This window comes from Anabrus simplex, chromosome 10 (assembly GCF_040414725.1).
Source record: "Anabrus simplex isolate iqAnaSimp1 chromosome 10, ASM4041472v1, whole genome shotgun sequence".
Lineage (NCBI taxonomy): Eukaryota > Metazoa > Arthropoda > Insecta > Orthoptera > Tettigoniidae > Anabrus > Anabrus simplex.
This window is the reverse complement of record NC_090274.1, coordinates 95,950,884-96,095,062: the sequence shown is the minus strand read 5'-3', so window position 1 is coordinate 96,095,062 and position 144,179 is coordinate 95,950,884. Positions and strand designations below refer to the sequence as shown.

The following is a 144,179-nucleotide window of genomic DNA, read 5'->3' as shown; positions in this document are numbered from 1 at the left end:
GTTCCATGTTACACCTGTTACATGCACAGCCACCGTTCACAAGGTCTCCTATACAACTGCCGCTGGCACAGGGGGCGTGTGGTGCTCAGACAACACACCTGCGCATCAGTGCTCCGCTATCCCATGACATTTGCTCAGTCAGTGTAGTTTTATTGCACGCTCGAGAAAATTTACCATCACAGAGACATCAACCGAGTGACCGTAGCTTGGGATGACTCACCAGATTTTTCCAACTTGCCTCTGTTTACCTCATTCGTTACATCAGTGTGAACGTTTTCCGTTATGTGACCTTGTGCATTCGAAAAATAGATTTCTTGAATTACTTACTGCCACATTCTTTACACATTTGTAGGCGCCCAGCAATTTGCGTGGGCAGGTGTGTTTGAAGGCGAGATATTAAGGGAAACTCACCACAAGCGTGCGGAAGCTCTATAATGTCTTTGAGCAGTTGCTCATTATGCGTGCACTTTTCACGAGAACTTTTACCACATTAGTTACGACAGTTTGGACGACAGATGTTTCCGAAAAATACATTGGCGGAAAACGCACTAAAACATTTAAGATAACAGTGGCACCAGTATCCATCCGGTGAGTGTATGTGTTGTGAAAATACATACATCAAACACTCGCACTATATTCAAAACCAGGAGATATTGTTGTCAGTATTTGATTTATCATTATTATCACTATCATTATTTCATTTGTATATTTATTCCTAATGTTTTAATCTGGAAGGTATCCATATGTGATATGAGTATTTTGTTTTGTACAAACGGATGTGGAACAGTGCTAATTAAAACTTGGAAATTTGTATGAGTCATGCGGACATCCCAGAGTCCGATAAGGTGACCTTGTTGATGTTGTAGTCGGAAAGTTCTTATGAGTCACATGAATAGCCCAGAGTCTGATGAGGTGGCCTTGTTGATGTCATGAGATCCGGAAGAGGTTCGGGGCGTGGTCTTGACAAGAACTTCTACACGTGATTGGATGGCGAGGATCATCTAGACGTATCATGTAAGAGGTCTATATAGGCGTGTGATCAAACGGCGAGAAGCATACTTGACTTGGCTTCATACTGGAGAGGACTTCAAACTTTGGTGCAGAAAACTTGACTTCAATCAGCGGAGGAGAGGAGATGTAACTTGTAGGTACCTGGCTTTATTGTGTTTGTGAAGTGTGGTAATAACCTATAACTTGGTATTGCACCTCTTAAGGCAGCTTTGTGTTATATGTTGGTGCGAGCTATGGGGTGCTGTATTTCAGACTTTGCACAATTTATGTTCCGGAACAACAAAGTTGTGTTGCTCGAGTGATGTATTATTAAACCAAGTGTTAAAGAGACAGTGAACACAATATTATAAAGGTACAGTATCTATCTGTGTGATATAACAAGTACCAATAGTGAGAATATGCAATTTGTGTTGATATACAGAGAAAGTTAAGGGTACTTATGGCACCCTTTAGCTGATAGAGCTGCGGTAACTTATCCTGGTTCTTGGCTCGACTGCTGTAAAGAAAATATACTTACCGCTACAGGAGATCCTATCTCATTGGTGATCACTTCTTCGTCGCCTTCAGGGTGCTAATAAGGATTGTCTAACTACGGGCTATCTATACTAACGAATAAAAGAAATCTCATTTGACTCAGACTGATTTTTAAATATAATAAATCTTTATTAACCCAAAAGGAAACAGAATTACCACATTCTATTGACTGATAAAATAAAATATAAACATGTTGAAACGTGTTGAAAACTTGTCTAAATGCGAGCTTGCAAGCTTTACAGAAATTTTAAGAAATTCTAAAGTTTGTTTTTATAAAATGAATGAATTAATTATCACATTACTAATTCATCATACATTTGACAACGCTTTGATTATTATTTTGATCATCATTAATCTAAATTGCATTACAATAGCTTAAATATCACCAGTTAAATGTTATGACTAGCACATAATGTCACCAATTATTGCATTATAATAAATTATAAATTTACATCATGGGTTATTAACTTTTCATTTGCTTAGAACATTCCAATATGAGTTGCTGGAGTCATTTCTCCCGTTTTCACCATTCTCTATTATTTAAATACGGCAAATTTTGCTTGCAAGTAATAAATATAAAAATTTTTTTAAAGAAAAATCACTGTGTAACTTTCCATCATTTTACATCGGATTATCGAAAGTGTTATTACTTAAAATCGGAAATTGCTGAACTTTGTTGTTAACATAAATTTTACTGTTATCACAACTATGTGAGATATATAAAATTCTATTTGAGTATCCCAAATGTTTACAAATTTTAATGTATTCATTATTAATGCGTAACACATATAATTAGTAACAAAAATATTATTTATTCTCAAAGTTTTTAGTTCAGTAACTTATATAATCTGTTGTGAATTGTTGTGTGAGATGCAATATTAGATCTATTTCGTTGTTTACTTAATTATTACGCAAGCCGTCCTTCCCTATCTAAACATAAACGTGTATGGTTACTACCTCTCTCAAATGAACGAACAAATAAAGAAATTAACTATGTTACATTAAAGATACAGAGGAATATCACCTAGTTTTGCTCGTAAACACCAACAAATACCCATCATGCCTGAAAATAAATGACATCATTAATCCTACATATGTCCACATATTTACATGATGCTTATTCACAAACACTATCAATCGTATAAATAAAAGTATATATAATTTGGCCTCAGATTGCACCATTTCGTATTTAAACTAAGGCTATTCAGATCAGTGCCGTTTCATTAAAAATCACTGAGTACAGCTGTTTTCCATGACCACAGGATTCTTTTATAGCTTCATTGAGACTATGCAGTGAAAAATAAAATATACAATAATCAGAAATAAAGCAATCAATAATCCACTCTCGTGATATAACGAAATTCTGGGAACATGTGGTAACACTGGCTTACTTGGTATATAATTTACATATAAAATCGTACTTAAAATTACTGCAATACGATCTTCGCAAGTCAATTGGGTGTTTAAGACTGCTTCAATAAATATTCGTCATGATAAATTGTTATGGCTTACGTATAATTACGTTACCCAGCGATGGTGTGTCATGTTGGTTCATATTCTTCTATCGTGCTATTCACGTACTATGTTATGCATAACAACTTATAATGCCTATTAAGGCGCTTGTCCTTACCCTCGATTGCACTACTTAGTCGGCTCACAACGCCGGCATTTGTTTTCCCAGCCCTATGGCTAGAATATTTATTAAATTACATCAGCTATATGGCTGGATTACTATCTCTCCAGCTCTACGCCTGGGATATATTATTTTCATCTCATTATCGTTGAGAATTTTATCCATAGTGCATAGCGACTTACCACTAATACCTCTCTTTCAATACATCATAAACCTTGTCACACAACATCGCTTTCCTCTACAAAATTTCCACATTCCTTCAATACATCATTTTACACTCCCCAATTGGCTGCTTCAAATGGTTACCTTGCAATAGCATTATAACACCACTGATCTACTCATTATAAATTACCTGACAATGTTCATTTATCAAATATCTCCTGGTGAAATTGAAATTACCTTCACCTGTCCATGTTTCTAGTACTCAGGTGAAGCATTCTCTGATTTACGAAACTCATCCAAAATTAAACATAATAATTACTTCGTGGCAAAGTTTAACACTAATTAAAATTTCATTAATACCAAAACAACTGAAAATGTAAGTATTATAATGCGCAATCTCATCAAAACTCATCTTAACGGCCTCTGATTTAGGTTCAACGCAGGTCTCAACAACAATCCAAATTACTAAAACTGATGATAATATTAATAATAATAAATATATAGTAATAATACAGTTGTGCGTGAATAAAGCATCTGCGCTTTACATTAGACTAAACTACATTAACTAAGCATTAAAAAGGCAACTCGCGTAACTAGACTGTACAAACAGCAAACCACGTCTTAGATCTACAATAATAATTAATGTACTCACATTGTTGCAATCAGGTTCCGCCCGTCGCCGTTGAATTAGAACATTATGGCGGTGATTTCAGTCATTAACACAATATTGCCGTATCCACACGTCTACAACATCCTAACACACTTTAACACATATATACACATCTTCCTCCCAACGGTTCCACACGTATGAAATTTACTGCGTGAAGAGTTTGTGTCAGCTGGAATACTGTCTGTCTGGCGACTGTTTTCCCTGTCTACCTGCTCCTCGGCAAAGTCGTCCCGTTAATCCTATTATGAAATGTTATTCACCCCTCTTGTACCCGCATTCTTCTACACTTGACTTGTAGTACAATTGTTCGTTTACCGTTCCTCAACCAATTATGTATTTCCTTTCTAACTTGTTGGCTGATCGCTATTGAAATAAAGGTACCATCTTCTATGAAGTGCCACCCACTGTTAAATACATCGATGTGTTGCAACAGGAAAAATAAAACTAATGACAACTCTAATTATTTAAAGTTAAAAACTTCATGATTTTTCCGTATTGAATAGAAAATAAGAAGATGTACAATATTATAGGGAAGGATCCACCTTTCAATACTCCGTAGTAATTTGAACTAAAAAGTATTTACAACCTGTTTATTGGGACCGGTTTCAACACATTTCAAGTGTCATCATCAGCCAATTACCGAAGATCTTAAAACAACTAATATATTGAACACAGGCAAAAAATTAACATTGTATCATATCGTAGCAATTCAGTTAATATTCAAAACACAATAATCACAGTCAAGAAAGTAAACAGAACATCACTATCTTGCGCCGAAAACAAATATAGTTGAAGTTCATAAGCAGATCAAGTATGCACTTATGTAAAGTCGTTGCTAGGCAGGTCTTGTAGGCATTTGTTTCTCCGGCCGAAGAGTAAAAGGTGACGTGAATGAAGTCTTAGGAAAACAGTGTAGGATTTCATTTCGTCAAATTCAAAGTGGATATATAGGTTTTAAAATAATTTAAAACGTTAAAAAAGAATAAAGCCAAATAAAAATATATTAAAAAATAGGAAGAAATAATGAAAGAAATACGAGGTTTAAGTCGAAACAACTTGCCGTAGTAATTGATGAAGAAATGATAAATAGAGAAAGGGGGTGGGGAACCTTTATTAGAGGGTGGTGATGGTGGTGGTGGTTATTGTTATTAGAAGAAATACAATTGGGCAACAATCCTTTATATAACACTAATTCGAGGAAAAAAGAGGAAGAGAACCGACACTTCGAAAAATGAAGATATCGGTTAAAGGAAGACAAGGGTCACGAAGGGCGTGAAAATGAAGGACTCCCTAGCCCTCGCAAACCTAATAGCATCGCGGTCGGAAAAGAACAAGAGTTGACCAAGGGAGGTCGGACAGGATAGATGAAAGTGAGGAGCCTGGCACAAGTAAGTGGAAGCAATGCCAGGACTCAGCTAAGGGCCCCGTGGTCGCCAACCCACGCTCCGAAGTTCAGAGCCCCTGGGGGATGGAGGGTGGGAAGGAAAGAAAAATGGAAGGGATCCGATACTTCGAAAAATGAAGTTATCAGCCAAAGGAAGACAAGGGCCACGAAGGGCGTGAAAATGAAAGACTCCCTAGCCCTCGGAAACCTAATAGCGTCGGGGTCGGAAAGGAACAAGAGTTGACCAAGGGAGGTCGGACAGGATAGATGAAAGTGAGGAGCCTGGCACAAGTAAGTGGAAGCAATGCCAGGACTCAGCTAACGGTCCCGTGGTCGCCAACCCACGCTCCGAAGTTCAGAGCCCCTGGGGGATGGAGGGTGGGAAGGAAAGAAAAATGGAAGGGATCCGATACTGCGAAAAATGAAGATATCAGCCAAAGGAAGACAAGGGCAACGAAGGGCGTGAAAATGAAAGACTCCCTAGCCTTCGGAAACCTAAAAGCGTCGGGGTCGGAAAGGAACAAGGGTTGACCAAGGGAGGTCGGACAGGATAGATGAAAGTGAGGTGCCTGGCACAAGTAAGTGGAAGCTATGCCAGGACTCAGCTAAGGGCCCCGTGGTCGCCAACCCACGCTCCGAAGTTCAGAGCCCCTTGGGTGGGGAGGGGGGTAACTAAGGAGGATCAAGGGGGGTGTTGCGGAAGGGGGAAGTGGCATGAGAGGGTATTGTGTAAATTGTGAAAGATTGATTCCTTATTTGTTGACTTCAGGTTATTTAAAAAGGAGATGAGAAAATCGAAAAGGGCATTGGGTTTCTCAGAAATATCATTCAGATTAAGATTTGGATTGAAAAACTGGTCAAGGTGTATAAAACAGTTTTCGGTGATGTCTAGGAGAGGGCCTTTATTTAGAGTGCTGAGAATTTCAATATCCTGGTTTATTGTAGTGAAAGCATGTTTTGTGTCATGTATGTGTTGTCCCACTGCCGAAAATCTGTTGTGCTTTATTGCATTAACGTGTTCAAAGTATCTAATTTTGAAGTTGCGACCAGTTTGACCTATGTAAGAAGAATTACAGTTGTGGCACTTAAAACGGTATACGCCTGATTTAGAAAAGACACTTGTTCTATTTAAGGAGTGGGAGTTATGTAATAATTCAAGGTTTCTATTATTAGTTCGAAAAGAAATATTGGTATTGTGTTCTTTGAAGACATTAGCTATACTACAGGTATTTGTATAGAATGTGAATGTGGTGTAAGCAGCTGGTTTGGGAATATCTTTTAAGAGTGTTGTGTTAGGGCGGTGTCTAAATTTGTTAATGATTTGTTCAATAAAATAAGAATTATAACCGTAAAATTTGGCAATAGAGCGGATGATGTTTAGTTCTTTATTTAAGTTATCCTTTGATAGCGGAATTTTGAAGGCGCGATTAACCACACTGTTGTATGAAGCACGTTTATGTGACTGTGGGTGAAAAGAGTATTGTTTTATGGTATTAGCTGTATGTGTGGGTTTTCTATGAATCATATATGATAATGAGGAAGGTAATCTGTTTATTGTTATGTCTAGAAAATTAATTGATTTGTTTGATTCTGTTTCAAGAGTGAATTTAATATGTGGATCAATTTTATTGAGGCTATTAAGAGTAGAAGCTGCATTGAAAACTCTATCATCCAGTATAACAAATGTGTCATCCACATATCTAGCCCAAAATAATACATGTTTAAAGTCGTCATTATTATCAATGAAATTGTGTTCTAAAAAGTCTAGGTATATTTCTGCAAGGATCCCCGAGGCTGCAGAACCCATAGCCAAACCATCTTGTTGATAAATTATATTGTCGAAGATGAAGAAATTGTTAGTAACTACTAATTTTAAGAGGGTCATAAAATCATTAATTTCAAGTTTGCTTAAGCAACTATATGTATTTAAGTTATTTTCAATAATAGGAAATAATTTTTTTATATTAATGCTGGGATACATATTGACAATATCGAAAGAGTGTAGAGAATGGTGTGGTTGGATTTTAAAGTTATTTAATTTCTCAACTAGTTCTATGGTGTTTTTTACAGACTTATTCGATAAAAATTTGTAATTACTGTTAAGAACTTTATGAATCAATTGTGCTAATTTGTAAAGTGGGCTGGGTCTGTAATTAATAATTGGTCAAATAGGGACGTCAGTCTTATGAATTTTAGGGAGAGATTTAGCGGTTGGTAGGCCTGGATTCATGCTTTACAAATTAGCACAATTCATTCATAAATTTCTTAAGAATAATTACAAATTTTTATCGAATAAGTCTGTAAAAACACCATAGAACTAGTTGAGAAATTAAATAATTTTAAAATCCAACCACACCATTCTCTACACTCTTTCGATATTGTCAATATGTATCCCAGTATTAATATCAAAAAATTATTTCCTACTATTGAAAATAACATAAATACATATAGTTGCTTAAGCAAACTTGAAATTAATGATTTTATGACCCTCTTAAAATTAGTAGTTACTAACAACTTCTTCATCTTCGACAATATAATTTATCAACAAGATGGTTTGGCTATGGGTTCTCCAGCCTCGGGGATCCTTGCAGAAATATACCTAGACTTTTTAGAACACAATTTCATTGATAACAATGACGACTTTAAACATGTATTATTTTGGGCTAGATATGTGGATGACACATTTGTTATACTAGATGATAGAGTTTTCAATGCAGCTTCTACTCTTAATAGCCTCAATAAAATTGATCCACATATTAAATTCACTCTTGAAACATTATCAAACAAATCAATTAATTTTCTAGACATAACAATAAACAGATTACCTTCCTCATTATCATATATGATTTATAGAAAACCCACACATACAGCTAATACCATAAAACAAGACTCTTTTCACCCACAGTCACATAAACGTGCTTCATACAACAGTATGGTGAATCGCGCCTTCAAAATTCCGCTATCAAAGGATAACTTAAATAAAGAACTAAACATCATCCGCTCTATTGCCAAATTTTACGGTTATAATTCTTATTTTATTGAACAAATCATTAACAAATTTAGACACCGCCCTAACACAACACTCTTAAAAGATATTCCCAAACCAGCTGCTTACACCACATTCACATTCAATACAAATACCTATAGTATAGCTAATGTCTTCAAAAACACAATACCATGATTTCTTTACGAACTAATAATAGAAACCTTGAATTATTACATAACTCCCACTCCTTAAATAGAACAAGTATCTTTTCTAAATCAGGCGTAAACCGTTTTAAGTGCCACAACTGTAATTCTTCTTACATAGGTCAAACTGGTCATGCCGAGCTCAGCTCGGCCGGTGAGCGAGGATCTCCAGGGGGTAGATCGTTCGCTTATCGGCTGTGCGAAATTTTAAAGTGCAGGGATAGATGATGGACTAGTGGCAAATAAGAGAAAGCTAAATAGGTTTCACACATTTATTACAACTACTGCTCTTCTCAAACTCTACAATAGTTTACAAAATCTAGGGATTTTTATATAACTCATCTTCTTTTATGTCGTTATCAACATGGACACTCCATCGATAAACGAAACAGCAAATGCCTGAATCTGTAAATATAATATTTATATTTTTAGTTGAAAAGTAATTAAGTGATTAATAATAATTAATTTGAGGTTATCTCTCCCATTAATAAATAAATAATCTGAAAATAAACTTCCTTCCTCAATGAATCTAACTGAAATCGAGTTTGAAAATGATCATTTTCACTCCTCTCTGAAAATTAAAAAAAAATTCTCCCATGAAATTATGGTTAAATCGTCTTCCATGACCTTCAAATTAATTAATAAATTCTCTTTCATAATTATTTAGTAATTGATTTTCACATAATAACTTGGAATTTGACATCATGTCAACCCACATTTATCCATTGATTGAAAATAATTAGTGACATTACTCTTACAATTTTGATTTTGTGAGTTCAATCCACTGACATGGCCTATACTTATTTATAAGCATTCGTTAGTTAAGACCCTATTCTTCCTTAAAAACGAATAAAATTCACTAAAGGTTTAAATTCTATCAAATAATGAATCACTAAAGTTGGCATAAAATCTGGCCAAAAATCCACGAAACATCGAAGAGCATCATCACAAATATGGATAGGAAAATTACAATAAGCAAAATACAGTCAAATCACACACACTACACTCACACAAAGATACACGGAAACATTATATACATATTTACACGAATGCTAGCCCTTGGTTATTATTTTCATGTTTAGTCAGTCAGGAAAAATATTCTCATGATGACACTATCGTGGGGACATCCTCTCATCCACTTGAGATGTGATAGAGCAATGATTATCACTTTATTAAAGAACTCAGTTATACGACGATGTTCAAGGAAAATTTACGAACAAAAATCATCCAAAAATCATCGACAAAATTGCCTAAACACAGGTCAAAATTAACACTCCGCGCACGCGGTTCATGAGCTGCGGTATTTATTTTACTTCTCCACCATAAATGTGGCTCTCAATTAATCTGCGCTCACAACGAAGAAATTACGTCAGGTAACATATTTTCTTCTTAAATTGACTCAATAATGGATACACAACTTATCTATTAAATTCAATAATATCCATCTACCAGCCAAATAATTATCACAGCACAGCAAAAATATATAAAAATGTATCGGTCAGATACTGCCATTTCCCAGGCCTAAATTAACATAAATGAGCGCACATCAACCTTATTCAATAATAACTAATATTATGCTCATGACCTTAGGTGTTCTTTTACGCGATAATTAGGTTAATTTATTTTTAATCTTATTATTATTATCATCCCTGGCCGCGCAAGATCACACATGCGGAAGCTACTGCACAACAATATCTCAGATGACTCTATCGCACTCGAAATCCAACCATACGTCGTATAATTGAGGAATGAACTCTGATATAATGGAATCCACGAAATTACTGTCCCATCTGATCTTAATTCAAGTATAAAAATTATTCAAACAGTCCTAGTTTAACGTTGAGGTCGTATTACCTTATCTCTCCTGCCACAATGAATTCGGGACAGTTGAAACACTTCTCGATGACATTCACTCAAACAAACTAATAGGTTCAAAATACTCACACATTCCCAAACTACCTTCACCAAGAAAGAAGAGGTGGAAAAATTCTAACTAATAGAAAATTTTCTAAGCAAATAAGTAGAGGCTATATCATTACAATTACATTTACAAATAGGAAGAAAGAATAACAATGTTTAAATATTACTTGGTGGTGACTGTCGGTCGTAGAACTCGGGCTGATGACCTAGTGCATTACCACGTTACCCACCATCGATCCTGGTCACGCCCGTCCGAGCTGCTTTTACATTTTACTCGCTCATTGAGGACATGCTGGCGCGCTGGAAATCATACCATTCATCTCGTAGGAAGACAGGCATCCTGACTTGCACTCGAACCAATGATCTCTTCTGTGGAATTTCTTGTGAAAGCTGAAACTAAATTAAGTCTGAGACAAGGCCAAAACACACACCGCTGTTTGATGAGATGGAAAAGTAACTTATCTTTTAATATCTGGTGAATTGTAGGTAGAATCCGTAAATATCTGAACTGCTGTCGCAACAAGTTGTAGGCTCTGAATAAGACGAAGCTCCCCAGTAAGCAAAGTGCGTCTTCTCACGTCCGTAGCTGAAGTCAGAGTAATTCTCCACACGTCGCGTTCAGAGGTTGGAATTTTCAGAGTAAAGTTTCCCTAGGAAAATCCATAATTCACCGTCTTAAGACAGGGGTGCGTCTTTTCATTATACATGATTGGTTAATTCATTAATATCACGCCAAATTAATCACTTGATTGGCTGCCATAGTCAGACGTCATATGCCTTCACTAATATCGATCGAGCACTTGACACACATTTAGCCTGGTCACGTGGTATTCACGGCTGATTTGAAGGTTATTTGGCTAGCTGTATCTGTTCTCTCCCCTTGCTCGCCCTTGGCTGGGATTTCCGTACACCTGGTGTCTGGCTCAGCCGACTCGACGTGCTAAAACTCCCTTCCTGGTTCACAAAATAATGTTCCAATTTACAGTAGAAATAAAATATTCTCCAGTAAATGATTTTTACCACTTTTGAAGGGGACAATAGCTAATGTCTTCAAAAAACACAATACCATGATTTCTTTACGAACTAATAATAGAAACCTTGAATTATTACATAACTCCCACTCCTTAAATAGAACAAGTGTCTTTTCTAAAGCAGGCGTATACCGTTTTAAGTGCCACAACTGTAATTCTTCTTACATAGGTCAAACTGGTCGCAACTTCAAAATTAGGTACTTTGAACACGTTAATGCAATAAAGCACAACAGATTTTCGGCAGTGGGACAACACATACATGACACAAAACATGCTTTCACTACAATAAACCAGGATATTGAAATTCTCAGCACTCTAAATAAAGGCCCTCTCCTAGACATCACCGAAAACTGTTTTATACACCTTGACCAGTTTTTCAATCCAAATCTTAATCTGAATGATATTTCTGAGAAACCCAATGCCCTTTTCGATTTTCTCATCTCCTTTTTAAATAACCTGAAGTCAACAAATAAGGAATCATTCTTTCACAATTTACACAATACCCTCTCATGCCACTTCCCCCTTCCGCAACACCCCCCTTGATCCTCCTTAGTTACCCCCCTCCCCACCCAAGGGGCTCTGAACTTCGGAGCGTGGGTTGGCGACCACGGGGCCCTTAGCTGAGTCCTGGCATAGCTTCCACTTACTTGTGCCAGGCACCTCACTTTCATCTATCCTGTCCGACCTCCCTTGGTCAACTCTTGTTCCTTTCCGACCCCGACGCTTTTAGGTTTCCGAGGGCTAGGGAGTCTTTCATTTTCACGCCCTTCGCGGCCCTTGTCTTCCTTTGGCTGATATCTTCATTTTTCGAAGTATCGGATCCCTTCCATTTTTCTTTCCTTCCCACCCTCCATCCCCCAGGGGCTCTGAACTTCGGAGCGTGGGTTGGCGACCACGGGGCCCTTAGCTGAGTCCTGGCATTGCTTCCACTTACTTGTGCCAGGCTCCTCACTTTCATCTATCCTGTCCGACCTCCCTTGGTCAACTCTTGTTCTTTTCCGACTCCGATGCTATTAGGTTTGCGAGGGCTAGGGAGTCTTTCATTTTCACGCCCTTCGTGGCCCTTGTCTTCCTTTAACCGATATCTTCATTTTTCGAAGTGTCGGTTCTCTTCCTCTTTTTTCCTCGAATTAGAGTTATATAAAGGATTGTTGCCCAATTGTATTTCTTCTAATAACAATAACCACCACCACCACCATCACCACCCTCTAATAAACGTTCCCCACCCCCTTTCTCTCTTTATCATTTCTTTATCAATTACTACGGCAAGTTGTTTCGAGTTGAACCTCGTATTTCTTTCATTATTTCTTCCTATTTTTTAATATATTTTTATTTGGCTTTATTCTTTTTGAACGTTTTAAATTATTTTAAAACCTATATATCCACTTTGAATTTGACGAAATTAAATCCTACACTGTTTTCCTAAGACTTCATTCACGTCACCTTTTACTCTTCGGCCGGAGAAACAAATGCCTACAAGACCTGCCTAGCAACGACTTTACATAAGTGCATACTTGATCTGCTTATGAACTTCAAATATATTTGTTTTCGGCGCAAGATAGTGATGTTCTGTTTACTCTGTTGACTGTGATTATTGTGTTTTGAACATTAACTGAATTGCTACGATATGATACAATGTTAATTTTTTGCCTGTGTTCAATATATTAGTTGTTTTAAGATCTTCGCTAATTGGCTGATGATGACACTTGAAATGTGTTGAAACCGGTCCCAATAAACAGGTTGTAACTACTTTTTAGTTCAACTTACTACGGAGTATTGAAATGTGGGTCCTTCCCTATAATATTGTACATCTTCTTTTTTAACTGTTATTATTTTAACATGAATAATTGTTCCTCGACGTGTGCTTAGTATTTGCTCATATCTGTTATAATGCTGCAATCTCATTATAAAAGCACAATCCATAACCTTATTCAATGCTTATATACTGCACATAAATCTTCAAGTGTCCCATTAGTACAATACAATACATGAGCGTTCTCAGTTGATGTCTTCATTTAACGACTACCCAAGTAAGAGTGTTCTCACTGGCGTGGCGTCAGTTCGCAGGGCCTGACACAGGTGCAGAGTGATATCCCTTGACTTACTGTGGGATTTTATGGTTGTCAGAGCGTCTTTAAACTTACAGCGGTTCCAGTGTTATGTCGTGATTGCAAAGTTGATCACTGACTTTTAAATAATTCTGACGGCTTGGGTTGAAATACTGAGTCTAGCGGACTGTGTGGTGTGCTTAAGAAATGGCGCAATACTCATTCTCCCTTGTAGTATGAGGCATTTTCACTTTATCAATTATCGGCCACAAATCTAATAAATTTCCTTTCTCTATCATTTACGCTATATAAATCGGAGTATAATTTCAACAAAATCATATGTAACTACTGTTGGATATTCTAAAATGAGTAAGTAAAACAGAGCACTAACGAGGGAAGTACCCCGGCTCGAACGGCTAAAACCGACAGAAAGTGGGCTTAAAGTATACAGTTGTACCTATGTCAATAGCTATCAAGTCCATTTATCTGCAAAAGTACGTGTTCGGTCGCCAGCGCCATCTGACAGTCAGCGCACAGGCCACGCTGCATTGGAGGTGTACCGTGACCACCGATAGAGAGGGCCTCCGCATACGAGCGTGACGTCATCAAAGGTGGTGACACGAACACCATCCTCTCGCAAGCCAACACGAAGTTGCTTTATAGCTATTACTAAAAAGTGTAGCACTTAATTATGCTATGTTTTCATTTAAAATTCAGCAGCTCAATAAACCTAACCAAATATTTTCGAAATATCGTATGCAGAGAACATAAATAAAACATGATTTCCAGTAGGTATATATTTAAATCAAGATTTCTTACGCAAAATAATGTGGGGTAAACTTAAGCAGTATCTCACAGCAAATAAAGTAAAACATGTTCTCCTGATTCTCTAAAACATTCATAATAGTTGTTAGACACAGTCAAGAAAGTACTGCATATGAGACTGTTTATTGATGAATCACTTCACATACTAGCAATTTAGGGTTTACTTACCATTGTTAGAAGGTCCATCGTACGTTCAAAATTCTGAATACATAGGTACAGTATTGCATGGAAATATTCAACCTCTAAGGAACTTACATAATGTATATAGTTTTCTTTCAGAAAAAAATCATCAAAAGAGAGATTCTGTATCGTTATGACAGCTGTAAAATACATTGTGTACTTGTATAAACCAAATATCCGAGAGTACAGCTTTGTAAGCTTGGTATTTCTACAAATTCCTGCAATCTCGCTTCTTCACGATTACCAGTACTGAATTTGGGGAGAAGAATCTTGGAGATGGCCATAGGTATAGTGAATAACAATTATGGTTTGCAATAAATACTGTCACTTTATTACAGGATAATTCTATAATTATACCAACAAAATTGTTACTTCCTCAAAATATTTTTTACAAAATGTGCACAAACAACTCAAATTTAGACCTTCAAGTGCATCACAACTACCTGAACTATCTGAAATGACCATACCATAAGCAAACTAAATATTGGTGTTAGATTATCCACTCAATAATAATACATTCACATATATTCATTATAAACTCTTAGGCTTCCAGTGTTCAATCTGCAAGCCTCTGTGAAATTCCTAAACTTTCTCTAATCCTCTATTTGTAACAAGCCTTGTGACCTCGTTTAGTTCCATACCTCTGATCTTTAAATAACTAGAAACTGAGACTAACCATCGTCGTCAAGGTCTCCCTCTACTTCTCTTACCATCTATGGCCAGGTCCATTATTCTCCTAGGTAACGTATACTCCTCCATTCACTTCACATGACCCCAACACCGAAACCAGTTTATGCGTACCACTTCATCAATAGAGTTCGTCTCCTCATTCAGAGTACCTTCCTGCCATTGTTTCCACCCGTTTGTAGCCGTGATCATTCCCGCTACTTTCATGCCTGTTACTTCTAAGTTACGAATAAGATATCCGGAGCCCATCCAGTTTTCACACCGTAAAGCAAAGTTAGCCCGAAACATACCAGTGTAAAGATAGTTTTGTTCATCGCAGCAGCAAGTTCACTGAATTAGCTTTGCTGCACCTTGATTCAATCAATCACTAGTGATATGCATTTAAGGCAGTCGCCCAGGTGGCAGTTTCCCTATCTGTTGTTTTCCTGGCCTTTTCTTAAATGATTGCAAAGAAATTGGAAATTTATTGAACATCTCCCTTGGTAAGTTATTTCAATCCCCAACTCCCCTTCCTATAAATGAATATTTGCCCCAATTTGTGCTCTTGTACTCCAACTTTATCTTCATATTGTGATCTTTCCTACGTTTAAAGACACAACTCCAACTTATTCGTCTACTGATGTCCTCCCACCCCATCTCTCCACTGACATCTCGGAACATACCACTTATATTACATAACACTTGTATGTTTTAATATTCATCCACCAATACAATACATTGTATACAAATATTTTCAATACGGACCTAAAAATGAATTTTATCACATGTAACATACCACTTAGTCGGGCAGCTCGTCTCCTTTCTCTCAAGTCTTCTCAGCCCAAATTTTGCAACATTTTTATAGCGCTACTCTTTTGTCGGAAATCGCCCACAACAAATCCAGCTGCTTTTCTTAGGATTTTTTCCAATTCTTGAATCAAGTAATCTTGGTGAGGGTCCCACACTGGAACCATACTCTAGTTGGAGTCTGAGACTTATATGCCCTCTCCTTTACATCCTTACTACAACCCCTAAATACCCTTATAACCATGTGCCAGATATCTGTACCCTTCATTTACAATCATATTTATGTGATTACCCCAATGAAGATCTTTCCTTATATTAATAACTAGGTATTTACAATGATCCCCAATGGGAACATTCACCCCATCAACACAGGAATTAAAACTGAGAGGACTTTTCCTATTTGTGAAACTCACAACCTGACTTTTAACCCCGTTTATCATCATACCATTGCCTACTGTCCACCTCAAACATTATTGAGGTCATTTTGTCTTATCTCTCATTCCACTTCTTTACAAATATCATTGACATATATAAGAAAACATAAAGGTATAATAATACTGCCTTGAGGAATTATTACAGGGGCAGATAAAGCTTCACCTACTCTAATTCTCTGAGTTATATTTTCTAGAAACAGAGCCACCCATTCAGTCACTGTTTTGTCAAGTCCAATTGCATTCATTTTTTCAGTAGTCTCCCATGATCTACCCTATCAAATGCCTTAGACAGGTCAATCGCGATACAGTCCAATTGACCTCCTGAATCCATGATACCTGCTATTCTTGATGGAATCCTACCAGTGGAACTTCAGTGGAATAACCTTTCCTAAACCCAAACTGCCTTCTATCAAACCAGTTATTAATTTTGCATACATGTCTTATATAATCAGAAAGAATGCTTTCCCAAACTTACATTCAGTGCATGTCAAACTGACTGGCCTGTAATTTTCAGCTTTATGTTTATCACCCTTTCCTTTATACACAGGGGATACTATAGCAACTCTCCATTCATTTGATATAGTTCCTTCACGCAAACAATAATCAAATAAGTACTTCAGATATGCTACTATATCCCATCCCAATGCCTTTAGTATATCCCAAAACCTTACAAATTCCAGCTGCTTTTCTAGTTTTCAACTTTTGTATCTTACTGTAAATGTCATTGCTGTCATAGGTTATTACTCCTTTATCCTCTATATGGACATTATCCTTGTAACCAACAATATTTACATACTGCTGACTGAAAACTTCTGTCTTTTGAAGATCCTTGCATACACACTCCCCTTGTTCATTTGATTCCTGGAATGTCCTTCTTGGAACATGTTTCTGCCTTAAAGTACCTATACATACTCTTCCATTTTTCACTAAAATTTGTATGGCCGCCAATTATGCTTGCCCTTATATTATCCTTAGCTGACTTCTTTGGTAGATTCAATTTCCTAGTAAATTCCTTCAATTTCTCCTTACTTCCACAGCCATTTCTAACTCTAATTCATTCCAACCTGCACCTCCTTCTTAGTCTCTTTACTTCTCTACTATAATATTGTGGATCTTTACCATTCCTTACCACCTTTGAAGGTACAAATCTATATTCACATTCCTCAACAAACTAGCCCAAATTCAAAGAGGTTTTGTACTCAGAATTATTCATGCGTACCGCACAATATCCACGGAAGCAGCCCTTGTTGTGGCAGGAATCCCACCTCTGTATTTAACAGCCATTGCCAAAGCTGAGCTCACATTAACAAAAAAGAGGTGTTTTCTATCCTGTTAGGATATTAATGGTCACTCCTGAACTGCTAGCTAATGCATTGACAGCAGGTCACCCAAGTAAATTTGCCAATAATCTCGAGCAAGAGGTGTGCAACACACTACATCATTACAATATTTATACGGATGGATCCCGGATTAGCAAAGAAAAAGATGGCTGGCTTGTAGGATGTGCTTTTGTTGTGCTACAGAATAACAGTGAGGTGCATGCTGAAAAATTTAGACTATCTCCCTCATGTTCAGTCTTTCAAGCTGAATTTTGCGCTATACAACAGGCAGTTATGTGGATTAAAAAACACAGTTGTGCTGCGCAAATACTGAGTGACTCTCAGGCAGCTTTGAGAGCAATCCAAGAAAAATATAACTTTCATCCGCTAGCTGTTAATATAAGATCACACATATTAGGCTACAGTAACCATACCTGCATGAAATGGGTCCGAGGTCATGACGGACTAGAAGGAAATGAGAGAGCTGATGAACTTGCCAAAGCAGCTACTACTTCTTATGACGCCTTGTTGATATATGAAAAGTCCCCTAAGTCTCATGTACAAGAGGAACTGAGGGAGTATACACAAGATATGTGGAACAACCAATGGATCACCAGCACTAATGGCCGGCTAACAAGGGAGTTGTTCTTTCCAAATATTCAAGACAGACTACAAAGTAGTTTTTGCAACATGAACATATTATAACTCAGTTTTTGACAGCAAATGGAAAGTTTGGATCATACTTCGAGAGGTTTGGAATCAGTATTCAGAAGCCCTACAGCTGTACCTGTGAAATGCAACAAACTGTTCATCTTTTATTTGAGTGTCCGATTTTTAACAGGAGTAGATATGAATTATTAATGCATTTAAACATGTGTAATATAGAATACCAAGCACCTCTGACTATGGTATTTCAGAGAAGATGCTGTTATAAAGTGTTTGTTAAATTTCTCCATCTCATTTATAAGTCATCTCTATTTTAATTCAATTGTCATGTATTAACTTAGTCTCACTATCTATAGCCCTAATATGCTACTTGTAAAATAGGGTTTGTAATGGGAAATTCAATAATAATAATAATAATAATAATAATAATAATAATAATAATAATAATAATAATAATAACAATTGCTTTAAACCCATCCCAGAGTCTGTTTACATTTATATTTATCATTTTTCACTGATCATAGTTACTTATTAAAAACTCTCTCATGCCTGTTTTATCAGCCATATGGTACTGTACACTGGGAGAACACACATCCTAAATACTTGAAATGATATACTTGTTCCACTTTTGTATTCCCAACCATAAATTCAGTTCTCTTAGGCTTCTTACCTACTAACATCAAATTAGTCTTGGAAGGGCTAATTTTCATATCACACTCATTGCACCTATTTTCAGTTCCAAGAGGCTGCAAACTTTCAGCACAATCTATCAACAAGACCAAGTCATTGGCATAGTCTGACTTGCTTACCACATTTCCTCCTAACCGAATCCCTCCCTGCCATTTTATACCTTTCAACAGATGAAAGTTTTTTTTTCCTAGGGGCTTGACATCGCACCGACACAGATAGGTCTTATGGCGACGATGGGATAGGCAAGGCCTAGGAGTTGGAAGGAAGCGGCCGTGGCCTTAATTAAGGTACAGCCCCTGCATTTGCCTGGTGTGAAAATGGGAAACCACGGAAAACCATCTTCAGGGCTGCCGATAGTGGGATTCGAACCTACTATCTCCCGGATGCAAGCTCACAGCCGCGCGCCTCTACGCGCACGGCCAACTCGCCCGGTAGATGAAAGTTTACAGCCTTGTCTAACCCCTGTAAGTACCTTGAACCAAGGACTCATTCTAACATCAACTGCAGCCCTATTCTCAAAATAACTACTTTTGATTGCTTTTAATAATCTAGCCTTAGTCACATATGCCCCAGTATGCATAACATTGTTTCCCCTCGGTGCTCTGTTATACGCCTTCTCCAGGTCTACGAAACGAACATAACTGTATACTCTTTCGTAGCATTCTTCAATTACCTGGCACTTACTGAAATTCTAATCCTGACAGCCCCTCTGTGGTCTGAAACCACACTAGTTTTCATACAACTTACTTTCAACCACCGATCGCACCCTCTATTCCAAAATGCTAGTGAACAACTTCTCTGTTATACTCATCAGTGAAATAATTCGCTTTCATCCAATATTCCATGTTAATATTACTCTACGAAGCCATTTCATCCCTACCTTCCTACTATATTTCAAAATTTCAGGTCTAATTTCACATATTTCTCCCGTTTTATGACAACGGAGATCATTTACCATCCTCTCCACTTCCTCAAGTGTGATTTCACCTACAGCATTGTTCGCCTCCACATGAGCCTGGTTGGTTGTGATGTTACCAGAAAGATTTCCTTTTATGATGAGAAGATTATCAAAATATTCCTTCCACCTGACCAGTGATTTCCTTTGATCTTTTATGAGTTACCTGATTTACACAAAACACAATTCATTTCCTTCTTCCCTCCCTTTCTAAGATTCTTCATACCTGTCCAGAAAGGTTCCCTGCAACTTAACTGAGCCTTTCCAGGTTATTACTGAAATCTCCCCAAGACTTCTTGGATTTAACAATAAATTTGATTGCCTAGAAATATGTCAACTAAATTAATTTATTTAAACATCATTTGAAAACATCTCATTGAGACTTAGCAGTGCTAACTTATGATGCTGGTTACCATAGTTATTCTGTTTTAAGGATGCTAAAGAGTCAAAACTGTTCTGGAAACTTAGTAGTGGATAAGAAATGGGTGTGTGGTAAAGAGCATGAATTAATCATAGATTGGGCAGGATAAGAATATCCTCAGGAATTGGCAGTAATGATTCTTGTATAGAGGCTACATGTGTGTTCATGCAAAAGCTGTTCAGAGAATGTTGGACACTTTCCAAAACTAAAAATTCTATAGCCATCAGCCTTCAGCTAAAAGTCTGTAACTTGCGTTTCTTTTCTGAAGCAACACTTTCAGAACTGACCCTCTCTTTGCAGTAATTATTTAACAAAATATTTACAGCCAAACACACAATCATTTTCAGAATTGTTTCAGATTATGACCATTTGGGCAACAGACATCTAAACCTATCTCTTCACTTTCTAATAAATTCATAATTACAGAAGCTGCTATATATTTGTGATCTTTATCATTCCAAAACCTGATGTCAGAATCTAAACACAACTTAGAAACAGCAATGAAAGCATACATAACAATATGTACTACCACAGGGGAAGGAATCAAAAGCTGACCTCTATCAAGGTTCATTGTAAATTGTATGGCATCATCATCTGCTTCATTGCAATCTTTGTCAATTTGCAATACAGATCTACAATCATCACAATTTAGTTTTTTCAAAACAGAATAAACTGTATAACCTCCAACATACATAATTACAGGTATCTTCTCTTTGGCTTGCTGAACATCAGCATCATCAATGATGATTGGGAAATCATTACAGGATTCTAAATTTTCTTTCATTAAAGTGAAATCAGTGTCAGTGGACATTACCGTGATGTTTAAAGGTCCAGTCTTTGTTTGCAAGAAGAAACTGACAGTTGACAGGATTCTCAATGTTTTTTCAGTCTCATAGATTTGTCGAAGTGAAACATGATACTGGACACCTGATAACTGTCTGTATAAGCTAAATCTACTTTCCAATTGATCTGTCTGAAATTTTCCTGGTAGAATATAACTGAGGCCAAGTTCATTTTGACAGTAGGATACAATTGTTTGCTTCAAAGCAGTGTGTGTTTCTCTTGAAAACCTACCAGTCTCACAGTTCATTTTCTCCCATGTATCCAGCCAGTCAAGAAACTTGACATCATCTTCAGAATTAGTGAGAGGATATTTGTAAACATCATTCAAACAAGCACCCTTGAACTTCGACTTAACATTCATAATACTCCACCATGTATAAATGATCTTGATGAAGGCAGCAGTTCCTGTGAAGTTTGCTATGTTATATTTAGGACCAAGTTCCAAAAGAGCTTCAATAACAAAATTATTAAATACTTTTAAAACATGATTAACATTCTGTCTTTCTAAATTTGAGGGGGAAAGAGATTTCAGTGTTAATGAATAACTAAACTTCAGAAGACTACTGCCTTCGCAATGAGCAAGTTTCCTCAATGCTGACAGAGAAGCTATTTGATATGTATTTGCAATTCTCTCACATTTATTGGGAAAGTCAGGAAAATACACTGACTGACAGAGCAAATGCAACACCAAGAAGGAGTGGTCAGAACTTTATGCCAATCGCAGGGTAGACTGACGTCACTGAGGTATGCTCATGATGTGAAATACGCCGCTGTGCTGCGCACGTAGCGAACGATAAATGGGACACGGCGTTGGCGAATGGCCCACTTCGTACCGTGATTTCTCAGCCGACAGTCATTGTAGAACGTGTTGTCGTGTGCCACAGGACACGTGTATAGCTAAGAATGCCAGGCCGCCGTCAACGGAGGCATTTCCAGCAGACAGACGACTTTACGAGGGGTATGGTAATCGGGCTGAGAAGGGCAGGTTGGTCGCTTCGTCAAATCGCAGCCGATACCCATAGGGATGTGTCCACGGTGCAGCGCCTGTGGCGAAGATGGTTGGCGCAGGGACATGTGGCACGTGCGAGGGGTCCAGGCGCAGCCCGAGTGACGTCAGCACGCGAGGATCGGCGCATCCGCCGCCAAGCGGTGGCAGCCCCGCACGCCACGTCAACCGCCATTCTTCAGCATGTGCAAGACACCCTGGCTGTTCCAATATCGACCAGAACAATTTCCCGTCGATTGGTTGAAGGAGGCTTGCACTCCCGGCGTCCGCTCAGAAGACTACCATTGACTCCACAGCATAGACGTGCACGCCTGGCATGGTGCCGGGCTAGAGTGACTTGGATGAGGGAATGGCGGAACGTCGTGTTCTCCGATGAGTCACGCTTCTGTTCTGTCAGTGATAGTCACCGCAGACGAGTGTGGCGTCGGCGTGGAGAAAGGTCAAATCCGGCAGTAACTGTGGAGCGCCCTACCGCTAGACAACGCGGCATCATGGTTTGGGGCGCTATTGCGTATGATTCCACGTCACCTCTAGTGCTTATTCAAGGCACGTTAAATGCCCACCGCTACGTGCAGCATGTGCTGCGGCCGGTGGCACTCCCGTACCTTCAGGGGCTGCCCAATGCTCTGTTTCAGCAGGATAATGCCCGCCCACACACTGCTCGCATCTCCCGACAAGCTCTACGAGGTCTACACATGCTTCCGTGGCCAGCGTACTCTCCGGATCTCTCACCAATCGAACACGTGTGGGATCTCATTGGACGCCGTTTGCAAACTCTGCCCCAGCCTCGTACGGACGACCAACTGTGGCAAATGGTTGACAGAGAATGGAGAACCATCCCTCAGGACACCATCCGCACTCTTATTGACTCTGTACCTCGACGTGTTTCTGCGTGCATCGCCGCTCGCGGTGGTCCTACATCCTACTGAGTCGATGCCGTGCGCATTGTGTAACCTGCATATCGGTTTGAAATAAACATCAATTATTCGTCCGTGCCGTCTCTGTTTTTTCCCCAACTTTCATCCCTTTCGAACCACTCCTCCTTGGTGTTGCATTGTCACTGTCAGTCAGTGTAAATGGATTTTGCATCATTCTTCTGGTTTAGCCAGTTATTTCTTATACTTTTCAGCAAGTGCACAGGGTCTATTATATAAAATAAAGGTCTAGTACTGTCAGCAGGATGTGGATACAATATCTGGCATGATGGTGGTGATGAAAATTGAGACATTGCTTTCCTATTAATGGCTTTGTTATCAGTAATAACGCTGATAACTTTGAAATCCAGACCTTCAAGCCTTAAAATTACCTTTTGGATTAAGCAATGTAACTGAACATATGATATACATTTCACTGGTAATATGTGAACAACAACTTTGTATACTGATGTTACACTACTTATCATAAATACATGAGCACTCGAAGCCATTTTTGAACTATCAAATGCCATTCCAACTATGTCTTCACCTTTATAGTCACAAAATGGTTTGATATGTATTTCATCTAACATCAAGTTTACTATTTTGTCCTGGTCTTTTAGGAATTTTGATTTATACTTAACATACTTAAAATTTGTTTCACTCTGCTCTTCCCCTGGACTGAAATTGTAAGACAAACAGAGCCGCTGGATAGTCACTGGATGAGGTAACCTGATATTGCCACTTGACCTGATAAACCTATATGCATGTGGAGATAAAGTGTAAAATAATGTTGAAAACACAAGCATATCACATGAATAACTGGGCTTTTTACATCCCAGCAGAGCTATCTGTTCCTCCAGAAAATTAACCTTCATATTATTATCCTTGTTAAATAATGGGGAGGATTTCAGTGCACTCAGAACATCTGTGATAAAATCATTGATATTTTCACTTTGGCTATGATTACAGACCTGAAACTTATCGAGATATTCTATAATATTATCAATAGTAATCGTATCTGCTACAGCCAGGGTAATCGTGTACTTCTTTCCAAGACGTGACAAGGCAATATTCTTCGCATACGCTGTAACGATCATTTCCTTACTTACAACTATTGAGAAGTCTATGACTGGAGCAGGATCAGCAGATAATTTCAAAAACAAGAAACAATTATTATTAGAAACAGTGACCCAATGTTCTGGGAGAGTGGTAAATGAAACTTTAGCCTGCAATTCTTCCAAACTAGAAAATGTCCGCTGTTTATCGTACTCTAACTTTTGTTTGAGACTCTCCTGCAAAACCCTTCTCATTTGATTCTGTTCTTTCCTTTCCATTCTGTCTTCAGGGGACTCCCTGTGCGTCACCTCCTTAGACAAGTAATGTGGACTGTTTGGCATCACTGAAGGAATAGCACCTTCTCTCAACTGAGGAAATTTCAACGGTGCTGCGAGTGTCTGACCTGTTCATTCATCGTACACATTTGTTTCTCTGACAATGTAATGGCATGTGAAGTGAAGCTCACAGACCTGAAATGGTAAAATATGGAGATAATGTACTTTCTACTTTTCCAAAAGGAACAGATACAAATATGACCTATATGTAACCCTTTCTTAACCACTGGGACTTGCTAGTCCCAATTCTGAGCAGCAAGTTTTATATTTGTAGTGTGGTTACTAGTCAATAGATGGCAGTTAAAAGGTTATATCAAAGATGTGGTACATAGGTGACCATGGATAACAGGGTACTATAACCGATTGTGATTTTTTATTACTGTACCTTCCATGACAGTATAAAAAATCGTAGGAAAATATATTTAGGAAACATGCATATTTAGGAATATGTTTATATTACAGGACAGACCTTATAATCCATAATATCAAATATTCACATATTTCTAAGTGGGACTTACAAGTCTCAGTGGGCAGCTAGTGACCCTGAAGTTACAAGCATTAGTGTTACTGAAGGGCGTTAATAATTATGAATGATGTGTTAGTTGCAATTCATGTGCAATAATGAAAATGTTCAAGCCTAAGACATGAGGATTAACTGGGAAAATGCATATTTAGGAATATGTTTATATTACAGGACAGAGCTTATAATATCAATTAAAATTTATATGAAGATATCACAGTAGGTGAAGGAAATGTAACCAATTTAAAAGAAACACCTGACGCAGAATTGGAAGCTGCTGACTAAGTATTTATATCCCTATCAATAGCCTAATATTTTAGTTGTAATACAAATATACGATAATATTGGAACAGTCATCGAGTATAGTTTTAATTAATTTTGTGGTGTTATGTTAGTCACATACTACATTAAAGAACAGATACTGGTATTTGTTTGTTAATTTATTTTCTCTGTTATATAGGTTAATAGACAAATACACAGTGATGAATGTATAGCCCTATTCCAGATTAGGCCTACTCTTCATTTTTGGTGTTAGGCCTAATCATTATAAAATATTACAGCTAGCCTACCAGAATGGTTTGAAGCTATTATACCAGCATATTTGTTTCATTTTTAGGTGTTAATTCTGAAAATGGTGATAATGATGGCCATGATGATGAACTGTGCAAGAATTTGAAACAAATGCTCTAATGACAAGAAAAACTGCTTTGCTCTGTACCATGAAACAGACTTAAGTTAGGGTGACAGGGCAGACATTTGGACAGTTTTTCAACTTTTTATATTTTTCAGCTGTATGTAACGACAGTCGTTACGCGTGAGTGCCTCCCGGGCTGGACTAATGATATTTGTTTATTGTTGGTTTATAATTACCACATATATTTTCATTATTTGAATATTAATTGTAAATAATTCATGTAAATCTTGTCTCAACACAACACATGTTTGTGGTCAATAATGGGTTATGAAGATCATTTACTGCCCAATGAGAGTCATGAGTCCCATGCTGTTTTCGTTATATATTTATATTTTTTTGTAAAATACTTACAGTGTATTAGTATTAAATTTAACAGTATTGGACATAAAACATTTTTTCAAGAATGGTCAAGAAAGGCTTAGTTAAGTTTCCAATATGCATAAAATCACACTTGAAGGTCTAGTTTTACTGTCTTTATTTTAAAGATGCTGAAGTATCAAAATTGTTCTAAATCTTGGTCCTGGATAAGAAACTGGTATGTGAAAGAACATGAATTGATCACAGATAGGGGAGGATTAAAATATCCTCAGGAATTGGCAGTAATGATCCTTGTATATGCTATAGTGATCCATTGATGAGTTTGTTTTGTACACAGCATACATGTAAAGAAGTAGCCCTAAGAGAAAAGTTATATAGATTTGTATTAGGCCTGAATTAATAATCCTGATGAACAATTACTACAAAATAGTGAACTGTGAAAGATCTTTCAAACCAAGAAAAGAGGAAATTGAGTACTGGTACTCTTACAACAAAATAAGCTCATATATCATCTGATTTTTTTTTTTCAAATTGTCACTTGAGAAGCACTGTAAATAAAATGTTAGCAGTGATAGACATCATTTTGTTATGAAATCACCAAATTTTGTACATCCTATACTGGTCTAATTAACTACAAGAATTATTACATCTATCGAAGTGTCACTCAAATAAGTCATAATGTTATATACACTACCATACCTAACCTATCAGAATCTAACTTGGCTTTAAATTTGTTTCATAATGGTACATTCACTGATAGCCATGCTTAACTTATGTAACCAGAAACAAGATTAACAGATTCGGGTATGATAAATTTATATTGTAATAACTTTTCTAACTATAAAAGTGCCAAATTAATAAACGGCCAGGTTATAAATCTACCCATATAAGGAATAGGCAAACAAGATAGTGATTTTACTATATAAGTTTTAAAAGTACTGGTACTGTACCTGAACATGTTTTTCAGTTATATGTAGAAAGAGTATTTGGGTGGGAACTCAGAGTTTTAAAATACGACGTTCTCGGCCTATACTGCAGTTCTTTTAAGGTTAGTGGGTAGATAAAGTGATTATTTTCATCGTACATTTCTAAAGCATAGGAATGTTCCTCAACAAGTTCGTACACTTTATGAAACGTTTCTTTACACTTACCTTGCTGTATGGAGTTGGCTGAAAATCTCGTTTAATTGCACGTATCCAATTCTGTAGTAAGTCCGGATCCTTTCGGAAGCTGAAGACTGTTACTTTCTGCCCATTCCTGTAATTTCCATTACATCTGGGCACCGAGCAGCAGTGCGGCATGTTGGAGTTGATTTAAATTAAGGGAACTCGTTTACAAAATTCACAAAAACACAAATATCACCCATGTAAATGCAACGTTAATTAAGCAGAACTTCTTCACCACCATTATATTCCGTACACACAGAATACCCAAGAATCCTAGCGCATAGCGATAGTGGCAATGCGGAGGCCTTCTCTATCGGTGGTCACGGCTGTACACGCAATGCCTGTTAGTTGCACTGTGTCGTCGTCCGACATAAGTAGGTGGAAGCCAATCAACCCTGTGAATGTTGTGAATTTGCTGCGCGAGAAGGTGTGCCGACGCTACACACTGGATAGTGAAGGTGTAAGTGGAGTGGAGGATGTTCCATTTGCATGCATGTTATATGATATTATAATACAATGCATCTGTAACAGAACTGCATACCGACACATTGAAGAGTAATGGTGACTGAGGCGGACGGCGTAGAACAAACAGCACATGACTATGAGGGTTCCAACCGTACTGACAATCCAGCAACGGAAGGAACTACACGTGACAGTGATTTCGCTCCTTTACCCCCAAAACGTGTACGAACAAGTGTGATACGGAGTATTGATGACCGAACATTGGATAACATTTACGAGGATTATTATAATTGCGGTTACAATTATCAGAAACTAATGAAGCGTTATAGATGCATTAGGTCGAAATCAAACTGCAAGGGAAACAAAACATTAAAATTGAAGGCTTTAAAAAGAGTCTGTAAAAGCACGATTTGACAGAGCCAGAGATAATGGATCAGTGGTGCCCTACTGGCATATTCAAGCGTGGGCTCTGGCGGCCGCTAGAGCAGTTTCTATGGAGAATTTTAAAGCTTCGTTGCAATTTGTCAGGGCCTTCAAGGACGAGTATAATATTTCGTCCAGACATATCACGATGTTCATGGCTCGCAAAGAGATTGAAGAAGAGCATGTTAATATACAAACAGCAGAAACGGATGTGGCAGACGTCAACATGTTTATTCAAGACGGGAATATAATAAAGGCATGTGTGTGGAATAGTGATCAGCCAATATTGTATGAATTAACGTCTTCTGCAACACTTTCAAACATACAGCAAAAATCAACAATCTGTGCGTAGTTCTACGCATAGTTACACAATTGATGTGGCTGTGTCCATGAATGGCAAATTAGCGAACAAGCTTTAAATTTGTCTGCAGGGAAAGGATGGAACGTTTGGTCCACAGGTTGCAAAGAATCTGACAGCCTTTGTCCACGGAACATCCATGTTAAAGCGAGTAAAAGTGGAAAAATGACTAAGGCACATATTATGAGCTTCTTTAATTCGGTCCTCGCGGAACATGTTGGTGAGAGAGGTCTATTACTTTGCGATCCCTGGTCACGACACAAAGACTACAGCTTCATTGAAGAATGTTTTCCAAATAAAGATATTACATTAAAGATCTTGCCACCAAAGACAACCAAATACTGTCAACCTCTTGATGTATATATGTTTAGGCAATACAAGCTCTATGTCAGACGTCCTGTTGATTTTGTACGTTTGCAAATAGATACCGCGCAGGTCACGTTATATGATCGATACTTCATCATCAGTTTACACCCCATCATCTACAACCAACTATCTGCACCGAGCAGGATATGCTGTTGATGTTCCTGTTGCTTCGTTTGATAATGTGTTCACCGTGGCATTTGAGTTTGGACTATTGCAATGCGGGAACATTGTCAAAAGTGGGAAAGATTACTATGTCAACACGGTACTGCATGTGTTAAGAGTTCTTGTTGCAAGCACGTGTTCAACCTTTTGCCATATTATTCTGCACCACATCTGTTTCTTGTTACTATAATGGTCCGAAGTGCCTGTTTCGCGGTAGTTTCTGCTGCAAATTGTGTTTCTGCAATCTTTGTACGCTGTAACTTCCAAACATTGATTGTACACTAATGCGGGGTTTTACAGATAAATGCCCTTGATGGGTAGTAGAACAGACATATCTTCGTATGTTAAGCGCACTTCCAATCGAATTTAGCCGTTCGAGCTAGGGTACTTCCCTCGTAAGTCCGAAATACTCAGAATGGCGAATTTTCATTGGCTGAGGTATTTTGATGCTTGTCTGCCTGAACGATTCCACTTCATTTTGTAGGGTTTCAGGAAGGTTTTTCTACCTTCTGTCTGCGTTGCTCCGTGGATTCCTTGTCTTGCCAACAGCGGAAAATTCCCACACTTGATGTACTTTCTCTGCTATCTGTTGCGTACTGGCGAGCTATTTTTCGCAGAGATAATTGCTTTATAGCCCCCAACGGAACGTGATTTTAAGAAACGTGAGTGGCTTATGGATTCTCTTTGTCAAAAAACGGCTGTAAGAGCACAGAATTTCGCTGTATAGTCTATTCACATTTGATATACACTAAAGATATATAGTATACAAATGAGGCTCAATTCGATGGGTGCATTACCTACATATGAGCTTTGTTCAATGGGTTGACTGCAAGTGGCGGCTTGGTCCTCACTTTTTGTTTCCACCTGTCCTTGTCGATTATTGTGTAAACATTGAGTCTTCCAGCGATATATTTTGAGTGTATTTCATGTATATATTGGTGTGTTGATGAGGTGTCCATCACGGATATTTTTCAGAATATAGCTAATTATTTTAGAATCAGTGGAGTTACTGATGAAGCTACCTGTAGTCTCTACCTATTAAGTCATTCTTTGAAGGCTAAGTAAGGCCTGAAGAGAAGTTGTGCCCGTACACAGCCTTATGCACACGCCCTGGCAGAGAAAGAATTACCATGCTCTGTTAAAATTTGATGGATTCATTCTGGTGAACTCTGGTGCCTATAATACGGACATTTCGAGATAATGTTTTTGTAATTTATTTTATTTTAATTATATTAGTAATTTTTTCAGGTAGATTTCATTTGACGCCCATGCGTGAGGCGATTAAGTATATTCGTATTTTATTTTGTCATCATACTGCAATTATTTACATTATATTACAAAAGGCGCCCAACGTGAGGCCATTATGTATTTAAACTGATAATTTTATTCATCTGGCAATGGTTATTAATGATTTCAATTGTTATTCACATATATAACAGTGTGTGTGTAAGATATTTTATATTCACTTTGCACTCTTAAAGAAACTCCTTACCTCACCAATTACGACAATGTGGGCGCTATCCATTAATCGCAAAAATGCGTTGTCGAATAATAGATTAGGTTGAAATATTAGCACATTAAACACAATGATGTGGACATGTCTAAAAACCGCTCTCTTTTTTCACACAAATATATATAAGCAAGTGCATATTCAACTCAGACATTTCACCAAAACTGTTACACACATCATTCTCAACCAAGTGGGAGAACTGCAATATATCTTGTGATTTCGAAGACTAGACTCGGTAATGTAACCAATTTTCGCACTGATTCCAGGAATGTACACGCTCCACAGTATGCGGACGAAACACTTCCTTTGCAGAAAACTTCAACGCAGAGTCAATACAAGAAAATGGACTCTCACTAGAAGGCATAAACAGGTGTTTCTGAACAGCCGTCTTGACCTGACGCTGAGCAGCACGCGCACGTAGGTGTCCCCGAAAATGCGACATCTTAGAAAGCGTATTACAAAAAGAGGGAAACTCTTACCACGTTTTTTACATTAATGTAGGCACTCTCCTGTATGTGCAAGCAGATGAGGCTGAAGAGTTTAACTTTTCTGATGTCTTACCACATTGTTCAAAAAATTTAGAGTCTATAGGATGTGTGACTACACACAAAACTCTATAAAAATAAATATTCTTACCAATTGTTCACACTAATGCGAACACTGAAGAGTGTGTATAAGCAGGTGTTTCCGGAGATTAGACTTTTGCAAAAACTTCTTACCACATTGATCACAGGAAAGAGGACGCTCACCAGTATGTGTAAGAAGGTGTTGCCGAAGGCTTGACTTTTGAGTAAACTTAGAACCACATTCATCACATTATATGTGGACGCTCACCACTATGTGTTAGCAAGTGACGCCGAAGATACGACTTTCGGGAAAACTTGTTACCACATTGATCACAAGAATGTGGACGCTCACCAGTGTGCGTACGAAGATGTTGCCGGAGACTTGACTTTTCAGTAAATTTAGAAGCACACTCACTGCAGTTATGTGGACGCTCACCAGTGTGTGTAAGAAGGTGATTCCGAAGACTTGACTTATGAGTAAACTTAGAACCACACTCACTACAATTATGTGGACGCTCACCAGTATGTGTAAGAAGGTGTTGCCGAAGACTTGACTTTTGAGTAAATTTAGAACCACACTCACTACAGTTATGTGGACGCTCACCAGTATGGGTGGCAAGGTGTTTGCGAAGACCTGACCTTTGAGTAAACTTAGAACCACATTCATCACATATATGTGGACGCTCACCAGTATGTGTAAGAAGGTGTTGCCGAAGAATTGACTTTTGAGTAAATTTAGAACCACACTCACTACACTTATGTGGACGCTCACCAGTATGTGTAATCATGTGACGCTGAAGATGCCACTTTCGGGAAAAATTGTTACCACATTGATTACAAACATGACACCGCACTTTAGAATGGGCATCCAGGTGTTCTCGAAGACCCGACCTCTGAGAAAACCTTTTACCACATTGCTTACAGGCGTGTGTACGCTCGTCAGTATGTCTAAGAATATGTTCCGCAAGATTTGACTTTAGAGCAAATTTAGAACCGCACTCATCACAGGAATGCGGACGCACACCAGTATGTGTAATCAGGTTGCATTCATTACGAATGGACAAACTGCACATTACTCCACTTCCTTCTTTCAATATCTTGCACCTACTGTTACATGTACACACTTCACCTCTGGTCAAAAATGCAACGTTCTCAAATCTGGAAAACAGAAAACTAAGATTTATTAGATTTTATGATTGAATTGAAAATGAAAATCAAATACAATATCCAGAAGTAAACGCAATATATGTAACAAGATTGCTTCTTATCACATTACATAGCACTCCAAATCTCAATGATTTCAGATCAAGCCTCTAAAACACAAGCCCATATAATTTCCAATTGCCAAAAGGAATATATGATAAGTTTGCAATTAACCACAGCATATCAAAAGAATTCAAGAGGATCCAATATTGTAGAAATTATTGTGAGAATGCATCCGTTAGAGATTGTTTTACGTGCATTTTTCAACTTTATTTTAACTGAGACTCATCCCATTTAGGATGCCAAATAACACCTAATGATTTTATAGCTTCATCTTTAGTGAGGTTACATGTTGACAAGATTTACCTATCAAATACAGGGACATCAGCCAGGGCTTCTGGACAATTTTATGTCCAACTTCTGAGATACACATGTGTACTATAAAGCCGGAAAGAAATTTCGACTGATGCTCCTCACCTGCTTCAATTGGGCTAGAACCTGTCAACACATCAACGTAAAAACAAGAATATGCAGTAGGGTGCGATTCTGTGTGTCCGTCAGCAAGTTGAACTAGAAATCTCGGATCAAGAAATGGGGCAGAACTTTTAACAGTAGTAAGGTTGTAGTCCCTGATCTCTTCATCAGAGGATTCATGCCACGCAATATTCTGAAGACTCTTGTGGTCGGGATGTATTAACACAAATTTGTTTATCTTAGGAATTTCAGCTGAATGAGTAACAAGATAAGTTATGAACCTTAAAACAATAGACAGGAAATCAGCGTAAATTTCAGGGTCAACCATTTACAAAGAGTTCAAAGCTATCCAATTTCAAGATTGACAACATCTGTCAAACTCAATTCTTAGGCTGGTTGTCATGCTAGAATCTTTGAGCACACAGTGATGGGGCATATGATAGCTTGATGAGTTAGAAGTCAGAAGGGGTACAGATTACATGTGCCTCGTTTCACTATATTAACACATCAAAATTACATACTGCTTTTTCAAACCTGGAAATCAACACTCATACTTTCAATGTGTTCAAGCATTTTAACAGAATTTTGCTTAGACTGAGCTACAGGTGACACTTCAGGACGATTAGAGAATTTGCCATTAAATCTACCTTGGTTTTATTCCTAACACAAAAGTCAGGGATGGGGCCTGACAATCCCCAACCAAATTTGGTCATGTAACAAGGTGAGATAACCTTTCTTATGCAATGTATTACAAGACAAGACATCGTAGTAGACTTCAGCACTGAGCAACATATAAATAGCAGAACACTTAAAATGACATCACGAGCAATATACCAACTTGAACAATTCAATTTGTTGTGCATGAACTTCTAACATTCATATCATTATCGGGAGTTGTTTGTTCTTTACAAACCCATAAGGTGTGGGGTCCATTGTACGGGGGCACTTGTGTCGCATACACAGTTTAGATAAATGAAAAGCAAAGACATAGATACCAAAGGTTATTCTCTCTCATAAACTTGCAGCGATAATCATTGTTTGTTTGAACATGCTAAACTCAGAATTGCTATGATTATTAAGTTTTCAACACTTACAATGAAAGGAAATGCTCCTGTTGGTATTTTGAAATAAAATCTAAAACGAATGACAAAATGGCCATGGATCAAAAAAATCTGTGGATCCAATTCACAATGCCTTATTTTTAGGGATAATGCTTGTTTTCCAAAAGGGTCCAAAATCCATGTCACTGAACCTTGCAATAGTATTATTTACTGGTAAAGAAGAACCATGGCCTTCCACCTATAGTGATAATAATCACAAGTATCATACTCACGGCGTTCCTCTCATGGTGGTACTAATCCCAGGTAATGTCATACATAATGGCACCACTCACAGGTAACACAGACCAATGGTGTTCCGCACATTAGGGTAATACTCACAAGCAATGCAGACCGATGGTGTTCCTCACATAGTGAGACTAAACATGGTCACCGACTAGATCAATGATGATGATCATAATTCTGGTTTAAAAGGGCCTACCCGCTAGGTAACCAGACCCTATTTGTACGAGGTGCAACAAAATGAATCAATAATTAAAACTTCATCATGTATTCATTTAAAAGAATCTAAAGTAAATTATGTTTGAAATTAGCATCAATTCAAAACAATCAGTGGATCCGATTGACAATATTTTAATAACTTCACTATGCAGAATAGGTATGAAAGAACTTTACGATGAACCATACAACTTAGCTTGGAGTCTCAACGCTCAATGCTGCATCACCTGTTTGCATCCCAGAGTCGGCGTGCTTTCCTCCCGCACAGAGCGAATTTGCTACGTGTTTTAGGTCCTATAGTCAAGAACATCCACTCGAGGGATGGTTAGTTAGAATCCACAGTTAAGAAGATAGATTTAAAATGGTTTCATGTTTTCATACCAAACTGGTTAACATAACGTCGCTATAGTGTGAAACTCTTTCTCCACAAAGTCGTAGTATCTCTTGACCTCCTCCGTATGGAGAGAGTAGTATATGACCTCTACCTACTCAGTACTCACTTCTGTTACAAAATTGAGTAAACCTCAGATTTATCTCTCGGACCTCTTAACAGAAAATCAAACTGAGTAGTACGGCAAAGCAACTATGAGCTGCGACATAACAACTTCAACAGGAAACAACAGAGAGCATCATCAATAAGAAATATACTGCCTGCAGGAAAAGCTTCTTCCACAGTGTCTGGAAATTCTACACCATCACCACCACCATGAGAACAACAAATCGCAGAGGAAGAGAATGCAGGGAAGCAGGCTAGGAGCCTTGAAGACAGTGATTCTCCAAGCCCAAATCATTGTATGTAGCTTGCTATTGCTCCTGAGGAATAAATCCCACTTGCATTGACTGGCAGAGCACACACACCACTCTCAATCAGGCGGCACATCACATCTCAATATCAGTGATATTCAAGCACAGTTCCATTTACCAGCTGTGAACTGCTCATTGGTATTTATGCCACTAAATATCAGGAGCTAGGTATAGGTAGCAAGAAACCCGCACTGCTCACACAAAGTATAACGCAGAGGCACAACAACGAACACTGGTCTTCCTGCCCCATTCTTTATAGTGACGAAGAGAAATCTGAACCCGGATATCAACCACTTGTTCCAAATCTACAATATAATCACCAAGCTTCTGCCCAATGCCATACGAGATTATCTCCTAGAAATTCAGTACAGCAAAGATGGCCACTCTATCAAAACTTCAAGAAATTTTTACACAGTCCTAGTCAACAAAACAAGACTGACACAATATGCACACATGCTGCAGCACAGAACCTGGATCAACAATGCGCCACTACTAACCGCCTTTGCGTCCAGCCTCTACCTGCTCAGCGGTGGCACATGGGGTTGATAGCAGCTACACGGAGGACGTTATCACTGGCCATATTCACAAACAGGGACATCAAGCATTCCAGGCCATTCGGATGCGGAATTCAAACGGACGCAACTCGCTGATGCGTATCCTGACCCGGATTATGGCAACAATGAAACAGCTTCTTCGGGAAGGTTTGCTGATCTGCGTGAAGCGACATCATGTGGAAGCATCTTGGTCATCTTGACCACAGCACAGACACTGTGATCGCTGCCAATTCTATGATCATCCTACTATTGCTTTCTTCAAAATGTATGTGCGATTTGTAGTGGTCAACACACCTCAAGTGCTTGCACGAGAAAGGGATCACTAAAATGCAACACTTCCAGTGAAGATCATCCAACCTTCTCAGTTAAATGTAAGGGTAAAGATCAACCTTCTCCCACTCAGCCAGAAAAATTGTTACCTATTACACCAATCGACAAACCCTGCCCCACACTTCCCTTCCACTCTTCCCCTCCTTCCGATGAGACCATTCTGAAAATCATCACTATGGAGCTCCAGACTATTGTCCCATTCCAACGTCCTGACGTTCTGCATCGGATCCAGCTAGCGGCGCGATTTTTCTTCCAGACTCACTTTGACAGAACTTTCTCTGAGTCGTGAATGCACTGTGCATTATTTCTCCTTGATCCTAGTCCTCTGTTGTAGTAAATAAATGTTTATTACATTAATGTGTGTTTTTTAAGGGTCAAGTGAATGGTGCCCGGATAGATATCATGGAGGGGTAGCAAATAGTATTCATAAATCCATCCCTTCAGAAAACATTATCATTCTTTAAATGAATATCAATCTGAAAACATAAAAATAGAAATCACTATTGGAAATCAAATAATAGGTTTAGCAACAATTTATATACCTCTTGGGTATTCCCCACATCAGAAATTTGAATATACTGATTGTAAATACAGTACTTATATCACGATCCCAGATTTTAAAGTTACTTCATATACACAACAACACAAGCTATTTACGATCAACTATTGCATGATATAGTTACCTTTCCCTTCCCCCAAACCGCCCTACATATATACGAGCCCAGAATTTCTCATGCTCAGCTCTAACCAAGCAATGAACCGTGACATCACCATGCTACATACATGACCATGTTCCTGCACTCCTAACCATAAAAAATGTACGAACAATCCCATAGCAACATAACCAACGTCCCCAAACACTCATACGGTATACACGAAACTATTGGGTAGCATACAAACAATACCAGACATAATATGCTTTACTGAACCGCCTACTTCACAACATGAATTACAAGAAAAAGTTAAGAAGTTAGAATCCCCACTAGCTACTGTCAATCGACTCCACATTCCTCACCACACCTCCCATCTATGAAAACCTCCCCTGCCTCCCTATGAACTCCAAATATTAAAATATTCCCATGAACATTACAAGGCATACCATCGAACTGTGACCCAAATATTCACGAAGAGAAGAGTTCAAAACCTTTTCTGCTCTTCCTTCCGCGTTTGTAATTCCAACATGACTAATTTGGCTTTCATCATTTTTTCATCGGGTTTCCATGGTCCCATATCGAACTGGGAATCAAGCATGGTTTCAAAATAAGATCTTCATATTACCCTAATATTTTCTCTGGAACCACCTGAATTAAGACCGTCGAATGCCACACCTTATACAAACAAGAGTTATTCTTCATGTGAGGCTTTGCAATTTTTATTTAACTTGAAGATATAAACATTTTATGACATATGCTTCAAGCTGGATCATCTTTTATGTGTGTACGGACTTAACAACTGAGTTTCTCATCTTAGATATTAAAGAAATTTACTTTCTGGTCTGACGCGCCATAACCTCATTCCATATTTTTGTACTGTAATTTTAACTTATTTTAATCACTATTATATGTGTGCCATGTGTTTCATACTGTTTTTTGGATGTTTGTGTTTTGTTTAATTGTATCACTGGCTGATGATGACACGTAATTAGTGGCAAAACTAGTACCACTATTTTATGAACCGCATGTGATATAATTCACATCAATAAATTAGTGCTCAGAAGGTGAACCCAAAATACCTTTAATTCACTGACAAACATAAAGCAATCCTACCCCTAGTAACTAATAATGCATAACAAATCTGCACTCAGTGATAATATAACAATGGCCGAATTTTTGCAGATCATTATAAAGTAACTTTCTCAGCACCTTCCGATCCCATTATCTACCATCCTGACCAAGATGCAAATCGGAATATTCAGGTATCACACAAAATCCTCTTCACCTTACCTATGAAACCGCTCCAGCTCATGACTCCCAACATCCCCTAAATACTCTTATTACAGTCTAAGATATAAAAGATGCACTCAGGACTAAAAAGAACACTGCCCCGGACTAGATCAAATTACTTACCGACACATAAAAGAAGCTCCACATCTCTTCCTACAACTCCAAAATAAAGTGAACAACATAATTCTGCATACTGGATTCTTCCCCAGCCCTTCCCCAAAATTGGGTACATGCCAAAATTGTGTCATTTTGTAAACCCCAAAAACTACCATCCTACTTAACTTCATATTGTCCCATTAATCTCCTAACAGAGTGTTCCAAAATCTTAGAGATCACATTAGCTCGCTGTATATACACCTATCTTGGCTCCCTCCATCTCATACCTCAGTAACACACCACTTTCTGTCCTCAGCACTCCATACATGACCATGTCTTTCATATCTCTGTATCCGTCACAAAATATTGACCTACAAAAATAAGCGCAGCCCTTACCAGTCTTGATGTTGAGAATGCCTTTCAATGGACTGATATATGAATTCCATCATCTTCCAGTTCCAATGACAATCACCAATTTCCTGGCCAAAATTAGTATCCGAAACACACTTACCTACACCTCTCCAATTAAAGCAGGAGTACCACAAGGTATCCCGCTGTCACCAATTTTGTATATCCTGTTTTGTTTCAATATTACCCAACCTATACCCCCATTTGACTTGTGTCAGTTTGTGAACAAACAGCAAAACTGACTGTGGAATCCAATAACTGAACCTTGCAATCCCATCACCAAACCAATTTAAATGAAATTGAACAATGGTTCAATCTAGTTGCAAGTCGAGGATTGTGGTGACGTTTAGTAAATTCTCAGAGGCTTGCAGACTGAACGCTGAAAGGCATAACAGTCTATAATGATAATGTATGTATGTAATGTATGTAAAATTAATGTCAGCAAAAAATATATAATTATTTTCCTAATCGTAAATGTAGATGCCGTCCTCTAACAAACCCTTTCTAACCTTAAATAATCAACTCCTTGCTGTAGAGACCACAGTTACCCACCCAGGAAAAAAGTTTAAAAATAATTTTCAATGGAATGTACACATGGACCCAATTTATAAAAAGGCATCCCACAGGATTCACCACTTCTACTGGCTGTTAGGTCAAACCTGGGAATTAAAAGCCGTACCAATCACACCTCCTACCAAGCATGACTTTCCGCTTCTGAGTCAGACCATAGATAAATTTAAATCAAAATGGAATTATGGTCAAATACAGATTGCACATGTCTGGGTGAGGTTCTCCTTGTAATTTTTTTCCTTAGAAATTGTTACCGTGTTTTCTGTGGTAGTTATAGGTGAAAGAAGGTGCGGGCATAAACGGGTCTCAAACTACGAAATTAAGGTTAATGTAAAATTTTAACAAGGTTATATTTTCTTTTCAAAATCCAGAAAAGAAAAAAAAACAAGCACGGCAGGTACAGAGTAGCAATGTAACAACAGTACAATCACACAGTTACACGATTCGTGGCTCCGAGAGTCAGATACATAATTCTTGAGCAATGAGCCCAACTTTACAATGTACACCATTCAACAAAGGGGGAAAAGACCCCAATCATGCCAGAAGCACTTGCTTCCAATTACACCGAAAAGCCTCCTTGAGGCGCGCAGACAGCACGATTTTCAAGAAAGGGTTACTTGCCCTTAAAATCCAAGCCTACCATAGGCCACTCCTAATTCTACCTTCAAACTGTCCTCCAAAGACATATACACAGGGGTAGGATACCCAACCTACTGAGGCCTATTAAGTGAAAAAAGGTTAATTACATGGCCTCTAAAATACAAATTTGAGAGGAGGCGATCTTGCGCTCCTAATACACTTGTTTAAAAACCTACTTGGCACTAGGCCGCTAATGCAAGGGCTAATCCCATACTAAAGAGGTGACTTTAGAAAGAAACAATTTACATTACGTTAAAGAAGAATTGGCTGAGAAAAGTAAGTTCACCTCAAAACAATATGAGTGGGAGTTCGAGAGGGTTAGGCACTCTCTATCCCAATATATAGCTTAAAAGAGAATAGATACAAGGAGTCTTTACATATTAGGGAAAGTTACATGGTGGAAAAGCTTCGGACCCGCCCCGAGAGTTAAACTGGTGAGCTAACAAGAAAAGAAGTTATTATACGGCCATTACCTTGTTGTTGAAGTGCTGCCCGAAGAAAGAGGCGCTTCCCACCCCCTGCTATGTACTTTACACACCGAAAGATGGTACAGAAGTGGCGCCGAGACCCTAAAATCAGCAGTTTATATACTCTCGCGGAAAGTTCGAGGCGTTTCAGGAAAGAAAGCACCCGCCCACAATCACTTTATTGGCTAGGGCACAGCAACATATCCCCTTTGGAGAAGATACACCTGATCGGTTAGAAATTAATTTTAAAAATTCGGGATTGGCTAAATACAAAACAAGGGGAAAGAAAGGGGTATACAGCCAACTTAAACAATAACAGAAAGAAATTTAACAAGAAACAAACTTTTGAAGTAAAAATTTCTCCAAAAAACTGTTCTTTCACTTCGCACTAGGGTGCACTATTGTAGTTTTTCAGTAGTGTCCTCTAGAAGAGAAAGTCACACTTCTCACTACAGGTAAAACAAAAATACATAAAAAATGACACAGTTCAAAAACTCCAAAATTTCCAAGTAGTGACATCTTCTGAGAAACATGAAAATCAATACTGTAGATAAAGTTCAGACTTCCTCCAGCAGAGGAGTTTCAACTGGCGCAAATTTTAAATAAGCGGCGTGGAGGTGTACCGCCCGGTACAGACCTCCCCCCCCCCCAAAAGTTCCTCCAAGGGGTGACACAGAAATTTGTTTGAAAAACAAGGTCCAAGTTATGATGTTGATATGAAGATTAATTGCAGGAGCATTTATCGGAATTGTTGAAATTTGGTTTGATTCAGTTTCAAAAATTCTTGTAGTAACAGCAGAAGTAATGTCTTTATGTTTGTAGAAGGTTGAATTCAGAAGGAAAACTTTAGTTTTTATTTTTGAGGCAAAATTTTCTAAGTCCACCAGTTATTGCAGTAAAATCCAAGAAAATGTAGTAATGTTGAACAGGTATGTCCATATAGCTGATATGTACTTTTAACGATGATGATTTTGGCGGCCAGACCAGCCACCGCCGCTTGAGTTCAGAGGAGGCCGCTCGGACCCCTCAAGTACCCTGAGATACCGCTCGCCCGCACTATGAGAGAAGCAGTGGTGTTGAAGCACGCCGCGCACGCGGTGAACATATACAGGCCGCGGGCCTGTTACAGGTTGTGCGCCGCACATCAGCCTTGGCCGGGAGGAGGGCTCCGGCTCGCCGTACACAGGTTGGCCTCACTGGGGAAGGGCGGGCCCGTACCCTGCCTCAGGAACGGTACGGCGCCGCACTGCTGCGGGGGCACTGAAACATTAAAGCTCGGCGGCAGAATTTTGTTTGACCAGAATAATTTTTAGGGTACAGTCTCAGTGGAGGAGATGAGTGGCCAGCGGCGTGGAGATATTTATGGCATTTTATAAGCCACTGTGTGTGTGGAGAGCAGGAGACGGGAGCGTGGTAATGGCCGTGGCAAGGACAGGATGGCAGTTTAACTGTGCGAGGAAGGTTTACAAAAATACTTACACATAAAAGAAACAGATTCCACGGGCAGAAGGCCTTAAAAATGAAACCCCTCAGGAAAATAAAAATATAACCTCCTATTTCTTTCAAAATAATATGAAGCAAGTTAACACAGAAATTACACCGGTTTCACCTGTGACAGGTGAACTCTAAATATCCTCTCGGTGGCTGGATTACTTAACAATAAGGTAACCGGCGTAAGGAAGTCTAGAATGATACACGGCCCATGGAATCTGGGGGCAAGCTTGCCCGCGGGAACAAAATTCTTGACCATCACCTGGTCACCTACCTTCAAATGGGTGGGTCTCCGTCCACGATCATACCTTTCCCTAACCTTTTCATCAGACACTTTAAGATTGGCTTTAGCCTTCTTCCAAAGATCTTTAATGTTGTCCGGATCTATTGTCTCAGGTAGAATGTCACTCAGAGACCAGAGGTTAGAGAGCGGCGTGTTGGGAACGAACTTGAACATCAACGAAGCTGGAGTAAACTTATGAGATTCATGAACCGCCGAATTCAAAGCAAAAGCTAACCAATGCAGGGACGTGTCCCACCTAGAATGATCTTCATGATGATAGGCAATAAGCGCGGACCTGAGATTACGATTAACCCGTTCAGCCAGAGATGGTTGAGGGTAATAAGCCGAAGTCGTCACATGAGAGATGGACAAGTCAAAACAGAATTTACGAAAAAGATTTGATGTAAACGCCTTAGCATTATCAGACACAATATATTGGCACGGACCAAAAGAAGCAAAAATAGAATTTAGGCAAGTAATGGTGGACTGAGCGGTAGCCAGCTTAGTCGGAAATAACCAGGAAAATCTTGTAAAACCATCTACGCATACAAAGATGAACTTGTTGGCATTTCCCTTTGACTGGGGGAAGGGTCCTACATAATCAATATACAGGCGTTCCATGGGGCGCGACGCTTGATGCGAAGACAAAAGGCCTACCTTGGTGGACATGGTGGGTTTACGGAGCAAACAAGATTTACAAGCTTTTACTAGTTCACGGATTTCACCGTCCATACCCTTCCAGATGAACCTTTCACGAATCTTTTCACGAGTTTTAAAGATTCCAAGATGCCCCCCTAATGGGGTCTCATGATAGTACTTGAAGATCATAGGCACAAGAACAGTTGGAACGACAACCTTCATCATCTTATCATGCCTCGAAGGGCAACATAGAACACCATTCCTCAGTACATAAGGGACAACGTGTTCCCCAGAAGAAAGGGTTTCCATTATCGGAGCCAGCGTCGGATCTTCATGTTGGTATTTCTCGATATCCCTAAAGAGCATGGGAGCATCTGTTAAGATGGCATTAATATCAGATAGTATGGACTCGGGAGCTGATGGACTGACGACCGGTTCATGGTACTCGACATCGTTGGAAAACATACGGCTGAGTCCGTCTGCAACGACATTTTCAGTACCTCTAATATGCCTAACATCAAATTGGAAGGCAGAAATTCGGATGGCCCAACGGGCTATTCGACCAATACGACGCGGCCTACCTAAGACCCAGCTTAAGGCTTGATTATCTGTCTCCAGGTCGAATTTGACATGTTCCAGATAGAGACGGAACTTTTCTAAGGCAAATAAGACTGCCAAACCTTCGAGCTCATAGATGGAATACTTGGCTTCTTGAGCCGATAGAGTCCTAGATGCATAGGCGATGGGTCGCCTCCCTAGTTCAGTCTCTTGAAGAAGGACTGCAGCTACTGCTGACGACGACGCGTCGGTTTGGACGATGAATTTCTGCGAGAAATCAGGCATAGCAAGTACAGGGGCATTACAGAGAGCTAATTTAAGATCTTCAAAAGCGGCTTGTTGAGAAGGTCCCCACTCAAATTTGATGCCTTTCCTACGAAGAAGGTTTAAGGGCGCCGCTCTATTAGCGAAGTTAGGATTAAACTTCCTGAAGAAATTCACCATACCAATGAACCTGGCAATACCTTTGATGTCCTTGGGAGGTTTAAAGTCACAGATGGCCTGTGTTCTGGAATGATCGACTGCCACACCATCAGGTGACACAATATGCCCTAGGAATGACATGGAGGGCTTAGCGAAGGCAACCTTGGACAACTTAACAGTTAACCCAGCCTTACGAAGGCGATTAAGAACTTCTCGCAGATGATCTAGATGTTCTTCAAAGGTCTCCGAAAATACGACATCATCCAAGTAGTGATACAAGTACTCAAATTTGATGTCAGAGAAAACCCTATCTAGCAGCCTAGTGAGTACAGCTGCTCCCGTGGGGAGCCCGAAAGGCACGCGGTTGTATTCGTATAAATTCCAGTCCGTGGCAAACGCTGTAAGATGTTTAGACTCTTCGGCTAGAGGAATTTGATTGTAGGCCTGATTCAAGTCCAAGATAGTAAAGAACTTGGCCTTACGAAACCATGAAAAACACGAATGAAGGTCAGGAAGGGGCACAGATTGTAACACCACCTTCCGATTGAGAGCCCTATAATCAATGACAGGCCTGAAGCCCCCTTAGGGTTTCGGGACTAGAAAAATAGGTGACGAATACGCCGACTTAGAGGGCCTAATAATACCATCCTTCAACATCTGATCGATGATTTCTTTCAGAGCCTTCATTTTAAGTGGAGATAGCCTATAAGGTGGAAAACGGACAGGAATTGAATCCGTGACCTCAATTTTGTATTCAATAAGGTCAGTAACACCAAGAGTATCAGAGAACACCTCTGGAAATGACTGACATAATTTACGAATACTATCAGCCTGCTTCTCAGGTAGATGTCTAAGGTCTAACAACATCTCATCCTGGGTAGGCGAAATAGATGAACATGATACAGAATTACACTTTAACAAGGGGATTTTACAATTGGACGCAAATTTGAATGTGCACGACTTACTCTGAAGATCGAGCACAAGACCAGTGTGAGAAATGAAGTCAGCTCCCAATATGATGGGGCACGACAAGTGCTTAGCCACAAACAATTTGATTTTCCATGTAAATTTAAAAATACGAATTTTACCTGTAAGGAACCTAGAAATTCTAATGGAGATGAATTAGCCGAAACATATTGAACAGGAGATGAGTCATAGTCCGGTAGTTTACAAACAGATTTCAATTTTGAATACCATTCGGCCGAAATAATAGAACAAACACTGCCTGAATCTAATAGAGCAGTTATAGGCTCATTATTTAACTCAATTTTAAGAAAAGGAATAGGTGCGGGGGTATCCGCCGCAATCCTAAGACACTCTTTGGGGCATTCAAAAAATAACTCTGAAGATTGAGTTGTCCCTGAATTTTCGACCTGTTTACCAGGGGCTGAGTCTCGGGAAGATGGATTAGTCGACTCAGCCGAAGCCACTAGTCACTTTTGATTGTTGTTGGAAGTTGCACCAGAAGTTGAGCAGGAGGGGGTGCTATTCGAATTGGGACAATTCTTGGGGATATGTGAGAAAGCCCCACATTTAAAACAGCCTTGTGATGAACCAGCTCCATTCCTTGTCCCACTAGACTTGAGCAATGGGCACTTGTTTCGAAGATGGTCGGGCGACCCGCAAGCATAGCATTTACGAGGTGTGACTGGTCGGCGAGGTGGAGGCCGAGGATTAACAAAATAAGGAGGGGGTTCTTTCGCGACACGCAAAGAATCGGCGTATCTAACTCCTTCAGCTGAGACGGCCAATGCTTCAAGTTCAGAGAAGGTTTTCGGGCACGCCGCGAAACACAAATATGACCTATAGGATGGTGAAATTCCTTCTACAATAGCCTGTACAATCTGATCTTCAGGAAATTGAAGAGCAAACACCCTAGTATAGAATTTAATATCTTGGATGAAGTCTGCCAAGTTTTCATCCAAACGCTGTACACGATAATAGTACTTCTGAATAAGGGAGGACCTGGCCCTAGCCGGGATGAAGTTAGCTAGCAAGTGGGCGTGGAAATCCTCAATAGATGATTGCTCGGCAATGGCTCTTACTATTTTGTCTGAGAGAATACCAATTGCATAGGGATAGATGATTTGCAAAATCTGACATGGGGAAAGAGAAAACACAAGGGCATGATCCTGAAATTCAACTAAAAATCTTAAAAATGAAATTACTTCACTGGTGGTATTAACGGAAAACTTAGAGATACCTCTGAGCAACATTGCCAATGGATGAGGCAAGCTGCTAAACGCGGGTGACAGGTTTCAGTGGCAATGAAGTTAATTCAGAACGTATATTATTCAACGATGCACGGCGTTCAGACTCGTTGTCCAATGGGGCAGAGATAGTTTGAGCAGCAACGGTTATCCTATTGACTTCTCCCTTAGGAGGCTCTTCCTCGTTACCTACATTCATCGTGGCGGGTTGATCAATTTTGGGAGGAACTTCCCCAGTTAACAATTGAGTGACCTTACTAGATAATTCAGAAATACTTTCAAGCAACGTACTAGCTTCCTTCCTCTGAACGTCATTCAACTTCAGAGACAACAGATCGTTAACTCTATTTGAAAAATGAAATAGCCTGGCTTGCACACGCTTAATTTGATTAGGAGAAGGATCATTTTCGTCAAAAAACTAACTACCGATGCTAGCCCAGTAGTATTCTCGGTGATCGTGGAAAGAGAGTCGTCAATTTCTTTCTCTCCCAAATTGGGGATGGAAATGGGCAAATCAAGGGACTCTCTAAGCTTGTTTGTGTCTACTGCAACCGTGCCTCCAGATTGCAAGTTTCTGATAGTTAACTCATAGATCAACTCCTCCTTGCGCAAATAGTTAAGATGGAGACCATCGCGAGGGCCGGGCATGATGACAGAACAATTTTGAAACAGGAAAGATTAAAAAGTCCAGCAACTGAGAAAATTGTTAGAGTTCGGATCAAAGCAATGTTTAGCCGTCAAAAGGGGCTAAATTGAGACCCATTCAACCACGCTCTGCTACCACTTGTTACCGTGTTTTCTGTCGTAGTTATAGGTGAAAGAAGGTGCGGGCATGAACGGGTCTCAAACTACGAAATTAAGGTTAATGTAAAATTTTAACAAGGTTATATTTTCTTTTCAAAATCCAGAAAAGAAAAAAAAACAAGCACGGCAGGTACAGAGTAGCAATGTAACAACAGTACAATCACACAGTTACACGATTCGTGGCTCCGAGAGTCAGATACATAATTCTTGAGCAATGAGCCCAACTTTACAATGTACACCATTCAACAAAGGGGGAAAAGACCCCAATCATGCCAGAAGCACTTGCTTCCAATTACACCGAAAAGCCTCCTTGAGGCGCGCAGACAGCACAATTTTCAAGAAAGGGTTACTTGCCCTTAAAATCCAAGCCTACCATAGGCCACTCCTAATTCTACCTTCAAACTGTCCTCCAAAGACATATACACAGGGGTAAGATACCCAACCTACTGAGGCCTATTAAGTGAAAAAAGGTTAATTACATGGCCTCTAAAATACAAATTTGAGAGGAGGCGATCTTGCGCTCCTAATACACTTGTTTAAAAACCTACTTGGCACTAGGCCGCTAATGCAAGGGCTAATCCCATACTAAAGAGGTGACTTTAGAAAGAAACAATTTACATTACGTTAAAGAAGAATTGGTTGAGAAAAGTAAGTTCACCTCAAAACAATATGAGTGGGAGTTCGAGAGGGTTAGGCACTCTCTATCCCAATATATAGCTTAAAAGAGAATAGATACAAGGAGTCTTTACATATTAGGGAAAGTTACATGGTGGAAAAGCTTCGGACCCGCCCCGAGAGTTAAACTGCTGAGCTAGCAAGAAAAGAAGTTATTATACGGCCATTACCTTGTTGTTGAAGTGCTGCCCGAAGAAAGAGGCGCATCCCGCCCCCTGCTATGTACCTTACACACTGAAAGATGGTACAGAAGTGGCGCCGAGACCCTAAAATCAGCAGTTTATATACTCTCGCGGAAAGTTCGAGGCGTTTCAGGAAAGAAAGCACCCGCCCACAATCACTTTATTGGCTAGGGCACAGCAACATATCCCCTTTGGAGAAGATACACCTGATTGGTTAGAAATTAATTTTAAAAATTTGGGATTGGCTAAATACAAAACAAGGGGAAAGAAAGGGGTATACAGCCAACTTAAACAATAACAGAAAGAAATTTAAAAAGAAACAAACTTTTGAAATAAAAATTTCTCCAATAAACAGTTCTTTCACTTCGCACTAGGGTGCACTATTATAGTTTTTCAGTAGTGTCCTCTAGAAGAGAAAGTTCACACTTCTCACTACAGGTAAAACAAAAATACATAAAAAATGACAGTTCAAAAACTCCAAAATTTCCAAGTAGTGACATCTTCTGAGAAACTTGAAAATCAATACTGTAGATAAAGTTCAGACTTCCTCCAGCAGAGGAGTTTCAACTGGCGCAAATTTTAAATAAGCGGCGTGGAGGTGTACCGCCCGGTACAGACCTCCCCCCCCCCAAAAGTTCCTCCAAGGGGTGACACAGAAATTTGTTTGAAAAACAAGGTCCAAGTTATGATGTTGATATGAAGATTAATTGCAGGAGCATTTATCGGAATTGTTGAAATTTGGTTTGATTCAGTTTCAAAAATTCTTGTAGTAACAGCAGAAGTAATGTCTTTATGTTTGTAGAAGGTTGAATTCAGAAGGAAAACTTTAGTTTTTATTTTTGAGGCAAAATTTTCTAAGTCCACCAGTTATTGCAGTAAAATCCAAGAAAATGTAGTAATGTTGAACAGGTATGTCCATATAGCTGATATGTACTTTAAACGATGATGATTTTGGCGGCCAGACCAGCCACCGCCGCTTGAGTTCAGAGGAGGCCGCTCGGACCCCTCAAGTACCCTGAGATACCGCTCGCCCGCACTATGAGAGAAGCAGTGGTGTTGAAGCACGCCGCGCCCACGGTGAACATATACAGGCCGCGGGCCTGTTACAGGTTGTGCGCCGCACATCAGCCTTGGCCGGGAGGAGGGCTCCGGCTCGCCGTAAACAGGTTGGCCTCACTGGGGAAGGGCGGGCCCGTACCCTGCCTCAGGAACGGTACGGCGCCGCACTGCTGCGGGGGCACTGAAACATTAAAGCTCGGCGGCAGAATTTTGTTTGACCAGAATAATTTTTAGGGTACAGTCTCAGTGGAGGAGATGAGTGGCCAGCGGCGTGGAGATATTTATGGCATTTTATAAGCCACTGTGTGTGTGGGGAGCAGGAGACGGGAGCGTGGTAATGGCCGTGGCAAGGACAGGATGGCAGTTTAACTGTGCGGGGAAGGTTTACAAAAATACTTACACATAAAAGAAACAGATTCCACGGGCAGAAGGCCTTAAAAATGAAACCCCTCAGGAAAATAAAAATATAACCTTCTATTTCTTTCAAAATAATATGAAGCAAGTTAACACAGAAATTACACCGGTTTCACCTGTGACAGGTGAACTCTAAATATCCTCTCGGTGGCTGGATTACTTAACAATAAGGTAACCGGCGTAAGGAAATCTAGAATGATACACAGCCCATGGAATCTGGGGGCAAGCTTGCCCGCGGGAACAAAATTCTTGACCATCACCTGGTCACCTACCTTCAAATGGGTGGGTCTCCGTCCACGATCATACCTTTCCCTAACCTTTTCATCAGACACTTTAAGATTGGCTTTAGCCTTCTTCCAAAGATCTTTAATGTTGTCCGGATCTATTGTCTCAGGTAGAATGTCACTCCGAGACCAGAGGTTAGAGAGAGGCGTGTTGGGAACGAACTTGAACATCAACGAAGCTGGAGTAAACTTGTGAGATTCATGAACCGCCGAATTCAAAGCAAAATATCTGTAAATGTAATTGGCAAAACGGTCCATTTGTTAGATTGATGGCTCGCTCCCGTAGTGAGGAGAATGAAATAACTATTAAACTGAAATGACTGGTTCATCTCTCTTTGCCTCTCTCTGTCTTTACGAAAATATCTACCATGAAACAATCTACCCCGGGTTATATTTGCAAAGATTGTGAAAGAACCTTTCTCTGAGGATATAACAAGAGTGCTATAAGAAGTCGTGTAGTGCAATTTTTTGGTGCAAACACTGTAAAAGTCTGTTCTACAACCCTTCCAACGGCAAACATCATGAAGAAGCTGGTAGTGTAGCTTCATCGAGAAAGAAATTTAAAGAACTCAAACGTATTCTACCAGATAATTATTTATTTATGAATAGTAAAACTTTACAAATTATTTCAAACTCTACTACATTGTCTAGATTTACAATAAGTTCTGTTCCTATGCTCACACCACAAGTGGAAGAGAAGCAAGATAAAGAAGAGGAAGAAAAGATGATCTCAATGCTATTTACCATTAGTGTTTTTAATTTTATTTCATTGCGTAAGCCTACTACATGTTCTACCACAGTGCAAACATCTAAAGAATGAGAGCAGCAGGATGAGGTACAAAATGAAGAAGGCTATGAAAAAGAAGATGACCGAGAAAGTCTCGACGCCTTTTTAAAAACAAAGCAAGTTAAATACAGTTTTCTACATATCAACTGTCTGCACGTAGTCCGAAATGTTAACAACAAGCCTCTGTTACCGTATGTGGATGTAAGATCCCAACCTACTCGTAGAAAGCTTGTAACTGATAAGAGCCGATCTAGATTGCTATTACACAAAGCACGAAGCAGAGATTTTAGGAATAGGGCAAGAATTACATTGTGTGGGTATTACTGAGTAATAGGTTTTACAGTACAGTCAGAACAGTACCTTTCTTTTTTTCTGTTGCATACACTACACTAAATGTTTCAGACTCTTCAATAAGCTACATCTCTTAGGGTGTTATCTCCAACTCTATCTGTAGAGCAGGTCTCAAGCCTGGAAAAAGGAGAGAGACACCCGAAATAGTAAGCGAGTTAAAATTGTAGTTATAAAATATAATTCTTGTATAGCAGCGTTAGTAGTCGTTCTACCACAAATGCTACATAACATAACATTTCTATGAATATTGAATTTTCACGACCGCATTGTAATCGAAACAGACTTTCAACTTTTTAGGTCGTGTTACGTACATGTAGTACGTGTTGAAGAGATGTTAAGTACAGAACAAAAATGGCCAGCCGGACACCAGTGGGATCCGAACCCACAACCTCCATAGCTCAATCGGTAGAGCAACCGACGCGAAATCGGGAGGTTGTGGGTTCGGATCCCACTGGTGTCCGGCTGGCCATTTTTGTTCTGTACTTAACATCTCTTCAACACGTACTACATGTACGTAACACGACCTAAAAAGTTGAAAGTCTGTTTCGATAACATTTCTATTCATTTCTGGCCGAACATGAGTTTCCAAGTCTTTGTACAGGCTATATTAACACAAATATTCATGAATATAAACTTAACTGAGTTGTAAGGAGATAGTTGCATAAAATGTAAAAAACTTGTAATGCACACTTCATTTATCCACACTTATTAGTCAATGCTCATTAGACCGCACTCATTATTAAATGCTATTATGTCCTTGCTCAATCGCCCCTTATCATTTGCAATTGCTCATTAGACCCTGCTCATTAAGTCATGCTTAACTGATCCTTGCTCATTAGCGACTACTTATTTACCAAACTTGGAAGATGGATGGGTGTTTGTACCATATTCAGAATTAGATGATATTTTCTCAGCCTAAGTTATTCTACACAAACTAGATATGGCAACATGGCAATGGCTGAGTAGTGGGTGTGTGACGGTAGTGCTCCTCAATATATTGTATTGTAATTGTATTATTGAATAACGAAATGAACCTGTGTGCCACTGGATTACTAAGGTCTGAAGAACTGATGTACGTATTGGATTATTAGATATTAATTAGTCATGTATTACCAGTCACGTTGAAGTCATGTGAGTAAGAATCATTGTATATAAACATTGAGGTTGTGTGCTACCAACTTGAACATATTTCCAAAGTGTAGTGAAGTGCAATTACCGTGAGCATACAACATCGATTTCTATATCGATCGTTCTACCATTCTTCACCACCATGAGCACTTGTGTAGCATGTCAGAAGGCTGTTCCTAGACAAGATATAAATTCCAAGATTCAGGGTAGTAACTGTCAAGGTTGGTTCCATTGCAAATGTGTTAATATAGGAGACGTTGAATTAAATTTCTTAAAATCTGAAAATCAAGTTTGGAGGTGTGCTCGTTGTGAAAAGGAAAGTCAAAATAGTGTACATGGCCTGGAACTAGCAACAAAAAGCATATATTGGGGACACCTATCAGCTCTTACTTGAGGTGAAGAAAGAAACTGCAGAGGTTTAGAAATCAAGTGTAGAGGTTGAGCGAGATTTACGAAAAACTGTTAATAAACTTAACCATGATAGGTTAATATTGTGTTTGGTCCATATTGACTAGTCTGAATGTATAATGTAACTATTTAAAATAGTTTATTTGAATCCACCTTGATCAATACACTCATTAAATGAAAGAAAAACTATTTATTAAACCAAACATATTTCGGGAAATCTCAACCATTCCCTTCCTCAGTGGTCAGATCAAAGAACAAAACATTATCACACAATCTTTTGTTTTACAATTTAAAGAAGTATTGTCCTAATACATCATATCAAAGAGTAAAAAGAAATATTATAAAAATGATCAATACATAAAATTTTGGTTGAACTGAATGAGAATATTATATAAATTTAGGATCTTCAAGTTTTTCTTCTTTTCTTCTTTTTGCTCCTTAAATGATCATATGTTAGTCTGTACAGTGGGTTCACTTCTGCACTTCTCTCATTTAAATTATATTCAAAATTATTTTTTTGTGTAAGGTAAATTTCTAAATTTTCTAAAACATTCAGTAATTTTCCCTTTTTGGCCGAATGTAATAATTTCATGTCATTGGAAATGTCTGTAAATTTATGATTCATTTCAATTATATTTTCTCCCATTGCCAAATATCTTTTATGTTTAACCGCATTAACATGTTCTTTGTACCTTATAGCTAAACTTCTACCTGACTGTCCTATGTATCCTTGTTTACATGTTTGGCATGTTAATGTGTAAATTCCTGATTTATTAAATATATATTTATTCTCTATCTCTTCTGAATTGAAAATTATCTTATTAGTATTATTATTTGTTTTATATGTGACATTGATGTTCTTTTTCCAGAAAATTTTAGCCAGTTGATAAGAATGCATATTTCGAAAAGTTAGAACTGCAAATTTCTTTTTCTCTTTTCGCTCTTTAATTAAAGTTGTTTTGGGTTCATTTTTCATTTTATTTATAATTCTATTAATAAATCTTTTGGAATATCCGTTGCTATGGGCGATTTGATGGATCATATTTATCTCTCTATTATAATTCTTCTAAGACATAGGTATGTTCATAGCTCTATTAATTAAACTGTAAAATGATGCCTTTTTATGTTGACCTGGATGATTGGAGTCATTTCTTATAATAGTATCTGTTTGAGTAGCTTTTCTGAAAATTTGAAGATCAAAATGACCAGAATTTCTAATAACTGTTAAATCTAAATAATTTAAAACCTATCATTTTCAGATTCCATCGTAAAATGCAATTGTTTATCCAAAGTATTTAAATACTCTAATATACCATCAGGTTTAATCTTTTGTTCATGATATATTTGTTATTAGGATGCAAGATACATAGTAGGCTCGGAGGGCGTGGATATCGGTGATGTCAGAAAATTTATACAACAAACCGAGAAGTGACATTGCTCGTGCGATTATCTTTTGTGTATGGGGGACAAATAACAATTTACTGTCAAACATCACTCCTAAGTCATTTTGCTCTCTTAGAGTTGGGAACGGGTTACCGACGAGGGAGTATTTACTGAGAATAGGGGATTTACGAAGCGTGATCGAAATAGAGGAACACTTGGCAGGATTAGGCTTAAGACGCCATGTGGAGCACCATTCAGAGAGTGAATTAAGCCCACTCTGTAAGGAGTTTACGTCTGATAAAGAATCGATTTGTTTGAATATTTTACAGTCATCTGCAAATAATAGAATTTCACAAGAAACGGAGGATATAGAATTAATGAGATCGTCAATAAATAAGACAAAAAGAAGCGGACCTAGGACACTGCCCTGTGGGACGTGAAGTTTGTACACCGTAGTGTCAAGAATGAACTCATTCAAAGACGCAAGGTTAAAAAGGATTTAAATGCGTCCCATCTCGGATTCTCCAAGTATGAGATGGTGTATATAAACCATAGTTTGAAGTCCCTATGAAGAAAGGTCCTTGGCCAAGCTCGAAAAAATTCGGAAGGAGAGAAATTATGCTTCTCTATGGCTAGGCCATGGAGATAACATTAAACTTAAAAAAAACAGAGGGGGATCGGCAGTTGTTTAATCTAAAAACCCTTGACGATGTGAATGGATTAAATGTTGTATTTTCAGAAAAATGATTTTTAATGTAACTAATATTTACTACCGGAATGCAAGAGGGTTAAACACCAAAATTTTGGAGTTTTATGTTAACAATAGTGAATCAGAGTACGATACTCTGTTAATTACGGAAACATGGTTACAATCTCATGTTGTTAACAGAGAATTGTTTAGTAGGCATTTTAATGTTGTACCGTTACTAGTTAAACACCAAAACTACTACCGTAACGGCCAGCCCAAAATACGAACTAGCAGTTACACTACTGCCCCCAGTTCGTAAATAACAAGTGGAAGCACAATCTGACACTATACACTCCACACAAACAACAACAAAACAAGAAGGACTTACCTTGGCCAGTGGAGTAGTGTCACCACAAACCGTGGATAATGAACAAACCACTGTACTGGACATCAGAAATACATTAAGAGAGTGAAAGAAAGAACACTTTCACTTTAAAAAAAATAAGAATATTTTAATTCATGAAATTAAATGGTGAATTAATAACATCGTCCATAAAGAAAAAAAATAAGCTACAAGGAAATAAAGGATTAAAGCTACCAGAATAACTGGGTTAAGGCTTAATTGCGGATCCGCTTTGTAAATTAATTAAAAAAACAAAGACCCAAAGATTTAAATAGAGTAGAAACTAGAGATAACACCTATAAAGCTTGTGTCTTGTCCCAGCAGGATCGCACATCAGCATGAAAATCCAATTGAATAAAATTTAATTTAAGAAAGAAAGAAAGATACTTTCCTCAGATCAGGAAACCCAAAGTTAGCAGAAAGCAAAGGATCAAAAATTCATGACACAGCAAACATTACATCAACAGAGCCACGCCACCCAAGAAGTTGGTATCATTGAAATAATAATAATAATAATAATAATAATAATAATAATAATAATAATAATAATAATAATAATAATCTCTTTTCACATAACCATGGCAACAACAACACAAGTAAACAGTAAACGCCCAATGGCGGCATAAGGCAGCAACAAAGAATTAGGCGAAAATGAAACAAAAGAAAATCAACCCACCCAAACAGAGAAGTAATACCAAGAAAAATAAAAATGAGGGCAAAGTTATCGAGCAACAAATTTAAAGTGAATTAGGATTTCATGCTCATGTTCCTCCCATGTAGATTAAACCTCGGCCTAGCCTGATTAGTAATATTCCAGATACACAGGTTAATCCCATTAACAGGCGAAAAACAATTTCACAAATTTACACACTGTTTTTACAAACACTAAGCTTCAATTTTTTTGAATTTCCCAGAGATACATTTCGTCCACATTATAGGCTCTTTAAAATGGATTAAACATACAGTAGGCGCCATAAGAAAGTTACAGTTGCACGAAGAACATGAGAAACGCACAACATTTCCAATATCACAGGAGATGAAGTTTACGGTACTTGTAGTACTTACATGTGTACATCCAAAGGTTAACCAGTAATAATTCAGTTCATGGATTCATCATAGTACTTACAGAAGTTATCTCACAGCTCACATAAGTAAACAAACTAAGAATATTATGAGGACAATGTCACCAAATTAGAAGATAAAGGTAGAAGGGCGTAAAACCCACTACAGTAGACTTTAGCCTGAGTCAAATTTCCTCCCAAGCACAAACATTTTGGTAGGTTTCCAAGCACGTCCTCTCGCCATTAGCTCCAGCAACGATCTCATCTCATCATGGCTTCTCGCTTTGTCGTCACCAACTAGCCGTACCTGATTGGCTGAGACAACAGTGGGAGGAGCGTGTAACTTAGCACGTTACCACAAGAGTGCAGTACACATCAGGAATCGTAGAAATAAATTCACTTTCGATAGCGAATAAATGCATGGAGTTTTAAACTAGTTTTTTCCTGTCCACAGGCCGGAAGAATACATAATGAGGAACGAGTAATTCCACAATTACAGACAGTACGTCAGAAAACACTTCAGTTACTGAATAAAAGATACCAATTTTCCAGAGCTGAATAGCTAGTTCAAAACCGTTCATTGGGGAGAGGGATATTAAATCCGCAATACTGTCTCAATGTGTATAGAAAGGATCGCAGAGGTATAAGGAAAGGAGGAGGGGCATTAATAGCTGTTAAAGGTTCTATAGTATCAAGGCAAAAACAGCTAGATTTTGGTGATAATGAAGCAGTTTGTGCAAAAATTCTATTTAATAGTCACAGTTATGTAATAATGTCAGTGCATTTTCCATCAGCAACCAAATTGGAAACATATTTGGACTTCTATAGATTGTTTGAAGTTAATAAGGACCTTTTAAATTTAGATCTTATTATAGCTGGTGACTTAAATTTGACATTAATTACTCGGGAGCAAATTAATCTAGTAAATATTGGACCTGCACATAGATACTTAGCTGTGTTTGTCATTCTATCAGTTGCACTTGGTCAATTATATTCTTAATGCAAATGGAAATACACTTGATCTTATTATTACGAATGTTAACACATTAACAGTATATAGAGATGAGTGCCCCTTAGTTAAGGAGGATAGTTATCATCCTGAACTTATATACTCACACTACTATTAAACAGAGAGCGTAGCCATCTTTCACAACAACCTAAACAATCTAAGCATTTATTTGACTTTAAAGGGGCTAATTTCTTTCAAATTTATAAAATGTTTGAGCAAATGGATTGGTCTAAGATTGTAGAATTTACAAACGCTGACCAGGTTGTTGAGTATTTCTGTGCTCAGGTACACTTAGTATTTTGTGAAACTGTACAAATGAAGAATTTTCACACAAAGAAAAAATATCCTCCATGGTTTACTAATGACAATAAATAACCTGAAACTGAAGGAAATCCATAGAAAGTGAGCGAAATAGGTTATAGTAGGGTAATATTTAGCCAGTTAAGGAGAGTAACGAAATATATGATCAACAAAGCATGTAAGAATTGTATTTCTAGACTTGAAGAGAATATCAAAAGTTATGTCAATCAGTTCTGAAGCTATATGAAATGCCAAGGAAATACCAAGAAAAGTTTGCAACAGGGCATGAAATTTAACATTGTGGTAAGAATGCAAACCTTTTGAAAAGTCTGGATAATAGCGAAAGTGTGTCCAGTTTTTAAATGTAGGGACAGTAAAAATATTGAAAACTATTGCCCTGTTTGTATTTTATGTGCACTGGCGAAAGTATTTGAGCAAACAATGTACACATGTATATTTAATAATGTGAGGGTCAGTATACATATTAATCGACTTGGTTGATTGCCAGGTAGATCAATTATGACCAATCTATTACAATTTATACAATATGTGTATGCCGTTTCAAATAATCAAGGACAGGTCGACATAATATACACAGATTTTTCTAAGGCCTTCGACAAATTAGATCATTACATTACCTAGCAAACATTGGAAACAATCTTCGAGAATGGGATGCTAAACTGAGATGAAATTGAGAATGCTGCTATTCTAAAACTCCTAAATTCAACGGCGTTTTTCAATCAATTATCACATGCATTTCATCTGGCACATTGCCTCCTCTCAAAGTTGGTTTCTCAAGTTTTCTTGCTCCCTTCCTAGCCATTCTTGCTGTTAGCATTTCTACCAAAAACACACTGTCAGCCTGGATTTTTAACACAGTGTTTTCATCCTATGTTTTGGATTGTTATCAAACCAGAAGTTTTAGATTAAGAGGTCCGCAACCTCACCACAAGCACTTATTGTTCGTTTCTGTCTGTCTCATTTCTTTTCTTCTTAGGCTAGCACACTTTCTGGACTCAATTATGTTTTATATTAACCTTTTTTTCACTGAATTTTTCCTCAGCAAGTTAATTATTGCTCCTTCTAAATGAAAATATTGTACGGTTTATTGTTATTGTTTTTATTTCCGTCATGTCTCATTTGCCTTTCATTTATTCCTTCATTATGCATTTTAGCACATTTTTAGCTCTATTATGTAGATTACATTATCGCCCCCGCGCTTATCTCACTGAAGGTGGCTTAAATGAGCGGAAACATGTTTTAATTTTATTGCTCCATCTAATGATGGAATTAAGTTCTGTATTGAATTAGGAGGATGCATAAATATTTTTCCTTTGTAAATTAGATTATGGCATTTTAATGAGAAAATTCTTGTGTTTTGGTCTGACCCACACTTGGTTAAAACTGCTTGCATCTTATCTTAGTGCACGGCAACAATATGTTTGCTATCATCAACATGGGTCTTATGCATACAATACTACTTCTGGTGTACCACAAGGGTCTAACCTTGGCCATTTATACTTTATTTTATATATTAACGATTTGCCCACTAGAATTAGATCTTCTCAATGTTTATTATATGCTGATGACGTCAAACTTTATAAAGAATTTTAAAATGTTTATGATATTTTGAAATTACAATATAATTTGGATTACTTATTCGCATAGAGTACTGAAAACTGTTTGCAACTTAATATAAATAAATGCTGTTTCCTTCATATTTCAAGTAAGAAAAATACATTGAATTATAGATATAAAATTAATATTGAAGAATTCAAAGTTGCTCACCCAGTCAATAACTTAGGGGTAATTGTTACAAGAAATTTATCTTTCAAGGAGCATATTAATAACATGGTTAAAGAGTCCTATAAAAAATTGGGTTTTTTAATTAGAAATTCAATAGATTTCACTAACATGTATGCACTCACCTTATTGCTCAATAGTATTGTCCGAGCAAAACTTTAGTATTCATGTATAATTTGGTCTGCATGTTAAAAATATTATTGGAATAAAGTTGAAAGAGTGCAGAAACACTTTTTAATATATATTTGTTATAAAAATATATGATATTCCCTTTTAGAAATTATGTTTCATATGAATTTTTGTTGAATGAATTTAAATACACATCGCTAGCCAGTAGGCATGTAATAGCTCAACAAATTTATCTCTATAAGGTTGTTAATGCATTAATTGATGATAATAGTTTGCTTCATCAGTTATGCTTTAATGCTAGAAAAGGAAATTTACGAATTTGGCAATTGTTCATAACTCCAGTCTCCGAAACTGTATTTTTAAGAACTCTCCTTTTATCAATATGTGTTAAACATTCGATAACCTAATTAATATCATACAGAGCTTAACCTTGTGTATAAATATGACGCATATGTAAATATATTTAAAAATTTTACTGGTCAAAGTGATTTGTTTATATGTATAATATTTACATGATTTGGTTACAATTTATTTTTTAAATGTAGTAACAGACTTCTGTATATGAGATACTGTTTCATCCATTTCATCATCTCAATTACATAGCATTTTCTTATTTTCTTCTCTTTGGTATTTCTGTGTGATTTGTGTCAAATAATTTGTAAAAGCCACCTATAATTTGAGTGTGTCTCTGTTGGTGCCACATTTAATAAATAAACAAATAAATAAAATGATACTATGTTTTAAAGTTCACTTCTGACTATCATTCTTAGATCAGCACCATGCAGTATTTCAAGACTCGTAACTTAGTGCTCTGCCACCTGAGCTAATCAGCCTAAGTTTGTCTACAATGTTTCAACATCACCTCTGTCCAGTGATCCTTAGATCAGCCTTTTAGGCTGATGACAGTGGAGCGCTCACCTCCTAAGTTAGTCTACACAGACTTGATAGCTACCTTTCAACGCATTTTTTAAAATTCTGAAGCCAAAGCTTTAATCTCTAAGTGATGTAAACTTTATGGTATGCAATTAGAAGTCTCAAAAGTTCAAATCTTAAGCTCAACTAGTTAAAATCAACAAGTGAGTGACTCCGTGGCCGCTCAGCTCTGAGATCGAGCTACATTACATCCATATAAGGAATTTAAATGTGTTATGCCTTACATCACATCTCTAGTCCCATATAAAATATGTATACACACTATCATGTATGGAACTACAAGTTCAACTCCGATTACCACAGGTTGCCTTTGATTATGTCCCTATCAGTATTAAATGTTACACAATCTCTCCAGTCCCATTAGCAAAATGTGTCGCCACCATCTTATTCCAAGTCCAGCACCGAGTCCCAAAGGTCACGGTCCAATCTTTCCCCTCTATGAGTAAAGCACACGTATTAAGCCGAAACTTTGCTCTAAGTCTGCTCCGATTGAGCGAATGCTTCTACACACCGCACAAAAGATAATTGGAGGTATGTTGTCAAGGTCAGACACAGCATTTTGAAGGCTGTTAATTACCTTGATCTCTGTGAAGTAAAGAATGGAGAGGCTTAGCTGTGTTTGGGTACATATTCGTACTTTTACCTGGCTCATTATTGCCCCCTTTTAATTTCTCACTGAACGTTGAGGCAATGGCCTCGGGGGAGGCAACTATTGTCATTAATGTAGAATGCAGTTTGTGCTGATTTGCTGTATTAACCACCTGCGTGCCACGCGCCGATCAGATCGGCTTTCGCTCCTCGCGCGAAAAGTGCCAGAGCCGACTGGATCGGCGCGATGATTTCCTAGTGTTTAACGGCTTCTGCTAACAGATGCCTCTGGGTGTTTTATTCCGTTAGAAAGCTGAGGTTTCAAGCTTTCACGAGAGTGGCATAGTTTCGGCCTTGGAGATCTTTGACACGAACGGAGGGAGTTAATAATCTGTGATGTTCACAAGCTCTGAGTTGTTGACAACATGGTGAGCTGTAGTAGAGATAGTTTGGTTGCCGGCTTGGATGACGATAAGCTAATAGCATATTTAAAGGGAAATGATATAATAGCAGATGAATTAGAATCGGAAAGAGATTTTGATAGTGACGTGATACCAGGAACATCGCCATTATCACCAGTACCGAAAAGGAAGTGCTATTCTGGCCCCAGTACATCGGGTGTTCAGGTTAGTAGGTACTCGAATGCAGTCTGTGGAACCAATTAATAATTCACTGCCAGTTCTGAGTGATTCAGAAAGTGACAATAATGATGGAGCTATGGATGATGCGAGTGATAATGACAATAATAATGAAAGCAATGTGAATGCTAATGTTTGTTTCCGAGAAATTTTTCCGAACCAGTTCGATAGGCCTACCACTCCCGTCATATACATGGAACTCGCTGGGCCTAAATATGCGCCTCCACATAATGCCCCTGTAATAGATTATTTTCAGTTCTTCACTAATTCATTGATAAATTTGATGGTAAATGAAACAAATACGTATGCCCAACAATTCGTCTCAATATATGCGTTTTCACCACAATCAAGGGTTAAAGTTTGGCGGGCTACTTCTCTATTGGAAAGGAAAGCATTTGTGATTGTAATTTTTGAGGGTGTATATTGTTGGAATATGATCATTGTTAAGTTTTCACTAATAATTATTGTGTACTCCAAAAGGGTTATGCATTAAATTATTGTTCAATGCCAGGTACGATTGACAGTGGAACAACAATTTCAGTGAGGAAAATGACGAGAGCAGATTTTTAAAAAATACGTTTTGGGGTGGTTGTAGGTAAATTAATTACATTTTTAATTACGCTGTTTTGTTTAGAATTGTATGTGTATTTTACCTATGTTCTTGGATTTAGGCAATGTTACAAACTTTTTTTCCAAAATTAGACTAAATCTTAAAAATAAAAATGAAAATTAACAATTGTTAAATTGTTGCCAATTTAAAAATACATTGGAGATGGTTTTCACATTTATAAGCATTTCTTGGTAAAGTAAGAAGTATATTTTATATAATACTGCAAGAATAATGCATATATTTAACAAAATATATTTTTAATTAATATTTCTCTGAAAGTCTGCAGAACCACTAAAAATAGCTTGGCATTCTTAGCCAGAATTTCAGAAAATGGCTTGGCACTAAGAGGGTTAAGGTATTAACAAATGTCTTTGCTGTTGTTACTTATCTTGTTTATGTAGTTTTTGTATGCTTCATGGATGAGTCCCTTGGTGGTATTCCACACACATTTATATTTGTCCCACATAAGATTGCTTGTATCATGCTTCCATTTCCTGTAAAGCATTTTCCTTTTGAATATCATTTTGACTATTTCTTTGTGATCTATGAAGTGTTTTTCTTGGTAATGATGGGTATATGGCTTCTTACAAGTTATGATAGCAGTTCCCAGCCAGCTCTTCTTTAGTAATAGACTACTCTATTACATTTTCTTACTGGTGGCTTCTTGTATTTTGTGGTAGGTGTAACTGTTCGGTGTTCGGAAGAACAGTGGATTACTGCTGTTTCCAGTACTGAGGATGGGGGGTTAGTAAGGGCTAAGGTTTTCATTACACAGGTTGGTTGAGTATTAATTATTCAAGCAACACAATATAGAATACTAGCGCTTTTCCCGCGGCTTCGCTCGCGTCATAGTTGAGTTATGTCCCATTATATTATTTTATTTCCCATTTTCTTTTGAAATCCACCGAACTAACCATATGCGTTCATCGACTTTCGTAAGAAATGTAAGACATGGACGTAAATGATGTGTTTTCCTGTCCCGGTTTCGGCCGAAATTATAAAGTTTCACGTGTATTCCGAGTTCGCTGTTAAATGAAATTCTCCAGTAATAATAGTAGCTTCTATTATTTTTTTAACCCCGTCACACATTATCTAGTGCCATTGCACAAATTAGGAGTTTGAGAATACGTAATAGCATTACAGGTGCTCTACTTTCAAACGAAGTTTGTGAGATGGGAATCCTGCAGGATTAAGAGTATTTAGGAATTCTACTGGATAAGTGACAGCATCGTCCGTTTGTAATACCGTGTCGACCGATTTATACTCTATTTCTTCTGCATCAAAATATGTCAGCAATGCAACATTTAATTCATTAGCCGTCTCATTAAATAAATCTATAAAAATCCAGGATCTTGATGAGCATTTGGCATCAGACTGCCTATGGAATGATAAATTTGACCTTGTACCATGAAAGTTGGCATAAAGCCGGGTTGGATGACTTGCTTAGCACCAAAAGATGTCATTTGAAAACAGCTGCTATGTTTTGTAATTCAATCAAAAACTGACCATGATCTGGATGGGCACCCATTAGTAATTGTACAATGGTCCAGGTGGGGATTAGAGTGGTTGCAGCTGAACTTTGCCAGAATGGCAACACATGCCTGGTGTTTCATCTTTTCACTTGAGAGCATTGCAGAATTGGCATGTATGGTTCATTGTGCCAGTGGTTAGCAAGCTGTTATCTTCCTAATTAATTTCAGGATCGTAAGACATCCCGGAACGAAACTTAATTTTACATGGATGCAATCGTCTTTCTTTTCGGACCCCAGGGTGATTTTGCTCATATTGCATTTGAATTGTCCTGTGATATTCGCGATTATTTTGCTGGTGTGTAGCTGCCACTGCTCAATGAAACTCAGGATTATTTTTCTGGTATGTTGGTGCCGCTGCTCTATGAACCTTGGGGTTATTCTTCTGGTAAGTGTCCGCTGCTGCTCTATGGACTTCGGGATTCTTCTTTTGGTATTTACTTCCAGCGATTGAACGTGCAGAAGGATTATTCTGTAAAAATGTAGCTGCTGCTTTTTTAAATTGTATTTTTCTCATAGCATTTGAGTATTGAGTACGACGTTTTTCAGAAAAGTTTGTAACAACGAATGAAGCACTTGTTTCTTCGCACAGACATTCATATACAGTACTTCGAAATGTCTGTTAGAGAGATTACCAGTAAATCGCGATCTTTTTACGGGATTACCTTCATCACTAAATGTCCAGTATAACTTTTGATCATGATAAACTTCAAAGCGGAATTGAAATATTTTGACTGCTGCCGTCAACTCACATGTTCCACCATAAGTTGAATATTCTGACTCGAAAAGTCGGCACAATTTGAAGAGGATTAGTTATTACCAAAATGATTTTTGGATAAAATGGAGACAACTTACGAAACTATAGCTTTATGAACAGCATTATGCCGTAACTGAGTAGAATATAAAATGTAAGAAAGAGATCTAAATAGACACGCACCGTCACCTACAATGGAAACAATGTTATGTGGCAAAACTTCACCATTAATGTTTAGACTGTCTCCTTGAAATATCACACACCAGTACATTGAATCTTCTGATATGAAATGTTGGTACTCTTCTGAGGAGGAATAGTTATTAGCCAGGATTGCCAAGGTTCAAACGCTTATTGCTCAAGAGTTCTATCACACTCACTTCATTACTGGTCGACAATATTATGCAAGTTGCCTCCAGTCTCTCCTTCGTCAATATGAGTGACATATCTTAGAACCATAGACAGCTTTGCTAATGACGCATGCACGCTCCGAACTGGTACTTCTTTCGCCTAGCCTGTTTTACCAGTTGTATGGATGAAATAATTCACTTAAACTGTAAGCGGCTGCATAACTCACTAACAAAATATAAAACTGTAATAAATCTCATTGATAAAACAATATTCCTGTGTTAAAAGAAGGCCGCCAATAGGTAGATTCGAACCTGCATTCTTGCAGTCTGTAGTCTGTTGACTTAACCGTTGCGCTATCTGCGCAGCGTTAGATAGCTTCTCATGAATTCACTCACAAACATTCGTATATTATGTAGGCCTACATACAGTTAATTGTATTTTATTTTCTTTAAGGATTTGGTTTATTACTGTCTTAAAATACACAGAAGCGGAGTGAATTGGCGCGCACACTTATATGTTGGAAAGTGCCGCGGCCATTTTTAATTAGCAAAAGCCAAAAATTCATGCGCGCAAGGGAAATATTTCATCTGGAAAATCTTGAAAATAAATATATTTCCGTTGACTTTTCAAGAAATGCAAGATTTTTGCTGTACTATTGAGACGATTTGAAATACTGAATGAATATATATGAATAATAGTGTTCAAAGAATGGAGATATTGAACACAAAGGTAAAATCACATATCAACCCTTTTCACACCTTTAAAATCTGAATTTTTAAAATTTCTTTAAAACTATTATTTATGATATGTGAAAATAAATATCTCAATGAATATAAGTACAATATTTTTCACAGAAATGGAGAAATTCACCAAAAAGTAAAATCACATACCACCTCTTTTCACCCCTTTAAAATAGGAATTTTTAAAAATCATTTCTTAGTGCGTGTCTAAGCTACGATAGGAATATGTCCTCAAATTTTCATGCAATTATCACCAGTAGGTTTTGCTGTGTGTTGATTATCAGTCAGTCAGGACATCTTACTTTATATATATAGAATACAACAAAAGTTGCTGCTAATGAATTGATAGGAAAAGGCAGGAGGTGAAGTCGATCATTCTGCCAGAACATTTCCAAGATAAAATCACCAGGCTTCTAGATACTTTTAAATCAATGTTGTGTATTTTGTACATGGCTTAGAAACAGTAGTAATTCCTCATTCATGTCACCAGTGGAGTTCGGAGCTTGGTACATGGAACTCAGAAGGAACTTGCTTCCAGAGAACATGAATTACACCAAAACAAATTCTGCCTTGGTTTCCAACAGCTCAAAATGCACTTGTTTGAATTCAGGTTTCGTGGCAATAAGTCATCCTCCCCCTGAGGTTTCCTAAATACTGTGTATGACTGAGGTACAACTTCTATGTTATAGACTGACAAATTCAGCCTGGACTCACTAATGCACACAATTGGTGGGTCTAAAGTAGCAAGAGTGGCCAGAACGGCCTGTTTACACTTCACATACTTTAGGCTGTAAAACACAGTAACTGTCCTGTTATGTGCAGTCCAATATTCTGAGTTGCTAACATCATCATTTACACTGTTTGATGTCCAGTTAAAAATGATTCTGAGATTGAGGAGAACTACATTTCCAACATAACCATGTCTGCACCCCTGAGTTAATCTTCTACAGTAGAGATGTATTAATCATTGCACATGTTCTCTCGACTGATGAGTAAAATAATGTACATGTTACAAACACCTGATTCACATGATGTTTAGAATTACACACACTACACAGGCATTTGATGAGACTTCTGAGTTTGGTCCTAGGTTCAATTCTACATCTACACAAAGAGCAACTGAACACATCACAAGGTGGTGAAATGATACGGGTGGTTTGGCAACTTTGCTCCCTCCGGCAACCCTCCAACCCCAAAGAAATCTGATACCCATTACTGATGTGGACTGCAGACCTTCACATCTACTCCATGCCCAAGAATTAATCTCACATTTAGATAATAATAACTGCTCTTAAAATTCCAAATCTGTATGCCATTCTCTGTTTGTTAAGGAGTACCTTGATACTACTTTTGCAGATGTTATTACACTTTATACCATTGAAAACACGTCACAAACATGGAGAACTCATATCACTATGGAGCTGCTTGCCACCATCTTGAACTACTTTCTGGTTATTTTGTTGTGATGAGCTGCAGATTTAAATATTCAGGAATAGCATTCCTGTAAAACTAAACATTTAAATCCTTCACTTTCATCCAACACAGCCAGACAAGAGGCAGGGTTGCCAACATTCCTATCCCAAAATATACTTTCCACCTGCCTGAACACTGAGGATGCTAAGACCAACCTCTCGCTCTGAATCAACCCCACTTTTGCTTCTGTTTACTCACTTAATTTAACCGTACCAGGATGCATTTCTCAAATAGGTTGCTTACCGGTTACTAATGACCATATTTCACTTTTATTGATTTGATAGTTCCTGGAATATTGTGATGAGTGGGTGAGTGGTGTTTCACATTTCTACCATACATTGCCTGTGATTGTGCAGAAATCAGCTACTACTTGCACTGTCAGATGTAAGAACAAAGATTGTGAAAGAGCAACCGGAGGCCAAGCTAAATGTTGTAGAGCAATAAAGACTTGACATTTAGACACTTAAATATCCCCAAACTGCATGGAGCAGTGTTTATAATGAGGTGATAGAGGTGAAGAAGAGTAAACAAAATACAGACAATGGAATATAACATACCAGCCATTGTGGATCATTGCTGGATTTTTAACCATTGGATCCCAAGATCAAATTATCAAAGGTGAGAATAAATTCTGAGTATGGAAAACAAATTGAGTACATCAGAACATGTTCATCCAACTGCAAATAATCAGGCCTTGAAATATAAGGAAGATTCCAGGCAGGTTTCTGATGTTATTCTTCCACCTGAAACAACATTTAAAAATATGTACCTAGCAACACCAAGATAAAAATCTACTGTGCCATCATACGAGCCATTATATTTAATGGCTTTGAAACTTAACAAGCCACTGTAAATATTTCGATATCACAAAAAGAAGGTATTTGCAAAGTGTCACTAATGAAGGTAATGGGGATTTCAAAAGAAGAATCATAAAGATGTACAGAGGTATGAAAGGAGACACAATCAAGTGCCTAATTTACAGCAGGTTAATTCTCTGCACAGGTCATGTTGCAAGAATGGATAACTGCAAAGCCACTGTCAACCAGACACACCAAGAACACCTATTACAATATGGAGAAAAGAACTGTGATGGTAATATTAATAATCATTGTACTGGCTCAGATACCGAGTGATGCCAAGTAGGTGGCCTGCTGATCACTAGATACTACAGGCTGACTTATTTTAACTTTGTGGAATTTTTTCATGAGCTATGATCAAACCAACAAGTTCGAACCATGAGTGAAGTACAGGAGACAGAACTTGAGAATGACCTGGATGAAACTGTGCTCGCCTTGAACACAAGATATTGGGATATCGAAGATTTCACTCCACATCGTGTCTGCAGAAGGAGCTACTCAACGCATAATTAGCATTCACACCGGTGCCGAATGGACAGTTGTAGATTTTTAATGAACATATTTCAATATGTATCTGCTATAGTTTTAACTATTATGTCTTTGCTTATATATTTGTGATTCATTTAATGGCTGATGATCGCATTATATATGTCGAAACTGTCCCCAAGTTGAATAAAAGGTATTTGTAACATAAACACATACCTAATTAGTATTGAAAAGGTTGAACCTAATAGACACCTTATTGTTGAGGGTTAGGGGTGTAAAATCTAATTAAGCTAAGCAGTACTTACTTGTCTTCTTCTTTGACACAAGGGACCAACTGACCTACTGTGTGTTCATCTACAGTTATTTCATTCTTAACATTGCTGGAAGGCTGTAAGGAACAAATATGCAAAACAAAATAAGAAATGTAGAATAAACAGATAACTAGAGTAAAAGTTTATAAACAGACATGACATAGCTGACAAAATAAACGGTATAGTTGCACAATAAAAACATCAATTTATTCTCCCAATGTAAAAAAGGAACAAGCAAACAAGTGTCAAGTTAAAATTATATAATGAATAGGAACAAGAAAAGGAAACTCATAATAAGAATAGGAGGACAGCACTGGAAGAGGGAGCAAAAGAAGAAGAAAAATTGAAAGAAAACAATCTGTGTAATTTTTTTCTTCTCTTCCCACAACTTCCTGTCATCGCGTTCATCCTATTATATGTTCTTGAATGACTGGGCAGTTGTTTGAATCTTGTGTTCCCACAGATGACTCCGATTGTCAGATAGACATACATTGGATTTTAACTTGAGAAAGGTCAGTCCCTTGCCTTCCATGTTCAAGTTCGTACAACAAATAGTCAGTTGTTGGACTTTTCATGGACTCGAGACAATCTGAAGGCTTTATTAATATAGATTTACTACATTTACGTTCAGATTTTAAAGGACAATACTGGCCATGTTTTCCACAGATAGCAAGAACACCATATTCCCGGAAGCCCCAGAATTGATTCTCGGACAAGTCAGAGATTATTATCAGAATCTGACAGCTAGTTGCTGGTCCAGTCAGGCTGTACGAGAACAAAGAAGTTGTTAATTGACAGAGAGGTAGAGTCCTTAATCCAAAAAGCCAAGTATAATGGCGAAGAAAAATTGTTTTGCTCACCACACACTGACTTACAAACTGCAGGCCATCAGGCTTAGCTGAGGTTGCTTGACAGGGTAATGCACATCAGAGCTGTAGAGCCACAGGTTTTGCTTTGGTCTTAAAAGGACTCTGTTCAAAGAGTTTAAAATTACCTAGTATGTTTTCCAGATATGAACAGAACAGCTTAACATTTTTTTTTTTAATTGCCATTCAACTGAAGTAGTCTACACTTGACTTTGTATGCAATGTTAGTTTAATGTTACTCATATCTCCCAAGTTTTTTGAATGAGAGAAACCTTACACTTTACTTCCTCACTAGTGAATCTTCCACTGTTCTAACAGAGGTGAAAGATTCAATTTAGTTAAAGGTCATTGATTATTTCATCAACAGAGCAATATTCAATTGAATTCATCAATCTAAACCTTAGTAATGTCAGTTGAAGGATCAAAACTAATATCAAATATTTTGAAACTAACAACCAGAAAAAGAGAAGAACCTCCCATTCGCTGTGTAGCAAATACTCAAATAAACAAAAAATCAAGGATCCAAAGCTCATGGGTACCACTTCCATGGAAAATCTCAGGGCTCAATTCCTCCGGATCAGCTGCATCTATGGATATGACACGAAGCACATGTAAAATTATATTAACTTTAATGTAAAATTTTATACCGGAAAAGCAACCCCATTTGTTCAAAACAACAAAGCTTTAAACAACAATCTATATTAACTTCATGAGAAGAAACATGCTGGAAACAGGCGATTCTCCAGATATATCGATAAAATATTTTCTATGGACTGGTCATATGAAGATTAAGAACACCGCAGGTGGATGAAAACAAAAATAATGTTTACTTAGCTCTATAAAATGAAGGCAATCTGAGGTATGGAAGATAAGATGGTTGGAACCTTAAGAGTGACAACACTGCTGATGAGACGCCATGCAATGGAATCTAACAATGTCACTGACAGCACACGTTAGTTGTATACCAACCTTACCTCAGATCACACGAATGCAAACTGGCATAATGAATACAGCTTCGCGTTAGATGGCAATCTATGTCAGTGTTGCCACAATGTTCTTGAAACAGGAACAATGGAATTGTATGATGATTTTATGTGCAAGAGGTCGTACAAGAGAATGTCCTCAAAGTGTTCAAGAAGCATGCAGCGAAACTGCATAGCCTTACAGGACAGTGGCAAAGTGGGTAAAAGCCTTTAACGAAGGACACCAATAAGTGGCAGACGTGTGTCAGCCAGGTCATCCTACTGTCAGTGAAGGAGAAGTGTTAATGGACACTTGTCGATGTCATATGAAATGTGACCTGGCCCAAGACATCGGGTTAGCGAATATGACTGTGCTTCATATTAGAAGGAACACGTGGGTATGATAAAAATTTCATCTAAATGGGTTCAGCGTGATTCAATGGAAATGCAGAAATGATTATAATATGATGCTGCTCGTAACCATTTGAAGTACTGTAAGTACGAAGAAGACGCTTTCTTATGCAATATCGTTACGCTGGATGAGACACGGTCTACATTGTATGAGTCACAGCTGAAACGCTGATCGAAATAATGTCATCATTACTGGAAACCACAAAGATTGAGAGTACATGAAAACCCCAGCCATGTGAAAGTTATTGTTTTACTCATGTATGATTGTGATCGTTTTATCCTAATGTACTATGTTCCTCCACAGCATACCGTCAATGCGTATTACCCATCATTTCCCACAACAATGCACGGCCGCATACAGTGCAAATGTGGCTGATGTTTTCGGTTGCACCATATACTATAAACCACAGATTTACGCCATTGTGACTTCAATTTGATTCACAAGATTAAAGAACCACGTCGGGGCCTTTGCTAGAGAACTGTTTCAGACATTGGTCAGGCAGTAAACCGCTCCATTTGAACTATCAAAATAGCAGGTGGTGCAATAATTATCCTATGATGTGCATATCATTGGTAACAAGACATACACAATGGTGGTACATTCATATCTTTTGTATGAGTTGTAATTGAATATTTGCTACTATTAAAGTTCCAAGTTTCTATTTACAACTTGCTTCATGGTGCTCGGAACTGTTCTGTACCAACCTACATACGTTTGTAGTTTTAGTTACTAGCAGGTGATAAGTCTTGTGCCGCATGTAGATTACTCCTTGAAGTTCAGTGAAACTTCTACACTAGTGTCCAAAGTTAAGCATAATGACTAAACAAGGCCATACCACCTGATAGGAATGTCAGATGGACTGCTGAACAAACGGAAGCTGAATCACACACGATATGTCACACAACGCGTCCAAAAGATGTTTCAGAAAGGTTCTGATAGCTAAGGTACAACACTGCCAACAACTAACAAAATTTGGCAATGTCTTCTACAACAAAATAAGCTGTTAATAGGATGTATGGTTACCCCTAACGGCCACAGATGCTTTGCAGCGACGTGGCATGCTCTCTATCAGATGGTCAAAGAGCTCTTGTGGAAGTCGATACCATTCCTCCTAAAGGGCAATGCGAAGGTCCTGGAGGGTCCTAGGTGGAAGCTGACGGGATGCAAATCGCCTCCTAATGGAACCCAGGCATGTCTATAGGATTCAGATCCTCAGACCTCACTGGCCAGTCCATGCGATGAATGACTTCTCCAGCCAGAAATCCATCCACCAGAGCAACATGGTGCAGTCATAAATTATCGTCCATTAAGAAAACATCTGGAGCAATTGCACCTCTGAAGAGTCAAACATGTGGTCTCGGTACCTCATCCCTGTCTCTTCGAGCATAAACAGTGTTTCTCCGACCAACCAGAAAGATGTGCTTGTCCGTATGGCCATCAACCTGATGCCGCCTCATACCATGACACCACCACCATCATACATGTCCTGTTCCACGATGTTCTTGCAGTTGTATCGCCTACCCGGTTCTCTCCAGATTAATGGGCGATGGGAATCATTCTGCGAACTGAAGTGGGATTCATCTGTGCAGAGCACATGCCTCCATTCATTCGTGGTCCAGTCTCGATATTGATGGATCCACAGTAAACTCTGTGCCAGAGTGAGCGGGACGTACACCACTGGACACTGGTCAAACAACCCTGCTGTTCAGAGCATCCGGTACACAGTTTGCTGGGAAACGGCAACCCCTGAGACAGCTGAAAGCTCCACCGACAATTGTCTTGCTGATTCATTCCGATTTCCTCGGGCGGTCAAGGCCAGATTTCGGTCCTGCTGTGGGGTGATAACACTTGGTCGACCTGGTACTGGCCTCCACTAACATCTCCTGTGTCTCGAAATCATCTCCAAAGACTGGAAATGATACTCTGTGGCACATTCAAGGATATGGTGACTTCGGTCTGTGTCTGGCCTGCTTCCAGGTGACCAAGAAATCTACCCTGCAAAACGGTGTACAAATGGCATCGTTGTGCCATTATGCTGGCATGTTCACCACGAGATTACACTCTGCATACTATAACAGGGCAAACACGACTGAGTGAGTATTGGATGCAGGCACTGGCTGTGTGCGGTTACGCCACTAGTCAAAGCTGGGAACAATCCTTTCCTAAACAGAGTGAACGAGTAAGGTTGCCATCTGCATATCACAATGATAAATTTTTGAAGCTTCAACCTCTTCAATACAAATTACTAGTTGTACAAGATATTATTTACAACATTTATTCAATAACGGTACCGGTTCTGACATTTAAAGGTCATCATCAGCCAAAAAATTTAATAATCACACAATTGGGAAAGGACATGATAATTAAAATTGATGATATGATACATAAATACATACATAGCTTCTTAACAATAAAAGTTTAAAAAGCTTTGGCAAGTTATTGATGTATATAAATCTCTTGAAATGTTTATTCACACTGTGTACTGAATAAAATAGCAAAAAACTTATAGCAATCACTTGATACACTCTTTCTGTTGATCTGTTTATGTGCTAAAACTCAGATCCTTACAGGTCATACTTACGGTTGCATTTGAATCTTTGGCGATAATTTGTCCATCCTTTAATGCACTTGTTATTCAAATGTTACCAAAGTGAAAATGTAATTTTAGTTGATAACACCTTGTTCATGTAAAGAACTTGTAGAAATATGTGTTGGTATATCTCATTACACTCGTTGCCTCGAAAGGCATGTTGCCTTCATTAACATCATACAATGATGTATTAATAAAATTAAAAGTAAGAAACGGTTAATGGTAATTGATTGTCCTTCCGTCTTCTCTTCTGATGTAATACAGGTGAACTAAAATTTCCCAGTTCAATCGTAAGGATATGAATCTGCCTGAAGCAAAATCAAAACAAAGGAATTATATGTACTAAAATATAAGGGGCCTAGACAAGCTAAGGTGTGTGTAATATACACTATATGTGGCTCATCATGGATAGCGTGTTGAGAAGCTACAATTTATAGAAGATACGAACTAATACTGGCAGGTGGAGTGTAGAAAGGTAGGTTATATCAGGTGAGGAGCGCGGCAGGGGAGGAGCAGGTTGAGGAAGGAGAGGATAGGGGGAGGGGCTTAAGGCCGGTCCTGTGAACAGTGTGGTACGGGTTTGTAATGTGATAGGGTATTATGTATCATGCTAAATATTCACAGCCTGTTGGGAAGATCGACACATCTAAAGTCTTTAATTAAAAAATCAAAGATAATGTTAGTTTTTCTCAGATTTCGCTCAGGTTCGAATTTGAGTTAAAGAACTGATCCAAGTGAATTAAGCATTCCTCTGTGATGTCGAGAACAGGGCCGTTGTTTACATTCATAAGAACCTCTAAATCCTGTTTTATGTTACTCAAGTTATGCTTGAAATCTTGAATGTGTTGTCCGACTGCCGAGAATCTATTGTGTTTTATGACATTTATATGCTCCATGTATCTGATTTTGAAGCTCATCGCGGTCTGTGTAATATACGAGGACTCACAGTCTTCACACTGGAATCTGTAGACACATTTTTTTTATAAAAGTCAGTTTTATTATTTGAGCTGGTATTATATATGATGTCCATATTTCCATTAACAGCTCGGTTTGTGATTTGGGTGTTATGTTTGTTCAAAATATTTGTAATGCTGTAAATATCTTCTCCGAATTTAAGGTTCAATAATGATCATGCTTAGTTTTCTCTATAGTTTAAGTTGAATTTAAGCATATCAGCGTTAATTAATAATGAGCTCTATAAATTCAGAGAAGATATTTACAGCATTACAAATATTTTGAACAAACATAACACTCAAATCGCAAACCGAGCTGATAATGGAAATATGGACATCATATATAATACCAGCTCAAATAATAAAACTGATATTTATATTTAAAAAGTGTCTAAAGGTTCCAATGTCAAAACTGTGAGTCCTCGTATATTGGACAAACTGGAAGGAGCTTCAAAATCAGATACACTGGAGCGTGTAAATGCCATAAAACATAATAGATACCCAGCAGTCAGACAACACATTCAAGGTTTCAAGCATAACTTCAGTAACATAAAACAGGGTTTAAGGTTTATATTGCACCCGCTCACATCCTGAGTCCCAGACTAGCATTAATCTCAGGGGTGATCAGTTCGAAGAACATGAAAAAATAAATTTAATAAAGATAATCTAATTATATATCAGCGCATCAAATGAACACAGGGATGAACGGGGCATGCAAATTAAGATAACGGGGGACGACTCATTCATGGATACAAATTTTTGACTCCATAATAGGACTGGGAAGTGACAACTTAAATTCCATGGGCATACTGGACTAACTACAATGAAAGATATAGAAACTGTTTCCTATTGAAATTGCAATGAGGAGCAATTTATTCACTTATTTTGCAAACTACACATGATGACAATTATTACATTGGGACACTTCCATCCTGAAAAATAAATGACATACTACTTGGATTTACCTCACTACTCTGGTAGTGTAAAACATTTGGTGAATTCGCCACCAATTGGTTACTGGGGGTCGAATTCACATCCGTATGAGTGGACGTTTCATCGCTGGAAATCTTCTTTCAGAGACGAAGGCATTACAGTAACTATTTCATGTCATCTCCTCGTTCCGTTTGGACATGAGACACTTCCGTTATGTACATTCTGGTGAGCCGGACACCCACCGTGGAAATGTTATCGCCTCGAAAAACGGGAATTTATGGTATGGACAAACTCTAGCCTATTATTTCCAGATTCACAAACACGCCAGGTAGAGTTCATTAACTCAAAGCCTATTTCAATATTTACACTTGTCAATACGACGAGACGTACGGAAAGGTTCATTACTACGCTCTGACAATGAAGACATGTGCCGTCCGTGGGTTATCTTCGCATATAACGCTAACAATCTCCCCCGTGAAAACCCAACATCTGGTTCTGAGCAGTTCGACACATGACGACTGTCCCAAACATATCCTCCTATGATTATTAAATAATATCATTCTCATTCTTAATCTGATCATTATTATATTCTTTGATTAGCATCAATTAATTTATTATCATAATTTTCAATTATAATCCTATATTTGATTATTATAATTTGTCATCTGGGATGATTATATGCCAACCCTTGCCGACGTTTCAAACGAAGGGTCGTTCTTCCTCGTAATTTATCCGCACAATTTAATGATCAGTTTCCTAATAAATATTATTATTATTATTATTATTAGTCATCGTCCAAAAAATATCTTAATTTTCTGTCATCACAATTACTATTCTCAAATTACTATTGCAAGTTCTTCATCTTCTGCTTCTTCAACTTTTCATTATTATTATTATTATTATTATTATGGTAACTTAAATTCACGTGTTACAATAAAGTTAGCGATATTTATGGTTAAATGCATAAGCTTTTGCAGTTTCAGTCTACTTTGGTACTAAGCAATTGATTTAAAACAAGATTCACTTGGATTATTATTATTATTATCATTATTATTATTAAAAATGGAAAGTTGATATTTTAATTTCCTCTCTTTAGAATTCAGTCACATATGTTAAATCCCGTTATGAACCACCAAGATCTGCTTTATGTCGGTCGGGACAACACGGTATTCGGGACCGTACCTTCAGTTTCGTACTGCCGTTAATTTATATGGGGACACACGTCCTCCCAAGACGCATCTCACAACCTATGGCACATCGCGGCTGGGCAAATACCTCCAATGCCGGCGATTGCTAAACTATTCCTTCCAATTTGAAGTCCATTTCCTTTTATTGGAACTCTTCAAACATTTAATTCGTAAATTTGCGTGGATTCTGCCACTCATAACACCGGAATATGCATTTTATATCATCTTAGGCCTTGAGATTCATCTATTTCATCATTACAAACAGTACGGCTCAATTTATTTCAAGCCGGATATTCGTCCCTCATGACTTCCAACTCTAAATATGGGCTCAAACCACTCTGGGATTTCCACATATCGTGACCATTCTAATTCACGTGCCTTTATCACTTTTAAACAAATTTTAATGGTTAAAATAAAGTCCAAACGTGAAATCAACAATTTACGTAAAATCAAACTGATTACGCCAATTAAAGTCTTTAACGCTACATGTCATCTCCACATTGATTATTATTTGCACTAGCTAACTCACGAAGCACTGTCATTATTATTATTATACTTTAACTTGCAAACGCACAAATTATTATTATTATTGTTATTATTATTATTAATGTACTTTCATTTGCCAACTCAGAAACATTATTATTATTTCTTTCTCGCAAACACACCGAGCATTATTATTATTATTATTATTATTATTATTATAATATAGAACTTAGGAACGCCCAAAGCAGATAGAACATTATTATTATTATTATTATTATTATTATTAATATTATTATTATTATTACGACCTTCCGTACGCAACACAAATTTTACATACTCTGGCACTTTAATAATCTGGCTGTCTGGTAGAAAATATTCCTAACTAAAATACAAATAATCACCGCCGTGATTGAAAATCAAATAAATGGGTTATAACAAAAAGGAATTTAACACTTGAAATGAACTTAAATCAAAGTATTACAAACAGCATGCATTAATTGAAAGAAATATATCCCATATTTACATTATATACAACAAACAAATACTCAAATTAATTAATCTAACCAATTATTACGTTAATATACATTAGTTCGTCCGTCTAACAAAAAAATAAAATCATGGATTCGGGAGGCGGACCATGTTAAGTAACCATAATTAATCTACATTGAACCCCGTTTAGTCGCGATAGCATCCCAAAATATTAAATTTGTGTGCTCATTCCTAGGTAGAATTCCATTGTCTCGTAGCGGATGAGAAGCCTCAAGGCCCCATGGTAATTTACTCATCCATCATATCGCACTTTATAAATTTAACACAGTAAAACACTTCTGGGTGACTACCCATGATTAATACCTTACTTACAGAATTTACATTAATTTATACAAAAAAAAACACTTATAGGTGCCTCTAGACCCATTACATTTGCACAATTATTCTTCCTTGAGCCCGAATCACACGTAGTGACACATTACGACGAAGTGTCGTTTCATTCGAACCGGCGCGTATCGCGTTCTTCAATCCGCACTTCCTGAAGTATACGATGCCGTCTCGTGATCGCCTCGCTCCTACAGTTCCCTGCTACAGTAATAGTTACGCCGTCTATCATGAAATATTTACAGTATTTCAGGCTCTGAACACTGCCTTCAAAAGTATTATCCGCGTTCCTGTCGATCCTTTAAATTCCAACACATGAAATGTTGAGAAATGTATTAATTTCACATACAGTGATACTGATAATTTACATTCGATATACTGAATAATTATCACTGTTCGTCTTCACCTTCATGACTACTAACGTACTTTCATTCTAACAAAATCTATAATGAGTTTTCTGGTACTGAATTACAGAGTCACCGTAACAAATTATTTCAAACGACTGGTTGATGTGAAGCTCGACTGGTCACAACTGGTGACTGGTAACAACTGGGTGATGTGAGATCCCACTACTGGTTATTTATGGATGATATGGTTTCCCGCCGGGGTCATCCGCGGTCATCTCATGGGGAGGGGGGTTGGTTATCCTAAATCGGCATATGCAGGTGGATTTGGATCTCTTGATTTATCCCACTTAATAAACTTGCGATACACATTCATGTGTCGTATTCTGAACTCATATCGTTCGGTGATCATGGAAATATCACTTAATTCCTGTCCTCCACCTTTCGCGCGCGAAGTCGGCGTCCCTGATGGCGTGCTCTTCTTGACCAATGGCGAGATAGCGTGGGTCCTTTCCAAGAATTCATTACTTTAATTTATTACAATTACTATTAATCAACATGGGAATGATATAACAAAAATCCCCTCTATTCAATTCTGTGGTTGGAATAATTTAATTATTGTTATTGGAGAAGCTAACTGGAGTTCACTCTGAGTTTCTCTTATGTTGGTTTATCTGCGGGCTTATGATAAATTTTTCCATTGGTCAACACCGCATTGGTTAGTTTAAAATCTCTTCGTTGCAACCTGACAACACAAAATGCCTCGAGGCGGTGGAAATCCTCATACGTCATATTCTTCGTATCGGTGATGCACCTGACTCGCCCTTGTTCAGAAATAAATATTCTTTCACTTCCTTCTAGTCATTACTTCTGTTGTTGTGAGCTCTAGATTTAATCCTCTTAGCTTCTGACCAAAAACATTCTCCCCATAATGACAAGCTTAACTGTGGCGACGGACTGTCGCGATATGTCTATGTTGAAATCCTTCCGTCCACACAAACTGACACTGTACGTAAATTATCATTCCCATATATCTGTATTTATATTATAATCAAGAAATCATGATATCTAGGGCCTATCTCATCCGGGTACAATATGAATGTAAACAAACGCCCTGTTCTTGACGACACAGCGGAATGCTTCCTTCCCTTTGATCAGTTCTTTAACTCCAATTCGAAGCTGAACAAAATCTCAAAAAGCTAACATTCTCTTGGTTTTTTAAATTAAAATCTTTAGATGTGTCGATCTTTCGAATAGACGGTCAATATTTAGGGAGATAAACAATACCCTATCACGTTACAAAGCCCTACCAGGTTGTTCACACGTTGGCCTTAGACCCCTCCCTCTCTGCCACCTACCTCACTACACTCCACCCGTCAGTATTAGTTCGTACCTTCTCACAAACTGTAGCTTGTTAACACGCTGTCCAAGGTGAGCCACTTATACCATATATTACTCATACTTTAGCTTGTCCAGGCCCATTGTATATTAATACTTATAATTATTTGTTTTCTTTTCGCTTCAGGCTGATTCAAATCCTTCCGATTGAACTGGGAAATTTTTGTTCACCTGAATTGCATCAGAAGAGAAGGACAACTATTTTTTAATTTATAATTTTATCAATACATCAATGTATAATTTTAACGAACACAACAAGATATACTAATGCATATTTCTACAAGTTCTTTACATAAACAAGGTGTTATCAACTAAAATTACATTTTAACTTTAACAACATTTGAATAACAAGCGTCTTAAAGGATGGACAAATTATCGCCAAAGATTCAAATGCAACCGTAAACATGACATGCAATAATTTCAGTATTAGCACATAAACAGATCAACAAAAACAGTGTATCAAGTGATTGCTAATTTTTTTTAACTATTTTGCTTGTTGTTTTAAGGGGCCTAACTTCAAAGATCATTATATTCAGCACACAGCGTAAATAAGCGTTTCAAAAGAATTTTATATGTCAATGACATATTAGAACTTTTTAATCTTTTATTGTTAAAAATCTATGTACAGTATGTGTTTATGTATCATAACGTCAATTTTAATTACCACGTCCTTTTTCAATTGAGTTCTTAATGTATTTTATGGCTGATGATGACATATAAATGTCAAAACTGGTACCATTATTAAATAAATGTAGTAAATAATATCTTATACAACTCGTAATTTGTATTGTAAAGGTTGAACCTCAAAAGCTTAACTCTGTGATCCCAGTTCAACACGGACACAAAAATGTAGTTTATATCTTTGAATTGGTACATATGTCGTGCGATTTGCGGTCTATTTCCTGTTGCCCTCCTTACTCGTAACTTATGCTTAACTTTGGACACCAGTGTAAATGGAATTCAACCTTCCCAGACCACAGAATACTGTTTGTGCTTGTTAGTAAACAAACATGGCTGATGATTATGTAGATATCTTCAAGTGGTTAGAAAATGATGATGAGAATGATTTTTCTTCAGAAGACTGTGCTATTTCTTACACTAATAATGATAGTGATAGGGAAATGATTCTAGTGATGACGACAGCATGGACGATGTAAACGAAGACCGAGGTAGCATCACTGCTTTACGAGATGGATCTTCCATAAGGAATTTGTCAAACATTTCCAATACACTGGTGTTTCTGGTCTCAGTGACATTGAATTGAGAAGACTGTATTAGATGTGTGTTCAGAAAATCTTGGGGATGAGATCTAGGAAATTATTGTGATAGGAACCAATGATTATGATGCTTTCCAGGCAAATAATTTGATGAGAAAAATCTATAATGTGACAGTGAATGGTATCCTTGCATGGTTGAAGATATAAAAGTGTATATTTTGCTGATGATTCTCACGAGTCAGGTAGGAAAACCCAAACTCAAATTGTGCAGGTCTAACAGGAAGATTTAGCAAGTAAAATATTTTAAGAGACTATGACATTTGAACTATTCTGTCAAATTTCATGATTTCTGCACTTCTCTGATGACATGTTTACAGATCCAAGTGACTGTTTAAGAAAAATCACACCAGTTATTTCAAATTTGCAAACAAAGTTTCAGAATACCAACAATTTTGACAGAGATATAGGTACTGATTACAGTATTATGAAATTTCTACGTAGACTCCCATTTGTGCAATACAATCCCTCCAAAAAAAGCCAAGTTTGTTATTATTATAAATTCTGTCAAAGTGCTTCTGGATACTGTTCCCAGTTCAAAATTTTACCAGACAAGGCAAACAGGATGTTATTCCAGCAGCAAAATCAGCAGGGTTGGAACTAATGGAAGCAAACTTGAACCATGGTCATATATTTTCGTAAGTGGTGTTTCTCCTGAACTTTTTCACAACTTGTTGGTGAATTGAACTCATGCTGTGAGTACCTTATGCTGTAGCAGGAAGAACGTGCTTCCAGAGTCCCACACAGTAAAACTGATGAAAGGTGAAGCTATTAGTATGACAGCTAATAATATTCTTGCTATAAAATGTTGATGAAGACTTGGACTTTGATGTGAAAATGCAAAGAAAACGAGGTGGAGGGGAGGAAGTAGTGAAAAACCCCAAGGGTATTGGAAGATACAACCGGAAAATGAATGCAGTATATCATCAAGACAAAGTTCTTGCATGTTTCCCTGTAACGCGATGGACTATCAAGGGTTATAAAGAGATAATGCTGTATGTATTGGACATGGCTATCTTCAATTTATACATTGTGTTCATGAACATTACTGGCAGGTGGCTGCATTATACAGAATTTCTCACAGCATTTGCCGAGCAATTGTTGCAGAGTGTTGCTCTCCTGCCTACGACAACAAAAGGAAGAACACCCAGGCAACACAGCCACCTGCAACATCAAGCCTATGTATGGGGACATTTTGCAGTGCCTATTCCTCCAACAGAAAGGAATAAACATCCTTCTGGGCCCTGCAAAGTATGCAGGGGTCATAAAATAAGGTCCAAAGTGTGGTGGCTATGTGAAAAATGTGGTATTCCACTCCATTTGGAGAGCTGCTTCAAAAAATATGACACGATGATTCACTACTGAAGGCTGAGAAAGAGTTAACGAACAGGTAGGCATTGACCTGTGATGTATATAGCTTTGAAAAAAATGCCAATTTTTGACCAATCCTCAATATACAAAACAAAAATATAATTTTTAAAATAAATAGTTTTCTGTCCCTGCAGGATAGACTATTAGTTAGGTTCCAATGGGTTAATTAAAGTACAGTTTCAGAATTTGACTGGTTTAAAAGTGGGAAAACACAGAATACCATCTTTGGAAGAATGGCTGAAAGAGAAGTGTAAGGATGTTCAAGGCTTTATGGTCCTAGAAAAGGTAGGAACTGCATGCAGGAAAATCAAGGAAGCCTTTGGAGAAAAGGAAAACTAGGTAGGAAAGAGTAGTGATGGGTGATACAACGGTGCAATGGATTGGATATGGAGGAACATAGTCAACAGCTTGCTGATAATCCTATGAAACAGCAGTCCAATGATTTGGCTCATTTCGTATGTGAATCTTTCCCACTGCATCCAAACATACCCCTTTAACAAGAGCTCAGATGAAAAAAACTTCTAGCAAAAAAAAAGGACAAGGCAGAAATATGGCGGAAACATATCCAACACCAGTATCAAGGTAAGGAAGTAGATGATAGGGTTCTGGAAAAATAATAAGCTGTTGATGCTGATGAAATGGGAGTCCCAATTATGAGGTCAGAATTCGAGAAGTTTTGAAATATCTAAGTATAAACAAGGCACCAGGAATTGATGACACACCCCCAGAATTACGGACCACCTTAGGAGAAACCAGCATGGTAAGGTCATTCCCTTTAGTATGCAAGATGCATGGAAAAAGAGAATTGCCATATGATTTTTGGCAGAATTATGTTATATCTATTCCCATGAAAGCCAGTGCTAATAAGTGTGAAAACTATCGCACCACTAGGTTAGTATGGAAAGACAATTTGACACTGAGTTGGAGGACATCAATTTGGCTACAGAAGAAATGTAAGAACACATGAAGCAATCCTGACTTTATGTCTCATCTTAGAGGATTGAATTAAGAATGACAAGCATACTTACATAGTGTATGTAGAACAACAAAAGGCATTCATTATCAGATACCAATAAAGAATAATGTACAATCAACATAAAAATCACTCTGCTGTGATAAGAATCAAAGACTTTGAGAAAGCAGCAGTATTCATAAGGGAGTAGGGCAGGACTGGAGGTTCCCCCTCCTTCACAACATTCATATATAGGAAAGAGTCAGTAAAGAAAATCAAAGAGGAATTTGGAAAGGGTATCGCAATCAAAGGAGAGGAAATCAAATCTCTGAAGTTTGCTCATGATATTGTTATTTTATCTCAGTCTGCAGAAGATCTGGAGAAACTGTTCAATGGTAATGGAGTGCAGTAGAACGAAGTCAGCTGATGCAGGAAAAATTAGATTAGGAAATGAACTTCTAAAGGTAGCAGATGAAATTGTTACTTGGGTAGAAAATAAACTAATGACAGCAGAAATAATGAGGAGACTAAAATGCACACTACAGGCTAGCACAAGCAATGAAGGCTTTTTTCAGAAAACAAATTTGCGCTTTTCAAATGGTGATAAATGGATTACTTAGAAGTTTTTGAACACATTTGTCTGGAGCATGGTGTTGAATGGAAGAAAAACATGCACAATACCTAGCTCAAAAAAAAAAAGTAGTAGCTCCTGAAATATTGCGTTAAAGATGAATGCTGAAGGTGAGCTGGGTAGATCGAATCATGAACAAAAGGATACTGAATTAAATTGGTCAGAGACCAATTTGGCTAAATTTGATGAGATACAATGATACGACATATCTGAAGACACCCAGGACTTGTTCAGTTGGTTTTTGAGGGAAGTGTAGTCAGTAAGAACAGTAGGGGAAGAACAAGATATGAATATGACAAGCAGATCAGAGGAGATGTAGGATGTAGTAGTTATCTAGAGATGAAAAAGACACCACAGGATAGGGGCACATGAAGGGCTGCATCAAACCAATCTTCTGACTGATGATTCTCAAATAATGAGTGAGAAATTGTGTCCTGATTAATCTATCTATCTATCTAGGTATTATGCCTTATGGCAGGTCTTGTCATGGGATGAACCTCTTCCACTGTTGCCTGTCCTGTGCCAAGTTTTTCATGTCCGAATATTTATTTCCTTGGATATTGTCCAACATTTGATATTTTTTCCTTCCTCTTCCTCGTTTGCCTTTCACCATTCCTTCTATTCCTTCTTTCAGTAAACAGTCCCTCCTCAAACAATGTTCGATCCAGTTCATTTTTCTCTTTCTAATGGTTTGTAACATACTTCGTTCTTCTCCAACTCTTCGTAATACCTCCTCATTCCTTACCCGGTCTTCCCATTTCACTCGTTCTATTCTCCTCCATACCCACATCTCTAGTGCCTCCAATCTTCCTTTCTCAATGTCCAAGTCTCTGCGCCATACAGCGCTATGCTCCAAATGTAACACTTAGCAAGTCTTTTCCTCAAATCTTTGTTTAGTGGTCCACAAAATAATTTTGATTTTTTCCTAAAGCCTTCTTTTGCTATGGCAATTCTTTTCTTAATTTCTGTTGTGGAATACATATCATCTCTGATCATACTTCCCAAATACTTGAAGTTACTGACTTGCTCTATTTCTTCTCCTCCTATACTAATATGACAACTTCTACCTTTTTCTCAAATTATCATACTTTTGGTCTTCTTCTTATTAATTCTCATTCCATATTCTTCTAGTTTCATGTTGAGTTTATCTAACATTTGTATCATTTCACGTTCGCTTTCTCCCATCACAACCATATCATCTGCAAATCTTACCTCCCACACAAACTCCACTATTTCCATTAAAACTTTCATTGATTATTTCTTCGAGATAGATGTTGAACAGTGTCGGTGATAAAGAGCAGCCCTGTCTTACACCTCTTCCTAATTCAATTTCTTCACTCAACTCATCTCCTATTCTCACTCTTGCTCTCTGGTTTATATACAAATTCTTTATTAGCCTTCTATCCCTCCAATCAACTCCATGTTTCTTCAGGATTGTCATCAATTTGTCCCATCTGACACAGTCAAAAGCCTTCTCAAGGTCAATAAATACAGCTTAAACCTTCCTGTTTTTCTCTATGTACCTCTCTCCTATCACCCTCAGAAGTCCAATGGCGTCTCTTGTTCCAACTCCTTTCCTGAAACCAAACTGTTCTTCACCTATAAAGTTATTCAGCTTTCCATATATCCTTCTGTTGAGCGTCCGCAGTAAGACTTTGGCTGCATGTGAAATCAGACTCAATGTCCTATGTTCTTCACATTTTTTGCTGTTCTTTTTCTTTTCCATAGGGATTAAGATGATTTCACTGAAGTCCTTTGGCCATTTTCCTGTCATGTATATTTGATTACATAATCCAATCAACTCCTTTCTCCCTTCATTATTTAATACTTTTAACAGTTCAACAGGAATCTCATCTATTCCCATTGCTTTTCTATTTTTCATCTCGTTCAGTGATGCTTCAATCTCTCTTCTCAGTATGGTTTCCCCTTTATCATCCTCTTTAACCATATCTTCCTCCTCTAATTCAAGTTCTTCTTCATTTGGTCGATTGTCCCGATCATATAGCCATTCTATGTATTCTTCCCATCTTTTCATTATTTCTTGGGGTTCATATATCATTGTGCCATCTGTAGCCTCTATTTCCTTATTGCTGTTGTTCCTTCTCTTTTCTCTGAATACTATATTTGTTGCTTCTTTGTACATCAAGTCATATTTCCCTTCTTTCTCCAGTTGCTCTATCTCATCACACTTTTCTGTCAACCATTTCTTCTTTGCCTTTTCTGTTTCTCTTCTTAATTCATTATTTAACTTCCTGTAGTTACGCTTTCCTTCTTCTGTATTTACTGTTTTCCATTTCCTGCGTTCCTCCATTTTACTTATCAATTCTGATGTTATCCATTCCTTCTTTGCCCTTTTCCTCTCCTTGACTCCAAGCGTTTTCTTAGCTGCTTCTTTTATCCCATTTTTTAAAGTTTCCCGTCTCCTTTCTACATTTTCTGTTTCATTTCCTAATGTATTATTGTTACAATACTCATCCTCTAGTTCTCTACACTTGTCTTTATCTTTCAGTTTCTCAATATTAATTTCTTCTCTCTTCTTTCCTTTCCATACTATTTTCAATTTAATCATTACCTCTGCTACAACTAATATATGGTCAGAATAAATGTCTGCTCCTGGGTAACATTTAGCATTCTTTAGGCAGTTTCTGTACCGTTGTTGTATCATTATATAATCAATTTGATATTTCTTGTCATCTAATCGAGATATCCAAGTATACCTTCTCCTTTTGTGGTTGTCAAACAAAGTGTTTCCAACCACCATGCAATTTTCATTACAGAATTCAATCAACCTTTCTCCCCTCTCATTTTTGTCTCCCAATCCAAATTTACCAATGGTCTTACCATCTGATCCTTCACCAACAACTGCATTCCAATCACCCATTACAACAATACATGCATTCTTTTCCTCTTTCTCAATGAGTTGATCTATCTTCTCATAACACTCTTCTACCTCTTCATCAGAATTATTACAGGTCGGCATATAAACTTGAATGATCACTAAGTCTTTTCTTTTCCCGTTCAGTCTTATCATCATAATCCTTCCATTGATATATTCAACCTTCATAACTTTGTTCTTCAGTCATTTTCCAATCAGTATTCCCACTCCATGCAATCCATTTTTATCTTCACCCGAATAGTACATTCGGAAGTCACCGCTTTCTAGTTCTCCACATCCACCCCATCTCACTTCACACATTCCAAGTACATCCAAATTATTTCCCTTCATCTCATATTTAGCGTTTTCTAATTTTCCTTCCTGTAAAAGGGTTAGAACATTCCATGTCCCTATCCACAATAATTCTTCTTTCTTCTTCTCCTTCCTTCCATATTTTAAAAACCTTGTTGTACACCCCTCCCGGAAATCCGAATGAGGGGAATCTTTACCTCCGGAATCTTTTACAAAGAGGTCCATCTCATGAACGTCTTGGAAGATAATGCCATTGGTGGTTTCCCGTTGCCTTCCACTGTCCTCCACATCCTGTCGGCTCTCTGACCCAGATTTCCACTGGGGTTGATACCCAACTTTCCGCTGGGTTGCTCAGCTTAACAGGGGCACCACGTGTAGGTAGAATTGTGGAGAATTGGGGTGAGAGAGGCTAAGAGAACTCTCTTGTTGAGTTCTTATATTCGCATCTCACCCCCATTTATTAGCCAGAGTCACAAGGTTGAATTAATGACTCCCCTAGGTCATCTCCTGGGCCCGTCCTGGTTAACAGAGACTGAAATTCATTTCCAACAGGACATGCTGAGAACCCGGTTATATTCATTAATCAAGACGAACAAGCCAGTCCAGTGCACTTATAAAATGGACTGTATTTAAATCAAACATGGTCATACTGTGTTACAGCTTTCTCCATATCACCCAGAATTGAATCCCATTAAGCTGATATGGGCAAGTGTCAAGAATGGCATCTCTGAAAAATTTGTTATGTTCAGAATGGAAGCATTTCTATAATTTATGGTGAACAAATTGCTTCTATTACAAATGAGGACTGGAAGTAAAATATGTGAGCATGTAAATAAATTTGAAGATCAGTAATTTCATGTGAAGGTTTATTGGACCCTGGTGAACATAAATGTGGGAAGTGAAATGGACAGTGACAGAATATCATGAAGCAGTGGGAGGGGCATTCTCTAAGAAATTTAGTATGCCTAGATACAGTGACAGTGAATGATCCATAGTCTTCTATAAACTGATTAACATACTGAGTTAGTGTAATGTGCTGTTATGTATGCAATTTGTTATAGATTCTTAACAGGAATACTATAATTTATGATGAGATTGTATGTTTCATAAGGCATGCATTGTACAATATCCTCACTTATACCCTCCTATGTATGCTCGAACTTAGTCCTTGTCACCTTCCACTAGAGCGCACTTCCTGTCCTGCATTCAAATGAGTGTTCTCCACAATTTGCAAACGCTGTACCCAAAGATTGTGACTTTGTCCTCAACACAACAAAAACCAAACCTGAAACCCAATGGCGCAAGAGCCCGTGCAGGGCCATGGCCTACCAAATGACCGCTGCTCAGTCCGAAGGCCTACAGATTATGAGGTGTCATGTGGTCAGCACGACGGATCCTCTCGGCCGTTATTCTTGGCTTCCTAGACCGGGGCCACTATCTCACTGTCAGTTAGCTCCTCAATTCTAATCACGTAGGCTGAGTGGACCTCGAACCAGCCCTCAGATTCATGTAAAAATCCCTGACCTGATCAGGAATCGAACCACGGGCCTCCGGATAAGAGGCAGGCGGACTACACTTACACAGCAGGGCTTGCAACAAAAGCAATATAAAAAAGAAACCCACACCATCAGAAATCATTCTGATGTACAGCATACAGGCAGATAGGGTAAAAAAATATGGTATATCTAGGGAGTAACATAGAACCATTGTGCTGAAATCAAATACTGGATAGATAAAGCAGAGTCCATCTTCATTAGAATGTGGCAACTCTTATCCTGAAATGATCTCAGAATAAAGCTCAAAAAGAGAATAACAAAGTGCTGTGTACTCTCCAGCTTACTAAATATATTTTATTACCCACGCAAAAAAGAATCCATACTTTCATGATGTAGATACATAATGACAAATTGTATAATTCCTGTGAGTTCTTTTCCATGTCACACCAATGGAGATAGGTCTTATACAGACAGAAATAGGAAAGGGCTAGTAGCAAGGAAGCAGCTGTGGCCTCAATTAAGATACAGCCCCAGCATATTAATGATATGAAAATGGGAAACTATAAAAACCATCTTCAGGGCTGCCGACAGTGGGGTACCCCACATAACGAGCTGTTGACCTGAGCTTATCAGGACAATTTACCTTAAGAGGCTGAAATACATGTATCACATTATGAGGACTCCTAAAAAGGACAGTCTGTTACAAGTAATATTTTGAGGAAAAAATTGAGGCAAAAGAGGACTTAGAAGAAGACAGACATTGTTATTTATGAGTTTCATGTCCGTATTGACTAATTACATCTATATAGATAAGAAAGGAATTCCATCTTATCAATACTATTTATTGAAAATATAGACTTACATCAGTACCGGTTTTGACCCTATTTGGTCATCATCAGCTGACAAATCATAATATTACATTTATTAGGCACTGGTGTATATTACTTATGCAAATAGTTGTTGTCACCCATTAGTACATCCGGATATCTAATGGGGATATGAGTTGGACGTTATCGTCATTTCAATTGTAAGTCCGTGAAAGTAAAATTGTTTTTGAGATTTAAATATGATTGTAAAAACTTAACCTAAGCTTAAAACTAATTGTATATCCATATTAAACACATTTAAAAACACTGAAAATATGTAAACACCTTGTGAATTTAAAAGTTCATGTCTTGCGTATTCCTTCTTCAGAATACCTCCTTAGAGTCTTGTGCACATATATTTATGTTGGTTGATTTCATGTTCGTAAACAGTGGTGTAGGTTCTTGAGAATGTTCTATTTGACTAAAAGATGTCTTCATATATGCTTTGGGCCGATGACCTCCGATGTTAGGCCCCTTAAAACAACAAGCATCACCACAAGCATATATGCTTATAATAAAAACACATGTCATTAAATGGTCCAGTATTTTGGATAAACACAATATGTGGCTCAGCTGTAAACTTGTTCATAAAAGACTGAAGATCCAACCAACAACATGCAAAGAAACCTCGAAAGCCTACTTAAGAACTCACACTTTCTTCTCACCAAAACAGAATCCGCAAAACTCATAACGCTGAACCCCCAACTACCGACTGCTAAAGCCTATCATAAAATACATAAAGAAAACATACCTATGAGTCCAATCAAAAATTACAGAGCTAGCCCAACCTATAAACTTTTGCAATTCATTCATTCTCAAGAACTTACACCACTGTTTACGAGCAAAAAATCAACCAACATAAATATATGCATACAAGAATCTAACGAGGAAGTCTGAAGTAGGAATACGCAAGACATGAAGTTTTAAATTCACAAAGTGGTTTATATGCACATTTTCAGTGTTTTTAATGTGTTTAATATGTATGTAGAATTAGTTTTAAGCTTAGGTTAACTTTTTACAACCATATTTAAATCTCAAAAACAATTTTACTTTCACAGACATACAAATGAAATGACGATAACATCCAACTTCTATTCCCATTAGACATCCGGATGTGCAAATGGAAGACATCTTTTTAGATAAGTAATACATACCAATGCCTAATACATGTAATATTATCATTTGTCAGCTGATGATGACCAAATAGGGTTGAAAGAGGTACTGATGTAAGTCTATACTTACAATAAACAGTATTGATAAGGTCAAATTTCTTTCTTATCCATATACGAGGACGGATATCTTGGATCAACATTTTGAGAAATGAGTTGGAGCGCTTTGGCACATGACAAAAGGAAGATAGCTAGAGGCATGATTTTTTCGCATTAACGATAAATGCGACAAAAAATATTTTGAAGCAATTTTGCGATATCTTTACGAATCACATGTTTCTGGTTAAGAAAATATGGATATTATGTTCGCTAATTAAAGCGAATTAAAGCGATAAGGCCATTTTAAAGCGAAATTCAATTATTTTGCAATAAGCGTGATATTACAGCGAAAAGTTTTCTAAGACCACTTTCTGGTAAATATTTTCCTTTTTTCTATTGGTTAGGATCTGGAGACCTTCCCACAGCCAACCAACTAAGGAAACAATACGTCCCCCATTGCTCAAACTAGTACTAGCAAGCATCTTTGGAAGGGAAAACGGACTTGGGTCTTATCTGCGACGAAACTACCGGCGCTTCAGGCCGCTGTGTGTTCGCAATCTTGATCAAAACTCAAGATCCAGTATCTGAACAGGAAATATTTTTATTAGAATGTGCGTTTCTAGATGCTGCGAACAGCAGAACGTGTTTTTAAGCAATCCTGGATGTTTTGCATAATTTTCAAATTAACCATGAGAATTTAAAGTATGTGATAACTGATTCCGCCCCGTGTATGTTAAAATGTTGTGAACTGCTTAAGGGAACTATGGGAGAACATTTAATTCACATCACTTGCTGGGCTTATAAATTCAGTTTGTTCGGTGATGTCCTGCAAAAGAGTTTGAAAGAACTTAATGCCATTGTGTGAAAAACAAAGAACTGTTTTCATATGTCAAGGAAAATCAAACCCATGTTTCATTCATAGCTAGACGAAAACTTCCCAGATATGTCAATTCCATTGTATCCCAAGCCTGTGTTGAGTAGATGGGAAAGTTGGTTCAAAGCTGCCTCTTACATACGTGCAAATGTAGATGTCCTACACTCATTTTTCAAAGTTGTCACTGAAATCTGTTCCAGTGGTAAACTAGTTGGCAGAAATGGAAGAAGACAGATTTTGCAATCTGGTAAAATCCCAAGCAGCATTTTTTTGAAAATTGCAAGTTTATTGCAGACGTCGTTTTGGAATTAGAAGGGTCTAATTATCCATATTCTCACTTGCTTGTTTCGAAAATAACACAACTGAAAGATAAAATGAATGCAATTGCTTCTGGCCATGTTGGTGAACTAGTTAGTAAGATTATTGAAGGGTTTAGTGAATCGTTAAAAGGTGAAGCAACTCTTCTCTTCCAAGATGTTAGTGTCTTAGTTGTAAAGAAAACTGAAAAGCACATGTCCCCAAGTGATGCTAACATTTTATTTGGACTTTTGAATGATTTGTTTCATCCAACTAATGTAATTCAATCAAACTATACAAATGTTGCGTCACTGAGTGAAAAAGTACAAAATTTTTCTGGGTTTCAAATGTTGAAGCAGTCTGATATTATTGCTGGGTACCTTGCTTTTAAAGATATTCTTCGGAAAAAAAATTGAAGAAAATCCCGGTCAACATATTGAAGTAATTTAGTCACTGCTAGCATTAAAATTAATGCACCTGAAATTTCGCAAATTCTGTTTTAAAGTATATTTGGGTTCCCTGTACATCCGTTGATGCAGACTGATTGTTTCGAAGTACGATTTGATTTATCAATGACCGGAGACGACCAATGAAAGTGAGCTCCATTGTAACATGTGCTATACTATCTTTTCACAAAGTAGGGAATTAGTAGGATGGCTGAATGATACTGTAATATACGTGCTATGTAATCATAATCAGGAATAAAATAAAATTGGATGCTTACTAGTAATTTATACATCTACCATTCATATAAATAATTCAGAACCGCAATAATGAAACCTTAAATTATTAATTTTAGAATTTTATTAAAACGAAATTAAAGCGATACGGCAATATTTATTTTGCGAAATAACGAGAAAATTAGTATCCTTCTCGCTAAATCGTTCAAAAATTAATGCGAAAAAATCATGCCTCTAAAGTAGCCATGCTCGTAGCCTAAATCTGGTTATGATAAGGTAGCAGTAAGAGTGAAGAAACCAGCCACAAGACTGCTGTGCAGTGGAGGGACTTCAAAAAATAATAGCTGCTATAAATTACCCAGCATAAAATTTCAAACTACATGAAGAAAATATGAAAATCGTCCCTAATTTTGGAAATCTCACTATACATCTTTCCAAGGATCTTCAGAATGTCTGCTTTTAAAGTGAGAAGTTGCTCAATTAAGTCTATTCAGCAGTTTGTAACAATTTCCATTATCAGAAAAATGTCATCAAAATATTAGATTACTTAAAAATGTGTTCACCTGTGTTTCTCTTGGCACTGCCAACTCTGATTTGGGTTCTTCTTTCAAATGCATCTCTTCTGATATAATTTTGTAATTGTCCTGTGGAAAAGTTAATATATTAGACAAATTTTTCACACACATCTAGAAATGTATTTAAATACGGGTGGACCAAAAAAAATTCATCATTTCCTAGTAAATGAGACAGTTCCAGTTTCAAATCTTCATTATCATTTGTCAGAAAATCTCCATGTAGAGTATCCATAAAAGCATGACAACTAAGAGACCTTCAGGAGTGGAGGAATGTCCTGTTTGAATGCTCAGTTATTTTTGAACAGTAGAACAATTACATAATATTCCAAATAACACCAAATGATCATGAAAATGTACAGACACACAAATAATCTGCTCATTATAAAAAACAAATTCTGAAATATTAAGAATGTCAAAGTTTATCACTGTTATATTTCACATCCTGTACCAGCAAATAAAACTCAGCAGGAAAAGGTAGCTTCCATATTTCCTCTTGTATATGAAGTGCTCAGCCTGAAGGCAGGGAGGATCCTCAACAGCTCTACCATCAGCTACCGCAGAGAGCTAGGTGTCACTGAGGAAGCAAACTAAGGAAATGAAGAGTAAGGTAGTTTTCCATTGCTTTCCTCTTCCAGCCAGACAGTGCTGTTACATACCAGTCCCCAATGTTCACTGAAGTGTACACTCAGACCACCTATTTCACACCATTTTCTATAGGATCTTGCTGTATTAGGAATGGTGTTACCCATACTGCTCATATTTCAGTCACTTTAATATTGTAAGAGCCAAGGATAAGACTGAGACCCAAAATACAAATGACAAACTTGTTCTGGGCCAATTCAGAAGACCACAGGCATTGAGCACACAGTATCTCACCAGAGATGGATTAGGGCAAGCCACCTCATATGGAAGTCAGAAGGCCTAAACAACATGAGCCATAACCTATAGGTTACCTACAATATCATCGAGGGCCTGTATGCCTGACATCAGTGCTCCTTGTGAAGGCACGAGTACATATGGTCAGCTGACAGGAATATTGCAACTTGCTTTACTTTGCACCGACACAGATAGGTTTTTGGTGATGATGGAATAGGAAAGGGCTAGGAGTGGAAAGGAACTGACTGCGGCACTATTTACGGTACAGCCCGACCATTTGCCTGGCATGAAAACAGGAGAACATCGGAAACCATGTTCAGAGCTGCCAACAGTGGGTTCGACCCACTATTTTCCGAATACAAGCTCACAGCTGTATGACCCTAACCACAGGGCCACTTGCTCAATATACCTATATTGTGCGTTGTGACAGGACTTCATATGTATTGAGAAGCAAAAGGTCAGATTGTTATCTCAAGAATGCCAGCCCTATGTTCAGCATATAGCTGCACTAATCAGTATAACTAATCCAAGGATACATTTTGTTTTAACTAAGTGTTACAGAATTATAACTGACATTGCTTTAGCAATTCCTGTTTGATATTAACTCCGTTTTAATGTTTAAACAGAGGAAGTACTGTGAGACAGAGTTATTATTCATTTGATCATGTTTCTGATTTCCTTTTTAAAGACCAAGGACATAACTCAACAATGGGCTGTGAGGATGAAAAGAGACAAATTGTATCCCACCCAGTAGAGTCATTTATGCTCTGCACACTTCAAATTTAAGTACATGTATCAAATGGCCAGTGGCTATTACTGCAAAACATGACAAAGTTCTAAGCATTTTATCTTCCTTAACATTTGCAAACAAGGAAAAATAGAGTGCTCACTGCCAAAAATACACAAACAATAAAAACCCACCAGAGGTAACCTGTTAAAATTAAGGTAAAAAAAGTGGGGACTATTAAACAGTTTTAAATTGTCTTCCCCTAACCATTTTCTGCTCCTATTTATCATGCAATTTAAAATTGTAGTGATCTGGGTGACATTGTCATAATTTTTTTTTAAATCACCAAACCTATGACCAAAACTACTGATTTTGTCCCATCCCTAACAAATTAAAGCAGCAATTGGTGCAGGCTACTAGCAAAATACACAGCTGAAATCATAGCAAAGGACACAAAGAGAAACAGTAGGAAAGTCTTCCATCAGCAAGATATCACTGAAGGTTTTCCCAAGAAACATAATGATTCAGATAACAATGTTCAGGATAGTTATTTCCAAGAGGTGATCCAAGATGTTGTCAGGCTTCAGGCCAACCTCAACCATGCATCGATATCCCCAGTATCCCTATTGTTAAAGGTACCTCAGGAAATATTTACACCACCACATTTTCAAAATCTTTGTCACTGGGCAACATCTATTGATGGCAGTCCACGTTTTACAGAGGAGAGTTTTTAAAAGAAAGAAAAAGTTAGGACTGTTTCACAATCAACTCTCGGAACTTGGATGTTTAATTAGATGACTTGTTTTGAATATGAGGATCCAATAGAGTCCTATAAAGGCATAATTCTTTGTAGTGCACAAGCACTCACACATGTGGATTCGTGCAGTGTAATGAGTCTCCATGAAACACATCCTTTTCTTATCATCATGGTTCAGATGCACAGTATGGAAGATAGGACACATTCATGTTTTCCTATAGGTGTCAGCTCAAAAATTCTGCAACAGACCACAATTATTATTATTATTATTATTATTATTATGTAATATTCTGAATGGCTAAATTAAGATGAGAAGGACCATTCCTTGAAAATATTCTTTCATTCTTATTCTAATAACAAGACTCTTCCTTAATGGGGCTGACTGATCGAAAATCACCATCAAGGAGGTGAACTAAAAGTGAACCAACACTCAAATCTGAAAGCATTTATGTATATCATGCAATAAGGCAATAAACTGATGAATGTATGTAAGAATGCATTTAGTATTTTGTACTGCATAAAGAGCAGAGGAATCTTCCAGATAAATTCAGACCATGCCGCCAATAGTGGCAAACACGGACACTGGATTAATGCAAGTTTTATCCATGAGGACATTACGGAATGTCCTGTCAAAGGAATACATACATACATACATATTCATTATAGACTGTTATTCCTTTTGGTGTTCAGTCTGCAAGCCTCTGAGAATGTACTAATCACCACAACAATCCCTTATTTCTAACTAGTTCTATATCTGTTATCTTTAAATAAATAGAAACCGAATCTAATCATCATCGCCTTGTTCTCCCTGTATTCCTCTTACACTCCATGACTGACTCCATAATTCTCCTAGGTAACCTATCCTGCTCCATTCACCTCACATGACCCCACCATGATTCCCTTCATGACAACAGCTCCATCCATTGAGTTCAATCCTAATTTAGCCTTTATTTATTCATAACAAGTACCCTCCTGCCATTGTTCCTACCTGTTTTACCAGCAATCCTTCTTGCTACTTTCATATCTGTTACTTCTAAGTTATGAATAAGTTATCCTGCACCCACCGAGCTTTCACTCCCGTATAGCAAAATTGGTCTGAAAACACACATATGTAAAGATAGTGTTGTCCAGGAGCTGACTTCATTTTTCCAGAATAGTGTTGATTGCAACTGTGAGCAGACTGCATTAGCTCTATTCGTGTTCACTCATATATTACCAGCCTGGGCATGCGCACATCCTAAATATCTGAAATTATCTATCTGTTTTAACTTTGTATCCCCAATCTGACATTCATTTATCTTGGATGTCTTACCTACTGACATCAATTTAGTCTTGGAAAGGCTAATTTTCATACCATACTCATTGTACCTATTTTCAAGTTCCACCCCAGTAGACTGCAGGCTTTAGGCAAAATCTACCGTTAAGCTAAAGTTGTCAGCATATGCCAGATTGCTTACTAAATTTTCACCTTACTGAATCCCTTCCTGCCACTTTATAACTTTTGGCAGATTATCTATGTAAACTACCAACAACGAAGATTTTTCAAAATTCTGGCGAATACAGAAAATCCGATCCTGAAAGTCCCTTTACGGTCTGAAACCACACTGCTTTTCATCCTACTTCATCTGAACCACTGACCTCACCTCCCTTCCACAAGCCAGAAACACCTTGCCTTGTATACTGATTATTAAGATACCTTGATAATTGTTGCAATCCTTCCTCTTTGCTTGCTTATAGATAGTTGCAAATACAGCTTTCATCCAACCTGAAGGTACCCCACTAACACTCCATGATAATCTTATTTTATGAAGCCATTTCAACCTTTCCATTCCACTATACTTCACCATTTCAGGACTAATTTCATTTATTCCTGCTGTTTTATGACAATGAAGTATAGCTACCATCCTTTAAGATTCCTTTAGAATAATTTCTCCAACATCATTGTCCTCTTGACACAAGAGTTCAGAAACAATAGAGTTTGCAAGTAATATATGACACAGCGATGTTGCAGAAAAAAGACTGTGTTCTACAACTGATAATATTACATGTGAGAATTAATTTGATGAGTATGATGCTGTACTGCAAGAATGGACTAAAGATGGTATTGTTGAAGAGAGGCATTATGAAGGGGCTAGAGGTAAAGGATACATTCTGCCTCATCATGGTGTATTTAAGGACAGTGCAACAATGTGAACTAGGCCCATATTCGACATATCCAGTAAAAGGAAGAGGGAGTTGTCACTGAATGACTGTATGACAAAGGTCCAAACTTAACTGAATTTATTCCCTCTGTTGCGTTCAGGTTTAGAGAGAGGCCAATGGGTGTTGGCATATTACACGTTGGCAATCGCATGCTACTGTTGTACTTGTGTGAAAGATTTTCAGTTACACAAGGTCGAAGGAGAAGCCAGACCATGCTATCAAGATGTGTGAACTGAAAAATGGCACAAAACTAAGAAGGTGGATGGTATTTCTGGAACTCTATCAGAAAAAAGAATAACAGAAGCTGTAGTATTTGAGGTGACAGGTGTAGACCTTGCTGGACTCTTGATACTGAAAGTAAAAAGGAAGGGGTGGATTATGCTCTTTACATTTGCTATGTATAGGGCAGTGCACTAGGAACTGGTCAGCAATATCATAACGAATGGATTTTTACCGAGTTTCGACAGTTCACCACTCGATGAGAAAGACCAAAAGTGTCCACAACAACAATGGAACAAATTTCACTGGTACAGATAATTTGTTCTGAACTGTTGACTAAAACCACACAGAAAGAGAGTCCACAATGCAGCGAATACAGTAGAGGATTAACCCTTCCACAGCAGGCTGGTGGGGTGGTTGGTGACAAAGTCTGATTCAGATAGTAAAGAGAAATTTGAGATGTATCCTCGGGAGAGCTTCACTCTGTTGACGATGCTACTGTGTGAGTGTAAAGCTGTCATTAATTCCCGTCCTCTTACCTACTTGACTGAGAATCCTGAAGATCTCAACCAACTTTCACCTTCAAGTATTTTGTAAGACGATGTCTGCATGGGAATACTAGATTTAGATCAACTGGATTCTGTGAACTTATCAAGGAGACTTTGATTTCTACTACAGATGCAACTAGACTTGAGAAGAGTAACTAAGTCAGTTTATCCAGAAGCAGAATAAAATGTCTAAAACACTGGAGAAGGGATGTGGTGCTGGTTGCAGCTGATGGGAAGAGCTGGATCGACTGGCCATTAACATGGGTGCTGGAAGTGTTTCATGGGAAAGAGTTGGAAGATATGTGAGGCTGAAAATATTGTCAGATGAGGTGAATAGTCCACATCAGTGATTTCTGAAACTGCAGGGGAGGATGCTGACGACTGTCCTAGTAACTTTCACTCTCATGAACAGTCCAACTCACCAGACTCCTCAAAGTGGCATAATGACAGCACGTACACTGTTCCATGTGAATATATAAAAACTGATTAAAGCTAAGTACATACATACATTATCATTATACACTGTTATGCCTTTCAGCGTTCAGTCTGCAAGCCTCTGTGAATTTACTAAACGTTGCCACAATCCTCGATTTGCAACTAGTGTTGTGGCCTCATTTACTTCTATACCTCTTATCTTTAAATCATTAGAAACTGAGTCTAACCATCATCGTCTTGGTCTACCTCTACTTCTCTTACCCTCCATAGCAGAGTCCATTATTCTCCTAGGTAACCTATCCTCCTCCATTCGCCTCACATGACCCCACCACCGAAGCCGGTTTATGCATACAACTTCATCCATCGAGTTCATTCCTAAATTAGCCTTTATCTCCTCATTCTGAGTACCATCCTGCCATTGTTCCCACCTGTTTGTACCAGCAATCATTCTTGCTACTTTCATGTCTGTTACTTCTAACTTATGAATAAGATATCCTGACTCCACCCAGCTTTCGCTCCCGTAAAGCAAAGTTGGTCTAAAACAGACCGATGTAAAGATAGTTTCGTCTGGGAGCTGACTTCCTTCTTACAGAATACTGTTGATCGCAACTGCGAGCTCCTGCTTTACGACACCTGGATTCAATCTCACTTACTATATTACTATCCTGGGAGAACACACAACCTAAATACTTGAAATTATCGACCTGTTCTAGCTTTGTATCACCAATCTGACATTCAATTCTGTTGAATTTCTTACCTACTGACATCAATTTAGTCTTCGTGAGGCTAATTTTCATACCATACTCCTTGCACCAATTTTTAAGTTCCAAGATATTAGACTGCAGGCTTTCAGCAAGATCTGCCATTAAGACCAAGTCGTCAGCATAGGCCACACTGCTTACTACATTTCCACCTAACTGAATCCGTCTCTGCCATTTTATAGATTTCAGCAGATGATCTATGAAACTACAAACAGCACAGGTGAGAGATTACAGCCTAGTCTAACCCCTGTAAATACCCTGAACCAAGAACTCATTCTACCATAAATTCTCACTGAAGCCCACTTGTCAACATAAATATCTTTGACTGATTTTAATAATCTACCTTTAATTCCATAGTCCCCAAGTATGACGAACATCTTTCCCCTCGGTACCCTGTCATATGCTTTCTCTAGATCTACGAAACAAACACAACTGCCTATTCTTCTCGCAGCATTTTTCAATTACCTGGCGCATACTGAAAATCTGATCCTGACAGCCTCTCTGTGGTCTGAAACCACACTGAGATCATTCAACTTCCTCTCAACGACTGATGGCACCCTCCCTTCAAAGAGGCCAGTGAATACTTTGCCTGGTATACTAATCAATGAGATACCTCGATAGTTGTTCCAATCCTTTCTGTTCCCTTGCTTATAGAGAGGTGCAATTACTGCTTTTGTCCAAACTGAAGGTACCTTACCATTACTCCATGCTAATTTTACAACTCTATGAAGCCATTTCAGGTCTAATTTCATCTATTCCTGCTGCTTTATGACAATGGAGTTTATTTACCACCCTTTCCACTTCCTCAAGCGTAATTGCACCAACATAATTTTTCCCCCTCCCCATGAGCTTGGCTGTTCACATCACCACCAGGGTGATTTCCTTTTACATTGAGAAGATGTTCAAAATATTCCCTCCAGCTATCCAGTGATTCCCTGGGATCTATTATGAGTTCACCTGAATTACTCAAAACACTCCTCATTTCCTTTTCCCTCCCTTCATAAGATTCTTTATTACTGTCCAGAAAGGTTTCCCTGCTGCTTGACCTAGCCTTTTCAGGTTGTTACCAAAATCTTCCCATGACTTCTTTTTGGATTCAACAACTATTTGTTTTGCTCAGTTTCTTTCACCTACGTACAAATCCCTGTCTGCCTCAGCCCTTGTTTGGAGCCATTTCTGATAAGCCATCTTTTTACATTTACAAGCTGCACTCACTTGATCATTCCACCAAGATGTTCGCCTTTTCCCATCTTTACACACAGTTGTTCCTAGGCATTCCCTTGCTGTTTCTACTACAGCATCCCTGTATGCCACCCATTCACTTTCTATATCCTGAACCTGCTTATTGTCTACTGTTTGAAACTTCTCACTAATCATATACATGTACTTCTGTCTAATATCCTCGTCCTGGAGATTTTCTACCCTTATTCGTTTGCAGACAGATTTCACTTTCTCTACCCCAGGCCTAGAGATACTTAGTTCACTATAGATCAGATAGTGGTCTGTATCATCGAAAAATCCGTGGAAAACTTGTACATTCCTAACGGATTTCCGGAATTCGAAGTCTGTTAAGATATAGTCTATTATGGATCTGGTACCCCTAGCATCCCATGTGTAGCGGTGAATAGCCTTATGCTTGAAGAATGTATTCATAACTGCTAAATCCATACTAGCACATAAGTCCATTCCCATTAGCTTCCGTATATTCTCCACATTTACCAATCACCCTTTCATATCCTTCAGTTCTATTCCCAACTCTCGCATTGAAATTGCCCATTAGCATTACACTTCAATTCTACCAGGTGGCTCTTGTCTAACAAACCTGGCCACTCTGCATAGTTTTGCTTCACACGCCATTGCAGCTAAATCACAGCTGGATATCTGCTATGTAGACATTTCGAAGGCTTTCGATTCTGTAGACCATACTCTGTTGCTCCATAAAATCTCCGAACGATTTAATATACATGGCAGTCTTCTGACCCTTCTTGCTGGCTTCCTACATAACCGTTGGCAGAGAGTGGTAATATCAGGCACTTCATCCTCATGGTTACCAGTCACCTCCGGTGTTCCACAAGGCAGTATTCTTGGCTCCTTGCTGTTTTCTTTGTTTATGGACGATCTGCCGTCCAAACTCAACGAAACAGCGAATACCCTACTCTTTGCTGACGACTGCAAGATATTTAGGGAGATCAGGAATCCAGCAGATGCAGCTTTGCTACAGTCCTCACTTAACGCCCTCTCGAACTGGTACCGTACTTGGAAACTTATCCCCAATCCACAAAAATGCAGCCACATGACCATAACACTACGTAAATCTCCTCCACCGATATCATATTACCTACTCGACAAGCCCATCCCCGTGGTTATGCAACAGCGTGACCTAGGTGTAATATTCGATACAAAATTACAATTTAAGACCCATATAGAAACATATACAACCAAGGCTATGAAATTACTAGGCATTCTCTATCGCTTCACAGAAATTTCTGACCCCATTGCTCTTCGTCACTTCTTCCTCATGATCATTCAACCTCTCTTAAACTACTGCTCTCCGATTTGGACAACAGCCTCCCCCTCCAATACTAAGCAGTTAGACAGAGCAGTGTCCTTCTTTGCTGCAATTGTTAGGAACAGAAACCCCAAGCTCAGAAATTTGTCTACGCAGCAGGTATTAATGGCAATTAATATGTCACCGCTGCACATCAGGCGACAGGTAGCTGATCTGAGATTCCTTCACGGGATCTTAAATTGACATTACCGCTCGGAACATCTTGTCTCACTCTTCTCTCTCCGTGTTCCTTCCCGCTCCACCAGAACCAAAAACCTTCTCCACATTCCCCACACTCAGCACTCAATACTTCAACGATCTTTCCTAATCCGCCTCCCAACACTCTTTAACAATATTAATAAGAGACAAGAGCTTGATCTGGCATCAAATAAAAGTGTATTCGAGAGGTGTGTAAATAATATCTTAAAGATAAGTTGATGCAAAGGGATTATCCCGCCATCTTGACCCACGACGACTTGGCTATGAACATGGACATTCTTACGGTTTTTGATTTGGACAGTTGTTATTAGTAGGCTGTGTACCTGATCTTGTTATATTTTGTTATGTTTTATTATGAAACTTTACGTTTGTTAAATAGTCTGTTGACAGTGCAAGTGAAATTTGCTCAGTGTAACTGTATCTTGTGCTTCGTGAATAAATAAATAAATAAATAAATATTAGCTTTTCAAGGCAATTTTGTCAACTTCATGCAAAAGCTGGAAAATTTGCATTACCAATTTTCAAGAAAATTCCGAAATTACATTTTATGCGTATGATACTGATTATCAGAAAGCAGACTCCCGTACTGGTTACTCAGCTTTACAATGCACTTTGGAGAAGTACATCACAGTAGAATGTTACTCACATTCACGGTGTGAGTGGAGCAACTCCCAGGGAGGAATTGCATTCTTCACCTGCGGAGCTGGAGCTGGAACCGAGGGAGATGATCATTGCTTCCACGCAGTGTTCCAAAACTCTTTCCTTTTTCCACTGCTTCTGCGCCAGTTCCCATGTGTGTTTCACCAGAGAGGCCCATTTTTCTGCAGTGACATTCTCAATATCCTCTCTGGTCAGTCTCTCTATGTCAGTGATGGTGAACCTCTTGTTGTTCTCAGCTATGTAACCCTTCACTTATGACCAAATGGGTTCAAATGGGCATGGTAAGGAGGCAGCCTGATCACCTGGTGGCCATTCATTTTTGCTATCTCATCAATGACATAAACGGGTTTCGGTTTGTAAGTTGCTACAAGCTCCAATAGCTCTGACTTTGTAGTACAAGGTTCAATGGTAATATCTGTGTTCTGAGGCAAGACATTTATTTCTATTCAAGCCAGCATGTCAGCTTTTCTCGTCTGCATTGTTCGGGCTCTGTCCGCTTTTACAGAATGGTATGGAGCATTATCCATAACAATGGTGCACTTGGGAGGAATGTTTTAAGGGAGGGAATTTTCAAACCAAACTGTGAAGGAAGCAGCATTCATTTCTTTGTGGTAGTCCCCTGTTTTTCGCGACTGGAACATGAGGAAACAATTTCGAACGAAGGCTCGTGCAGTGCCAGCATGCAGGAAAATGACCCTACCTCCCTCTCCTAATGGGGCTTTTTTTGTGCCTTCTGGAGTTCTGTCTGACCACCCCTTGGTTAAGGTGTGGCCAGCGTTTACAAATGTTTCATCGAGCCACACAATCTGCATTCCTAACAGCCCTCAAGTAGCGACAGCACCAAGCCACGATGTCATGTCTCTCCATCACCACACTTCGGTTTGAGTATTTTTTCAAAATGAAATCCTAACTTACGAAGGGAGATTCGAAGGGAAGATGCACTACCAAAAAACAATTTATATTCTCTAAGACTCTTATGTAGTTTCCGTAGTGCTGGGTGTTCCTTTCTCTTGTAATAGGCATATATATGCCGTCGAATTGCTCCTTCCTGGAAACCATCCATACTGGTCACACGTTTGTCATAGTGCCGGGTTTTGCCCGGTGTTGATAACCCGTCATGTGATAGTCCAGATACATCCACTCCCTCTCTTTCCCCTTCCCCTTCTACCCAAGGCTCGTTTTCTTTCTTTCCTTTTTCTTTCCCTATTATAATTACTGTAGCGTGAGAAATTTTTAAAGCTACTGCAGTTCTTTCTACAACTTTGTTAACGTCTATCAGTGGGCCTCCATTTTCTCTTTCAGCATCAAAATATTCCTCTAAGACACATACCATATCGCGAGCTTGACCACGAATAGTGAAGCCATGCCTCCCCATTTCCCTTCCCTTTTTTCTAGGTGAATGAATTCTAGGTCGCCCTTGTTGTCGTTTAGCGGCGCTCTGAACGGGTTGCAACATTTTGAGTTCAGTAAATGAGATGGTGTTAAAACAACACTATACTACACAATACTAAAATTTACACTACACTAGAATGCCAGCCTTGATAACGATACACTTACTAACACGAACACAATAGCACTATAATATTTAGCTGATTTCAAAAACACACTATACGGATAATGATATCGCTCAAAGTAGACATTGTTATATAGCCCAGCCACAAGTGCTACGGTATACTATATTGGCAACGTGGAACTCGGACCGACCGCCTCACGAAGCTTTAAGACAGCAGGGGTAGGAAAAGGGAGAGTGCATGTCGAGCTGGGATTGGCTGAGACGGGAGGTGTGTACTGTTTGCCATAGTAACTGCTACCTCCTACTACCACGCTGAGAACAGTCAGAACACAGATTGTTTTAATAGTAGTATAGGGTGTTGTAGGATAAAAATAGAATACGAAAAAATAGTATTGTAGTGTAGTAGTCGTGTGATCTTTGAGTACTATCCTAGACAATATTTCTTTCTGTTCATTTTCTTCTTGCACAAAACAAGTTATTTATTTTTCCTTTTCTTTTCATTTTTTTCCATAAACAATGGCTAAAGAATGCAAGTGTAGGAACTGTGGGTGTGGCAAGGCATTGAGGGGTATGAGGGAGGAGCTGGGGAATTTGAAGGAGATAATTGGGATTCTCACAGAAGAGAGAAAGGAAGGTAGGCCTCCCTCACACAATGTACAGTTTACAGCAGATGTAAAAGAGGGATGGGGAGGAAAGGGGGGAACTGTGGAAGACGGGTGGTCTAATGTTCTCAGGGGAAGGAGATTGCAGGCTAAGGGCTCTATTCAGGATCAGAATTCAGGACAGGTGTCTGTGAGAAATCGGTACGAGCCACTCCAGGTAGAGCAACAGAGGGAAGATGAGGAACAGGGAAATGTTGCTGAGATGTGTGGAAGTAGGAGGAAGGGAAAAGGTGGGAAAGGGAAATGTAGAGTAGAGGATAGGGAAGGACAGGTGGAACAGGGTCATGGGAGGGAGGAAAGGGAGGAGGAAGTAGCTTCTGCAGCTATCAGGAAAGATAGGGCTGACCAGAAGGGGAGGGGATCAAAGGAGGTGGGTAGGGTCGAGGCTCTGGTCATGGAAAATTCTATCGTTAGACACGTGGCGAAAGTGTGTAGACCGAGCTCGATAGCTGCAGTCGCTTAAGTGCGGCTAGTATCCAGTATTCGGGAGATAGTAGGTTCAAAATCCACTGTCGGCAGCCCTGAAAATGGTTTTCCGTGGTTTCCCATTTTCACACCAGGCAAATGCTGGGGCTGTACCTGAATTAAGGCCACGGCCGCTTCCTTCCCACTCCTAGCCCTTTCCTGTCCCATCGTCACCATAAGACCTATCTGTGTTGGTGCGATGTAAAGCACCTAGCAAAGAAAAGAAAAAAAAGTGTGTGGAGGAAAGGGAACCAGGGTAGTGTTATCCAGGAATTAGGTTGAGGCAGGTGCTGAGAAAAGTAGAAGAGAAGGAGGAGGGTAAGGAGAAGGTGGTAGTGTTTCACGTTGGTACCAACAAAGTAACGCAAGCTGGTGTAAGTACCAGCATAGTTGGGAATGTGTGGGATGTGGTATATGCAGCACGGGTGAAGTTTAAGAAAGCGGAGATTGTTGTCAGTGGAATACTATGTAGGAGGGATACTAACTGGAGGGTGATTGGGGATTTAAATGAGACTATGGAGTGGGTATGTGGGAAAATGGGAGTGAAATTTCTAGATCCTAATGGGAGGGTAGTAGATAGGGATCTGCGCTCAGATGGCCTTCACTTAAACCACAGTGGTACGTATAAGTTAAGAAATTTGTTTAGAAGGGCAATAGGGAGGTACATTCAGGGAAACTGAGTTGTCCTGGGAGTGGTGATAAGGATACAGAGATCTGGAAGTCAAGTAGGGACGACATAAAAATGTTAGTGTTGAACTGTAGAAGTATTGTAAAGAAAGGAATAGAATTTTTTTTAAAAATGGCGTATGGCTTTTAGTGCCGGGAGTGTCCGAGGACATGTTCGGCTCGCCAGATGCAGGCCTTTTTGATTTGACACCCGTAGGTGACCTGCGGGTTGTGATGAGGATGAAATGATGATGAAGACGACACATACACCCAGCCCCCGTGCCAGCGAAATTAACCAATTAAGGTTAAAATTCCCGACCCTGCCGGGAATCGAACCCAGGACCCCTGTGACCAAAGGCCAGCACGCTAACCATTTAGCCATGGAGCCGGACAGGAATAGAATGAAATAATTTAATAGATATATATTTACCAGGTATTGTAATAGGAGTTGAATCATGGCTGAGAAACGATATAATGGATGCAGAAATTTTCTCACGGAACTACAGTGTGTATGGTAGATAGGTTAGGAATGGTGGGAGGCAGAGTATTCAATCTGGTGAAAGAATAATTTGTAAGCTGCGAAAAGGTTAAAGATGAGAAACATGAAATTCTAGTTGTAAGAATCATTTTTAAAGATAATAGGCAACTTGATGTCTTTGAAGTGTACAGATCGTGAAAGGGTAGTGCTGACACGGATTCAGAATTATTTGATAAGATAATCAGCTATGTGGAAAACGACAAGGAAAGGAATGTGATTGTAGCGGCAGATATGAATTTACCAAATGTCAATTGGGAAGGAAATGCGAACGACAGGAAGCATGACCAACAAATGGCAAATAAGTTAATATGGGAAGGACACCTGATTCAGAAAGTGATGGAACCAACTAGAGGGAAAAATATCCTGGACGTGGTGCTGCTAAAACCAGATGAGCTCTATAGAGACACTGAAGTAATAGATGGTATTAGTGACCACGAAGCTGTTTTTGTCGTAGGTAAAAATTAATGTGATAGAAAGGAAGGTTTCAAAAGTAGGACTATTAGGCAGTAGTTATGATTGGTGGAAAACAGTAAATAAGAATGTAAACAGACTCTGGGATCGGTTTAAAGTAATTGTTGAGGAATGTGATCACAGGTTTGTACCTTTAAAGGTGGTAAGGAATGGTAAAAAAAAACCTTATTATAATAGAGAAATTAAGAGACTAAAAAGGAGGTGCAGACTGGAAGGAAACAGAGTTAGAAGTGGTTGTGGAAGTAGGGAGAAATTGAAGGAACTTACTAGGAAATTGAATCTAGCAAAGAAGGCAGCTAAGGATAACATAGTGGCAAGCATAATTGGCAGTCATACTCATTTTGGTGAAAAATGGAAGGGTATGTATAGGTACATAAAGGCAGAAACAGGTTGCAGGAAGGACATTCAAGGAATAATTAATGAACAAGGAGAGTGTGTATGTGAGGATCTTCAAAAGACACAAATATTTCGTCAGCAGTATGTAAAGATTATTGGTTCCAAGGAAACTGTACACATAGAGGAGGTAACTAATGCTAAAGAAGTATTAAAATTTATATATGATAACAATGACATTTACAGTAAGATACAAAAGTTGAAAACTAAAAAAGCAGCTGGAATTGATAAGATTTCTGGGGATATACTAAAGGCAATGGGTAGTGATACAGTACCATATCTGAAGTACTTATCTGATTATTGTTTGGTTGAAGGAGCCATACAAAATGAATGGAGAGTCGCTATAGTAGCCCCTGTGTATAAAGGAAACGGTGATAGACATAAAGCTGAAAATTACAGGCCAGTCAGTTTGACATGTGTTGCATGTAAGCTTTGGAAAGACATTCTTTCTGATTACGTTATACATGTTTGCAAATTAATAACTGGTTTGATAAAGGCAGTTTGGGTTTAGGAAAGGTTATTCCACTGAAGCTCAACTTGTAGGATTCCAGCAAGATATAGATAGATAGATAAGAAATGGGTGAGCCCTGTTTTCGCAGAGCTCCACACGTAGGTCTATGAAGACCCTTTGTGCCCCTTGAACGGGTTTGCCTAGTCCAGACCTAGTGCTCCTATAAAGGATACCAGTGTCCGGATTTTGGCGTTCCTGATGTCCTCCAGGCTCACAAAATGTGAGCCCAGGTATCGATGTCTAGTGCCTGCAAAAGCCTCGCACTGACATAACACATGCGCGGAGGTCTCCTCCTCCTTACCGCATCTTCTACACATCGGATCCTGGGTGATTTTCATGATGTGTAGGTGTCTCTGTAAGGTATTGTGGCCTGTTAACAGTCCAACTACCATTCTCATTCTGGTCCTATTCAAATTCATTAGGACCTTTTTATAGCTTTGACTAGGCCCTTTGATAAGTTCACGTGCCTGTCTTGCTATGGTTAACCTCTTCCAAATATCTAGGTGAGACTGGTTTATCCATTGGGATATTGCCAGTCTCACACTTCGGAGTGACACTCCCAGGAAGGGCTCTGGTCCTGTGAAGGAACCCATTGAGCCCTGTTTCGCTAGTTTGTCAGCTTCTTCATTTCCACTGATTCCTGTGTGCCCAGGAACCCATACTAAGGTAACTGAGCTAAGCTCACACAGCTGATCTAACATCCTTTGGCATTCCCATACCAGTTTTGATGTTGTTTTAACTGCACATAGTGCTTTTAACGCTGCCTGGCTATCACTACATATAGTGATGTGTCTTTTGTGTCCAGGCATTTTCCATATATTTAAAGCACAGGCTAGTATTGCGTATACTTCAGCCTGGAAAACAGTAGCATATTTACCCATAGGAAGGGAGAGCCTTGTCTTAGGCCCCCAGACCCCGGCGCCTGTGCCCGCCTCCGTCCGCGAGCCATCTGTGTACCATGTACAGCCCCCAGACTTAAGACGGGCCCCAGCGTCCGCGGCCCACTCCTCCCTTGTGGGTATCACCACTGTGAATTTATAATTCAAATTAAAGCTAGGCTTCATCAGATCCCCGATCATCATTATCATAGGGCAAGTCTGGTGAAGCCTTGTAAGAATAGAGGCATGACCTCTATTCGGGTTTTTGAAGGACCATCCTCCGAGTGACCAAAGGCGATAGGCACTCATTCCCGCTATTACCTTAACATATAAATGTAAGGGGGGAAAACCTAGGATGGCCTCCATTGCACATAATGGTGTAGTATCCAGTGCCCCTGTTATTCCTAGACACGCAAGTCTTTGGACACTGTTTAACTTGGTGCTCACAGTTTTACTCTCTGAGCCTGGCCACCAGACTATAGATGCATAGGTGATCGTGGGCCGTACAATGGAGATATAGAGCCACTGGACCACCCTAGGTCTTAGGCCCCAAGTCTTCCCGACGGCCCTGCGACAGGCCCACATAATCTTGCGAGCCTTATCCACCTTATGATCTATATGTTTCTTCCAACTCAGTCTTGCCTCAAGGATTACCCCTAGGTACTTAACCGAGGTTGTCTTAACTAATTTTTTTCCGAATAGGAAAGGCTCTGACAGTCCGTCTAGCCTCCTCCTCCTGGTAAATACCACGAGCTCCGTCTTATCGGGATTAACCGACAAGTCTGTCTCGTGACACCATCTTTCCACCCTACGTAGAGAGCTCTGTACGAGTTCGGAAACCGTACTGGGGAAATTTCCTACCGCCATCAGGCTTATGTCGTCTGCATAGCCTTGGGCGTATATTCGTCCAACATTTAACCTGGTAAGTAGTTCGTCCACTACCAGACACCATAATGTTGGTGATAATACTCCTCCCTGTGGACACCCCCTGTCTATATTAGCTCTCAACATTACAGCGTTGAGAGTAAACAGAACTTGACGGCCCTGCAGTGAGGCCATAATCCATTTTATGAGCATACTGCTCACTCCTCTTCTCTCTAGACTACGTTCTATGGAGCCCGAAGATGTATAGTTAAAGGCCCCTTCTATATCTAGGAATACAACCATAGCAAGTTGTTGCTGATCCAAGGCACTCTCCAGCCTAGAAACCAGCTGGTGTAGTGCCGTCTCAACCGACTTCCCTGGTTGATATGCATGTTGATGAGAATGCAGGGGAAAGTCTCTTAATACTTTCTCCCTGATATGTCTATCCACCAGTCTTTCCAAGGTCTTAAGTAGAAAAGACGTTAGACTAATGGGTCTATAATCCTTAGGTCTAGTATATGAAGACCTTCCGGGTTTAGGTATAAATACCACCTTCGCCTGACGCCACAAGGAGTACACGTACCCCATAGTGAGACAGGCTCTAAAGATTCTGACCAGGTATGGTATAAGGACCCCCCCCGCCTCCTGAAGAAGCGCCGGGAAGATCCCATCCACACCTGGGCTTTTGTAAGGGGCAAAGGATTCTAATGCCCACTTAACCCTTCTTGGGGTAACAATCTCTGCGGCTTCCCTCCAGCCACTTTTATCGGGTCTGAAGGATCCGCTCGATTCTACCTCACTATTCGTGATTACCGAACCTGGAAAGTGGGCATCAAGCAGTAAGCTCAGGGTCTCCCCCTCTGTGGATGTGTATCCACCAGAAGGAGTCTCCAATGAGCCCAGCCTTGCCCTTCTATCCAAGGTTAAAATTTTATGAAGCCTTGCCGCTTCATGTTGACTTTCAATGGAGTCACAAAATTGTCTCCAAGATTTCCTAGAAGCCTTCTTGACTTCTGACTTGTACCTTCTTTGTGATTCTTTGTAAGAATCTAGGCTTTCTTGATCCTGAAGTTCCCTGTATTTATTCCAGAGCCTTCGTGTATTTCTCCTCAGGTGTTCAAGATAACTATTCCACTTGAAGCTTCCTGTTACTCTTTTTGCCTTAACAATAGGGCAGTTTAATTCATAAGAGGTAACCAGTGTCCGTGTGAGAAAACTCACACTGAGCTCCAGCTCCTCTTTGTTTTTAATTGTATTTGAGGGTCCTCCCTCCAGTCCCCTCCTCATGTCCTCCCTAAAAGATATCCAATCGGTTCGTCTAGGGTTTCTGTAAGACGGGATCTCGATGGAGCCCTCTATATAAAACACAATGTGTCTATGATCTGACAAGGAAGGCTCCAGAGAGACCTTCCAGTCTTTAAATTCCTGCATGATTCCCATGGAACCCAGGGTAAGATCTATGATCCCTTCGCTCCTATTATTAATGAAGGTAGGGGTATCACCAATATTCATGATCTCAAGATCAGTTGTACATAGAAATTCTATGAGGTGCTCTCCCCTTCGGTTTGTATTTTTACTTCCCCAAATGCTATGATGAGCATTGGCATCACATCCTACTACGAGGTTTAATCCTTGTTTCCTACAGTATATCACCAGTCTCTTGAACTCCTCCGGCGGGGGTGGAGATTCAGAGTCTCCTGGGAAATATGCAGAACAGACAACCAAGTCTCTTGGCTGTCCGCCCTCTTCATATCTCATTAGGACTGCTACTAGGTCTCTAGTAATGAAACCCGGTATAGCCCAAGCGTTATGATCCTTAACTAGTATACATGCTCTAGGCTTCTCCTCTGCTATTCCACTGAATAGAGTGAAACCTGCACAATTTAGTCCCATGATATGTCCCTGTCTAAGCCAGGGTTCTTGTATCAGGGCGACCGAAAACCCGCCTTTCTGGATACTTCTATTAAGTACCCTAGAGGCCGCTATACAATGTTGTATATTTGCTTGTATGAAAGTAATCATTCTTTACTTTCATAGAATACTTTACCTTATGCGGTCTCCGGAACTTGCAGCTCCGTCTCCCGCGATGGATCCTGGGGTTTGGCTGGCCCCGGTTCCTGTCCGGGCTCCAGCTCTTCGCCCCTGCTGGTCTCGGTTTTATCTGTGGTGGGGTTGGTCCTCTGCTTGTCACGCTTGCCCTCCACTAATGTGAAGGTAGCCACATGCACCCCGCAGAAGATCTTCTTCCCCACCACTTTCTCCACATCCCTGGAGTCCATACTGACCACAAGGCGAACGCCTCTCTTTTCCTCCTTGCGGTCGTAGACCCTCCAGCTGGCGGGATTTAAGCCATGGTTCTGGCGTGCCATTCTTCCCAAAAGGACGTTATTGTCCTTTGGTTGTCCTGGTATCCAGGCCATGACTCTCTTGTAGGAAAGGAGTTTGTCCATGCCCACAATTGTGAGCCTGGCTCCTTCCCACGGTTGTATACCTGTAACAAGGCTAGAAAGCCATGCTACAGTTTCATTGTTCTCCGCTATGATGACGGCCGCACCCCTTGACAGATAGCAGTCCAGGAACTGAGGCTTAATGGGCCCCTGCTCCGGAAGCTCGTCTATCAGATTGGTGATAGCCTCTTCCACAGCTTCCACCTGTTTCTCGGATAGCTGCTGGTCAGGATATCCCACAGGTACTATGGCCATCCTGATCCCAGCTTTAGCTATCCTGGCGTACTCCACTTTGGGTCTCTTGCGGGTCTGCCGATCTTCTTCTGGGGTTGCCCCCGACAGAAGTCGTTTCCCCGCTGGCATCTTAGTGGGTGGGGTCCTCTGTGCCCTAGAAGCAGAGCCCTTTTCAGGGTCCCGCCTCTTGTGCCCATTGGATCCCTCCACTGTTGTCGCTGTTGTGGTAGTAGAAGTCCCCTCAGCCCCAGGAGTTAGGCCTTCTTTGGCCTGCTCCCGGGCCTTTAAGGCCTTCTTGTACCTTCTCTTTTCAGCGCCAGAGCGCTGTTTCTTCTTCTTCTTCTTCACCTGCAGATTGCCCACCTCTTGAGTGAGCCCTCTAACTGTTGAAGTCGTACTGTCCGAGGGTATCTCCGAAGAGTCCCCTTCGGTTGTTGTTGTGCTGGTATTTCTCTCGGAGGCCCCAGAAGAGCTCTCCGGTTTATGGGTGGCTACGGAACTCATGTAGGTCCCACGAGTAGCTAGGGAAATATATGTCCGCCCAGGCAGAGCCCCGCATACCTGGGTAAGGCTACTTACTTCGAGAGGTCGCCAAGTATCTCGAAGGCTCCGTTCAAGACACATCTCCCATGTGCCATGCACCCCATCGGCACGGGTCGCGTTACACCTTAGGGTTGGGCGGTGCTTTAGCTTCCTCCTCCTTGTATGCCGAATGGTTACCCAATAGGGCTCCATTCGGCATCGCAAGAAAGGAGCTACTAGTCCCCCTCACCGCGAAGAGGATCTTCAATTGAAGAGGGTAACCAAGGTTAGCCCCCTACAATTGTAGAAGCACACACGAGGGGGCAGCAAGATATAGCAGATATTTTAGATTCTGGCGGTCAAATGGACTGTATCATGACTGACCTGTCTAAAGCATATGATAGGGTGGATCATGGGAGACTGCTGGCAAAATTGACTGCAACTGGACTAGACAAAAGAGTGACTGAATGGGTTGCTATATTTCTAGAAAATAGATCTCAGAGAATTAGAGTTGGTGAAGGTTTATCTGACCCTGTAATAATTAAGACGGAAATTCCTCAAGGCAGTATTATTGGACCTTTATGATTTCTTATATATATAAATGATATGAATAAAGGAGTGGAATCACCAAGCTCGATAGCTGCAGTCGCTTTAGTGCGGCCAGTATCCAGTAATCGGGAGATCGTGGGTTCGAGCCCCACTGTCGGCAGCCCTGAAGATGGTTTTCCGTGGTTTCCCATTTTCACACCTGGCAAATGCCGGGGCTGTACCTTAATTAAGGCCACAGCCACTTCCTTCCAGTTCCTAGGCCTTTCCCATCCCATCGTCGCCATAAGACATATCTGTGTCGGTGTGACGTAAAGCAAAAAAAAAAAAAGGAGTGGAATCAGAGGTAAGGCTTTTTGCAGATGATGTTATTCTGTATAGAGTAATAAATAAGTTACAAGGTTGTGAGCAACTGCTAAATGACCTCAATAATGTTGTGAGATGGACAGTAGGCACTGGTATGATGATAAACGGGGTTAAAAGTCAGGTTGTCTGTGTCACAAATAGGAAAAGTCCTCCCAGTTTAAATTACTGCATTGATGGGGTGAAAATTCCTTTTGGGGATCATTGTAAGTATGTAGGTGTTAATATAAGGAAAGATCTTCATTGGAGTAATGACAAACATGGGATTGTAAATAAAGGATACAGAACTCTGCACAAGGTTATGAGGGTGTTTAGGGGTTATAGTAAAGATGTAAAGGAGAGGGCATATAAGTCTCTGGTAAGACCCCAACTAGAATATGGTTCCAGTGTATGGGACACTCACCAGGATTACTTGATTCAAGAGCTGGAAAAAATCCAAAGAAAAGCAGCTCAATTTGTTCTTGGTGATTTCCGACAACAAAGTAGTATTACAAAAATGTTCCAAAGTTTGGGCTGGGATGAACTGGGAGAAAGAAGACGAGCTGCTCGACTGAGTGGTATCTTCCAAGCTATCACCGGAGAAATGGCGTGGAATGACATTAGTAGATGAACAAGTTTGAGTGGCGTCTTTAAAAGTAGAAAAGATCACAATATGAAGGTAAATTTGGAATTCAAGAGGACAAATTGGACAAATATTCGTTTACAGGAAGGGGAGGTAGGGATTGGAATAACTTACCAAGAGAGATGCTCAATAAATTTCCAATGTCATTGAAATCATTTAAGAAAAGGCTACAAAAACAACAGATAGGGAATCTGCCACCTGGGCGACTGCCCTAAATGCAGATCAGTATTGATTGATTAATGAAATCCTGCAAGAATTTGTTTCTAAAAAGATAATAATAATAAGGTTATTATAACATTCCTTCAGTTGTGGTGATTTCATAGAACATTAATAAAGCTGGCAACATGCCCGCCTGTCACACGGCGGCCCAGGGTTTGATTCCCGGCTGGGTGAGGGATTTTTAATTGTAAATGATTAATATCCCTCACCTGGGGACTGGGTGCTTGTGTCGACCTTAACGTTCCTTTAATCACATTCAACACTCTACACTTCCTCCATTCCAATAACATGCAGGTTCATATTACATGGTGCAAGTAGGGGCAAAATATCTCTACAGGTTGATGCTGCAAACAAATAGCATTCAAGAAAATAAATAAATGCAGCTGCACTGCCTACACCCACACAATCAGGCCAGGTGATACCAGCGTTGTACCATCATGATAGAAAAAGAGGTGGTCAACTATTTTGCCATCAACTGGTTTTTAAATGCAGTACAAGGTGACTATTTCATTTCAATGGGGTACTTAACCACCTCACCATCCACATGAACCCTGTGAATCCCCCACCCTAACAGGGAATAAATATAGTACTCCCCTAGATGTATCCCTCTGTGCAATCTCCAAAGCAACACTTTAGGAAGCATTAAGAGTATTGTGACAGTGGAAAATCCAATTATCCAAGTTGACCATCAATGATATAAAATATTTCCAATCAGGAGAAAAGGATGAGTAAAAATAAAAAATGAGCAAGCTCCTCATATGAATGTTAATTCAAATCTGCCGGTGCCAAAGAAGATAATATAGAATTATCAATACTGCATTAATGGACTCCATCCCCTCATGACTTTAGGCGAAAAAGGAAACGACCAGTCACAATCAGTAATTTTATCATAAACAGTAACATAAATGTCACTGTAGTAGTTTTACCTAATGAAAAAATGCCATAGCAGTGACAGGATCCAGAGACAGCATTAAATTTCAGGTACTGATATCTCAAACTCATTGGATACCTTACTGGGGCCTTGTAGGTAAGATAAAGGTACGCATTCTTTAAAAAATAGGGCTTGCTCAGTTAATTTACACTGAAAATAATTAGTGTTATGTAACCAATCATTAAACTATCCATGGGGAAAAGTAATGAATACAAGGTTCCAATGCCAACAACTATCCACTATTTCCAATAACAATGAATGACGTCAAGCATATAATATAATATGGGTGATGGTATTGTCTGCACTGACAATATATTATCTCTTTCTAATTTTGTACAATTATTTCTCTCGTATATGTTTCGGGTGACCCTACTCAGTTCATCAGCGATTTCTACATCATAAATGAATATTCCGCATATCTTAAGGTCTAATACTATTCATCTATACACGAGACATCATCAATAAATACCATTATTTTTAATACATACACACATAATGACCATTTCTTGATAATATTCATTGTAACAGAACACTTTAGAAAATTTATAAAAAGTTCAACTGGTTATTCTTGTGTTATGTAACACTTTAAAACATGTATTAAAATGTCAGATTGTTACCTTAGAAAAATCGATCAGTGATAAAATGTTTCTTGCTACTGTTTGTTCTGTTGTAGCCTACTTAAGCGTAGGCCTATTAAAAATTAACTATTATAATACCAAAGTTAACATTTTTGGCTTATGATTCTTAGAACACTTTCTAGAATGAACTGGTTTGCCATTGAATTATTTGACTCCTTAAGATCTAAACATGTAATTCATTATATAATGTCAGATGGAATCTTTCTATGGTGGTGCTGTGCTGGAATTTTGACAGAAAGGATCAAACCTTCCGTCATATCCTTGAATTCGTGGCTATTATTTGCTCTCCTTATTGTAAATTATTGAAGCGGAGGAAGACTAACCACTCACCAGCCTAACATTTATTCATTCTATGTCATGCAATCTAGCTTTAAAGGTTTGGAAACACTAAGATGACGGAAATTGTTCCCACAAGAGGCTAATGTACTTGAGCACCTTTAATACTGCCAGGGTGATTGAGGATTTAATATGCCAACTTGAAACCATAAGGTAAGCCCTCCACAACCTGAGCTACTCAGACTGCCATTTTTCCTGGCAAGAGCTACAAAGCAAAGACAGATGAAGAGAAACCCACTTCTTCTTCAGCTTTCAGACATGCTGTGCCAAATGAAAGGTGCATACCTGTAAATTCTGCGTTTGTGTAATCTTAGAAAATATACTTACTCAATTAGAGATTAGTATACAAATATATATGTGCCTTAAGAATAGACAGTAAGATACTCATATATCACCTGCACATCAGATAAAAGTATAGTTATGTAACCAGTCAAACTCAGACGACTGCTAAGGGTTTAACTGAAATCACTATAAAGTTACCTGGAATGATACTTACGCATGAGGTATTTGGTGTTTCCTCAAAGCAGATTGGTTCCTCTTTGATCTTTACTTCCAAGTCCATTTTAAATAATGTGTGAAGGTATAGACTGTTTTGGGATGTAGATTACTTCCACAGAACTTGCACTGAAACATGAGCAACAAACACTATTATTGCTTTTTTGTTGTCAAGACTGTAGTTTTAGGTGACTGTCGATTTTATGCTCATATCCAGAGGACCATCCAGTTTTGCCTTGAAACTGAACCTCAGGGATAAACATTTTCAATGAAAGAACATCCTACACCCACAGAATGGGATTAATTTGCACACCCCTTGCGAAAAGCCTGCAACTATGCAACTTATATATCACCCACTACACTGGGAGTCTAATGACTGGTTTGATGTAGCTTCTTTTCTTTTTACGATTTTACATCACACTGACACAGATAGGACTTATGGCATTATGGCTAGGAGCGGGAAGCAAGTGACAGTGGTCTTGGATAAGAAATAGTCCTAGCATTTCTTTGGCGTGAAAATGGAAAAACACAGAAAACTATCTCTAGGGCTGTGACTTCCTTCCCACTCCTACCCCATCATTACCATAAGTCCTATCTGTGTCAGTGCAATATAAATACAATTGTAACAAAAGAAGGAATTCTACAACCAAACCATGGAAACTACTCATTTCTTGCTCAGCTTCCAGGGCAAATGATCTGCTTTTAGCCACAGTGAAGATACAATCCCCATGCCCTGTCCATCTGCTAGCTCTATTGCTTGTGTACATTTTGCACTGCTCAATATAAACCTCACTCTCTTTACACTAAAGTCCAGCAGTGATTCAGATACAATATAAAATTTGAAAGGCACTCTTGGGAATGTTCTGATATAGTACATTCAGTTTTGTTTTCAATCCACAAACCTTCGGATAGTAAGTGGTGAACCCAGTCTTATTCAGAACACTTACAGATTATGTAAATCATCCTGGATGGTAATGACAGTTGTGGGTAATCCCTGTGCCCTATGTATTTTAATAAGACAGATTGTTACAAAGATATAGCCATAGTTCTTCTCTCGATGCACGGTATTCACCTGGGCAGCAGCCCCTTTAAGACCTACCACATAATATGTTGAATTCAGTAGCAGTTTAGCCAGATTCCTTATTGATCAAGCAAAGTATTTGACAGAGGATAGCCAGGTACTCATTGCCAACTTTATCCAAAAATTTGACACCATTACTGATTATGCTACACTATATACTGTATGTCCATTACAACAAACAGTTTTGAACTGGCTACGAACTCCTTTGTTACAGCAAACAGTCCTGAACTGGTTATGAACTCCTTATTTACAGTTCCGAACTGGCTATAAACTATTTTGTTAAAATAAACAGTTCTGAAATGGATATAAACTACTTCGTTACAACAAACAGTTCCAAACTGCCTATGAACTCCTTCAAAATTATCTTAATGAGCATGCATGAATCAGAATGCCTCCAGAACTGATTGTTAATAATGGTTTGTTGGAATTAGTAAATGTCATTTGTGGACGGTATCAACGCCATCTACGAATAGTTACAAAACATTAAACAATGGATGATGGAAGACCTCACTATTCCAATGAGAAGTACTGCATTTAGTTACACCGTTTACTGGTCGAACCAAATGTGTATGTATACGACATGCAGTCCCTGGTATTGAACGCACACTTCTGGCATTGGCACTGAAATGGATCTGAATGTCATTAGAACAGCATGAATACAGAACTCACAGTTCAGAAGCAGTTCTGAGTTTCTGTTGGAACAGCATGTATACTGGCACCAAAAAGTATAGGCGCAGACACCTTTTCACATATAATACAATTGTATAAAAATTAGGAACACTATATGTATACCGTTAACCCTTACTCAATAAAGGAAATAATTTGTATATTAAACTACTTTCTAAACACAACCTACACACATGTATTCTATTAAAAAAAAGTATTGGCACACTGCACATCGTTTGTTATCGAGCTTTACAGACAGTGCCATGTGTACCAGATTTTTGCAATCGGAGTTGACGAAAAGTTCAGTCGCTTGCCTGACGCCAGTATATGGGTCATACTGTTGTCACGATTAATCAGAAGCCGAAGGAGCATTCCGTGTCATTCCACACCGAGCTGGTTTTCTTGAATTCACAGTGTAAAAGTTACCGTGAAATTAGTAGAGAACTTTCTGTTACTTATTCGAAAGTGCGGGCAATCATCAAGAAATTTCAAGAGACTTGTACAACATGTAGGGAGCATCAAAGCATAGTCCGTCTTGCACTAAGAGAGTTCTTTAAAATGCAGGGTTGATTGCATCGGACATCCAGTCAATGTTCCAAAAAGCAGGTCAGTCCACAAACTATTAGGAATGTTATGAATGCAGCAGATATTGATGCATGATCTCTCAGAAAGAAACATTTTATTCTGAAAGTTAACCGAAGGAGACACTTCCAGTTTGCTAAAGATAATGTCCATAAATCGATTGAATTTTGAAATTCTGTGATATCTTCTGATGAATCCAAGTTAAACTTGTTTGGATCTGATGGAAATGCAAAAGTGTGGTGCAAATCAAATACAGAGCTCCAATCACAACATACCCTACTTACAGTAAAACATGGGGGCGAGGAAGCATTGTGGTTTGGGGATGCATGGGAAATTCTGGTCTTGGTGACTTGGCAATTATTGTAGGTGTCATCAATCATCGCAAATATACCGATCTGCTGCGAGTCCATTTATGTAGCAGTGCACAGAAACTGGGTCTTGATGGTATATTTTATTTTCAACAAGACAACAACCCGAAACATACGGCTCTGCCAACGTGGGAGTGGTTGCTATATAATGCACCAAGAAGAGTTTTCACTCCCCATGGAGCGCTGATCATAACCCCATAGAGCATCTTTCGAATCACTTGGAGACAAAAGTTTGAAAAGGTTTTTCTACAGGAAAGCGCAAGTTTCAGACGGTGTTGTAGGAGGAATGGTCGAAGATATCAGGAGAGATAACTCACAACACGGTTCCCTCCAAGCCAAGATGTCTTTAAACTGTCACCAGTGCCAACGGTATGCACACAGGCTATTAGACTTGAGTTATGCGAATTACAGAGACTTTAATTTCATTAGTGTATAGGTGTGCCAAAACTATTTTTTGATGTGTAGAGCAACTGATTTTGTTTTGTAAACTATTATTTTTGTTGCGAGAAACCAATTATACTCGAAGAAACTTATATTTACTACTGTACATTTCAATAAATATATCCGTGTCTTGGCATCATCTTTATTTGTGTGAAATTTGTATATAATGGTAGGTGTGCCAATACTTTTTGGTGCCAGTGTATACTACTGCGTAAGAGCAGGTTATTCAGAAACAATCCGCTACCATGTTGGAACAAATTTGCATGTATTATCACTAAGAATGGTAGCTGAGATTTACATAATGTAGACAGCTTACAATCGGCTGAAAAACAGAATTATCTGCCGCGGAACTTTTATGTTTAAATACGAACTGAACAATAAAACTTACCTTATTTCGTAGGATATAAAGTTCCTTATGGAGATGTACAAGACTGCGACTCTTTTGGACACGGTGTAAAACGTACGAAACCACACCAACCACAGAATAAACCTGCACAAGCAACCGCAATATGTCCGAGAAGCACAGCACATAGAACATTACATAACGACAAGCAACCCACTTCGAATGTAAACCGGAAATAGTGAATAGTGAATAGTAGTGATGTGCGCGAGTGATGCCTGGAATCGCGGTGCTCGACTCTTTCGAGTCCAGGCTCGGGCTCGTTTCGCTTGCGAAGACTCGATGACAGCATGACGTCACACGTTCGCTCTCTCGTCCGCTGTTGGATGGATGGAGCATATGTACAAGTGGTCGTCGAGGTTTTATGGGACTGCGATAGACCGGTACGATATAAATATTCTTAATGAGTGAGCAAAATAAATAATCGGAATTTGATGATGACTTGCGAAAGATAATACTACAATTACATACGCATAATAAAGTATGAAAATATCCGTTCACGGCGTCTCTCACCCACTCTACTGAATATGCCATCTATTCTAATAACGATAGCATAGTTATCTGGACTTCTGAGCCCAACTTGGCAGGTTCGATACTGGTTTAGTCCGATGATATTTGAAGGTGCTCAGATACGTCAGCCTCGTATCGGTTGAATTGCTAGCACATGAAAGAACTCCTGAGTGACTAAATTCCGGCACCTCGGCATAAAAATGTACGTAGTTGGACGTAAAACTCATAACATTATTATTATTATTTAAAATCACTGTCACGGTGTCCTGCTCCATGGCTAAATGGTTAGAGTGCTGGCCTTTGGTAACAGGGTCCCGGGTTCGATTCCCGGCGGGGTCGGGAATTTTAACCATCATTGGTTAATTTCCCTGGCATGGAGGATGGGTGTATGTGTTGCTTCATCATCATTTCATCCTCATCACGACGCGCAGGTCACCTACGAGTGTCAAATCAAAAGACCTGCACCTGGCGAGCCGAACCCCTCCTGGGACCTCCCGGCACTAAAAGCCATACGCCATTTCATTTTTTTTACTGTCCACAATCGTCCGAGAGGACAGGTGAATAGTTGATACTTACATCATACTTTCGGCAGATATAATGTAGGGTATTAAGATCAGGCGTCCGGAATGTGATGTTATGTAATTACACGAAGCAAATCATCAGACAGAACGTGGTTCTGTTCTAGCTAAACAATGAACGCAATGAACAAAATACACCGTCCGTTTTGACGTTTATCATTGCAACACATGACTCATCAAAGGAACAAAACCGAGTATAGTCTTTAGTTGAGCGAAGGTCGAAGAATAGCGGCGGGATGTGAGCAGTATTATTATTATTTTTTATTTTTTGCTATTTGCTTTACGTCGCACCGACACAGATAGGTCTTACGGCGACGATGGGATAGGAAAGGCCTAGGAAGTGAAAGGAAGCGGCTGTGGCCTTAATTAAGGTACAGCCCCGGCAATTGCCTGGTGTGAAAATGGGAACTCACGGAAAGCCATCTTCAGAGCTGCCGACAGTGGGATTCGAATCCACTATCTCCTGGATGCAAGCTCACAGCCGCGCGCCCCTAACCGAAATTTGTGTTTCTGTGGTGATTTGTAGTGTAGTGTGTTGTGTGAATATGAATAGTAGAGTGTTGGGACGGACAAAAACAACCAGTCCCCGAGCCAGAAGAATTAATCAGAAGCGATTAAAATTCCCGAACCGGACGGGAATCGAACCCGGATCTTCTGTTCCGAAGGCTGGTACTCTGTCCATTCAACCAACTAGTTAGACAATAACAATGAGTGATACTACAGCATATGTATGTTTCTGAACGCCCTACACATGTATCTTTGAAATAAATTATCTGGTAGTAATACTGTCATTATTTCGCACAATATTATTACACGTTTTCCTGCAAGGACGTCGCGGGAATAATATTTCATAGCTATCAACAAATCCCTGGTGGCTACTTCCAGGCTGCACAGTAATAAAGGTAATAATAATATCAATAATAATAGAACGCTACCGTTATCGACATTAGAAAAGGTCCCCACTACAGTGTGGAAATTGTCCCCATCCTACGCTCATCTTCGGTCCTACGTGTCTATCTTTCAAGTTGACGGTTTGTTAGTAAGTCATAAATATTTTGCCTATGATGATAATATTTATCGTAACAATCAAATTATTGACGATCGATGACTCAATAAAACCAATCATCAGCAGTAAACATATTGCAATCCACATCACAAAAATATTATGTGGGTGACCTTGAATGCTGCGCAATCCAGTACAATAGATTATAGTTCTAAGATATGTCCACAGATAGCGACACTAGTATGCTTGGACTCGAGTCTGGAGTCGAGTATACCGATTCTAAGAGCACATTACTCGATTCTACCCGATTCCGTCGCTAGCCCATCACTAGTGAATAGTGAATAATTCACTTATCGCCAGCTACAGTAACTACTGCACATGGATAGAAGTCAAAAGTAGTGATGTGCGCGAGTGATGCCTGGAATCGCCAGGCTCGGACTCGTCTCACTTGCGAAGTGCTCGATGACAGCATGACGTCACAGATTCGCTCTCTCGCCCGCTCTTCGATGGATGAAGCATGCGTACAAGTGGTCCCTGAGGTTTTATGGGATTGTGATAGTGCGGTACGATATAAAAAATCATAATGAATGAGCAAAAGGAATAAACTAAATTTGATGATGACTACAGCTATATACGCATAAGGTGATAAAATATGAAAATGTCTGTTTACGGCGTCTCACTCCACTGAATATGCCCTCTAGTCTAATATTGATATCATAGCTTATCTGGTCTTCTGAGCCCAACTTGGAGGTTCGATACTGGTTCAGTCCGGTGGTATTTGAAGGTGCTCGGACACTTTAAAGAACAGGAGGACTACGATAAATTCCGGCAACTCGGCATCGCCGAAAACCATAATAATGTACGTAGTTGGACGTAAAACTCATAACATTATTATTATTATTATTATTATTATTATTATTATTATTATTATTATTATTATTATTATTATTATTATTATTATTATTGTTGTTGTTGTTGTTGTTGTTGTTGTTTAAAATCTTTGTCACGATATGTATGTTGTATTTAGTATATTTTAAACATGTGTTATTTTTACACACGGTCATTCTGCACACATTGTATTGCTTCGCTACTGAAAGGTTAGATCTCAGGTAGCCATTATGCCATAGATACCGCCTACAATCGTCCGGTTGAACAGGTGAATAGTTTACATGTACATCATACTTTCGGCCGATATAATGTGGGGTATTAAGATTAGGCGTCCAGAATGTGATGTATGTACACGCAGCAAATCATCAGACAGATCGTCATTCTGTTCTAGCTAAACAGCTGATGGAACGCAATGAACAAAATACGCTCTCCGTTTTGACGTTTATCATTACAATACATGACTGTGCAAGAGAACAAAACCGAATATACTGCAGTCTTTAGAAGCTGAGCGAAGGTCGAAGAACAGTTGCGGGTAAACATCAACAATGTCAAGTAGAAAGAGATTGTCTTTGATGTCTCTGAAACTGTTACAACAGAATAACAAACACCATGCTAAAACACCTGAATGCATTACCGGTACATGAAATCAGTGTGAGAATGCGTAAAAGGTAATTACGTTACCATCGTGGGACTGACAAGGATCATAATGCAGACCAAGGCAACATAACATAGTTATGTAAACAATGTAAACGTAGTATAATAACAGAAAATCAGGTGTGTAATGTATTACTTACATAATACAATCTATTAGCCTACTTAAAATAAATATTTTGTGCTCTGCTTTTCTGTAGGTCGATATTCTCCATCCTTCAGCAACAAAAATATGGTAGCATACTGTAATTCCGTTGCTGGTCAAGGGTGATCTAAGTGCTCACAGTTGTAACAGGGTTCTGTAAATACATCAGTTCTCTCTCACACAGGAAACATGATGTGTAGCAACAATGTTCGACACCTACAACCCCAATGTGGTTATTTAAAGATTGAAAGGAACCCAATCCTTTGTGTGTTAATTGCCTGATGAAATATACAATTACAGGTATTAAAGGACGCACCCCACTTAGCCACTGGCCAGTGAATATTAATGTGATTTAACCAAATAGGAATCAGATGAGATTTGCATGTTATGTATGCAGACTGCGTGAATACAATACCATTAAGTGACACTACAGCACATAATTATGTTTCTGAATGCCTTACAGATGTATCTTTGCAATCAATTTCTCTGGCACTAATGTTGTCATTATTTCGCACACTATTATTACACGTTTTTCTCCAAGGATGTAGCCAGAATAATATTTCATAGCTATCAAGAAGTCCCTTGTGGCTACTTCCAAGCTGCACAATAATAAAATAAATAATAATAATAAGAAGAGAACGCTGCCGTTATCAGCATTAGTAAAGGTGGGGGGACAGAATTCACTCATACTTGTCTATCTTTCAACATGAGAGTTTGTTAGTAAGTCATAAATTTCAGTGCTTAAGATGATAATTGTTACAGAGATTATCCGTGGAGCAGAAAGATGTGAAAGAAGGTGCGGGTGTTGAATGGATCTAACCACCACTCAAAAAATTGAATTTAAAACTTCAACAAAGGTTATATTTCCTTAGAATATCAAAATTAACAAAAAACATAACAGGGACAAATTAGCAATCTTGAAACAAGACTTGGAAAAATCCAACATTCATAACTTTAACAATTTTGGGCTTCAAGCCCCTATTTTAAAAATTTCTCAGCTACGAGCTCAACCTTCAATTGAAAATGAGGAACAATTCAAGAGCGCTTGCACCCTAAAGTATAAAGGCACTCTTTACTGTTACAAAACCTTGAAAAGAGCTTACAGGCTCTCAGCCAACTCAAGGCTGACAATCTCCGGCCTATCAAGGCACTATTTACACACAGGGGTATCTGGTACCCAACCTACTGGGCCTTTTCGAAAAAGAACAGGATAAATAAACGGCCCGAACATAAACTGAATGGAGGCGAATACCGCGCTCCAGAAAATGAAATGTTAAAACCTACAGGGCTCTCGGCCGATGAAACTGGAGCTATTCCCAAACTACTGAGGTGGCTCGAATGGAAATAACTTTAATACTTGACAGAAATGAACGGTTGCGAAAACGTAGCCACCTCAAACCAAGATGAAGGGGAGCTCGAGAGGGTAACTCATTCTCTAACCCCGATTTACAGTAAAAACATAGTGAAAATTTTACATTAGCCAAAAGAATATTTACATTTTAGAAAAGTTTGTTACATAGTTAAAGATTCGGACCTTTCCCTCGGATTAATTTGCGGATACAGCAAGAAAGACAGAATTTATGTGGCCATTACCTTGTAGATGTTCTGCTGCCCGAAGAAAGAGGCGCCTCGCCTCCTGTCTTAACACAGACACTTAGAAAGACGGCGATCAATTGACAAGGAAACACGGAAAGCCGCAGTTTATATACCCTCAGGGAAGGTTCGAGAGGATTCTGGGCTAATCCGTACACACCTCTCAATTTTATTGGTTAATCTCAAAAGTTACACTAAAATCGAACAAGAAGCCCGTGATAGGTTCAAAATTAATGACAGAAATTTTTCATTGGCCAGATTCAAAACTGGCGGAATGAGACAGAAGTGTTGCAAACCTAGATTTACGAAAAAACAAATGAAAGTTGAGAAAACTTGTAAACGCAAAATTTCTTTCAATAGCAACCTCCTTTACTTTGCACCAGAGTGCATGATCATATGGAAAAATGTTCAAACTTCTTGGCGTATAGCCGGAAGATGGACTCCGGCGCGCCGTTCACAAGGAGTCTTCACTGGAGTGGAGTGGGCCCTTACTCCGCTCTAGTTTCTCTCGCCGGATGTTGCTGCACGGCGGCTGATGGCTGGGGGTACTGAAACAGTAAGATCTAGGCGACACAGAAGTGTTGTTGGAGCCTTGACTGTACGATCTTTGTTGGAGAGGGAGAGGGGCGGGCGGCGTTGGTGTTGATGTGAGTGTCAATAATGCGTGGATGCAGGAGACGGGGACTTGGTAATGGCCACCAGGGATTTGACAGCAGGAAGAACAGAGGGGTAGATCGTACATAACAGGTCATATACAAAATTTAATAACACAATTGTGGCAGAAGCCCTCGAATTAATGAAACATATTCTTCAAACTCCTGCTAAATGTTGATGGCAAAAGTAAACAATGAAATTACACAGGTTTCACCTGAGAGAGGTGAACCCTAAAGATTCTCTCTGTGGCTGGATTGCTGACCAATAATGTAACTGGTGTCAAAAAACCTAATATAACGCACGGCCCATGAAATATATGGGCAAGCTTGCCCACAGGAACAACATTTCTAACCATAACTTGATCTCCAACATTTAAACTGGTGGGCCTCCGTCCACGATCGTCTTTACACGGGAAGCTTTAAAATTGGCTTTAGCCGTCTTCCATAGATCTCTAATATTATCGGGATCTATTGACTCTGGTAAGATATCATTATGTGACCCAAGATTAGCGGGCGGCGTGTTAGGATCAAATTTAAACATAAGAGAAGCTGCAGTAAACTTATGACTCATGAACCGCCGAATTTAAAGCAAAGGCCAACCAATGCAGGGACGTGTCCCACCTGGAATGATCTTCAAGATGAAATGCGATTAGAGCAGACCTAAGATTACGATTGACCCGCTCAGCCAGAGTTGGTTGAGGATAATACGCCGAAGTAGTTACATGTGATATAGATAGATCAAAACAGAATTTACGGAATAGGTTGGATGTGAATGATTTAGCATTATCAGAAACAGGGTCCAAAAGAAGCAAATATGGTATTAAAACAAGCAATGGTGGACTGAGCGGTTGCCAGCTTAGTCGGGAATAACCAGAAAAATCTAGTGAAACCATATGCACACACTAGAATGAATTTATTAGCGTTCCCCTTTGATTGGGGGAAGGGTCAGACGTAGTCTATATATAGGCGCTCCATGGGGCGCGACGCTTGGTGAGAAGATAATAGACCTATCTTAGCGGACAAGGTTGGCTTACTAAGCAAGCAAGATTTACAAGATTTTACTAATTCTCGAATATCGCCGTCCATGCCTTTCCAAATGAACATCTCTCGGATTTTTCCGGAGGTTTGAAAATGCCTAAATGCCCCCCTAATGGGGTCTCATCATAGTACTTGAAGATCATAAGCACAAGAACAGCTGGAGTCACTACTTTCATCTTTTTGTCATGCCTCGACGGGCAACACAAAACCCCGTTTCTCAATACATAAGGGACGACATGTTCCCCATAAGAAAGGGTTTCAGTAATAGGAGCCAGCACAGGATCTTCACGTTGATATTTTTCAATATCCCGGAACAACGTGGATCATCAGTTAGAATGGCATTCATTCCCGAAGTTATGGGCGTGGAAATAGAAGCACTATCTTCCTGTTCGGTGGTCTCCACATCATGAGAAACCATGCTGCTTAATCCATCCACAACAACATTTTCAGATCGTCTGATATGTCTCACATGAAACTGGAAAGTGGAAATCCTGATGGCCCAACGGGCTGTACGACCAGAAAGACGCGGCCAAGCTAATACCCAACTTAAGGCTTGTCTATCTGTTTCAGGGTCAAACTTGGCATGTTCCAGGTAGAGTCGGAACTTCGTTAGTGCAAATAAAACTGCCAAATCCTCAAGTTCATAGATGGAATATTTGGCCTCTTGAGCTGATAGTGTCCTGGACGCGTAGGCGATGGGTCGCCTTCCGAGTTCTGTTTCTTGAAGAAGTACAGCCACCACCGCCGAGGATGAGGCGTCGGTTTGGACAATGAATTTCTTAAAAAATCTGGCATTGCAAGAACGGGCGTTGCAAAGAGCTAATTTCAGATCTTCGAAAGCGGCTTGTTGAGACGGACCCATTCAAATTTGACGCCTTTCCTACGGAGTGAGTTTAAGGGTGCCGCTCTGTTAGCAAAGTTAGGAATAAATTTCCTGAAGAAATTCACCATGCCTATGAACTTTGCAATATATTTGATGTCTTAAAAGTCACGGATGGCCTGTGTTCTTTTTTTTTGCTAATTGTTTTACGTCGCACCGACACAGATAGGTCTTATGGCGACGATGGGACAGGAAAGGGCTGGGAGTGGGAAGGAAGCGGCCGTGGCCTTAATTAAGGTACAGCCCCAGCATTTGCCTGGTGTGAAAATGGGAAACCACGGAAAACCATCTTCAGGGCTGCCGACAGTGGGGTTCGTATCCCGAATACTGGATACTGGCCGCAATTAAGCGACTGCAGCTATCGAGCTCGGTATGGCCTGTGTTCTAGAATGATCAATAGAAACACCATCGGGCGACACAATATGTCCTAGGAATGACACAGAAGGTTTAGCAAAAGCTACCTTGATAACTTGACAGTCAACCCGGCCTTACGAAGGCGGTTGAGTACCTCCTTTAGATGATCTAGGTGTTCTTCTTAGGTCTCAGAAAATACGACAACATCATCAAGATAGTGATACAGGTATTCAATTTGATGTCGGAGAAGAACCTATTTAGCAGTCTAGTGAACACAGCTGCCCCCGTGGGAAGCCCGAAAGGCACGCGGTTGTACTCATACACGTTCCAATCCGTGGCAAAAGCTGTTAGATATTTTTATTCTTCAGCTAGAGGGATCTGGGTGTACACCTGATTAAGGTCTAGTATGGTAAAGAACTTGGCTTTACGGAACCATAAGAAACAAGAATGAAGGTCAGGAAGAGGCACAGATTGTAACACTACCCTACGAGATTTAAAGCCCTATAATCAATCACAGGCCTGAAGCCACCTTGGGGTTTGGGCACCAGAAAAATGGTTGATGAATACGCCGATTTAGAAGGTCGAATAATACCATCTTTCAGCATTTGGTCGATGATCTCTTTAAGAGTCTTTATTTTAGGTGGAGACAGTCTATAAGGTGGAAACCTAACTGGGATCGAATCCGTAACCTCAATCTTGTAATCGATAAGGTCAGTAACACAAAGAGTATCGGAAAATACATCAGGAAACGACTAACATAATTTACGAATACTTCCAGCCTGCTCCTCAGGTGGATGTCTATGGTCTAACTACATCTCATCCTGGGTAGGGGAAACAGATGAACATGACACAGAGTTACATTTTAGCAAAGGAATTTTACAATTATTAGCAAATTTGAATGTGCACGACTTGCTCTGAATGTCGAGCACCAGAGCAGTAGAAGACACGAAATCCGCTCCCAGTAGTACGGGGCACGACAAGTGTTCAGCCACAAACAATTTTATTTTCCATGTGAAACAAGAAATACGAATTTTAGCAAAGATAAAAACCAAAAATTTCTAATGGAGACGAGTTAGCTGAAACGCACTGGACAGAAGATGAACAATATTCAGGAAACTTACTGACAGACTTTAATTTGGAATACCATTCAGCTGAAATAATAGAACAAACACTCCCAGAATCTAAGAGAGCAGTGAGGGGTTCACTATTCAATCAATTTTAAGAAATGGTACAAGTGCGGGTGTGTCCGCCGCAATTCTGAGGCATTCTTTAGGGCCTTCAAAGAAGAGCTTTTACCCTTACCAAAGCTTTCGTTAGTTTTAACAGGGGCTGAGCCTTGGGAAGATAAACATGCCGACTCAGCCGATGACACTAGTCACTTTATATTATTGGAGTTCGCGGAGGTTGCACCAGAAGTTGAGCAGGAGTGGGTGCTACTGGCATTAGGGCAATTTTTGGCTAGGTGAGTAATCGAGCCACATTTGAAACATCCTTGAGATGACCCTGCTCCATTCTTTGTCCCACTCGATTTTATCAATGGGCACTTGTTACGTAGATGTTCCGTAGACCCACAGGCATAGCACTTGCGGATGGTGAAAGTTCGGCGAGGAGGAGGTCGAAAACTAGTATATGATGGAGGGGGCTCCTTCGCAACACTTAAGATGGCATACCTCACACCTTTGGCTGAAACCACCATAGCCTCTAATTCTGGCAAGGGTTTGGGGACGTGACTCAAAACATAAGTAAGATCTACAAGGTGGAGAGATACCTTCCACGAGAGTTTACACTATTTGGTCCTGAGAAAAATCCAGAGCGAACACTCGGGTATAAAATTTGATATCTTGAATGAAGTCTGCAAGATTTTTGTCCAGACGTTGTACCCAAAAATAGAACTTCTGGATTAAAGAGGGCATTGCCCCAGTCGGAATTAAATTAGCCAAAAGATGGGCGTGGAAGTCTTCTATGGATGAGTGATCAGCGATGGCCTTAACTATTTTGTCCGAGATGACGCCTATTGAATATGGATACATAATTTGATGAATTTGAGAGTGAGAGAGGTAAAACACTAGAGCATGATTTTGGAATTCAACTAAAAACCTGAGAAACGAAATGACATCATTAGTGGAGTTAACTGAAAATTTAGAAATTCCCTTAAGCAGCATAGCCAATGGATGGGGCAAACTACTAAAACAGGGTGACATAATTATTGACGGCCTAGAGGGTTGAGAGGCTTCAACCACAGCATTGTTTAAAAAGAACGGAGGAATTTTTTCGGATGACCAGACTCAGTTTCCAATGGGGCTGGTGTTTGTTGAGTTGCTACAAATTTTCTACTTTCTACCATTTTGGAAGAATCCTCTTCACTTACACTGTTTATCACAGGGGCTTGGTCGTTTTGGGGGCAGCTGCCTCTGTCAACAATTGATTAACTCTATTTGACATTTTTGATAGATGGTCAACTAAATTACTAGACTCCTTAGCATGATCTTTTAATTTTAGAGACAATAGGTCCCTAGCCCTGTTATAAAAATGGAACAATCGAGCTTGTGCTCTTTTCAGTTGGTTATCAGATGGATCGCTTACTTCAAAAATCTAAATACAGACGCTACCTCGGTGGTATTGTCAGTAATAGTGGAGAGAGCCTCATCAATTTCCTTTTCTCCCAAAATTGGGATACAAATAGGCAATTCTAGGGATTCTTTAAGTTTGGCAGTATCTGCCTCAACTGTGCCTCCAGATTGAACATTTGTAATGAGTAACTCACAGATCAGTTCCTCCTTGCGCAAGTACCAGGGATGGAGGGCTTCGCGAGGGCCAGACATGATGATAGAAAACTGAAAATTTAGAAACAAAATCCAGCGACCGAGAAAATTCTGAGATTTCGGATTGGTTTCGATTTTAGCCGACAAAAGGGCTTACTTTAGAACCATTCAACCTCGCTCTGCTACCACTTGTTACGGAGATTATCCGTGGAGCAGAAAGAGGTGAAAGAAGGTACGCATGTTGAATTTACAGTTAAAACTTCATGAAAATTTTACATTAGGTAAAGGAATATTTACATTTTAGAAAAGTTTGTTACATAGTTAAAGATTCGGACCTGCCCCTCGGATTAATTTGCGGATACAGCAAGAAAGACAGAATTTATATAGCCATTACCTTGTAGATGTTCTGCAGGCCGAAGAAAGAGGCGCCTCGCCTCCTGTCTTAAAACACACACTTTGAAAGACGACGATCACTTGACAAGGAATCACGAAAAGCCGCAGTTTATATACCCTCAGGGAAGGTTCGAGAGTATTTTGGGCTAATCCGTACACACCCTCTCAATTTTAATGGTTAATCTCAAATGATACACTCAAAATCGCACAAGAAGCCTGTGATTGGTTGAGATTTAATTACAGAAATTTTTCATTGGCCAGATTCAAAACTGGCGGATTGAGACAGAAGTGTTGCAAACCCAGATTAACCAAAAGAAACAAAACAAATGAAAGTTGAAAAACCTGCAAAAACAAAATTTATTTCAATAACAGCTTCCTTTACATTGCACTAGATAGAATGATCATAGTTTTTTGGTAGTGTCATCTGTGGAAAAATGTTCAAACTTTTTGATATATAGGAAACAAAACAAGGAGAAATTCAGTCAGTTTAGGAAACTTCACATTAACAAAATTACTTAATATTTCAGTGGTGACACCTTCTGATTAAAGTATATAGTATCAGTTTCGCCCTTTGATCGATAGGTGAGTTAATTAAGGCGGTTATTTTGAATGAGCGGAGTTGAGGTGTACCTCCCGGTACAATAATAATTATCGTAACAGGCAAATTATTGACGGCCGATGACTCAACAAAACCAATCATGAACAGCCAAAATACTGCAATCCACACCAAAAAATATATTCTGCGAGTGACCCTGAATGACGTGCACTCCAGTGCAGTAGATTATAATTTTAAAACATGTCCACAGATAGCAACACTAGTATGCTTGGACTAGAGTCTGAAGTCGAGTATACCGATTCTAAGAGCACATTACTCGATTCTACTCGATTCGGTCGCTAACCCATCACTAGTGAAAAGTCATCTGGGAAAACCAAGGGTAAACATTACACTCAGACCACAAGAAAGAAAATACATTGCGTGCGTACCTACCGATTGACGTCCGAAACGGGGGAGGAGCTTACGGTCAGCTGTTTCCAATATGGCGGCGAGATAGTGACGGGAAGTAAACACGACAGTGATCGGGTGTGCGTCTGTAGGATTTATTAAGTATTCAAAATGTCTTTGGTGTCGTATGCGCAACTGTTGAGAGTTGTCGGAGATTTCACGCGTCCATTGGTGGAAGGGAAAGAAATATTCAAGCGTAATTACTTGATATGTGTAGGTAAAAAGTTTGAAACCGAAGATGAAACTGGTGTTGTAGCGTTGTGTTTACAATCATCCCACATCGATTCAAAACCGCACAAAGTTAATGTTGTCTTGAACAAGGGGGTGAAAATGTGAAGTGCAACTGTATATATAAAGCGGGTTTGTCAGAGAAATGTTACCGTTGACACGCTGGTTCACCTTAACAGTTAAGCTACTGTAATTTTCCACTATTAGAGGTTATGGAGTAATTTCTTGTTGATTTGTTCCATGCCAAAGCCTTAGCCACGTGACGGGGGAGTTACCTGTTTTGTAAACTGTAATCTTGGGGAAGAAATAAAATAATAATTCTACTAAGTAAATGTTGTAAAGCAAATAAATCCTAGGCTTTATACAGGCTTGTGTTGGAACAGCCCACATTAACTTAATGTTCTTCCATTTTTACCATCAGCACAAAATTTAGAACTTAGAACCGACAATAATAAGTATAAAAATTATAACTACCTACAGAATATGCAGACCAAAGTTGGAAAATTATAATTTAAGAGTACTATAACCTCTACAGTCACAGCTGTTTGGGGTTGAAGAATACTTGGTTTGTCCAATTCTACCAAATAATTAGGTTATGGCTTCTAATTTAAGATGACCGGGCGAGTTGGCCGTGCGGTTAGGATCGTGAAGCTGTGAGCTCGCATCCGGGAGATAGTGGGTTCGAACCCCACTGTCGGCAGCCCTGAAGGTGGTTTTCTGTGGTTTCCCATTTTCACACCGGGCAAATGCTGGGGCTGTACCTTAATTAAGGCCACGGCCGCTTCCTTCCCATTCCTAGACCTTTCCTTTCCCATCGTCGCCATAAGACCTATCTGTGTCGGTGTGACGTAAAACAAATAGCAAAAAAGTTAATTTATGATGGAAAAATACTACATATTTTCTTTCATTGTTAGAAGTATGTTACAGGGAATTTAAATGCAGCGCTTAATTACTACCAGTTAAAGATATTACTCACATGTAGATAGTTAATTTACTGTCTGCTGCTACACATATGAAGAAGTTTACAAAGAGCGGATTACATTCTATGTGCGGCACAGAAGTATTAGGCTACAAGTTTATCAGTATTTTTGATGTAGCTAAATCTTTGTGAATACAAATTAGAGACAATACCGATACCTACGCTGTGGAAAGAAGTCGTCTTCACAAGAATGCAGACTGCACACTGTCATATATCGCGTAACGCGTTTTCCAATTGACAGCGCGGAAACCCATCCTTCTCTCTGAACCTTTTGTACAGGAAAGTAGTGAACAGATTTCGCATCCGTTTTATACGATTTACAACCGTATACAGAGCAGTACCTCCTCAAATTTGACAATTTTCTTTCTGTTTCCATCACGACGTCAATGCTTCGCCATGTAAATAAATCTCACCAGTCACTATGTTGCAGCTTCAAAATTCTACCGCGTGGCTGCGCCATCCAACTTTTCTGACGTCAATAGACGGGAGACGAATGGGAATCAGAAGCGTACACCACCAAATACCAATATGCTCATAGGCTGTCTAACATACAAGTTGGCCGTTACGGTTCCTTAATGTTGTCAATCTTGTGTTTCTAGTTTCTACATGTAGATTGTCAATCCATTAATCAATCACTACTGATCGGCAGTTAGGACAGTCTTCCAGGTGGCAGATTCCCTATCTGTTGTTTTCCTATACTTTTCTTAAATGATTGCAAAGAAATTTGAAATTTATTGAACATCTCACTTGGTAAGATATTCCAATCCCTCACTCCGTTTGCTATAAAGGAATATTTGCCCCAATTTGTCCTCTTGAATTCCAACTTTATCTTTCATACATTTAAAGACACCTATCTAAGTTATTCGTCTACTAACGTCATTCTACGCCATCTCTTCACTGACACCTCGGAACATACCACAAAATTGAGCAGTTCGTCTCATTTCTCCCTTATCTGCCCAGCCCAAAATTTGCAACATTGTAAATCATGATTGATAAAATCATTCTGCCATAGTTGCCATTTTTTGATACGGCGTAACCCCAACAGTCGATATCATGTCGCTATTATAATTGATGGTCCTTGAAAAACTTATTTCTTTGATGAACCTTAACTTCCTTCCATCTGATACCAGACTTACAAACCATAGCTAGCGGTATCGCATAGTTGCGTATCGGAAGCCTGTGTGTTACATTTATCTGACACTGCTTGCTGCACCCAGTGAGGTGATGGCATCATCAATATGTCCATCTTACACTTGACGAATGCAGTTGAAGTACGTTCTAAATCACTGGCGTCAGCATTTATTTCTGCTCAGTCAGCATCCGATGCCATTGATCCTATGGCGTCATGACCACGTGACCGTGACATCACGAGCACCTGGCCTTGTTTGCAAACAAAAGCACGTGCTTTGACAGTTGTCATCTTGACAGACCCTAACCCCACTTTTTAGGACTAGAGAACGTCCATAATCTCACTGCTGACATCTTAACAGGTCCTGACCTAACGCTTTTGTGAACATGTAAACGTGTCTCACCTCACTGCTGCCATCTTGACTACGTTGGACGCGGAATTTGAACAGCTGTCAAGATGACAGCTAACATCTTGACAAGTCCTAAACACGTGCACTTGTTTGGCGTGAAATTTTGATCGTGCATAACCTCACTGCTGCTCTCCTTTCTGGACAAGAGAACGTCGCTAACCTCACTGCTGCCATCATGACAGATCCTAACCTTGTGCACTTGTTTGGCACGGATTTTGAACAAGTGCCCTTCGCGACATCCCCCTTCCCCGACACTAACATAGAGGGGCCTAACATCAGAGGATTATAGTTTCAAGGCTAGCTGCCATTCTCGACATACACCCTTCCCGACACCATCTTGGAGGGGCCTATGAGGTCAGCTCATCACATTACGTCTCCATCCGACAGTAACGAACAAGTCTAAACATGTATAACCATCACGACGTGATCTTATGCTTAAGGCTTTACGTCCCCTCATCCGACAGAATGTCTCCGACTGGACAAAGCATGTGCGATACTAAGATTATTCTGCTGATAACATGCAGCGATGACGTCGACATGGTTATGCATGTTTAGACTTGTTCGTTATCAACGTCACTCTCTAGTAAACTCAAGCCTTTGTAGATAATCTGAGTGTGAATTTTTCTTTAGTCTCTGAGATACTGTGATAGAAAGTAGAGCACTTTACTCCATAATGACAAGAACATTAATAGTTGATGTACAAGGCTTCACACAAACGGCAACAAATTTGTGTTTAAGGAGGTGGCTGTGTTGGATTGCACTGTGTTGTGGGCGCCAATTTAGTATTTAGCCCAACTTTCCCTTCCTGTTTGGAAACAGATGAAGACAAGAAACAGACTCAATGGATTTCAAACATTAGGTCTGAAATGGGAAGAAAAAGGAACACCTTATCTCTTTCTGTCTTTGATCATGAACGCTTATTTGTCAAGAACAGATCTTGTTTCTTAAAGGGTTGTGAAGAGGAGGAATGGTTGCGTGAGTATCTACCACCAACGTGTGAAATTATCGACATCCATGAATCAGGATGTCCGCCATTTGAAACTCTTTACAAGGAGCATAGTGGGGAAACAATTAAATAGTCTTCACGACTTGTGTGCATGCTCTTTCATTGGTTGTGTTGCAGTGCATTTCGGGAGGTGAACAACATATGTACATTGCAGTGTCGAAATAACGTCAGTGTGAAAGAAACATTTGTAGAGTAAAGACATCATGTCATTTCTATCCGATACTAAGTGTAGCCCAGTTGAAAAAGTAATCGTAAATGTTATGCATGCAAAAAGAAACTAAACACTTTTACTGAAGAAGAGTTGAATGCCTTACCACAGGCATTTCGGTTAATATAGTTGCGAATGCTGTAAGGAAGATCTGGGATACGGTGCCTTGTGAGTGGACTCAAGACCCTGTTTTGTCAGACCTTCAAACGTGTAGTTTACATCATGAACAAGTGAGTTCTGAGCCACACCCAGCACGCACAAAATCCTACTCACCGTACATGATATAACATCATTATCTAAAAACAGAGGCCCGGATCGAGACTGGGAAAGGCCACAAGCCACAAGCCTTGAGCTGGAGATGAGCGCCTCGGCAGAGAAACACCAAGAGACTGATTATCAAACCAAATACCAAGAAATTCGACAAATAACAAGGAAACATTTATTGTATCAATAAAGTGAAAATGGAGAAATTAAATGAATTTGAAAATTGGGTAAGATAATCAGTACCAAAATTATACATAAGTAATTCCCCTTATTCAGAGATGTAACAGCAGTGTCACTGTGACGGTATACCATCATTCAGAACCCAATTATATTACAATCAGTTGAACCGCTTATAAGCGTGCGGTTGCGTTAAGATTATCCCCACGCTAACACGACGCAATCCACACAGTTCATTAAAAGGTGGTCTAATTTTCCAACAGTTATTAATTTCACCTACTCAACTTATCTCAACTCCCGTATATCACACTTCTCTCATTTTATCTCTCTTATTTGTACAACAATCCGCCACCCTCCGCCCAAATAAAACTATACTCCTACGCATCAAAGAGCAGACTAAAGGAAATAATTACTCGTAGAACCTCCGAAGTAGATTTAAAAGGAGGACGAACACGAACTAAAAAAATGATGGTAAGGGCCAAAAGCATGCGCAGTGCATACATCAAAGAAAGATAAAAAATGTCCGCCGGACACGATACAAGAGGCTAAGATAGGTGCAAAGAGAGTTCTAAATCGCTGTCTTCTTCTTCTTTTCCTGCCGCTTTTCCCACACCTGTGGGGTCGCGGGTGCGAACTGCGTCGCACATGTGGATCTGGCCCTGTTTTACGGCCGGATGTCCTTCCTGACGCCAACCCTCTATGGAGGGATGTAAGCACTATTGGGTGTTCCTGTGGTGGTTGGTAGTGTAGTATGTTGTCTGAATATGATGAGGAGAGTGTTGGGACGGACATATACACCCAGTCCCCGAGCCAGAAGAATTAATCAGAAGCGATTAAAATCCCGACCCGGCCGGGAATCGAACCCGGGACCCTATGAACCGAAGGCCAGTACGCTGACCATTTGGCCAACGAGTCGGACAGAGTTCTAAATCGCTGTGCCAGCACTATTTTTGAAACATCAGCACTGGAGGTCATTGACCCGGGGAGACCACGTGCTGTTGTTTGTAAACAAAGCCACGTGTTTTGACAGCTATCAGCTGCCGTCCTTAAACAAGGGGGCATCAATAACCACAGTGCTCCCATATTTACGTCGCTAAACCTCGTGGCTGCCACCTTATTCACGTGGGTGCGCGAAATTTGAATCCCTCCTTCTTTTTTGACAGCTGTCTAGCTGACAGCTGCCACCTTTAAACGTGAGAACATCGCTAACATCGCTGCTGGCATCTTGATGGGCCAAAAAGCTCATAGCTGCCACCTTGTGCACGTGGTGGCGGGCAATTTGAAATCACGTGATTTTTTGACAGCTGTCATCTTTTAACTACGTGGGCATGGAATTTAAACAAACATAGCTAACTTCAGTGCTACTATGTTAACAAACCCAAACCTTACTGCTGCCACCTTATGCATGTCGTGTGGCGGGCAATTAAAAAAACTACATGTATTTCTGACATCTGTCAACATAACAGCCGCTATCTTTAACCACATGCAATTGTTGTGAACATGACTTTCTTGAGTGCTGCTATCTTGACGGAGCTAAACCTTATTGCTACTACCTTATGGCGCGGAATTTAAATTGATCTTAACGGGACAGCCACGCCGCGGGAACACAGCTAGGGAGTCTAACGACAAGCAAGCTTCCCTTCTCAACCTCCTACATCTGACTATATTTCCACAGATGCACAATCATAGAAAAAGTAATAATAGGAAACGGGTAGAACGTGGTGCCTACAGGCATAGAGACAGGATCAAGGGAACAAACCCTCCATTTCTTGATAAACAACCTGAGTAACCGATTGCGTTTTTAGAATGAAATAGCTTGCTTTTGCAAAATGTCATGTGAGAGCTGAATGGAGGTTGGAGTGGACATCCGCCGTGTTTTCCGATTAAAGCCTGTCTCTGTGACAGTGATGGCCATGTGTCGATTAAAAGGAGGTCAGGTGAGCGCCTGCAATCCACCTGTCTGTGGCTTCGACACACTGTACTTTCACCGGGCGTTCTGTTCTGGGGAGCAATTTTCTATGACAGCAGGAGCACTCTGGTGGTTATCCAACGCACCCTGACTGAAGCTGTATACGTCCGTCCATCTGGTGATTCGACCCGTTGTTCTGACACACAGGACCTGCATTCCCTGGGTGTTTTACAACAGGATAATGGACGCCGCCATGCTGGTGTTGTAACCCAACGTGCTCTACAAGGTGTCGAGATGTTGCCTTAGCCGCTGGATTCCACCCATCTGCCTCCAATCGAGCACTTATGGGACATCACTGGACGACAACTCCAGCGTCATCCATAACCGGCAATATCCGTCCCTGAATTGATCGACCAAGTGCAAAAGGCATGGAACTCCAACCCAAAAGCTGACACCCAGCACGTGTACGACACAATGCATGCACATTTGCATGTCTGCATTCAAGTGTCAGGCGATTACACCAATTATTAATGGACCAGCATGGCATATTTGCGATGGATTTTCTCGCGCGAATATTTTGGACAAGGATATAATTACATATTTCTTTATTATCGAACCACTTACCCTGCGCAAGGAAATGGCGACCAGTGCTTAGTAGCGTGTGTTTCAGTCTCCAGGTTTATCAGTGATTTGAAGGTGTAAGATCGGCATTTACGTGTGGAACTTTCAACTAAGTGATAAGTAAAACTACCGTGCTACAAACAGCCAGTTCAAAGTGTATCACAAGTAATTAAGAACATAATCCTTCTTGTAAACAGCCATGCCAGGAAAAGGAAAGGTAGTAACAACGGACAGCCCAGTGAAGCGCGCCCTACAGGAAGCTCTGAGAGACAAGGAAACACTCGCCACGCTAGCAAACATCACACAAGGCCAGGTAGCCAGGGCCGTTATAGACCAACTTAAAGCTACGATAGATTTTAATAAGAAAGTAATCGAGGAGATGAGGGAAGCGCTCGAAGCCAGAGACAAGACAATATATATCAGACCTCAGGGAACAGCTCGAAACTAAAACCGATGGTCTCGAACAATATCAGCGGCGGCAATCACTGCGTGTGTTCGGGGTGCGGGAATCGAGTGGTGAGGACACGGACAAAATAGTCATTGAGCTAGCTGACAGTATTGGAGTACATTTAACGCACGAGGACATAGACAGAAGTCACAGGGTAGGCAAGATGAGTACAGACAAGCCGCGTCCGGTAATAGTGAAGTTCGTGTCGTACCGCAAACGGAACGAACTATTCAAATCTAAAAAGAAACTGAAAGGAACGGGCAAAACAATTGGAGAAGACCTCACGTCAATCAGGATGAAACTGTTGCAAGAAGCGATCACTAGATTTTCTGTGTCCAATTGTTGGACAATAGACGGTACGATTATTGTGAAACACAATGGTGTGAAATATCGTGTGTCAAGCCGAGCGGAATTGGAGAGGATCAAATAAACCGACAGACTGAAACTAACATGACACTACACATTTTACAGTTTTAACTAACTTAGACACTAGACTTTTAATTACTAGACTATAATTACTATTCAAACTATTACTTTTAGATTATATCTTCATTAGATTTACATATAATAACTAGGCAAGATAGCGTACAGGTTGGCAACTCAAAGCGAGAGAGCTGAACATGCTTCTATTATCGGCAAGGTTACTGGTGGTCAGCTGAGCGGAATCTCCGCTCCCATACCTACCCAGTTCCCTAATACTAATCCGCTTACAAATGCTTTTAACAACTTTCCAAATTCCTTACAGGTAGTACATGCTAACGTTCAAAGTCTAATTCCTCATTTCCACGAACTCTGTAACATTATTGCTAATGTCAACCCTCACATCGTCATGAACGGGGAAACCTGGATGAAACCGTGGTTGTCAGATTCTCTTGTCCACCTCGAAAATTATACCTTGATCCGAACTGATCGCACAGGTAAAGCCGGCGGCGGAGTAGCTATGTATATTAGGAACGACCTAATTATAAAGTAATTTACAAAACAACTAGTGAATACTGCGCAAGGCCCGAGTTCATGTTCATTGAAATTGAGGCTTTAGGTGTAAAGTTTTATTGCTATGGGCTTTACGTCGCACCGACACAGATAGGTCTTATGGCGACGATGGGATAGGATTGGCCTAGGAGTTGGAAGGAAGCGGCCGTGGCCTTAATTAAGGTACAGCCCCAGCATTTGCCTGGTGTGAAAATGGGAAACCACGGAAAACCATCTTCAGGGCTGCCGATAGTGGGATTCGAACCTACAAGTGTAATGGCTGCTAGCTGCTAGTCGCGCGCAAACTTTCTCTCGCAAAAATTGTAAATTGCAGGTGATATAGTGCTTGAAGTGATAAAGAATTACATTCGTGCTGAAGTTCAACGTGCTTGAAGTGATAAAGACGTTATTACATTCGTGCTGAAGTTCAACGTGTGCAGCTAACTACAGTAAACTATCAGTGTTCTACTACTAGGTTGTCATAATGGCTCCTAAGAAGCTTCCCCAAGCCAGCCCGCCGCATGGCGCCAGCATACAAGAACTCGTTAAGCAGGCCGTAGCCGTAGCCGTAGCCGTAGCCGAACAGTTACAGCCCCTAATGTTGCAGCTCCAGGAACTAAGAGCGGAATACAAGGAAAGTGTCAAACTATTACAAGATCAGCTTCAGGCTAAGGACAAGGAACTTGTAAAAATCAAAAGCGACTTTAAAAACAAGCAAGATGAACTGGAGCAATACCAGCGCCGGCAAAGTATCCGTATTTTCGGCATTCCGGAAAAGGAAGGAGAAGATCCCGATGTCATCGCAATAAGCATCGCAAGAGATCTTGGTGTCGACCTTGACCTTCGGGACATTGACAGGAGCCATCGCATTGGAAGACGACTGGGTGCGAAGCCACGACCTCTGATAGTGAAATTCGTTTCCTACCGTAAGCGGAGTGAAATCTTCCACAAGAAAAGAGGCCTTAAGGGAACGGCGGTCACAATAAGAGAGGATCTGACTGCAACAAGACTCGCAGTCCTCAAGGAGGCAATTTCGAGGTTCGGTGTACGCCAGGTATGGAGCATTGATGGAGTAATCAATATAAAAATAGGATCAAATAAGTTTAAAGTGTGCACTATGGAACTGTTAAATGAACTAAAGTGATATGCGGGAGAAATGATCACAACATTTCGTTACTTTCTATTGTAGTTTAATTTTAGAGTTAACCTTGTAGCATACCGTAATTTTTAACTTTAACTCTCTATTAGAACGTAATTAGTAATATAGCTTACTTTTGCTTGCCGTAGTGGTAGACTGGTGTTAGTAGCGGTAGACTGGGTTCAGTGCCTTATTTTGGTCGTGTTTATTTCCACTTACATTATTGACACATTGCTATTATCGTATTGATCGCTGTAAATTGTTATTTCCATTTCATTCCCATTATTGTCATAATCATCTCCAACATAACGGAGAACAACGTAATTTACAGTCCCCCTGATAACGAACTTGAGACAAACGAACAGGCTCCCCTCTTCCTTGCAAACATTCCTCAAAACCTTTCACTTACTCCACCCTCCCCCAATGGCGCTGGAACCAGCTGTGCAGGCAACATACACCTATTGTCATCTGAGCTTTCTTGCCATTCCCAGTCGACAAGGGACATCATTAACCACCAGTTTTCTCCGTACAGTAATGCTTTAAAGATTTGCCACATAAACGCTCAAAGCCTCCTTGCGGAGGCGCGAATGGACGAAAAAAAGCCCTATTTATGCCTCCCAGTTTCCACGCAATATTAATCTCTGAATCTTGGTTAAAACCACATCACGCAATAGAAAGACTGCAGCTGGCGGGTTATACATTTCTTAGATCCGACAGATTAAATAAGCCCTCCGGGGGTACCGCTGCGTATGTTATGACCAGCTTACGCCCTAAAATAATCTGTAGGTCTCCAGGTCCGTACGAGCGAAAACCTGAGTTCATGTTCCTGGAAATAACTGTGAGTGAAGTTAAATGTCTTCTGGGTGTAGTATATAAGCCACCGAAAGCGGGTTTTTTATGCGATCTAGAGAATCAAATACAAGATTTAGTAACTGATTACTCAAATATAATTATAATGGGCGACTTTAACATAAACCTTCTTGAACCTAACTCTCCTCAGACAACCCAACTTTTAACTTCATTTAAAGCTTGCAATTTAACGTTTCTCCCTCTCAGCGCTACACATCACACAGACACATCACACACCTTAATTGATCTCATTGCCACTAACCAACCTGAATTAGTTCTTCATCACGGTCAAATTAGTGTCCCGGGTATATCGCGACATGATGCTATATTTATGGCCTATTCTATAAAAAGTCCCAAGTTCAAATCGAAAATAATTTCATATAGAGATCTACGAAGAATTGATAAGATTAAACTTTTACAAGACGCAGTTGCAGTGCCATGGCATGACATATTTAAACTTAAAAACATAAATGACAAAGTGACTCTGTTCAATCAACATATGACTGAACTGTATGATAGACACGCCCCTGAAAAGAAGGCTCGAGTTACGCGGAAGCCAGCTCCCTGGCTCTCAGATGAGATCAGAGCACTAATGGCTGAACGCGATGCTACTTATAGACGAGTTAAGAAACATTGCACTCCTGACAATCTACTGAACTATAAGAGACTGAGAAACGCTACGACCCAACAGATTAGAAATGCGAAACTACGACACGCCCACAGTTTAATTCAACCAAATGTTTCAACAGCTGTGTTGTGGAAATCCATAAAGAGCTTTGGAATTACCAAAGGACGAGACGATGACGAAATAAATATACCCTTGGAAAAACTGAACGATCATTTTTCATCTAACTGCACATTAAATGCAGCGCTGAAACAGGAAGTTCTAGATGGGAATTATGCAAAGACGCGAACAGATAGAGAAAACTTCTACTTCCGTCCAGCAACCCACTCACAAGTCAGGTTTGCTATAAATCGGATAACATCAACGGCAAAAGGAAATGACAGGATAGGAATAGAGATGATAAAAATTATTTTGGATGTGATATTACCTGCACTAATTAACATATTTAACTCTTCCCTTGTAGACAGCACATTTCCCGAAATATGGAAAGCGGGCATTATACGTCCTCTAAAAAGAGTAG

At 39.2% G+C, this 144,179-nt stretch overlaps 1 protein-coding gene across 1 annotated transcript; it reads right to left on the bottom strand.

Moving 5' to 3' along the window:
• Window positions 1-28,531: 28,531 nt before the first annotated feature.
• LOC137502348 (gastrula zinc finger protein XlCGF57.1-like) lies at window positions 28,532-111,724 on the bottom strand. The gene is made up of 5 exons (XM_068229355.1): window positions 111,584-111,724; window positions 71,730-71,954; window positions 68,025-68,107; window positions 31,526-32,405; window positions 28,532-31,476 (listed from the first exon to the last, which is right to left on the bottom strand). Exons 1-5 carry the CDS (start codon window positions 111,722-111,724, stop codon window positions 31,330-31,332), a joined length of 1,476 nt encoding a protein of 491 aa, XP_068085456.1. The 3' UTR covers window positions 28,532-31,329.
• Between the last annotated feature and the right edge of the window lie 32,455 nt (window positions 111,725-144,179).

Excerpts from the sequence above, each read along its gene's own strand:
- LOC137502348 (XM_068229355.1), bottom strand. The coding sequence starts at position 111,724 with ATGGCACGCCAGAACCATGGCTTAAATCCCGCCAGCTGGAGGGTCTAC. Across the intron at positions 71,955-111,583 it reads GGAAGAAGATCTTCTGCGGG|TGTCCAGTGGTGTACGTCCC; the intron begins GTGCATGTGGCT and ends TTGTTTGACCAG. Across the intron at positions 32,406-68,024 it reads TGTGTCAAAGAAGAAGACAA|ATTTGAGAACGTTGCATTTT; the intron begins GTAAGTACTGCT and ends TCTGTTTTCCAG.